We start from the raw sequence: 107,952 nt of genomic DNA, 5'->3' as shown, positions 1-107,952 counted from the left end.
CGGCGAACTTTTTGTAACTTTTTCTTCCAAATTAAAGAAACTGTTATCAACAATTTTATTTCGGTCATCGAATCAAAAATATGACATTTGAAACAGTCGTTACCATCTTTGGTGTGTGTGTACTGTATATATATTTTAGGCAGGTGTTACAGAACCGACCATGCGCAAATATATAGGTCGGATACCGAATCCGCTCCCGATGGTCGGAGCTCCAGCCACTGCGTATATTTTAAATTAATCAAACATTGTTTTTTGTGTATAATAAACTTTAAAGAGTATCATAAACTTCGTATAATACACTCATACATATGTGTAACGGGCCATTCATTAATTCAGGGTCCTGAGGGGGAGGGGGGGAATTCTCTACATACCCTTGCTTGGAGAGGGGGGTTGGTGGATCCATTCTTACGTAATATTTTCCAAGCCGATATTTTATATTAGAAATCCGCGGTCGAGTGGTTTGGCAAATATTATATTTCATTTGCTTCGGGAAGGTAAAAGTATGTATTATAGGATGAGCTGTTTTTTATTTGTGTTTCAAAGAATGAAACGTGTAAAATATAATAAAAGAATCGCGCTGTGTTTTGCATGTCTTATTTTTAATTATTATCGCATCATATACAAAAATTATTTGTCGAAAAACATTCGGTCTAGATTCCTTACAGTAAACATTTCTTTACTCAAAAATGTTTTTCAAAAAATAAAAATAAAAATGATAGTTAATTTAAGAACGATCCCAGTGATGTAATATTTGTTATTATTGTGAAGAAAAAAAAGAATCTTACGTCAGATGGGGGGAGGGGAGTCTTACATACCCTTACATAGGGCGAAGGGAAGGTCAAAAATTGCCAAAATTGTCCTTACGTAATTAATGAATGGCCTCGAAGAAACAAAATTGAATTCAAACGTATCTTGTCACAATTCATAAGTGACTTTTTAAATTAATTTGGACTGATCTAACTTTTAAAACATTATTAATGTTAAAAGGCACACCGAGAATATCAATATAGAGTTTCAAAATTTTAAATCTATTTATTTGGAACTGTGTGGATTTTTTAGTTTTATTTCAATCTTTAGATTCGGAAATGTACGTAATATTGCACTTGGGTGATTTGTAAGGATGTACGATTAGTTCAAGAAATATTACCAGTTAAAGTTTTAATAAAAAAGAAAATTATTCGTACTTACCATACAGTTCTTGTGCATCCTCTTCGGAAACACTAAAAACATTTTTTTTTTTTCATTTTTTAAATTAAAAAACTAATTTTTTTTTCAAATGAAATAAGTTTTAAAAACAGTTTTAAATTCAAATACACAGCATAAGCGCATGAAAACACGTTTAAAAAACAATTTCACCAAAGGAGAGTAAAATGATTTTACCTATTTTATTCTAAAAAAAGAGTGAAATAGCAGCTTTCCAAAACGGAAAGCAACCACTCATTTAGGATATTAATTTAGTCTTAAAAAGAGTGGAAAATACTTATCAAAAGGGAGTGAAATTAGCTTATCCAAATGGAGTGAAAATAACCGCTCCGCAAAAGGAATGAAATTCACTCCTATAAGGAAAGTGCGTTTTCGACACTGGAAAGGAGTGAAAATTTACTCAGTCTGAGTTAAAATCGCTGGAATTTTTTAAGAGAGTACATGTTAGGCTTTTGTTCGCCAAGTTTTGTCACCAACTTGGCTTTCTTTTAAAAAAAATTGATTTTTAAATCCGGTTTTAATTTGGCCACTAGTGTTGGACGTTTTAGAGAGTTAACCATTGAATCACATTAAATTTGCTAATGTTGGGGAAAATAATCTATGTAAAACGTTTTTTTTTTTTTTCTTCGGTTCGCAACAAGCGGGGGATGAAAATATTTTAAAGTGTTTCCTTGCTTACTCCATGGCACTATTATCATTAAATTGGAGTAAAAATAAAGTTATGTGATGCACACACCAGCTCGTTTGGATGAAATTTGAAGATTGTTGAAGAACTTATTAATATTTGTGTTTGAATTTTTATTGTATCAACAATATAGCGAGATTTTAGCTCACAATGACAAAATCCAAGATTTGGTTCCTATTCTTTTTCGACAACGGTATGCAAATTTTTCACCACAAGTAAAATTTTAATAGGGGCTGTACAATTTCGTCCAACAACCGTTTTACTTCAAAACACAAATCAATATAATGTAGCAAACATTATTACATTTTACTATTTATTTGGTGACTGAGAGTTATTGCCTCAATAATACACATAAAAGCACACTATACAACTTTCCATCTCAATTCTCATCGCGTTATTGCTTGCACGCCTTGCATTTTTGTCCGGGGCTGTAGTTTGTTATATTTAACCATATTACTTATTTTACTGAGCAACTAATCTGCAAGGTAGCCACAATCAAACCAACCTACTTATTACGTTATCTAGCGACGAAATTATTGCTTAAAAATGAACGGATGTTTGTGTGTTACATAATGAAAGGAGGGGAGTTCGTTTGGGCGATTAATAAAAACAAAAACAAACAAACAAAAAACATCAAACTTTCAAGCCCACATAGCGATGGTTAAGGAATTATGCATTGATTATAAATTTTTGACAGTTTTTGAAACTTCTCTCAGCAAAATATGTTCGACATGACTTCCATCACTTCCAGCCATCTTCTTGAATCAGGAGAAAATATGTTCTACTGTAGACAGCAGGGTGCTCTACGAACATGGGGGGAAAATGCTGTCCTTAAGATCAGGTAAATTTCTACGATCATCACGACCTTGAACTTTACCCATCCTACAAGATGTTTCTAGTTCTTCGAAAGTTAAAAGTCTCTTAGGTTAAGGTCTGGAGAACAGGAAATCGACAGATCACGGAGTAGTTTCAAATAACACATTCGATTGCTTAGTGGTTCTTGAGGAAGGATTTAACACGAGGATTAACGTGTGGAGAATCTCCATCATATGAAAGTGTCAAAAAAATGGTAAATCTGAAAGATGAACCAGGTGTAAATATGTATTACATTAAAAACGCCATCTGGTGGATAAATAATGAATTTTGTTTTTTCGTTCAATCAAGTTCCCATCTTTGCATTAAGTTCGACACAATGTGTCGTAAATTTCTGGGTAAGAGTTTCTTCTTCAGACAGCATAGGTCCTTAGTTATAGCCATCCTGCATTATACATATATATAAAGAGTAAGTCCGGCGATCTTGCCCCGTCTGATAAATTGCCCCAGTAACTGTATTTCACGATTGAAACAACAGAGTGCACCTGTGTCAACTTTTTCAAGTTGATTTGTGTATAAAGAAGCTAGACGCATATACTAAAGCCATTTTCAGCGATTTTTCAAAGGTCATTACAGCGTCAGAGCAAATTGAAAGGTAAGAGTGACATTATTTAACTCTTGATCTAAGATTTTACTTTTAAGAACTTTTGTTTAATTAACTAGCGTTCAAATATTATATTCAATTATCGGTTTATACAGTAAAAAAGTATCATAAAGAAGACTTTTTCTATTAATTGCAGTCATATTGACTTACTGTTTGAACAAGAGGTGGTGGGGCAATTAACCTTGCCAAAAAGGTAATATGCCCCACCTAAATGAAGACCTGAATGACGTCGACTGTAGATTGGATAAAATTTACAGACTGCTTAGGTTGGTTGCATGAAACGTGCACAATGTATAATCAGAGATGCTGTGGCAAGATTGGAAAACAAAAGTTATGAAAAACCACAAGTAATGTGCTTATTATGTAAAATATTTCAACCTATATTTGCAGTTTAGAATTAAATTGATTTTGATTTTTCATTTAGTTGCCCACAAGATAATTTGTAATCATTTCAACTAATTTAGTCAATTAATACACTTTCTTACTAATAGCAGCAAGTTTTACAATGCTGGTCAAGTGGGGCATTTTACCTGGTGTAGTGGGGCGAATTGTCTGACCGTCAAGGTAATATGCCCCAAAGCTGCAGTTTTGTTTTTTTGCAATAAAAACTTTTATTCGTAGTTTTTGGCCACGATAAATTTTACACAGCATCTGGACCTACATTAAGAGAGGCGGGAGGTATTATCTTTTAATTTTCGTTAACATATTTTTTTTTTTTTTAAGTTTCTGATTAGGTGAGGCAAGATCGCCAGACTTACTCTCTCTCTCTCTCTCTCTCTCTCTCTCTCTCTCTCTATATATATATATATATATATATATATATATATATATATATATATATATATATATATATATATATAATATGTTTCTTTTCAAAACAAATATTTTTTCGAAGCAGAATCTCCATAAATGCCGAACCGTTAAATAACGATGTTGATATTTCCGTCTTAGTTTGTTGGTCCAAAAAATATTCAATTGAAGAAAAAATGTTATTGTAATCCCAAAAAGTACCTTCCAAACGGTCTGCCCTTCAAAATTACGTTTGAAGCCTCTATCTGCTTAGTAGTGCTCTAAAAGACATACCAGTTTCACTTAATTGTACAGCCGAGAGATTATTCAGTAATTACTACTCTGAAAAATAATTAATTATCTTTAATTATGTGTATTTCCGTACTACATAATATTCAAATGTGGGCGTACAACACTGAATTAACCCTGAGTTTAAATAACATCATGATAATAACTGAGGCGTTGAGAAGTTTACGCCCTTAAATCATTTATTTGACACTTGGAATTAAATCGTTCAGAAATAAATATACATGACACTTACAAAGTGAATTACACATTTGCTTTTAACATGTTTTCGAAATACTATAAGTGTTTCTCTTTTTTAAATCTTCTCGAATAATTTCAAATTATGATGAGATCCACTATTTTTAAATTAAAAAACGTTTTTAATGATGCTTTACTAACTTTTTTGAAAGCAAATTTATTCTGTTTTACTTAGATTATTTCTAATTTAATTTTTTTTGTAAGAATGCTCACTTTTAAATTGTTGCCAAAAACAATGGAAAATAATAATTATTATTAAGTTACCGTACTTTCGCTTTTTAATTAAAGCCCTTTCATAAGTGCAAAAAAGTGCGAAATGCACAACAAGAAAGTCTTGAGCGAATATGAGTACTGCACAGTTAGAAAGTCATGAGTGAATATGAGTATTTCACAATAAAAAAGTCTTGAGTCAATATGAGTATTGCACAAAAAGAAAGCTTTGAGCTAAAATGAGTATTTCACTTGCAGCTTTTCCTGAACAGATAAATGGGCTCAACCATCTCGTTGAAATGCCTATTTTCAGTATTTTATTATCAACTAGTGGTAACCGCACGGCTTTGCCCGTAATAGAAAAATTAAAAGGTCTTTTGGTTCGCCTGTATATTTACAAATAATGTATGGTGAATTTTCTCGCCAATTGGCTTGTGCCCATGTTACGATTCCACGTTATGATAATTTCGTAATTTACTCATCCATCTTATGAATATTTTGTTCTTAAAATTGGAATAGAAAAAAGAATCATCGAATAATCGCATCGAGGTGCACACCCCCATGCTACAAACTAACTTTGTGCCAAATTTCATGAAAATCGGCCGAACGGTCTAGGCGCTATGCGCGTCACAGAGATCCAGACATCTTACAGACATCCAGAAATCCTCCGGACAGAGATACTTTCAGCTTTATTATTAGTAAAGATGCTTGCATTGTTTACATTTGGCATTTTTACTCACATTTTATCACCAAGCATTTTTTATCAATATTTATTTAAACTATTTAATTGCCAAACAAATTTTTAATGATACATTGAAACCTGTGTAACTGGACCACTTGCAGTGCACTACTTCAGTGGTCAACTTAAACAGGTGGTCAACTTACAAAGGTTGATTTATATGATAAGGGCTAATTACATGCCTGAAAAAAGTGGTCAATTTACAAGGGTAGTCAACTTTACAGGTTTTACTAATTAGGTTATTACTCACAGGTTATTTCAAAAATGTAAGGTATTTATAAAAAAAAAAAAAAAACCTTCAGCCGATCACACTGTAGCGGCACGCGTGAACAACTGAAGACAATTTAAAGAATATAATAAAATAAAGAAGTTATTTAAAAAAAAAAATCTCAAAAAATTCCATGATGCGTAAAAAAGGGGGACCATTCAATCATATGGACTCTTCTACTCCAAAAATTTATATTTTTTTTTCCAAAAAAATTAACTGTTCACATGTGCTCCTTTCATCTATTTTTATTTTTAAAAAATCCACATAGGTAAATTTGTGTAGAAACGTTCCATTGTGTGAATTAAATAGTTTTCCTTAAAAAGAAAGAAAAAAATTGGAAGTTTTTTATCCTAATAATAGTCTTTCTAACTTCTAGTAACAAAATCGTATTATACATTAGAGAAGAGAAACAAAATATTTTGTAGAACAATGATAAAAAATAACGTAGCTTATTGATTCAAGCAAGTACGTACTGCTGATCAAATAAAATACTTTTTAAATTTCAGCAACTGCAGTAAAGAGACATTTTTGCTGAAACAAAAGATTGCGTTATGTGTTACCAATCTTTTTTTTTTCGTTGCATGGTTCCGCACGAGTTATGGGTTTAATTTTCTTCTTTTACTCCATTGTTTTTTAAATTTTTATTTGTATAAGTAATATGCATGCTTAAATACATTAGAACATTTTTAAATAGACTTTTTATCGATTTAAATACAACAAATGTAATAACTATGTACATCATATTCAATATTTACAAAGAAAAAAAGAAACAAAGTAAAAAGCATACAGGTGATAGAAAACTGAAAATACGTCATGTTTGCTTTATGAGTTATGATTAACATTAATCAACCGTATGCAAAATAAAAAAAATTGCAAAAATAAACAATTGGAATTTAAATCAAATGTTACAAAATGACGGAAACAAATAATTTTTTTGAAAAAGAATATGACACTATAGTTAAAATAAATTTATATTGTAGGCACGCCAAATAAGGATATGTAGACCAATAAGGCAAACTCTTTTCCGATTTTTCTATGCAGGATAGCTAAAGATCGCTGGATCGTGATTTTGTCGTCATCAGAAAGCCTAACTGATTATAAAGCGTTATCAACAAGCAGTTTGTTATCAACAGGCACAAGTGCAGCAACAGTTAAAAAAATATTCTTGTTAAAATTGTCTGATAGTAACATCAGACAATTTTGCAGATTATATTTTACAGTTTTGTTTCTTAACGGTTCACTGAAATTTAGCAGTATAAAAAGTGCATTTTTCTAGGAAGCCCAATAAATGTAGTTGACAACGAATTCGGAAAGGAAAATTATGATGTGTACCATCATTTTCTCTGCTGTCATTCGATAAACTTAGAAAAGTAGATTGTGGCCCATTAAGAGCTTGATTTGCTTTATTAGCATTCCTGTGCCCTTATTTTGGTACTAAAATATCGGGAGGTGGATATTATCCTGTACTGCATATACTGCACATAAGTGCTGGAACAGTGCATAGTAGTGGACAAAAAAAAAAAAAGACCCGAATATAACGTTTGATCCATATTTACTTTCTTCTATTAAAGTAAGTATGGAATTTTCGAAAATAATTTTACAATTTATCAAATGAGGTTTAATTAATTTTTCAACTTTTAAAAAGTTTGGTAGTTCTTTATTGCGTTTACTTGGTGTTATTGGGAACCGGTGTTCCTACTAAGGGAAAAATGGCCTTCTTTGTTAAAGCTGCTGCAAATAATATTTAAAACTTAAATTTTATACGAAACTTTTTATTTATTCATTTTTTAAGAACATATGAGTAATGTGCAAAATTTGGAACATTTGCCGTAAACAGAAATAGATTGACCTTATTTAGCGCACTTACATAGCATAACAATATTACTAGCAATAAAGCTTGAATTCTCACTCTTAGAAAGCGCAATGCTTTCAAACTTTTCTTTTACCTCCTATTTTCACAAATATATACAATAGAAGTGTTCCATGCTTGTTTACGTCATTTAGCTTTTATAAAACCTTTTCTTAACTCTAGTTGCAGGATTATCTCCTTCGGTCGCAGAAGAAGTTGTCCTGGTAGAAAGTCAAGAGGTTCCTGCAACGTTAAAAGCTTAATTTTTAATATTTACTGAACTTGAAAAAGAATTTACAAAAAATACAATACATGACAATAAATTACATATACAGATGTCCCTCGTATAACACGGTTAATTGGTTCCGTGTTGTATCGAAACCTTGTTATACGAGACTTTTTTTTTTAAATAACATTTTTACTTATTTTTAATACTAATTGCACTGTGTGGCAAAAAAAAAAAAAAAAACCTTCAAAATGCTTCTGACATTTCGTCGGCTGATTCTTATGTAAAATTACCCACTGAATCCGAATATGACCTCCGTTCCCCCCCCCATACGTACTAATGCTTTTTAAAAGACCCCCCAAGTTTTTTTTTCAATTTTCCTTAGTTTCAGAGTAATTTTTTATTTATTTTATTTATTTATTGATTTATTTTTTTGCGGTTAAGGTTGCTTTATATTAAATGCTAACATAGTTTTGGTGGGCAAGAGAGGTTCACAGTTCAAGATCATGGACACTGATAGCAAAAGGGGGGGATTAGGGGGTAACCCCCCCCCCCCCTCCCAAAAAATTGAAAAATCAAGCAAAACGATTTTTTTATTTCGCTTTTTTTAAAAAAAGGTTTGTAAAAAAAAATTCTGTGCAGAATGAGAATATAAGACCCGCTTCTATGACTCCCATGTCCAAAAAAATTTTCGCGATGTAAAAAAAAAATAAACAAAAAAACTATCTTATGAATGTCGCTCGTTGCAAACGAGTTGAATCAAAGGACTTCAATTAAAAAGACATTCTTCTGACTGATTCTTATGTAAAGTGACCCCTTGTTGCCAAGTACGACCACCTTCTCCCCATCGCGCCCCCCGTTACAATATTGGGGGTGAATATCCCCCCTAAGTCTCTTTTTTTCTTATCAGTGTTCATGATTTTGAACATTGAGCTTTTCTTGCCCTCCAAAACAATGTTATCTATTAATATAAGCTCTATTTAGATTTTAAAAAAATGCTCTAAAACTAAGGAAAATTGAAAAAAAATGGGGGGGGGGGGGGAGTGGTTCGCATAGGGGGAAAACGGAGGTCATATTCGGATTCAGTGGGTCAATTTACATTAGAATCTGCCGACAAAATATCAGAAGCATTTTGAAGGGTTTTTATTTTTTTATTCTTTGCCGCACAGTGTTATGTATGTGCATGAGAAAAATCACGTTAAGATTTATCGTGTTATATCGTAACTGTGTTCCGTGTTATATCGTGAGGGAAAAAAATCTAAATTCGAATAGTGTTTGTTTTTTTACGAATACCAGCCACTATAAAATAATAAGCAGAATACTAGGGGATAAATAAGCAAAAAATTAAAGCGAAATGACTTTACAGTGTCAACACAATGCAAAAAAAAAAAAAAAAGACATGTGAAAATTTTAATCATGAACTTATTCGAAAATATTCTAGTGTACGATGACTTTTGTGACGTAATATTTCTCTGTCTTCGTATTTTTGACAAATTTTAAAAATAAAATCCGGCAATATTTTGACAACACTAATGGGTTTTACTTGGTATGGCATAGGAATGATGTGAAAAAAAAAATTGGACTTCATACTCGAATTCATTTTTGCGTTATTTTGGTTTTACTACAAAATTTCAAGGTGTACGAACACTTTTGGGAGCCACTGTATGTAGTGTCGGAATTACAATTCAAAATAGAGGTACAATACTTAGTGGGTTTTCCACTTGATACAACGTTTTAGGCACGAAATTTTTTATTCTCACCTTTGTTTGTGCGCACTTTTTGAACTTAAAATTGCTTAGTAGAAAGGCTATGCACACTTTGATCATCATCAGGACAAATCGCATTCCAATGCAGCCTCGCGGGCCGTAACCGAAGGGCATAAAGACCAATTGATCTCTCTTAGATCGCTCTTCGGGAAGGAATCTAAAATAAAAAAAATCTTAACATTATGTAAGAGAAAGCTTGAAACTATTTGTGGATGTTTGATAATCTTTCACGCAAAAACTACTGAATGGATTGCAATGAAACTTTACAATAAAATAGCTTATACACCATAATTAGGTCGAAATTTCTAAGTTAGTTGGAAAACGAGATACAAGCTTTCAGTTTCATGTTCGAAGGCATTCATCAATCTAATCAGTATTTAGTGCATCATCTCAACTCCCTGTCGATAGCTAGAATTGCGTATTTAACTTTTGCTTTTCACCGGATGTTCAAGGCTCTCAAGTTAAATTCTATTAAAGGTTTCTTCCACGATATTGGTAAATATCAATTGGATTGGATGATTATTTTAAATTTTATGGGAGCTTTAATGCAATTTAATGGTTTTTTGTAACTCTTACGTTAATTGGACACTAACCAGAAAACTCATCATACTTTTTACAGCAAATTGTCAATGACTAAGGACCTTGGCATTTTTTTCAACCGTCGCTGTTTTTTTCTTGGGGGCACTATATAACTAAATATCGCCAATGAAAGTATCTTTAAAACTTTTGTCAACATATAAAATAATCCGCCACACACACACACACAACTCTAAATTAGAAAAATCCTTAAATAGCACGAAAACTCCCATTAATTCATTATTTTACACAATTTCAAGCAATTGCCAAACTTTAATACTTATTATGGAAACATTTTGGATGAACCTTTTTAGCCTCATTTTATATTTACCAAAAGTATCCCAGCGTTTGGCGCCAATATCTCTTTTGTAAAAAGAGTTACAGGCTGTTTTTCAAAGTAGGGAGGAAAATCCTTATCAAAGATATTCCAAAACGATTACTGCAAATTTGGTAACATTTGAAATTAGACCAAACGTAACAATAGTTGAAGTTTCCCAAAAAAAACTAACGCAAGTACAGGGGGATGATATCTTGTTCCATATACTTCTTGCTATTTTACTCATAGTTTTATGAGTAAGAATGAAACTCGATTTTTAATCACGTCAAAGTGACGTTTTTTTGCGTTCTGCCAGTCAATAAAGAACACAAAGGAAAGTAGCTATTGTTTCTCATACTTATTACTGTCGCAGGGAACGACGAGTATTTGTACTTGATTTTTTCGGTGCTATTCTTTCGTGTTGTGACCCTCTTAAAGAAGATGAAAAGTACATTGAACTGTACAATTGGATCGTAAGGTTTAGGGTGGAACTTTCTGGGAACCTCTTTGTCGTTGTGAGTTGTGAGTCATCTCCTTATCTATAGATGAGCTTAGAGTTGCACAACTTTAAAATTGCTCATAAGGTTTAAATATATTCATCTATATTTATCGAAATATCTGATTGTCATTCAAGAAAATGTTTTGCAAAGAATTACGTAACTTTATGTGGCGTTGGTTTTACATGTATTTCATATCGATATTGCTCATTCTAATTTAGTGAGTAAATGGTGTTGGGGTTTCAAAAAGGCATAGAGAACATTGAACAGAAAATACATCTTCCACTACATTTTAGGCCTATCATCAGAATGAAATGATATTGACAGACCAATCTAATAGTGTACTTCTTTCCAGATCGTACGATTGCATAACCTTTTAACACTCAATTGTTTCTATCCATTGAGCATTCAGTTTGTCTCGAATAATAAGCAGAAAGGTAGTAATAAGAGTCTATCCACTCAAAACCTGGAATTGTTATCTATCCGTCAGAGGAAAAATATATAATCAAGTAGTACAGAAACTGTAGACTCTTCATAGAGGTATAGGTAGACAACTTTTCTGCTCGCAGCTATTCCAGCACTTTGAGTTTCACGTTAAAGGTTAAACAGCCCTTAGACGGACTACCGATAATCACCTCGATGGATAATGAGAAAAATGCTAATTTATGTAGGTACATGGATAAATTGTAAATAAGAAAGTGATTATTATAAACTAGCTCTTACATCGGTTCTACACTGCTTTTAAACGCAACATGTCGATTCGAAAAGCGAGAAAAAAGCGTCAAAATTTGAAATTTTTATCTATCCGTCAGAGGAAAAAGATATTTTCTGGTCGAATTGAAATTTTACTCTTCACAGCATTATGAGTAGACAACTTTTCCGCTCACAGCTACTCCAGTCCTTTGAACTTCATGTTAAACGCTCTGTTCTGATTGACAGCAGATGCTCACCTCATGGGGTACTGAGGAAAATGCTAATTTTATGAGGGTACATAGGCAAATTGTAGTTTAGAAAGTGATCATTATAAACTAGATTTTTTATCGATTCTGAATGGATTTTAAGCGAAACACGTTGATCTGGAAAGAGGAAAAAAAACATCATAAAAATGTCTAAACAAATTCTGTAATATATATATATATATATATATATATATATATATATATATATATATATATATATATATATATATATAGCAAGATCATCAAATTTCGTTGAATACTAAAAGGTCACTTTTCTGTTTTCGTATTTAACGTCATTTTATACCATAACCTTCTGAAAAACTGTCAAATGTCTACGGTATCGCAATCGTTTAGAGTAGTTTAAATGACAATAATTAGTGCAAATATTTGGGGTAAATATCGTAGTTGACGTTGAGATTTGGTAAAATTTTTCACTTTAACGGAAAAGTATTGCAACTCATATTTTTCATGTAAGAAAAACATGTTTTATTTACCGATCTGGATTAAACTTCTCAGGCTCGGGATAATTTTTAGGATCCATATGAATTGCAAAAATAGGAATGGTAACAATCATATTCTTCTTCAACTTAATTCCCTTGTATCCCAAATCATAATCTTCATTTGCTGTTCGTTCTAATCTGAAAAAAAAATTTAAAAATAGTTAGAATGCAAATTTTACTACAAAAGTATTATAGCTGATGAAACTTGTATGTATGATATGCCAACTACTAAAATCAAAGTTTTAGTAAGTAAATGAGGATATGTCTGGTATGCCCAAGTTTAACATTAACATCAGCAAATTATTTAAGCAGGCTACTACATGTGAAAGTAATAGCTTTAAATACATTCACATGAAACTAGCTGCAAAGTAGACAAGTAAAAGATACGTACGACTTCATTATTACTAACACATTATGTTCAAACACTATCATCACTTGTAGGGGAAACTCGTGTAAAGTGGATACCACGGGTAAAGCGAATATTGTCTATAATTCCCAAATTGTTCGTTGGCCGGTAGACGTGTTGTCATAGCAAAGATCATCTGTTGCCGATCCGTGTGCGGCAAACACGTTGGGACGAGTTCGCGTCGCGCGGCGCCAGTGAGCGGACAGAGTATGTTTTTGGGAAATAATAATATTTTGCAGAGGTAAGTTTTTCGTTTATAACTTCAACACTATTTGTGACAGGTTCTTTGTTATGAGTAGGATTTGATGCATGGTTATGTAGCTTTCAACTATCCGTAGATGACGAGTTTAGACACTCTGGTTTTTTAGTAATTTGGATTAATCTCATAAATGTACCTGAAGGGCAAAGCAGATTGGGCAAAGGGGATACCATATTTACTTTGCCCGGTCATCACTAGTCACTTCATCCGAACCTGGAAGTCCTTCAATTTTAAGATCTCAAGACAATGCTACCATTGAAGACCGTGCTTATACACCCATGGGGTCTGAAACAACAAAAGACGTCCAAGGCAATTGTTCCCTCCGCTTCACCCAAACCTGGTCTTTCAGTTTTACGACCTATTCCTCAGTCTGCTAAATCAATAGCAACACGTAAACGAAAACTACAACGATCTACACTCCTGACAAGTGCTCCGGTAAAGGAAGATCAGAAACAAAAATTTGAAAAAGCAAGAAAGACTGTCATGAAGTCACTAAATGATATTTCGAATAAAGCTTCTCAAAAGACTGTTAAAAAGACTACTACCAAAAAGACTGTAAACTAAAATTCTCTGCCACTAAACATAAGATGCAAAAGAGAATAATAAGAAGCCAGATGAAAAGTAATCTGATGATGGAAGGTCATTTTCTGTGATGAAATTTACATTGAAGAAGATGATCAGCCAATGGAAAACTGGATTCAATGTCGTATTTGTACTCAGTGGTGTCATGAAGAGTGTTTAGCATTCGAAAATGGTGATGATTTTGTTTGTGATAACCACAATGATTAGTATTGTAGCAGAAAAATGTTTTTTTTAATATGCTCGAATAATTTTGAATGTTAATTTTTTTTATTTAATTTCTTTGTTTGTTATAACAATAACTGCAATAATTAGTATTGTAGAATTTTTTTTAATATGTTCCTTTAATTGTCGATGATTATTTTACGTTTAAGTTCAATTTCTTTTTTTGTAATAACTACAATAAATGAGCATTGTAGGTAAAAAAATGTTTGTGAATATTGACCGAAATTACCACCGAATTCCCACCGAAAGGTAAAGGAATGCAATGTAAATGAATATTGCATTTCTTTACCTTTCGGCGGTTATTTTGTTTTTAATGTTTACTTTCATGAAAAATAATGTTGTTGTTCGCTTTGTCTTAGTACGAATCCATTTTACCCGCGGTGTCGGACAAAGTGGATATTCATGCCATTGTTGAAAACTGGTCTTATATCTAATAGTTTAATTAATATTAAAAGGAAAATCGTTATTGTATTACGTAAGTTTATTAAATGAAGACTAGTTATAAACATTTGTTTTACTTTCCCCAGTTATAACCAAACGACAATAATCAAGAAAAGCATAAGGTATTCACGTTGCCCGGGTTTCCCTACAAATCAATATGGTTTTCGTATCTTTACTCTAGAAATTGCATTCAAAAGAAAATTCATTCCACCGCAAAACCAGTTAACCTGGGATTCAAACCCTCAGAGCCCTTTCTTTGTGCCATAATGCTAATCCTAATACAGTAATATGTATTACACTAGGTGAGTTATGAACAAAACCACATCTTTCAGAAAAAAAAATATGGATCGCCATGATTCAAAGGGTCTCCAGGGTCCAGGGTGAAACTGGTCAAGTATACCAGCACGATGTTTAACCTCGACTGGTTTCATTTGTATATAATTTTACACGCAACAGAATCACTTTCAAAATTAAGTACGACGATGTTGCATTTTCTCCCTTAAAGTAATAGGAGCTTTTTTTTTAAATTTTCAGTAATAAGTCAAATGGATAACATAAAAAATATGTATTATTTTTTATCGTACAGTGTAGCAGAATTGCTTCATTCAAGTTCTTAATTTGCTTTGAAAAAAGTTATAATTGTAAACAAAATGATTTCTTAGTAAACAACGGAAATAGTTTTGTTAAAAAACGCGCCTTACAGAAAACTAAAAATTAACTGAAAATATATAAAAAGTAAATTTTCTTTAATAAAGCGTAACATTTTTAAAAAATCACCAATTTATTTATAATGTTCTGTTTATTTATTTTTAGGAAAACGATGTAGTTTTATTCATAAAATCTGAGATAATTTAGCACTGTTAAAAGATTTAGACAAAACTTATATTTTTGGAAAACTGTTGTTTATTAAAAACATATGATGAAATTTTTTTTCATATAAAGGTCACTAAACGGGGAAACTAAAATTGTTTACCTTACATCAAAGAAAAGATGACAATAATTATTTTATATAAAGATCAGTAAACCGAAAAACTATAAAATTGTTTATACCTCACAGCTGGGGAGTACATTCGCAAAGTTTCTGAGATGACATTATCAAAAGTTTTCAATTTTTGTATAGCTTCATACGTCAAATTACCCTAAAAAAAGGTGGGAAATAGGATAGATTTTAGATTAAAATATTAAAAACCACGTTAACAATGCAGAATATAATACAACAAGATTTACACTAACATGTTTTAGTGTTAAAGATAAAATTGTTTATCCACTGACGGCTTTTCAATTTTGACGAGCCCGCGAATATGTGTCTTCATCTTTTATTGATGTTTTTGAAATTTTAAGGTTGTTTTTATGGTCAATTGCATATAAGTATGCATTCTATGAGCCATATAAAATTATTTTTCCCTATTACAAATACAGAAGAAACCATTAAGAGTTATAAAGTTAAAATCACTAAAATATAATGCAATAAAAGTTATTTGAAGCAAGCTATGCCACTCAAAAGGGCTTGGAAGTGCGATGCCTTAGAATCTTAATTTTACTGAGCACAAAAAAAAAAAGAGAGAAAACGAGCCTCATATTTTGTAAACTGGTTTTTTTTTTCTACACAAGTAAATAATATCATTTGTAATGAACCATTTTATATAACTGCAGCAGAAAATGATACTTTACATTAAATAAAGAAATGAATAAAAGTCTCTTCAAGGTGGAGCTCTAAGAATAATTAAAAATGTGAATATTTTTAAGACTATTATTGTTTCAAACCAGACACCCTGAATTTGTCTGGTATACACGTCGCAGTGGTTTTTAAACAGTAAATTTTCCCATTACTTTCATGCTCTAACTCATTGCTAAAATGAAAAACGGAATTGTTGTAGACTGGCAGTTTTAATCTATTTTTATAGCACAATGTTCAAAACATTTGACCGGTTCTTAAATAATCAAAATAATAAGATAATATGTTGAATGTAACGAAAACATTTTAGTAGAGTAATGATTCATTCAAGAGTAAACCACACAGTAAAAATTGCAGTATTTTTTTCTTTTAATTTTTTCAAGCCACAAAAAGGCTCAATTAAGCTTTTTATGCACCATAAGTTACAGCAAAGTGCATTCAGTAGTATTTTGATAACTATTTTTGAAACACAAATAACAACAAGTGCCTATCATATCAAACAAAAATTTCGTAATGCATTCTTTGTGATGCATCTGTACAAGATAGGTTGTATTTTGTTCTATTTATTTATTTTTTGGAGTTATATGTGCCTTAGTTACATTTTTGAACTTGATAAATCAAGGAAACATTTACTACAAGTAAAACATTACTTACATCAGAAAATGTGAGAACTTCTTCAAGTTCGGTGATCAGTCTCTCCTGAACGTTTGGGTTAAGAGCCAGCTGATAAAAGACAAAGGACAAAGCTGAAGCTGCAGCGTCAAACCCAGCAAAGAAAAACAAAACACATTGTGCCACTACTTCAATGTTTGAAAGCTCTGGAATGGTAGAATATGGTTTTAAAATAATGGTAAAGACAGTTACTACAAATTTATTTATTTATTTATGCATAACTATTAGTAGCGGAATGTGGGGCAAAGTGAAATGGCTAAGATGATTGACCTTTTCCAAAATGAGCAAATCATAAATTTGCTTTGAAAATTACATTACAAAAAGAAAGAACATTTTATTTGAAATAAAACTTTCTTTGAAACATTATTATTATTATTACTATTATTATTATTATTATTATTATTATTATGATTATTATTATTATTATTTGGCAATAATTTGGAACCTTAAAAAAAAGTGGAAAATTTTCACTTTTTTTTATGGGACAAAGTGAAAAAAGAATTATTTTTGTAATGAAATATTTTTTATTTGATTATAAAAAGTATTTTTGATAAAATAAATTTGTAAATAAAATTTTGAGTGAATAAATGCAAAGAAAATATAAAGATAAAATAATAATTAAATTAATTAATTAATGCATGAAGAAAAATAAATAAGTGAGTAAAAGAGTGAATGAACAACAAAACAAGTGAATGAATAAATTAATAAGTGAATTACTAAATGAAGGAACGTAAATGAATTAATTAACAAATGAATTCGTAAGTCTTTTACTAAATGATTGAGTGAGTAAGCGAAATAAGCTATTTCACTTTGCCCCATCCACTTTGCCACACATAAACTCGACTACTTAAGTAAAAAATTTAAAATACAAATAAGCTAAAAAAATATTGAATTGCATATTAGAAGGTCACAATTAATATTTAAAATGTTAATAACATGAACTTTATAGTTTTATAATATCAAAAATAATTTTTGACTTACAACAAATATTACAATAAGAATGTCTTATGCTTTATTATTCGGCGGTATTTTTCCTTCCTGAATGGAATTGACTACCAGTGCAACGGCAGCTATATTGTGAAAATTTTACCAGATAGGTGGCGCTTAGTGCAGAGTAAATGTTTCACCTTTTCACTTTGACCTGCTATTTCACCTTGCCGTAAGATCCCCTACATGAGATTCTATTTATAGTACTAATGATATTGATGCTTCTAGCTGTTAAATTTGATTGTTCTCTGCCTCGTTTTTTCTTTTGAAAAGTGTTTAAGTTCATTTTGACCCCTATTACTAATGTTAGTAGACAATATTTATAAAAATCAGTCACTTTCGACAAGTTTTCTGATATTTGAGTTGCTTAAAACTCCTTTATTTTAATAATATTTCAATATTTTTTGTTTTAGTTTTTCATATAGTTATAATTATTGAAACCCTGAATCGTAGAATAAGTACTGATAGGTCCGCCATCTTGGGGCTAAACGATGATTTCTTTCTATGACTCCGATGGTAAAGTAGCGTGTTTTCTTCTTGATTGTGGTTTCGCATACATTCCATGTTAATTCACAATTAAGATACAAAACACGTTTCTTCACCAAAGTAGACATAGGAAGAAAGCATCGTTTAGCCCCAAGATGGCGGACTTGTCATTGGTTTGAACTTGCTGCAGAATCTGCAAGTAATAGTTTATTAAATATATTTTAACTGGAAACAGAATACAGTGAAACCTGTGTGTAACGATACTGTCTATAACGATAACCTGTCTAGATCAATATTTTTTGGCCCCAGCAAAATGTCAGCATGAATAATCAAACTGTATATAACGATAACCTATCTATTACGATATTTTTTCAGTCCCAACAGTACTGTTGTAGATAGGTTTTACTGTATATAGAATATACGTACTATTTGGCATTTGTGATTTCATTTTCAATTACTCCTATTAAAAAAAAACCATGAGCATGTAAAACATTTTTTTTAAATATTTTAGTACGTCAATGATTATACTATGAAGAAGTATATGAATAATATTGGTTTTGAATAACTTTCTGTGAACCCTAAAAATCCTAAGTAATTGAAACAAAATTTTAATATTGAACATTATAAGTTAGTGTTTCAACTTTATAATCATCGACTTACTCTGCTTGTTTGTAGTCTTATAAACTTTTCCATTAGACTCTGCAGTACAATAATTTTCCGTTAGTTCATCTGGTTCATGAGTCTCTTCATCTTGAGTTTCTTTTGCAGTATCCAAGAGCAACTGAAGGAAATCATTTCGTACCTGTCATATAGGAAAAATACCATAAACTGCACGATTTTATTATTCCTCATTTGTAAATTAATTTTCATAAGAATAAATATATATTTTTATGTGTGTAAGTTTATTTTTGTAATCGATATTACAGAACGTTTACCAAAAGTTTGACAGAAATTTTCAAATAATTTTGCGGACACTGTAGCAAACATTTCCAAATTATTACGCTGTTCAACATTTTGTAGCACTATTTCTGTTAAAATTGGTTTTTTTTTCTTTTTTTCACTGCTTTTAAGTAAAATAGGCAAACTGAATTCAGAGATGTAGTTACTTTTCTTTTACCACGTCAGGGTTTTTCTCGACAGCCTTATGAGAATGTAGCCTTTTCATCATTGCTACCCTATTTCACCCACCTGACATACACTACAGTAAACTAACAACAAACAAACCATTTTCTTTGGGAGAGCGCGTTCTACAGGACGTCCTACTGCTCTTCTACTAGCAGTCATAAAACTTTTAAAACTGAAATTAATTTCTTTACAAAATATGATTATATATTATTATTTGTTTCAAGTTTTAATTAACTTTACTATCACGGCAGAAAATAATTTTCAGTGAGAAATGTATACTAATTCCGCGTTTATGAGTAGCACACATTTTTTTTTTGTATTGTCTTGTGCATAATGCATGTGGGTCATTTTCTCTAAACGACGATTTTTTGGTCCCTCGGAAAAATTGTACACTTAAGCTTTTTGAAAAACCAAATAAATGCCAAAATATTTCAATTACATACCCTTTCGTCTTTTTATAGGTTAAAAAATATTTTGCATAAATATGCGCCACTTAAAATAATTTATTTCTCAAATAAATGTCATTCCCCTGTGTGTTCCTACCTCTAAATTTGTACAAAAACAGCTTCCAGAAACTTAGTTAACAACAATAATTTCATTTTTTTTTTTTTTTTTGAGGTTTCAGTTATTAAAAACAGTCATACAAGCCTAAAAAACTAACACACGAGTAAATATCATTATTTGTTTCATTATTAGAAGAAATATAAAATTGTCCTTTGGTGTTGCCATCATTACCCTGTCGTCACAAAAAAAAATATATTTTAATAATCACGGGCATCACTTTTATTAGCTAAAACACTTTTATATAGCTGGAAACACTTCTAGGGAAGCCATCTTGAACCTTTTCATGTTTTCAAAATCAACATGGACATGTCAAGAATAATGATTTATTTTAAAATCTTGGTAAATAGTTTTTATTCATTGTCATTACCCTGTAATTTTTATTAGCTTAAATATTTTACAAAAATACTAAAACAATGCTTAAATCTATTTTAATTGAGTTTTCCAAGATAACTTAGAAGTAAATAATTGTGATGCATGTGGTTATGAATAGAGACAAGCTTTCCTTACTTTTTGTCATTCCCCTGTGGTTATTCCCTTGTCTCATATTGGACAGTGGAATGATTTGTTATTACTAGGGATGAGAATATTTACAATCTGTAAATATATATTGCAGTTTGCATTTCCTATGCATTTCCCTTTCTTCAAATGCATAATGCCTCCCCCCTCCCCACCCAAGAAATAAATAAGTGAGAGCAAAAAATTGGATATTCTCAATTAAAAAGGAGAAAATAAAATGAGAAGACTGGAGAAAACAAAGTCTGATCCTGTTTTGGCAGCCAAACCGAAAAAGGCAGAGCGTCCTAAGTATTTAAAGATGAACTTAATGGGAAAAATAAACAGTATAAAAATTAACAGCCAGAGATAAGAGAATGCAAAGGAAAAGATGGTGAACTAATAATACTAATTAAAAACGAGCTGATGTGTGCATCCAAATGACTTTCTTTTACTCCAATTTGATATCATTTCCCCATTATTGGCAATTTTAATGTGATTCAATAGTTTACTTTCTAAATATCACCAACAGTGGCCAAATTAAAAATAGATTTTAAAAAGAAATCGCCAAATTTGTTGCCAAGTTGGTGACAAAACATGGCGACCAAAAGTCTGGCGATATATCGCCAAGTGTCCGCCAAGTTCTAGCACCACTTTGAGTTTACATCGAAATTAAAAATGATTTCCCCCGAAAAGAGGCAAAAGACCCCTTTAGAAACACCCGAATGCAACCAAAAGGAAAGGTGCACAACTAGACCCCACTAGGAGTCTACGTACCAAATTTCAACTTTCTTCGACGTACCATTCTTGAGTTATGTAACATACATACGCCTATACGCACATCCGCACACACGCATATACAAACATACGGACACACAGACGTCACGAGAAAACTCGTTGTAATTGAGTGTGAAAATGGATTTTTCGCGTGTGTATACGTTCTTAGGCACTTACTTATCCACGTATTTTCCAGTCGCGGAAAAAAAACTCAATATTCATTCAGGGATGAGCAAAATGGAAATTAAGGTCGCTTTTTGAGTGAACATTTTTTCGCGAACACAATTCTTCTTTTGTAAAATGAAGTAAAAAACATCTTCAAGAATATTCTGATATTACTACATCTCATGGTTTAAGTTACAGTCCTACAACTCAATACAGAAATATAACTATATTTGACAACATTCGAAAGATTTTGAAAGAGAGTTTCCTACACCGTCAAAGAATTTACCTGGAGTTTCACGGAAGCAGGCTACGGTATAGAGGAGCACTAGATGGAGTTGGTTTATTAGGTGCCCGCAGTAATGAAACGAAGTGGTGAGGGTTCAGTGTTTCAAGGAAAAGACTTAGACAATTTTCAAAAATTTTTGAAGATCTTAAAGTCGGAAGTAAAAAGAGTTTTATTGAAACTGTGAACTCTAATAATTTGAAAATACGGATAAACGCTTGTCTTAAATTGATGAACCCTTTCCAGGAATTATGAAAGTTTACCAATTGTCCTTGTCTTGCAGTCAAAAACCCATAAAGCCAAATTTTAGAAGGAAAAGTATTTCTGTAAGTGCAACTTTATTTGCTTATACTTATGATAGGATACTTTATTGTTCCAGAACAGCTAAAAGCAGGGGACTGGGTCAGTGTGAGTTATGATAGAGAGTTATATACGGGAAAAGTAATACAATCAACAGGCAATGGGGAATATGAGATTGATGGGATGGAGTGAATCTGATATACTTAATTTCACAAGTAGCCAGCCTATGGTGATATTTGCTTATATAAGAAAGAAGACATAAAATACAAAATTTCGCCCCAATATTAGGGTTTCCAATCCCGCGCCGAATTCAGTCCCGCGGGATTTCGGGATTGTAAGGAGCCAATCCCGCAGGATCCCGCAGGATTGACTTTATTCTTCTAAAAATTAAATTTTTATGTCGAATAAAAAAGGTTGTGCTTTTTAGGAAGGACTGCTTTTATTACTTTAATTAATAGTATTTTTGAAATTCGTATTATAGCAATTGTGAATCACTACCAAGAGTAGAAATCATCGTTTGCTAAGCAAAAGTGTGTCGATCGTATGGGATGGTAAAGGATTTTTACTCTAAAATTATTGCACTTGATAAAACACTTGCTGTGGCTCCACTGCAATTGCTTTTACTGAAATTAAATAATTGTGGACACTTAGAAAAGATCCGTGTTAACTTCTTGCATGAATTCTGAAATAGATATTTTTTCTTTGCTGGGTTTTTGCTCAAAAACTGAAAATTTCGGACAAAAACGATGTATGTTGGATATTTGTTTTGCTGTATCCAATTTTACTTGCATTGATAATAACCCTTGTTGCTTCATTTAACATCGGTCATTGTATCAGTGATTTTGATTCATTACAGCAAGGGGTGAATACTGCTTGATTTCACCATTTCACCAAGTCGCAGTCTCTGTAAAAGAGTTTGGATAACTTCGCGAATTTTACCTCTCACTTTTAAGAGGAATTCAAAAACATGAGCAGCTTAACTTACTGCACTGTCATGCGAGTCATCCTGTGTTTCATACAAGTTTCTGTCGCCACTTTTAAAGTCATGCCGAATGTAAAAATAATGTCAGATTTTTCATTGTTTTCTTCTCTGGACTGCACTTTTTGTAACTTAAAGATTTTGAGCGCATTACTAAAGTTTACAGAAGTGCTCCAACATTGCATTCAGGCCACTCCAGCGGGCTTTGGAACATGTAATGCACATTATCTTTTTTTTTCTAAAGTGTAATTTACTGGATTTTAAATTTTCGTGACGGTTTTCAAAAATGCTCATTAGTAATACCCATTTTCTCAATTGCTGAACGTAAAGAAAACTGAATAATGAAATGAGAATACCAATGAATTTTTAGAAAAATATACTCTATTTTTGCTGTGTTCTTAAATGGTAAATCCATCGTTGGTCATATGAGAAAGTTTTTCTTGCTCTTCTTGCAGATATACGAGGAAGAAGATTCAAGTTTTAGATTATGCTTGTAAAAATAGTCGTTTTAATAGCTGCAAAAGTTGGAAAACGGTTGAATGAAAAAAAATGTGCGGGATTGAGAGCAAAATCCTGCGGGATTTCGGGATTGGAAACTCTATCCAATACCCTATGAAACACGGTCACGAGAAAATGAGTTCTATTATAAAGATTTTTCATCTTAAGACGTTTTAAACTCTGCACCTTATTTATTGTTTTAATTAATGAATGTTGAAATCATGAAGTTATTGTGTATTTGTTATTGCAATGCTTAATTGTTATTCCCCAGCATCAGATTGTCATGCCTCTGCAACAGGTTGTCATTCCCCTGTAACAGGAAGTCCTTCCCCTGTCGACATAAAATTTAAAAACCAGTTTTGCAGTACTAAAAGTTAAAGATATTTTTTGCTGTCTCTTTTATTGATAGAAAGATTATCTAGATGCAATAAAAAAAAAGTTTTTCAAGGATTTTTTTTTTATTTAAATTTTCATGTCTAGAATTGATCAGTTTAGAGAAAATGACCCATGCAACAGATGTTTATTTTAAAGTTGCATTTTGCTTCCTTTTCTTTCGAAAATTTCCTATAGATCACTTTGATTACTATGAAGCTTAAAAACGCGACGTAAAAGGCTAAAACTGAGATCAGTTTTATATTTAAAGGTCATAAGTTAGTCAGAAAAAGTTACAGATCAAAGACTGATTTTTAGTGTTATTAGCCTAGAACTAAGTAAGCATACATCACCTGTCCTGTCCTTGTACGCTCTTCTATTATTTTCAACGCCATATCTTTAAAGAAGTATACCTCTTTCAAAGGAAAAGCACTTAGTTGTGCAAGCTTTAACAATTGCGGATACATGACTAAAAGAAATAAAATTTATTAAAGATTGATTTCAACATAGTATTATCAAAATTCAATCACACACACACACACACACATTATATATATATATATATATATATATATATATATATATATATATATATATATATATATATTAAAACATGACATTAGACATTTTTAGATACATAATATTTAAGAAAATCAAGAGTTCTCTTCTTTAAAGGTTATTATCTCAACAGATCTATAACGTTTACTTTAGAAATGTAATATAATTATGAGTAATCAGACAATTAGAAAATTATTGATTCCAGAAAACAGTTCATGCCAAAGTGAATTGAAAGGAAAAAAAATGAATGTGAGGCATCTAGAATTGAATTTATGTTTTTCGCCACCGCGAGTGTATGTGTGGGCACGTAGTCGTGTGTGTGTGTCTGTATGAAGTCGTGTGTGTGTCTGTATGAAGTCGTGTGTGTGTCTGTATGAAGTCGTGTGTGTGTCTGTATGAAGCCGTGTGTGTGTCTGTATGAAGTCGTGTGTGTGTCTGTATGAAGTCGTATGTGCATGTAGGCGTGTGTGCATGTAGGCGTGTGTGTGCCTGTGCGTTTGCAGTCGTGTGTGTATGTAGGCGAGTGTGTGCGTGTGTGTTAGAGTAGACGTACGTGTGTGTGCGAAAGTGCACGTATGTGTGTTGCCGTGTGTGTATAGTCATGTGTGTAGACGTATGTGTCTAGTCATGTGTGTAGGCGTGAGTGTAGGGTTTGTGTGTATATATTATGCCAAGCCCAAGCTATAGTAACTTTAAAATTTATATTCTGAGTTTTAAAATAACTTTTCACTAAAATCCATTCTAATTTTAGCAGTATCTGGACCTTTTTTTCCAGCTATCATAAATGCGTTTACTAGTTATAGTCTAATATTTTAAATTCAATTTTTAAGTTATCGTGTTGTAAATAAAAACAACACGCATTTTTATTTTTAAAAAAGGTGCACATTCTTTAACAACAATTTAAAACATTTCTTGCTGATATATTTTGCATTTGGCGTTCACAATTTCGAGCGACAGATGGATATCAAATATTTGCTCACAGAAGCATTTATGACACTAAAATGTTTCATATTATCATAAAGGAAGATTCACAAATGATCACGCTTCAAAGAGGGGAAAGATTTCCTGAAACTGTGACATTTTGTGCAAGAAGGAGGGGGGAGGGAACAAGAAGTGTAATGTCCCACATGTTTTATATGTTTATATAATAGAGTGACATTAGACAAGAGAAGAAGAGGGGACATGGTGAAGTGTGACACTTTGTGATAAAGGGAGGAAAGGTCTAAATTTGTTTTTAGAGTGTGACATTATTTATGGACAATTCTTAAGTGATTTACATGGCGAAACAACTAGTTGATTTTTATGCATAAATTACATTTTTCTTTTTGATACTAGTTTTAGGACATATAACGTATATTTTCATTCGTAAAATAAAATATAAAGCAGATGGTTTACCTAATATCTGTTATTCCATCTATAGATTCAGGACATCTTAGATGTCAGATCTCTTAGAACATCCCAGATCTATATAATGATCATCTGTTGTAAAAATAACTCTTTTTTTTCATGGACGTTATGTTTTGTTTCAAAATTATTCAATAACGGCGTAATAATGTAAGCATAAAATAGTTTAATTTAAGGGTTTACTGGGAAATTTTTGTTACGTGTTTTTTTCTTTCCTTTATTATTTGAAATTGTAAAACAATAGACTTTGATGCGTATTACGAGATAAAGTGCCTACTACATTTCTTTTTCAGTGAATGTAACATATATATTACAAGAGGATCACGAGAAACACACACGCACGCACACATAACGCATGCATAAAAGTTTCTGAAAGATTTATCAGCTTACTGAAGAATACGAACATATTATTATATTAATCTCAATTTATTTCTAATGAAACTGTTATAAGCACGCGAAACAAAATAACTTGGATTCGGTAGGAAATGTGACCTTTTACTCATGCCTATTAGCAAGTTCAAGCGCGTTCACAGTTTTATCTTGTGTTTTCAAATTCTAACCACGACTTGTTTTGTGTGGTTCCTTGTAACATACAATTGCATTCAAATTTCAAATGACAAAGCTAATGCTGCGTAAAAGTTATCATAACATGTAAAGACAACAAGTAAAGTATTTTTTGACCAATAGTATGATTTTAAAGTATTTTATAACTGTGCGATAATACCTTGCCCCCTCTAAGTTAAATAATTTCATCTATATACATTTTAGAAAAATTGCCAGGGTGGGGCGTGATATAGTAAACCTCACAACGTGTTTTTCTTTGTTTTCATAGCTAAATTTGTTTTAAATTCAAATCGAAATGCATTTCCCAAAAGTGCCAAATTTTGTAATTTACCGTGTGCGGAATGTGTTTATTATCATATTCTCCCTATTAGAATTGCATTTTGAAACATCATTTAAATGTTAGGTGACCTACAGATCTATAGATAAAACTAATTTTCTATCGTTGTAAACTAATAATAAGAACAAATTCTTACGAAGAAGGATAAATCTCCATCCGAAAAAGGTTTTGAACAGTTGCCTTGCTGAGGAGACAAACTTATTGTTCGGGTCCTTTTGAGAATCTATTTTCGTAGAGAAAGCAGAACTAGCAATAACATCCATTGAAAGAGCCTCAAAAAAACTACAAATACACAATACACATAATTGTTATTCATTGTAATAACTCGAAGAAAATCTTTGAGAAACAAAAGAAAAAAAAGAAAGGAAGAAAAACGATTTCTTTTCTGTATTAAGCTCATTCCATAAGTGTAAGAATGTAAGATATAAGGTAACCATACAAGTTACCTTATATCTTCAGTAGTGGCCACTTCAAAATTTATCTTCTTCTTCTTCTTCAAGGACTAGGCATATAGTCTGTTCCGGCTTCTTGGTCGCCCCACCGCTTCCTGGGCCTACCACGGTCTCGTTTGCCCCTTGATCCGTATTAAAAGGCAGCTCTTGGAAATATGGCCATACGTTGAACATGGTTTTTCCAATCGTTACGAAATTCCGTATTTTTTTCATTAAGGCTGAATATCTGTAATTGCCTTCGAATAGATTCATTCCTTATTTTACATTTGAATTTCCTTAGTTTATCTTTGAATAAATAGGATTCCATGTATCCCAATGGACTCAAAAGTACATCAAACGTGTAGGAGGTATTACCTTCTGCACGTTTGAATCCATTGAGAAACATGGAATCCTTTTTTATCAAATATAAACCTTGAAGCGGCTACTACTGAAGCACTACTAAACACCTGCCACAACTGGTGCGCTTACCTTAAATTAATTATTTACTAAGTGAAACCAAATATTTCGGATTAAATATGACGCTGCAAATCGCCTTAAAAGAAATCCCTCTTTCCTGTCACAACACATACAGTGCTGGCCGAATTATTAGACTAAGACTGTTTTAAAAGCAAATTCTTTATTGATTACATAACTATAGACACATTAACGAACAGTGAATAATTATTTAATATTTAGTATGCATTCTCTTATTCTTGATGAGCATTTTAAGTCTTTTTGGCTACTTTTCACAAGGTTTACACCATTTCTTAACTTTTTAAAAAAGGAGGTAAAAAATTGTTTATACTCACTATTATATATACTCATATACACATACTCACTAATTATCTAAACTTAACTTTAAATATAACAGAACACACTAATAAAAGGAACTAGTGAACTGTTTAAGCTGATTGAGATTATGTTCCTGGTAAGTAGATAAACAAAGAACATAAACAAAGCACACAGTGCTGCCACTTGCAAAATAACGTAATAATCAGTGTACAGTATGTACTGTACTTTAACAGTAAAATAAATAGTATTTTAGTACAAATAGTGTACAAAAAACAAAAAATAACTCTTTAGTCTAATAATTTGGCCAGCACTGTAGCAACTAATCTTAGAAAACTATTTTCAACATTCTATAAAGATGTCGGATGCATATATTTAAAAACATTAATACCTCATATTGGGAAGTAACGTCATAGGCGACTTTTTCCCAATGCTTATGTAAAAGTATTTTTTCATGTAAACTTACATTTTTGTATCTGCTGATTTTCCCGATTTTGCGTATTCCATAAAATTATCCACGCAAACTTGAGAGCATTCTTTAAAAATCGACATCATCTGAAAGAAGTATTTTATTGTAACTCATTTATTGCTCAACATTTGAATTTAATGTTTAAATTAGGGAAATTAGGAAATTTTCATCATAAAGAAATACATGCTATCATCGTTTTCAAGAAACCAACATTTTTTATTTAAAAATTAATGTATGTTTTATACCACAAAATTATGATTAAAATCATGTTCTGTAATCTTACACAACTTAAAGCACATTTATATAAGGTTCGTTTAAAATATGAAAATAAGTTTTTTTTTCTTTGATTAGGGAAGCTCTTGTAAATTAGCTTAATTTTTTGATCTTTCAATAAAGTAGCTTTCATGTTTCTAAAAAATTCCAAAGTTTAAATGCTTAACTTTTCAGAAATATTATTTTTCATAAAGTCATGCAGATATTTTTGTACTCAAAAAATATATTGATTGTAATATACATTTTCTATTAGCAAAATAATATCACTCAAATTTTACAAAACAAAATTATTTGATATTTAGGGAAATGAGCATTTAATTTGCATTGAGAACTTGTTATAACTTTCCATTACAGTATCAGTTTATTTTTTAATATGTGATGAAAATATCCTCAACATGCTATTCGCTTATAAGAATTTCAGAAAACTCAAAAACGAGAAGTTATAGAAAAAGTAGTTAAATTCAATGAAAAAGGTTAACTGAAAAAACATAATCGAATATTCTTAAACTGAATTATTTATCGTAAACCAAAACCAGAAAAAAAAAAGAAAGAAAGAAACAGTTTATATTTTTAAAGCAATATTGTTTACTTATTTTAAAAAGTTAATAATGTGTACATATTTGCAATATTTATACCTTTCTGAATAGAACTTTCGTACGTTTACACACTATGCTATAAATTGCCAGTTCAGACAACAATAACAAAAAAAAAAAAAAAAAACAATATGTTGCTTTAAATCCAAGTTTTAAAAATACATTTTAATACCAAAACTATGAATTTTGTTTTTAGTAATAATCATAAAAATATAAAAGAATACAAAGAATACCCTTTTTATTTTCCCTATGGTGAATGTGGGCGTTATAATTGAACGAAGTCTTTTCCAGTCTTCCCCAACCACCGCCGCAACATTTCGATCGAGAACTGGCTCCCCAGTTGCGAAGAGCTAAAATTAAATGTACAGAAAAAACAAACAAACAAACAAACAAGCAATTATAAGTACGAATATTTCTTCGATGTTGATCGTTACGCCTGCGCTTTGAATTCTATCTCAGTTTCTAAACTAATTTTAACTGCAGGTGGGACTTTACACAATCCATAGTTTTAAGTTCCTCCAACAATTTGAGTTTTTTTTAAAAAGTGATACGACTTACTCCAGAATTAGTGTAACGTTACACAAATTAATCCTGTTAATCTTAACCAAAATTTTTTAGTGTTGCTCAACCCCATTATTGTAAAAATTCAAACTCTTTAAGCAGGAAATATGCAGTTTTTGTTTGACAAAAATTAAGAAGAATGAATTCTAAATACGTTAATAAATTTTTGTTGCCCGTATGCTTTGTTCCGCAGTATTTGGCAGAGAAGTATCTCGTACATAACCCTGAATCTCGAAATATTTATATCCTTTACTGTAAAAAACGAGCTGATGTGTGCATCACATGACTTCCTTTTACTCCAATTTAATGTCATTTCCCCATTATTCGCTATTTTAATGTGATTCAATATTTATTCTCTAAATATCACCAACAATGGCCAAATTGAAACCAAAAAAAAAAAAAAAAACTCCGCCAAATTTGTCGCCAAGTTGGCGACAAAACTTGGCGACCAAAAGACTGGCGATATATCGCCAAGTGTCCGACAAATTATAACGCCACTTGAGTTTACATCGAAATTAACAATGATTTCCCCCCAAAAAGGTGCAAAAGACCCCCTTAGGAACATCCGAAAGCAACCAAAAGGGGAGGTGCACAACTAGACCCCACTACGAGTCTATGTACCAAATTTCAACTTTCTAGGACATACCATTTTTGAGTTATGCGAGATACATACGCACATACGCACATACGCACATACGCACATACACACATACGCACATACATACAGACGTCACGAGAAAAGTCGTTGTAATTACCTCGGTGATGGTCAAAATGGATATTTCGCGTGTCTATACATTCTTAGGCACTTTTCCGCATGTGGTCGAATCGAAAAAAAAACTCAACATTCATTTGGGGGTGAGCAAAATGGAAATTAAGGGCGATTTTTGAGTGAAAATTTATATACTTCCTTTTTTGTAAAAGGAAGTAAAAAGGTAACGAAGTTTGCTATTGTTTTTAACTCTTATTTGTATTTTGATGGAAAAAAAAGCATAATTATTTCGAGATTTAGTAAAACGTGAGACACATTTCACAGCCAAAAACAGCGCAATGACAATGTTGCTTTATAGTGGGTTCTGAAACATATGTTTGCATTTTTGCCACCATTCTCACCAGAGCTGTCTAAATTTTAAAACTTCAATAGCATTTTTTTTTTTTTGGATTTCATTTAAAAGTCCAAGGTAATTGCCAAAGACAAATATACAAAATAATTGATGCAGTGAGAAACAAAGGGATGTAAGTGGACCTCTTCAAGTTTTGAGTAAAACGTGTTTAAAGATAGACTTTCATTGAAAAGTTTTTTTAAGTCATGCTTTATAACAGCAACTACCAAGTCTGCTAGTACCAAGGAAAAACTATATCTTACCCTAACACAAAGAAGTTCAACTTCCATTTGTATTGGTAAACTCTAAATTTTTATTTTTCCACTTACATCTGTTTCCTTCACATTACCTCAAATGCTAAATAAGTTAAAATGGAATATTCTGTTTGGATAATTATGAATATTAAAAATAATTTAAATGATTTATTTCATCGTCAGTATCAAGCACATAATGATAATTTACTTTACTAAACTTTAACTTAATGGATTTGTTTTTTATCTTTGTCAGTAGTATAAGTAGTGTAATCATTATTTCAACATTACGTGTGACAACAAAATAGCATCAGCTATTAAAAGTAAAGACACATCAGGAAAAAATAATTGCACAAGATATTACATTAAACTCTTAGAGCTAAACCTGAAACACTTCATCTGAAGAAACTCATTTAAAAAATTTGTTTTTTGCTCAAAACCCCTCAAAGGCGTGCAATGGTCTATGTATTTGCATTTTATCATAAGAACATCTTACGATGCTCGTGTAATGCTAAAAGAATTGCTACCTAAGTAATACCCAAATATATATTAAAAAACTATGTTATCTTTAAAAATGAAGCACTTACTCTGCGGTTGGGAAATACGTGGAAGTCTGTCACTAAAATCTTTCTTAATAATGCTGGGTCAGCTACAGATATTGCTGGACGTGATCCTTCAAAATGTCTGCATGATAAAAATGAGCATTGTTTCATGGAACTGATAGCAAATACATTTTGAGAGAAAATACAAATATCTATATGTAATGCATGCAACTCTTACCCATATACCAGTCCATATTTCATGTATCTTTCTACCTCAACAACATGAAGTGACTGTAAAAAATGAATTGATTTTTTTGTCACTTACGATTTAGAGGCCAACACAATTATATTTTAATAACTAGAATATACACTTTCTTTAAGTGTCTTTAATAAAAAATTATTACGAACATTTTATTATAGTAATGCGATATTTCAAATAAATCCATGACAAAATAAACAAACAAAAATTGCTTACCTTTCTTAATGTTTCAAATAGAGAACCAAATATTGGCTTAGGTTTAACAAAAGGAATATTTTTTTCTTTCCAGTATTTGAAGTGTCTCGTTGAGTACCTGAAAATAAAATCTTCAACTTATAACTTAAATTCAAAAAAAAAAAGCGGTGTAAGTTAGGTGCGGGTAATAAGGCCTACCTAAGGAAGATTTTAAATAAAATAAAAACTATGTATCCGAATTAACAAATTGTAATATTAATTAAACATACAGATAAATTTCTACATGAAACTATAAAAAAATCACCAGTTTTGCAGAAAACAAGCATGAAATGAAACATTTTTTAAAACCTTGTCATTAAGCCTTATTATACTATGGTAGGATAATAAGGTCTAAGCGTTTTAACACTCTTAAATAATCAAAATAAGCTTCTAACAATGATAATTGAGATCAATTGTAATATATATGCATTAATCATAAATAAAGTCTTCAAAATGACAAAAAAATATTTGTTTAACAACTGTCAGGGCACTCAAAAAAATCTTTGTCATAGACTTTCGCACCGGCGCATTCCTTATAACACTACTTGTAGCATTTTAGATATAGTCTCATGTCATTCATCTTATCATCTCACAAGTGTGTGACAGTACCATATAGCATCGTTTTCTTTAGTATCATTTCTTCATTGAGGGATTACGTCTTTTTTATTTTCTTCTTTTTCTTGTTTCTGTCAAAAAAGTCTTTGATGAATGGGGTTATCTGATAATTAATAAATTTTCTAATAACAATTGTTTTTTTCCTTTTTTTTGTCATAATTTTCTCTGGCGTAGGCATAAGCTCCTGAAATGCTGTACTTTTTAATGGAGCGAGCAGCATTGTGTTTTTCACTATCCGAATTAAAACCGTAAACCTAATTTTCAGAAGGTCTGCTTGGGGTAATAATATAACACTGAACCAATTAGTAAGTAGTCGTAACTACTTGCAAACATCCATAATATATTTAGAAATATTTAAAATAAGATGTAAAACTATCAAACAATGTTACAAGAACAAAGGAGTGTAATAAGGCCTGCGACCTCATTTGGAAGGCGTTATTAGCCGTTGACTTCGTGTACAAAGAAGTACGCAAAAGTAGTTATTGGTTTATATGTATAATTCAGACATCAAAGATCTATAGAAGCATTGACAACAGAAAACTGGAGCGCAAAACTATATCTAAAAGTGTAATATTACAAAAAATATTTCAAATTCAGTGGGACGATTTTTTTATTATTTGTGTTGCGCAACCGCTACACACAAACGAATCTCGTCGCACTGGTCGCAACAAGTGAGCAACATGTTTCTACCAGAATGAAGTTCCCTCCATGAGCGTTAGCTACCTACGAGTGCGTCCTTGAGTGGATACGAACAATTTAAATTGTATTTTTTGTTGTTTTAGCCCTTATTAGCCGACAGGCCTTAATACCTGCACCTACCTTACATCTATAGTAAAATTGAGATGCTCTGCTGAATAAAACCAAATACAGTGCAACCTTGTTTTAAATTGGGACGTTAGCATTCGTATCTTGAAAATGAAAAAAGATGGGTGAAATGTTTGAAAAAGTTGTGAAGAATCATCGATTTAGAACGAAAACACCTTACACTGTAAAAAAGGTTCAGAAACGTTCCTGGAAAATAATAGGCAGCTGATGGTGCCCGATTTCAACCAGTAACATATCTTACAAAAACCAGGAACGTTTTCCAATTAAAGTCAGTAACCTTACTGAAATGCTCGGAAATCTCCCATGTTAAAGCCAGTCGTGAACCTTCTAAAAAAATTGAATAGGTTTAATGTATCTGGTTAGAACCTTCCTGGTTTACCAAGAAAGCTCCAGAAGCATTAGCGCAACCATGGCCTAAGCTAAGGGAATAATTGCAAGCAAGTACCAAACATATTCCTCGCCTGCAATTCCTGCCACAACAACTATTGCTCTGTAATTTTCTTTTCCCATTTCCTTGCTTTCCCAAGTTATCTAAAAAACAAGTTAACACTTCACTACATTTTATGTGTGTGCCCTCGAGATTTATTCTAATGTAAACCGCTGCCCTCGGGTAAAATAAGGTTATGCTTTTTTGGCATGACACATTGGTATAAAGACATAAGCAAAAATCTGATGTCAGTAAATAAATAAATGTTAAAGTGCAGAAACGTAAGACTCTTTGGAGCCATATGACCTTCTTTTAGTTATTCCTTCGATTAGACAGAAATCAACGTATATTTTGTTCCCATTTTGTTTGAGTAGCTTTTTAAAATATAGTTTTAATTATATTTTCATTAATAAAGTTTGACGAAGCAATGCAATTAAACCACGTTTGTCCTATATGCGATTGATTATTACATATATATATATATATATATATATATGTAATAATCAATCGCATATAGGACAAACGTGGTTTAATTGCATTGCTTCGTCAAACTTTATTTTATATATATATATATATATATATATATTTATATATATATATATAAATAAATAAATATATATATATATATATATATATATATATATATATATATATATATATATATATATATATATATATATATATATATATATATATATATATATATATATATATATATATATATATATGATTATTGTTTCCCTATTAATAATATAATCTTTAAATAAAAAAATAACAAATGAAACATATCATTTTCAAATTTTAACTTAAATACGTATATGCTTGTTAAAAGAAAAACATTTCCGACAAGAGCACTAATTATTTTAAAAAACAGAAATATGGACATATTTACCAGCAATAAAACAAAATAAGACATAATCCTACAAGAAGTGCAGAAACAAGAACGCTAATACATAAAACACCCATTGCGTTTTGAATTTTAATGTCTTATTGGAAGAAGAATCAAGTAAACAGAGAAAATGAAGAGTGGCGCTGTCATTGCAAGGTTGGAGTGGAAAAAAACCGTCATTATCATACAGTTTGATAAACAAATGGAAGGACGTCTCTCATAAAATTTCGTCAATATTTCTTTCCAAAGTTTAAAATTTGGTGTAAGTGTTAACAAATCTGAATTTTATCATGTCTCAAATCGTATTTTAAATAAATAATTTTCAAGAAATTTTGGAGCAAAAATGATAGCATTTTATTAGAAGTGTTATTATTTTTTCATGGTTTTATTGTGTATTAGGTGGGAATGCACTTGAGGGAAAAATTAACGTGAAGTCTAATGAATATTTTTTATGAGTATAGAGCATCTTATAGCTCCGTATGAATCGTTTAAAGTAAAACGCAGCGTACTTGCACTGTTGAAATTATTCTGAAATGTTCCTGAAAAATGATAGGCAGCTAATGTGCCTTATTTCATCCAGTAACATATCTGGAAAAACTAAAAAAAAAAAAAAACGAGCTGATGTGTACATCACATGACTTCCTTTTACTCCAATTTAATGTCATTCTCCCATTATTGGCAATTTTAATGTTATTCAATAGTTTACTCTCTAAATATCATCAACAGTGACCAAATTGAAACCAGATTTAAAAAAATCGCCAAATTTGTCGCCAAGTTGGCGACAAAACGGTGATCAAAAGTTTGGCGATAATGTGCCAAGTGTCCGACAAATTGTAACACCACTTGAGTTTACATCGAAATTAACAATGATTTCCCATTCAAAAAGGAGCAAAAGACCCCTTTAGAAACACCCGAATGCAATCAAAAGGCAAGGTGCACAACTAGACCCCACTAGGAGTTTACGTAACAAATTTCAAATTTGTAGGACATACCGTTCTTGAGTTATGCGACATACATCCGCTCATACGCACATACATACGTACATACAGACGTCACAAGAAAACTCGTTGTAATTAACTCGGGAATCGTCAAAATGGATATTTCGCGTGTCTATACGTTCTTAGGCACATATCCACGCTTGGCCGATTCGAAAAAAAAATTCAACATTCATTCGGAGGTGAGCAAAATGAAAATTAAGGTCGATTTTTGAGTGAAATTTTTTTTGCGAATACAATATTTCCTTTTTTGTAAAAGGAATTAAACGAGCTGATGTGTGCATCACATGACTTCCTTTTACTCCAATTTAATGTAATTTTCTTATTATTGGCAATTTTAATATGATTCAATAGTTTACTCTCTAAATATCACCAACAGTGGCCAAATTGAAACCAGAATTTAAAAAAAAAAAATTTAAGAAAATCGCCAAATTTGTAGCTAAGTTGACGACAAAACTTGGCGACCAAAAGACTGGCGATATATCGCCAAATGCCCTTCAAATTATAACACCACTTGAGTTTACATCGAAATTAACAATGATTTCTCCCTCAAAATGGGCAAAAGACCCCCTTTGGAGCATACGAATGAAACCAAAAAGGAAGGTGCACAACTAGACCCAACTAGGAGTCTACATACTAAATTTCAGCTTTCTAGGACATTCCGATCTTGAGTTATGCGACACACAAAAACACCTACACACATACGCACATACATACGTACATACAGACGTCACGGGGAAACTCGTCGTAATTAACTCGGGGATCGTCAAAATGGATATTTCGGGTGTCTGTACGTTCCTAGGCACATATCCATGTGTAGTCGGGTTGAAAAAAAAAAAACATTCATTTGGGGGTGAGCAAAATGGAAATTAAGGCCGATTTTCGGGTGAACATTTTTTTGCGAATACAATACTTTCTTTTTTGTAAAAGGAAGTAAAAAGAAAGTTACAACTAAAACTTTGCAACTTACTGGAAATTTCTCTGGAAACTTTCTGAAAAACTTAGAAACCTTCCCAATTAAAGTTAGTCATGTTTCTGGAATATGTCAGGGACTTTCCATAAAACGTAAGTATAGAATAAAACGGGGCTTCATGTCCCATCATATAAAACGTCTCAGAAACTTCACGGTTTCAGCAACAGAGTGCGCCAATGCCAACTTTTTAAAGAGCATTTGTGCATTAAAATGTTTTACGCGTACACCATAGCCATTTCCAGCGAATTTTTCCGAGTCTTTTTTTTTTTTTTTTGTTCAAAAGGAAGTAGGTAGTCCTTCCAATGTTAATTTGTTTGCTCCATTTAAATGAGATATCTTTTCAACACCTTTTATGTGATTTAGATGGTAAAACGAAAGGATCCGGAAAGTTTACAACCAAAAATGTAAGACAACTCGTTTTAAAAGCAAGAACATAAAGTAAGAGCGGTGTTGGGAAGTATAAAATTCCGCGCATAAACTTTGACGCAAAGAATTACATTGGCATGATCAGAAACATAAAATAATGTAACTGAAACCTTAATAAAAGTATTTTTGTGACCCCTTGAAAGATTTAAAGTGAAGGCCCCTGAACTGTTAAAAGCAATCCTGAAATTTTCCGATAAAAGTTACTGGCATCCATGTTGCCAGTAACTTTTACCGTAGAATCGTATTTTACTGTAAAATTTTACGGTAGAATAAACTAAAGTTAAAAAATGCAAAGCACAGGTTCGAACTCGTGACCTTCGTATTGGTAGGCGGCTTTGCTGCCCACCATACGCGTTGGGGGAAATACGGTGTTATATGCTTTGCACTGTAAGTCACATGGAGTATCAATTGGCGCTGCTATCGTTAATTTTTTTCGGTACAATTTATTGTAAATGTTTATGTGTGCTGTAAACGTTCCGTTTTGCAGTAATATTTACCATTAAAGTTTCCTGAATTTTTAACAGTGTGTAACTCAACCAAATGGTCAAGTGGACACACTTATTGACTTTCCCTCTCTCCTCTACCCGACGAAGGCAGTGGAAAAAATAGTGAAATTGGTAACTGAGTTTTCTCAAAATGTCTGAAGTTCAATCCTAAGAGAAGGAAATACAAAAACCAAAATTTACTCACGCGAGAACATGCCAAAATTTGATCAAAATAAACACTCACACACACACATTTTAATTTGTCAATTGTAAACATTAAGAGTAATTAAAACGGTAAAAATGGACATTTCAATGTTTTTAACAGTATTTTGCTTAAAAAAAATATGAATATATATTTATTTTGTAAATTATAACTTTTTCCAGTTCGAATGCTAAAAATGCATTTAGGTTCACCTTTTGTTATATTACATGTGCGATATACCCGTAAAATATTCTAACAAAGCTTTTATTTTTAAATTTTGTATTTTTTTAAACTAACTTCATGCTTTTTGGGCCACCTAAATATATTATAGTATAGCAACCAATTTTTTTCTTCTTATTAATTGAACCTTAAAGGCAACATTCTCACACTAATCCGTAAGCATTTTTGAAAAAATAATATTTTTGAAAAGCCATTTTTGTTCCTCCCTACGGCATATGCTTCTAATAGACCTTTTGTATTTAAATTTTTTTAACATCACAGCTCGAATACAAATGATAAAAAAAAATTATAATAATAACAAAAATCCATATAATGTGCATTGTACTGTTTAACGGTTTAAAACGAATTTAAATACAAACAAAGCAAAAGGCTATTGGTTATATAAGTGACAAATGAGAAAATATCCAAATCAAAAAGTTAAGATCCTTCGTGGTAGGCAGGAGAAGAAGAGTAAAAAGGAAAATCGACGTTTCAAGGAGCAAATCAAAAAGATATGTGATTTTTTTGTCGTACTATTGCAGACTGTATATTTGGAGCATTTTGTTTATCTGAGAAATTTTAATCACATTTGGAGATCCTCTTTTCTCAAGGAGTCTGTAAAAAGTATATGACGTCTTTATACACCTTTTTCTAATTATGTAAAGTAACCAAGGTTTCCCTCTTTTCATATTTCTTCTGCGCAGTAAAGCAACAATTATATTTTCACAAAAGATGCCCATTGTTCAACTGTTTAGTTGATTTTATACTGTCAAAAACTCAAGAAGTACAACACCGAAAAATGTTAGTCCTGAGCACAAATGTTTGAAAAAATGTGACCTTTCAATCACAGCGTATGAATTACCGCTGTTTAACAATATCCAATCACTTCCGTCATCATTTTCTTTCTCTTCACGAACTGTGCGAGAATCGGCGTAATTTGATATTCTGCACTTTCGTTGACTTTCAAAAAGGTCAAAGGTAAAAATGAAGAAATAGAACCTTCAGATGTTTACAATCTATTTTTCTCAATACATTCTAGATTTGGATGTAGATTAGAGAGATAATATTTCATGACAAGAGTTCTTTTTTTTATCCAGTTTTAAAAACAAAAAAAAAAAAAAACAGTACTACGCCTGAAAAGTTTCGTTTCCTCTTTAAAAAAAAAAAAAAAAAAAAACTACAACAGCGAATATCTGTTACAGTGAACTTCAAAGGTCCATAACTTTTGTTCGTTGTAGCGGGAATTTCGCTGTGATGGAATTGTAAGCAATGTAACTTCAATTACAGTGGGACTAAATTGTTCGTTGAAACGGATATTTCGTTATATTGGTATTCGTTTTAACGAAAGTTTACTGTTTTATAAATAAATTTTTTTGGAGCATTTTATAAAATCAGTCTTTCTTATCAGTTTTTCGAAAACTCGTGTTACTTGAATGTTAACACTGATCTTACACTGTAAAAGCGATTCAGAAACATAACTGGAAAAAAGGGGCAGCAAATATGCCTAATTTCTGCCAGTAACATATTTTGCAAAATGCAGGAAAGTTTCGGACTAGAAGTAGTCTTTCTGAAGTAAGCTTGGAATCTTTCTGAAGAAATCAAAAACCTTCCCAATGAAAGCCAGTCATTTCTGGGCTAACTTAGGAACTTCAGTGAAAACTTACATATGTATATATAGTAATAGCCTGGCACCTTCCTGCTTTACCAGGACAGCTTCAAAAGCAAATATGACCAAAACTAAGAAGGAATTGCAAGCAATTCCGTTAAAGCGATAATATCCAAAAACTGCATTTTGCCTTGGCTCAGTCATTCCGGAGAAGTTGTAATTTAGCTGAAAGAGAAGCAGCAAATAAAGACGATTAATACATTTTTACACTGGTAGCTAAAAATGTTTTCCCCCATTGAATATAATAGGTATTCAAAGAACTTGTAGCGATTCAGGAAGTTTTTCGCAAAAAAACATGGGTGTAAACCCATGAGAGTCCGAAACGTTACCCTGAAGCAGGGGCGGCATTTCAGCATTTCATTTGGGGGGTCGAGTTTCTTAAATATGTATTACAACAGTGCGGTCCCAAACACTCATTAGCTAAGAGGAAGTGGTCATAAAATCGGTTTAATATGAATAAAAATTAGTGTTTAGAAACAATTAAAATTTTGATTCACTTTTTAATAAGTTATCATATAATACATCTCGATCCTAAAGTTTTTATACCTTTTAGAAAAGTTTTATTGCATGATTTTTGGAATTCGGAAGAGCAGGGAATCGTGTTACTAATTTATCAATGCCCAGTGTCGTGCTGTTTTGCCAGTACAGTTAAATAAAAAAGTGGGGTTTTTTTTTGCCCATTGTGCTTCAAAAATAATTCTCTAACCTCCTGAGACATAAAAAAAACTTTCTCTACTAGCTGAGCTGATTGGAATAGTTAAAAAATAATTGAACTAATAAAGTTATGTATGAAAACACTTTTTATATTTTGCTCTTCAAAATCACCCAGGCAACTCAAAAATTGTGAGGGGCTTAATTTTTCATCATTGAATAATCTAGTCTCGTCGGCGCTCTCAGCTTCAATGAGATGTCATCTGCCTCCAGCTCTGTTATTCACGATTCTAGACTGATGAGTCCATAACAAGGACGAAACTGCAGTCTCTGGATGTGATAACCGGTCTGTCAGTTTATTGCTTGTAATTTTGTTTTGCCTCATGCTAAAAATTTTACTCATAATTGAAACAATTTATTTTTTGTTTTCAAAATCCAATCCAGATAATATAGAGCCAACCATACAGAAAAGTAATTTTCATCAAATCTTGTGTTAATTTCATTCTAAACTGAATCTATTACTTCATACAAATATTAAAAAATCAATGTTTGACTTCACATCATCATGTGGATTTTTGTCACTTTTTATTTTGATTGAACTGTGGTTTGAATAGTCAGAAAATTAAGGGTAGCGGATTGAAGATGATTTGATAGGGTGAACTTTTTTAAAAACTTTCCTCAATAAACAAATTGAATAAAAATTCAAACGAAGTCATACATGCTAAAGGGCGTGAGCTTTTCCACCATTGAAGGAATCGTTTTGCAATAATTCTTCCAGTCGTCAAATCACTGCTTTGAAGTTACGGAGAAATTCTTTTATGATTTTAAATCTTGAAGAGCATCTTGTGTCACACCGAGATTGCATAATTATAGAGCCCCATAAAAGGTATTTGTTGATATGTTTTTTTAAATTCAATAACCGCATGCATTTTTAAGATGTTTCTATGAAAGCATATAATGCATGAGCAGCTGAAACGTGTTTCTAGCAGAAGAAAGCGATGAATACTCATTAAATAAATATACACTTAAAAAATGAACATAAAAGTCAATGTGAAATATCAAGGAATTTTCTTGGGAAAACCATGAAGCCACACCACTTTGCACAAGCCTCTCATATTGGACCTACCACCGATATACTGGGCACACAAGTATGAAATAAGAGTATTTAGCTATAATGAGGAAATGTCTTTTTTAGTCAAAATTAACCATGGTTCTCTATCAGTTTTCTATGTTCTAAAAAGGCCGAAAAATACTTCATGAATTTCTAAGTCATCATCCAAATAACGAAAAACACTTTTTCTAGTCTGGGAATGTGTCAAGTTTCATCAAATAGTTACTGAGAACCAGTGCGTTTTTTTAATGAACATTGATTACCGACTTACCTAAATTAAATTCACCTATTTTCTATCCTTCTGCTCAAAAAAAATTTGGGGGTGCGACCGCCCCCTCTCGACCCCCCTATTTGCCGCCCCTGCCCTGAAGTAATCATTAACGTTTCGGAATTTTTGTGTATATACCGACGCTGAACAATATAAGTACTTTTTTAATAATTTTTACTTCTTGTGCGTTGTTTTGTAGTCATTTTTAGTTTAACTAAATCCGAAGAGAAAATGCGTTTTAAGGCTTTTTTTGCTGGAAATTAAAAAAATGGTGCTGAAACAAAGCATGTACTATTGTATTCATCATAATTTCTTTGATTATATCCTCTATTTTTAAATGGAACATTTATCGATTTAAAAAAGTACCTCTGAGTGTTCCTGTACTTTAAGTTGCTTATAATTGATCTATAGAATCACAGATTAAAACTAAAGAACTGAGCACTCTCAAAAGTAATAAGAAAAGTCAGAGAAAAACATAATCATGGCTTTTTCTCAGAGACCTCTGATAGAAGTTTTGCGCAAAACAAAAACAAAATAATGATTTTGTTGAATTAAACAAAAATTAACATTTCACACATTAAGGAAAGGGTAATATCTGAAAAAAAAAAAAAAAAAACTAAAAATATCCAGGTTAGTGAAAGAAGATTGACAGGATAGGTGACAAACGTTTCCAGTTTCGACACTCGTCTTTTTCACCGAGATACAGATTATCTTATAGTTTAACAAAATGGTTAGTGTGTTGCAGTAAAATATGTCTTCTACCTTCGGTGATGAGCGCGGCCATGATTTCCATTAGTGAGCGGCAAGCATAGGCGCATGAAACTGGTGGTTTTTATTTGTTCCCCCATCCCCAGTGCAGACCTCTGAAATTGTTTAAAATTATAGTCCTATCACCTCAAAATCATTTTATGCTTTTTTTGGTCAGATAGCGGCATAAAAAATTGTTACGTGGCTCTCAGCCAGAAAATTTTTGAAATTGAAGTTATAAACTTGCAATTTAATATTATCTTAGTGATATTAGTAAACAGCGTGGGAGCCAGAGGTTGTCTTCTACGGGAGAGGGGGGATTTGCCTTCCTGCGCTCCTCTGGCTACGCCCATGCCTTTGTAAATTACAATTCATCAAAAGACTCCAGGAAGATACATTTTTTCGAAACACCTGTTTAAAAATCTTTGCTCCGTTGATTCTATCTAGGTTTCTAGTGTTGACTTTTACTATACAAATCGATATAGCAGAATTGCATAAGACCTTTAAAAGATTATTTACTTTCTCGTTTCAAAAAATGTTTAATGTAACTATTCAAGAATTTCTGAATGGAAAAGTTTATTTTACGTTAGTTTAATAATCTGAGCTTGCAATATCTAAAGAATTTCAATCTTGAAATGTCAATCATGATATTTCCTACGCGTATTTAGAATTTCACTGTATTACATTTTTTTTTTAATTTATCACCAGTTATCACAAATTGGTACACATAGTAACAACTTGTAGAATAAACACGAACTTATTGCATTCATCTAGAACCTCTAGTTATGTGTGTGTGTGTGTTTGTGTTTCTATTTTTTTTCTAATCTACTAGGGGGCTCTGCCCCCTGCTCGATAGCGCTCACCAACCCCCAAAGATTGCTTCGCAATCTTATTTGAACCGCAAAGATTTGAATCGTCAATTGGAAAGAAATAGATTGAAAACTCATTATGAACTCCCTTTGGAACAAAAAGCACCCCTTCCCCGGGTTTCAAAATAACTTGTACCAACTTGCAGAGCCGTAAGGGCTAAGGGACTCCTGAGAATTGTAAAACTGCAGTTTTGTACATGCATGGTCTCAGTAATATATTATGCTTTTTAGCTCGGGGCTTGAATTGAGTTGAGCCTAAGATTTTCCGTTAAAATCGAAACCCTTAAAGTTTGGGAATAAAAGAAAAAAGAAACATGCGAATCGAAAAGACGTAACTATGGCAACGCCAAATAAAACATTAATAATTTTAATGGAGATGAGATTATTCGAATTTGATTTTTAACGGCTTGTAACTTTTTTTCCTTAGGAGATAGAACCTCAGTTTTTCGACCATGGGTCAAGTCAGATCTGGAGTAAAAAAAAAAGCCGCTCTTTTCAGTGACGTCATGAAGAAAAGTGTAGGACAATTCCTTAGCTTTTTACTGATAGATTTAATGAAGAAAGTAGTGCCTAAATTTTAGCTAAGTCTAAAAAAGTTCGAGCTAAAAACGCAAATTACTCCCGCTGTATTTAAGTTAGAGCATTGAAACAAATTGCGTAAAACGCGGAAAATTCTACCCTTTCTAACGATATATATTATTAATATGTGCAAGTAATATTTCACCCGTTTCATGGGCATTGATAGGAAATTTATGCGAATTTTGAGCTTAAAAAATTAATTACAAAAAAACTACTTCGAATTTAAAAAAAAAAAAAACCCAGGTGCACACGTTTTGTGCAAAATTTTAAGCCTGTAGGTGTTATGGGGTCTCCTGGACGTAGGCCCACCACAGACTTCCTTCCAGAATTTCCTTGAAGTCCTATTTTTATCTTTACATAATATAAAATGAAGTCCCCAAAAAACGTCTGTGTGGGTGAACTCGCAAAACTCGAGAACTACCCGGCTGATTTTGCTCAAAGTTTCACAGTTTGTTCCTTTAAGTCCTGAAAAGGTTTGCATACCAGTTCGAAAAAAATTCGATGAATAGTTCTTTTTTTTATTTCAATTTAGTCCCAATATTCACATAAACTCCCGAATATGGGGGTGAAAAATTACTTGCACATATTAATATTATATATCGTTGGAAAGAGTAGAATTTCCCGCGTTCTACATAATTTGTTTCAACGCTCTACCCTACTTACGGCGGGAGGTATTTGCTCTTTGAGCTCGAATTTGTTTAGGCTTAGCTGAAATTTAGGCACTACTTTCTTCATTAAATCCATCAATAAAAAGTGAAGGAATTGTCCCACAGTTTTCCGTTAGACACCATTGGAAAGAGCTGCTTTTTTTACTCCAGATCTAGTTCGACCTAAAGTCGAAAGTTTAACCCTCTATCTCAAATTGAAAAAAAAAGTTACAAGCGAATTAAATGAAGCTCGAAAATCTATTCTCTATTCAAGTTTTTAACCATTTTGTTTTGCGTTTCCACGGTAACGCTTTTTGAATCCATTGTTTATTTCCATCTTTCTCATTTTCAATTCTTAAACTTATTTTACTTTGTGTTTCCATGGTTACGCTTTTTAAATCCATCTTTCACATTTTATTTTAATTTCTTAAAAGTATTTTAATATCTGTCGACATTGTTTGGAGGGGAAATTTTGCATGATGTTTTTTTTTTCTTCTTCTTTCATTTAAGTCTGGTTATTGAATATACTTCACTTGACACAATGGTTTTTTTTAAGGTAGGCCGGGCAAAGCCGGGCAATGCAGCTAGTTAACTATAAAGTGAAACTCAAACGAAATTATACTAGCCTAAAACAAAGATATTCTTGCAGATGTTAACTGGCCCCGATATGTTCAACTAACTCTGAAATTTCGATAGTATAACCGAAGATCTTATATGCTTCCTAAAACAATTTTTTGTTGCCTTTTTTTTCTTTTTGTTACCATTCCCTTGTCCTTCTACTTTCTTTCATTTTTTGTACTTTATTTTATTCTAATGTTTTAAATTGAACATCATATTAAGATATGAAAATAGAAGTCAGACATTTCGAAATAATAACTCTTTACATTCTGAAAAATATAGTTTTCAAGGTGTAAACTTACCGTCAATGTCTGTGCCTTAATAAACATTACCATATTTAAACAGGATATTATCAACAAATAATAGCTAGTACGAGAAAACACTCTCATCTCATGCATCTAGTTTAAATCTTTTTAATAACAAAACTATAACTTAATAAAACTATAAATTTTACAAGATTTGTCGACGGAATGTTCATAACATAATTTAAAGAAAAAATCCTGCACTAATACTTCAAATGTTGATGGTCTTTCTTAAAACTATCCCCATTACTTGAAATACCCTTGTCCCATCTTTTTCCCCAGTCTTCAAAAATACGCATCAGGGAATCCTTTTTGAACAGATCGTTTTAAATCACCTCCGATGGTTTCACCACTGCGTCTGAAGATGGGAAATGTTAGAAGTTGCTTTTTTTATTTTTAAGTTGAAAAGAGGAATAAATCACTGGGGGCTAACTCAGGGCTAGGTGGAGGATGAAGTACACATGTATCGTTGATTTTTGAACGATTGTCAAAAACTACATTTGAAAAATGTGACATTGCATCGCCGTGGTACAGCATTCCTCCTATTTTCTTCAAATTTGATCTTTTTGCGATGAATATGGCCATGAAGAAATTTTTGATTTTTAATAATATATAGTCCAGTTACAGTTGTATGTTGCGGTACATGTTGGTACACCTTTTCTTAGTTATCGAAAATGATAATGACCACAACTTTGCAAGCAGAAACCTTCTGGGGTGTTGGAGATGAAACTGACTCTCTCTAGCGCTTGGGCTCAGTGTTAGAATATTGAAAGCAACTTTCATCAATAGTGATGACTTGCTTCTTATAGCATCACATGTGCTTCAGCTGATGATTGTTTTATGCAAAAGCAGAGTTTTAATACGCATAGTGTTCGTAGCGTGTCGCTTCCATTTCTCTAGAAATGAAACTATATGTACTTGATCAGGTGATAAAATCAAATTAATGACGTCATGACCTTGAAACCTGCTTTGGCCAGAGCCTTGATATAATTAGGTTGTCGCATCAGCTTAAGTTTAGCCATTTTGGATCGGATTTTTCATTGTTGCGCTGCTAGGATTACTATAGCAAAGTTTCGGGTTTCACCAAATTTTCCGAAAAAAATATTTTATTTAATAAACAATTCACATGCCACTAATAATTGATCGCAGTGAAAAATCACCAAACGCAACAACTTGCCAGAAAAGACAACCATTCAAACACGCGCTCCTATCCGAAATGGCTAATCTTCAGCTGATATGCCGGCTCATATAATAGGGGCCTTAGCTTTGGCTATTCATTCTTCATATTTTTCACTACAAGCGCACTATTAGATTACATTAACTTGATTTATTGCTTATTATATAAAAACTAGATGTCACCCGTCAAGGTATGACGAGTGAAAATTGCTTCTACATATGAACGAAACCATTGCCTGTTTGGTGATATTTTAATGTTTGAAATTGTATCCCTAACTCTAGTGGATTAACCCTAAACTCCACTAGGTAGCGTTCAATGTTGACCATTTTTTCATTTCTTCATTCCCCTGAAATGACAGTCTTAAAAGTAAAACAGTTAAGTTACCAGATCGAGTTCGGCCTTGTCACAATAATGCCCTTTCCTGCATGTTAAACATTACCAAAACATATTATCAAATTATCACGCCGTGGCGCGAGTTTCATTGTTGAAACATGCGCGTTACTCAATCATCGGCAATTATATATAAGAGGATTGTGATTAATTTTTATCAAACTTCCTTCGTATATGTTCTATTGCAGAGCTGGATTCAAGTGCAAACATTTGCATGAGCAATAAATAAAACGAAGTAAATCTTTAGGAGTATGCTATAAAAATAAAACACGGAACCACAATTTATCTTAACAGAAGCCTGCATTTCGGACGATTTTATGTTATCGGCGGGAGCTTTAAGAGGAACAGTTGGTTCTTTGGGTAATCCTCTGAGAAAATAACTGAAATCTCCATAAGATACCTCCCAATCCTGAGTAAACATTTAATCTGAGCCGTATTTGTAAGACGTTTAACAGGCTTTATGAATGGTTATTTCGTAACTAGTTAACTGCATTTCGTATTCTTCCAAAATAAACGAACTCGAACGACACGTAGTTATTAGAAGACAATAGGAGAATAGAAATTTGAAATATTTAGTTTTCTTCAAAATCGATTTGTGATTAATGCAATGGACTATGCAATGGATTTAATGCACGAGGGCAAATCAAAAAGTCTTTGCGCCTATTTTTTATTCGCCAAAAACAGGTACATACAGGTATTTACAAATATACGTAGCGTACTACGTACCTTACGTTGTTTCTTCACATAGTCACCGCACCGGTTCAGACATTTATCCCATCGCAGCAATAATTAGAGATCCCCCTGTGGTAAATTCTTCCGGCTACCTGTGGAACCACCGTCAGAACACGTTGTTGACTTTTTCGTCACATGTGAATCTCTGCCCTGCCAGAAACTTCATCAGTGGAGCGAAAACGTGAAAATCACTAGCGCAAGGTGTGAACTGTAGGTGCTCATGTGAATTGCTATGGGCTTTTGTCCGTTGCTCCGTACAAAACGAATGACACTTCGCAGCTCATAAGTTGTGGACGTCTGAAAAACAACCGTCATCTTAAATGACTGATAGCAGCTCCGCTCTTCGGAGCAAAAAGCATATACGGCTGGTACGGTTCAATTAACTGTCACTGCTGAGAATGTATATTAGGGTGGGTCGAAAACCATTTGTTTCTTCAAATCAATTTCTAATAGCGCGGAAAACTTGCGCATTAGCATCCTAATAACGGAAAAAATAATTAAAAAATTTATTTAAAAAAATGGAAATCGAGCAAAATCCCTCAAGTTGAGAAAAAAATTTGAAAAAATCGGCAAGTTTTAAAAACTTATATTTTTTTTCAAAAAATAATTTACTTCATTTCTAATGGTATAAAAAATACACTTTGTATAGTTACCGAAATGCAAATAAAAAACTTGGGGGTAAATTGTAGATCATTTGAATTCGCGAAGAAAGCCTTAAAATATCATTTTAAAAGTAAAAGTCATATTATTACAAATATTCTTAAGTTGACATAAAACTATAAAAATATACTATTAAATATCCTTTTTAATGTTTAAATACAGTTCTCTTATGATGAAGTGACTCAGGACTCACCAAGGTGCAGGCACGCCATTTCAAATTTTTTCCGGGGAGGGGGGGGTCAAAGGGTGCAAATTCAATGGAAGTTTTAACAGAAAACAGCAAAACTCCCGCCCACCCAAATGTAAATACATTTATTTCTCAATGTCGTGGTAGGAGGGCGGGAGGGGCAACGAACCACCCCTTGAACCCCTAAATGATGGGCCTAACCAGGTAGCGGTTGCAACAAGCCGAGTCCAGCTCACCATAATGCACAATCAACTAACCAATTTGGATGTGGTTCATTATGATGTTCTTTAACTTCTTATTTCGAATCAAATGTTCTTCATCTGATTGCTATTTACTATGAAAACCTTCTGGGTTTTCATGCTTGCAATAATATCTTGAAGCCTCTTTCACAAGTTTTGCACATCTCTCTACCATTTGAGTGTGGTAACAAATAATCAAGATATGTCAAAGTTTTGACTTTCAATGAAGTTCAAAGTCTGCAGTTGCCATATTTGACTACAATGGTAGTGGTATCAGCTGATAAATGAGCCGATTAATAAGGTCAGGATAATCTGCGGCTTGAAAATTAATTAATGAAAACTTGGAAGAATCCTGGCGGCTCATTTCAGGATTTCAATTTGCTCCTGTAGCTTAATTCTCGAATGCGCTGTGTGTAGTCCAATATCATTGTCACATCATATTCTCTGGATGACAAAAGAACGAGTTTCTATTAATGACGGGATCAAGGATTTCTTTTATAATGTAATTCGGTAAATTTCTTGTTTGAATAGCCTTTAGTATATGCTTCGCACCGTCTTTCACGGTGTAATGCATCTTAATGTCAAACAAAACAGGAGCGTAGATCATTATTATATTTTTTCTAGTATCTGCATTACGCCTGTTGGACTAATTTTGGAAACATTGAAGTCCTAACACCCAGTTAGCATAGTTAACCGTTAGGACTAACTGAGGAGTCTGAGATTTTTAACAGCTAATTCTGGATCACTCGTTGAAATACTGTGTTCGGGGTATAGAAATTTCAATGAAAATGCGAAATTTCCATGCCATACTCATTCAATGGAGAGATGTATAGAACTTGTGACAGAGACTGGTGGAAAAGTTTGCGGGCATGAAAACCAACATGGTTTGATTAAATACACAACATTCAGATGAAGATCATTGAGGAACATGTTGATACTAAGTCAAATTTTTCTTAACTTAAACAGAAAAATCACACACAAATTGGTTGGTTGGTTGGGGTAAGGTGTTTCTGTGTGTGTGGGGGGGGGAGAACTCGACTTGCTGCTAAATCCACGTGGTGAGTCCTGATTCATTTAAACGTAATGGAGAAATAAGTAAAGCATTAAAACGGATGTTTAATATTTATTTAAATACAAAGCCCTTCCATAACTTGGATATTTGATACCACACTCAATGGATAGAGAGGTGAGTAAAACTTGTGACAGAGGATGATGGAAAATTTCGCAATCGTGAAAACCGAGAGGTTTTCATAGTTAATAGGGTCTGGTGGGGGAAAGTGGTCAATGGGGTAAAGTGGTCATACGTCAAATAAATGGCTATAGCTTGGAAATAAACGTTCGAATGAATGTGAAACTTTTATTTTAGAGTAAAGCAGTTAGAAACTACATTTTGAATACAAAATTTTACAACTGGAAAAATTTTATTTGGTAAAAAAAAATATTTTGCGTGAACATGAAAAATTTTAAAATCTAAACACCTATTTTAACATCCTTGGGAAATTTTGTTTGTTAGAATTAGGAACAGATTGACTGTACAAGAAGCTTCCTACAATTCTCAAGAACTCTTACTCATTAGCAGTTAGCTGAATCTATTTTAGATAATTTTTTAGAACAATTTAAGTAAGATGGGGTAAAGTGGTCATAATATTAGGCTTAACGAATATTGTTCTTCTAATGTCACTTAATCTTTAGGTATAAGGCAGATACAAATTAAATATTAATTTTACTCAATATGTATTGTTTTTACAGTAAACGGGGTTAAATATACGAGTATATGCGTATATATATACGCATATATACTCGTGTAGACATGTACATAGACGTATTCACATAAATGCGCCAATGAATACATATATGGGTATCTGCAAATATTTTTTATCCACACAGCTATACATTCTACTATACACGTATATGCTTGCTTATACTCGTATATATAAGAACACTTATATACTCAGGTAGACACGTATATACGCGTACGTACTCGAGTAGACACTTACATACAAGCATATGATATAAAAGTGTACAGGTTGAGTTTGCATTCTTGAGCAAATTAATAAAAGGTGTTAGAGGAGAGGAGAAGAAGCAAGAGTTAATAAGGAACATATGGTCACAAACACAATGCTGACGTGCTACATGCACGCAAAGTGAGAAATTGATGGATGCAAAAAAAGTCACAAATTTCTATATATATATATATATATATATATATATATATATATATATATATATATATATATATATATATATATATATATATATATATATATATATTACACAAATGCAATTTTACACAACATTTTAGGACTTAAGAAAGTTTTAAACCGATTGATGAAATTTACGGCCTTTAGCTGAAAAACATCATGCGTCGCATTTACAGATCCCTCTCTGTTGCAAAAACGAGACTTTTGAAAATTTTTCATCAGCCGCTGCGCCTTTGTTGCGATGCGTGTATTAGAGCTACTACGGACCGTAACTTTCAACAACTGCTCTAAATATTTCTTAAAAACTAAAATGTTAGGTAAAATCATCTGTGTGCAACAAATTTGTGCCCTGCTTTGCCTCCTGGCTTTGTGTGCATGTAGCCCGTCAGTGATTATAACTTCCTTATGATTCTTTGCTTCTTATCTTTCTATCCTCCCCTCTCACACCCCTTTGATTTTTGCCCAAGAGCTTAGATTCACTCTGTAGGCCGACATGTATATAAGCGTATATTCTCGTGTACACATACATATACTTGTATATACACGATAATGTACGTATATACGTCTATACAGGTATATAATCGTGTGTACACGTGTACATGTGTATATACTCGTGCTTCCATATTATATATACGTGAGTAGACACACAGACGCACTGGATGTATCCACGAATTAACTCGTGTACACCCGTATATGTATGTACGTACACTTATATATGCGTATATACTTCTAATATACACATATATACTCAAGTATTCACGTATTTTCTCGAGATACAAGTGCATACGCGCATATGATGTTCGTTTATACGCGTATATACTCGTATATACACGTGACACGTACATATACGTGACACGTATATACATGTGATACGTATGTACTTATGTAGACACGTATAGACTCCTGTAGGTAATCAAGTATACATGCTTATATACTCGTATTTATACGTATATACTGGAGTAGGCACGTGCATGCATGTATCTGATGTATACATGTATCTACTCATATAGGAACGTGTTTACTCGTGTATAACACAACACGTATATATTCGTGTACACATGTACTCGTGAATATACTTGTAATTATAAAAACAACTGAAATATACAAGTATTAGGGTTTTTTATAATGGTTTTGCTACTATTTTTAACTATGACCACTTTACCCCATGCTATGACCACTTTCCCCCACCCCATGGGGTAAAGTGGTCATAAAAACATAGGGAAAAGAAAGTTCTATAAAACTACTAAAATCAATATTTTTCTTCCTAAAATTTAATGTACCGTGTTCTTTAATAATGCAATGTAAAATAACAACAAAAAAAGTTGAAGTGTTTAAAGAATTTGTTGCATTTATTATCCACCTAAGTTGAAAACATACGATTTTATGACCACTTTACCCCACCAGACCCTAACAATCCGAGATCAAGAGCATTTGATACGAATTCAGAATTTAAAGAACTTCAGCATAATGAATGACATCCAAATCGGTTGGTTGATTGGGTAGGGTGTGAGTGGGACTCCACTTGCTGCCACCGCCACCTAATTGGACCCTTTATTTAAGGGGTCAGGGGGTGGTTCATTGCCTCCTCCTCCCTCACACCACGACTTTGAAAAATGAATGTATTTACATTTGGGTGAGCGTGAGTTTTGCTGCTTCTCGTTAAACCTTCCATTGAATTTGCACCCTTTGACCCCCTCCCCCCTCTGGTAAAAGTTATGTTCTAATTTTGTTATTTCCTTTTTTAAAAATAGTTATTTTTCATGATTGCTCAAGCCATTGAACAAAACGCATTATGTTGCTTTCGAGAGGTGAGGCATTTTGCGTGACTTATTTCGGAAATGTTATTAATTAGTTACGTTTACTTCAAAGGAATAAATGAGATGTGAAATGTGTTTGGTACTCATTTCTTTTTCGTAACTATTTTTTTTATATTGAAAAGCACTTTTATATGAAAATGATAATGCAAATGAAGACTAGAGATTCCTTGATGCAAGCAAAATTTCTTCTTCGGTGTTTATTGACGAAGAACTGCTTATATGGCTGTTTAATAAGTTATTCAACTCAGTTGATATAAATGTAGATAGCAGTTGATATACTCATGTGAGTCACACGTTTTGTAATATTTATCATGTGTGATTTTTTACAACGTTGTGTTAACGCAAGTGCATCAATGTCGGAAGGTGACCGATGCAAAATTTGACTATCGATTTCTGATTCGAATTGTGTGAAGTGGGCGAATTAAACAATAACAATTACACTAAATTAATTTGAAAACTTTTGCTGTAATGGAAAATGTTTTTAGTGTTATTTTCCTGCTTTGTTGTAAGAATATCCAATTAGTTTTTACATAAGCCTTTTATTGCCAAAGTTCATTTAACGAAATTAAACGAAGTCTAATTGCAAGAAAAATAGGTTATATGTCAGAAGAACACCTGTAGAAGACAGCGGGAAACGTTTCGAGAGAGAAAACAGTCCATATGCACTCAATACTATATTATTTATAAAATAATTTTAAAGTAGCTGCTTGATCCATAAATGTACAATTTTGGTGCAAATGAAAAAGTGTATCCTTCACAGTATTTCTTAGTTTTTCATCTTCATATTGTACTCTAGCAGCGCAAAAAAATCATGAAGTAAAATACTAATGTCTGCGCAATGCGAAAAGATACTTTCTCCAAGTTTAATATTTCATCCACTAAATCGCTTGTAAACATTTTTGTGAGGAGCAGAAAAATAGCTACAAAACAGTACAAGCACAAACTTAAAATCTGAACTGATAGACATCATTGAGTTGTTAAAAATAGTCCGTGAATAATTTTGTATTCTTTTATGAAAGTAACCACGGCTGTAGATTGAACAAAGACTGATTTCTTTAGCTTTTTCCTGCATTTCTTTATAACTTCACTTAAAACCAAGCCAAGAAAAGGTGCGAGTCAAAAAACGTTAAAAAGATTGGAATAAGTATTAAAACAGTTCTTGTAAGAGCGATATGAATGGAAACCCAAACACATTTGATATTTATACTTAGGTACTGCAAAGTATTGAATGTTATATCATCGAACCAGAATACCGTCACACTGTTGTCCGAAAAAACTAGAAATGTAGAAAATAAGGTCAAATACATAATGGAAATAATATTGATAACCAAATGACATTAAATAGTTCAAAATACTTAACTTCAAAGAGATAATGTGTTTTCAGTATTATTGCAACATAATTGCATTTTTTTCTCAAAGTATACCAGCATACAAAAACGCAAAATATTAAAACCAGTATGACGACATCTTTTTTCAAACAGGATAAATCTAAGCACTTCCTGGCACTGAAATATGTTACAAAAATCATGTATATAAGCGATCCATATCTTATGCTGCTGAACAAAATAGAAAACCTTTTTCTAAGCTTCGTTTTCGCAATTATGAATACGGGCATGCACAAAAGTTTTAAAATTTCAATAAGGATGTTTGTGCTGCATAAAAATTTACACATGCGGTATTTCTTGATGTGATCTAAATTCATGTTTGCAATATACATATATATACAATTTTTTAACTAAGCATACGCTTCATTAAGCAAAAGCTTTTGTAATGAAGTAGTAGAAAATCAAAATAATTTTTTCGCCGCAATTACATAAGTAAACACATGTGATTTTTACTATACAAAACTTATCATGTTCTAGGAGCAGAAAATTAGGGCAGAAGTACCTTCTCCTCAACTTGAGTTGTTCTCATTTTCGGCTTACTTGAATTTCTACGCCATTTTAGTTGAACCAATGCATTGTAGAACAATTTTACATTGCTCAATACTTTTTGTATTTTTCAAACTTAGAACTACAGTCCAGAAGGAATTTTAAGATGCTGTTCCTATTTGCGCATTGATAATAAAGAAAGCGATTTCTTGGGTTGATACAAAGTTTTATTAACGTATCTACTTCTTCATTTTAAAAGTATTCTGTAAAAATCAAAGATTAAAAAAGTAGAACTAACCATTTTTGGCCATTATCCTACCCTCTCACTCTTTTTGCAAATAAAGGAACGTAAAAATGCCAGAGTTAAGCCTAGATTTTTTTTTCGATCCGAAGCACATGACTTAGCTTCTAGTTTCTTATGCAATCGTTTGGCTTTTTAAAAGCGGGGTTCGAAAGTACTTAGAAAACTGAAGTACATGATGTTTTGGTTCTGTTCTTCCTTTCGATATAGCTTAGCAAGTACACATGTAAGCAACACAATAATTTTTTACATCTTAATGCATTTCAATTACTATATTTTGGATTTTTCAATGTCACGAACATCTATTACGAATTTATGTTGGAAATGATTGCGCTGATTTTTAAATTATAGATGACAAGATAAAGGTACATGCATTTTGCAATCAATTGCACTTTCATTTTTTTCATCAGACACATTTTTCATCCTTATGTAGAGAAAAAACACAAGTAAATATATCTATATAATTTATGACACACGAATGAATTTTTATTCTGTTGTTTTAAACGGAAAAAGCTTTTTTTTCTATTTTTTGCATCTGAGTGATAAAAAAATAACAAAACATTTACTCGGAAAATCACTCTCATTTTGATTTATGTAATATTTGTAAAGTTTTTTATTTTTCATCCAAAAGAAAGTATATAATTTACCTTCAACTTTATTAAACACTACCGCTTTCTGATGCATTAAAATACTTTATATAATATGTTTTTGAAAATATATATTTAACTTTGAACGATTCCAATGAGTTATCGTTTTTTTTTTTTTTTTTCAACTCTCCTTTATCATGCGATTGTATTTTTTAATAGAAATATATTTATCAAAAGCGGATTAATTTATTATTAAAAAAAAAAGAAAAAATCTAAATTTTTAAAAGATTTTTTATGCATTGGATTAACCTATGATCAATAAAAAAGAAATTCCTCACAAAAACTATACTATGGTATGCATGGTTCTGTAAATGTTTGCTGGAAAAGTTAGAAGCATTAAAATATCCTTAAGACTCGTTTAAAAGAAAACTAAATAAATTCAGCTTTAGATCGGAGAAAAGTAAACCTTTTATGATATTTTTCAGAAAAAAACAGCATTTTTGGATCACAGAACTACTATGAGGGCTATGCTTGAGTCAAACAGATTTGTTTTATTTTGTGTTATTGGCAGACCACGGGTTGGTTGATGTTTTATGTTCTTTGTATACAATACTAGCTGTACCCGCTACATCCTTTGAAAGCTACATGTATGTAAATTTCGATCAGAATCGACGGAGGATTTAAAATGTCTATGTGGTGATAATTTCTATTTGTTAACAAAGAAATTTCTACAATTGATTTATTGTAATAAGTATTGTAAATGAGAACTTAAAACCAGTAAAACGAATGCAAATGTTTAATTAGCACGATATTTCTAGACATTAAGATCTATTAACAAATCATAATTTCAGTGTCGCCTAGAAGTACATGCAATACAAATTACAAGCAGTCGTGGTTAATGATTTCCAGATTTAACGTGCCACACTAAATTCTTATTCCAATTAAGTTCTGACACGAAATGCGGGTATGTAATAAATGAATCATATTGGTGCATAAACTGTGCCGGTGGTACTTCCCGTGACTAATTTAATAGAAAATCGGTAGTTCCTTTAAGATAAACTTTAACCCAGTTAAGACTTGTTTTGGGTCTTGTCACCGTAGTGATAAAAAAAAATAATAATTTGAACTTTGACAGCTTAAATTCAAATTATGTTTTTCGCGATCACGATTGTGTGTGTATGTATGTAGGCGTGTGTGTTTGTGTGTGTGGGGGGGGGAGGATTATGTGTATGTATGTGTAGGCATGTGTGTTTGATTGTGTGTAGGGGGGTATGCGTATGTGTGGGTAGTTGTTTGTATGTGTAGGTGTGTGTACGTGTTTGTGTGTTTGTGTGTATGTGGGTATGTGTAAGTGTCTGTATGTATGCGGGTATGTGTAGGCGTCTGTATGTATGCGGGTATGTGTAGGTGTCTGTATGTATGCGTGTGTGTGTATGTGTTTGTGTGTGTATGTGTTTGTGTATGTAGGTGTGTGTGTATGTGTGTTCCGACAGAAAATAAAATATGATTTATAACTTGCAAATATCTGCAGAGTCAAGCAATTTTAAATTCTGAAAAATAAATTTATAGATTTCAAAAATATTTTTCTCAGTGAATTTTTTTAAATATCGGGAATTTTGTAATGATTTTCTACTCATGTAAATAACTTTGCTCTTGTTTAAAAGATATTTATATTTTTCTTTTTTACTTTAAGGTTTACAAACAATGTTGAATAAGTATTTGCCTCACTCGTGCTCTTTTTAACGATCATTTTGTTATAGTTTTTCGTTCATTAAGTATACAATGTATCAGCGTTCATTCAACACTGTTTCAATTTTCAATATTTATTCAAATTATAGACGACAGTATTAAAGAAAAATTTATCTATGAATGACCTTTGCTTTGGTAATTTATAAAATTCTAATTAGATACAATTTCTTGATTAAATTTTTTCGGAAACAAAGTTTCTGAATCTAACACAAAATGATTACGTGAAGTTATCAATTTAAAATCAAAGCTACTGTGTTGATAATGAATTTGCCTCTCTTCGAGTCAAAACTAAATGTTTAGCGTAGAAAAAGTTCTATTGCACCCATTGTTAAATCATAAACTATCTATCACGTGCAAGTCACTCGTTTGTTCAAAACTATTTTGCATTTTCAAAGTAGATTTGTAACTCTGTGACTACAGTGCTGGCCAAATTATTAGACTAAGACTGTTTTAAAAGCAAATTCTTTATTGATTACATAACTATAGACACATTAACGAACAGTGAAATAATTATCTAATATTTCGTAATCATCCCATTGTTCTTGATGAGCATTTTGGCATACTTTTCACAAGGTTTACAGCATTTCTTAACTTTTTAAAAAAGAAGGTAAAAAAATTGTTTATACTCACTATTATATATATTCACAAACACATACTCACTAATTACCTAAAACTTACTTTAAATATAACAGAACACACTAATAAAAAGAACTAGTGAACTGTTTAAGCTATTGAGGTTATGTTCCTGGTAGGTAAATAAACAAAGAACATAAACAAAGCAGACAGTGATGCCACCTGCAAACATTAAATTATGCTAAAATAACGTAATAATCAGTGTACAGTACGTACTGTACTTTAACAGTAAAATAAATAGTATTTTAGTACAAATAGTGTACAAAAAAAACACTCTGTAGTCTAATAATTTGGCCAGAACTAAAATAATTACTTGTTTGTACCAACAACCTAAATGAAAAGTAGCCATCTTGCACCACTCAAGTCACACTGGGCAACAAAGCAATAACACTGCTATAAGGAAATATCTTGATTAAATTTAATGTGACCTTAAAGCCACGGTGGAGAGTATCGGGTTAAAACATTTTACCAGAAGATAAACGAGAGACCAATATTTTTAACAACTAGCTCACAAAGGCTCTGTATAAGATCAAACTATGCAACAAAACTTTTCTTTTCATCCCTCATTAGATTAAATTGTATGCAAAATTGAAGCAGTTTTTGCGGCAAAAAAGTAGTCCGAGCCTATATCATGAAGAAATGTTTATACTTATTATAACAGAAATCTTCCTTTGTTGAACAGTAATGAGCTCAATTCCTCTTAAAAGTGATAAACAGAAAAAAAATACTTCTGAGACTGTTATCCCATTTAAATTACTAAAAACAAAATACCAGTCTTGATTACATTCCAACATGATTGATGCTCGTTTTACAACATGAAGTATTCAAGATTCTACGGAACATAAAACGTCATTACTTTTATTAACTTTTTATTTGCAACATTATATATGTCTACTCTTTCTTTAAATAGTCTTTGACATTATGTGAGATGTTTAACAAAAGCGAATTTCTTTTTATTTTTCTTAGCTGAACAGAATAAAAACTGATTTTTTTTTCTTTTTTGAATTGATTTAAGAAATAGATTTAAAAATTCTGTTATGGATAGGGCCGACTTTTTATCTGAATAATCTTTGTATTCTACTCGTTTGATGATATCATGAGTTAAAAAATTCAAGATGTAACGCAAAGTAAGAAAAAAAAAATTTTCTTTTTTTTTTCTCTTTGTTGATGAAAGTATGGCTATGCATATTTTAAATTTGGTTGTTAGTTTGTTTCAATTAAGGAAAAGAGAAACGTTATTGATAAAAATTTAAATAGATTTTCTTTAAAAAATAAGCTAGTGCTTGCTGTAAGCATATTGATTGATTGGGTGGTTTGGTTCAGTAAATTCATAGATTTTAAGTTTTCACATTTGTTTTCGTTATTAAATAAGTGTAAAAATTTGTTTTTAATTTAACATTTTCTTCCTTAACGATGTTTTTTTTTAAGTTTTGCATAACGATTTAAAAGTTACACGTTAATAATTGGAAAAAAGTAACACAATTTAAAAATTATCTGGAGATTTTCGTTGTGAATTAGGCCATTACCTGTTCTTGGGTCATCGAACGAAAAAAGAAATATTGCGCGGTCACATGATGGTTAAAATGCCCGTTTTTTCCGTCGAATGGCCTTACTAAGAAGTACTTTTGCTAAAAATAAAACTAAATGGGAAATTTTGCAGAAAATCGTCAATAATAACTCAATGTGTCAAAAAATACATATTTAATTCAGAGGAATAAGGAAAAATATGTAAGTTGATATAACTTTACAAGACCTTCCATCCAATACCAAAAGAAAATGGCGCAGTACAGCTCTCAAGGGCTCTTGCGCCATAAAAATCAAACCAACCGACCAGCCAAAAGAAAAAATCATCGGCGTAAATAAGGATTTTTATGCGAGCAACAAATTAAAAAACACCGACCATCTCGCGTGTGAATGCAAATTTGAAGTCACTATGAAATACTATTTTTAAATGCATAATAACATTTAACTCAGAGTACGCATTAACTAATAAAACTGTTCATAAAAGCATTAATAAGCGCAGAAAATAATAAATATCGTTATAATAGAAGTCACGATATACGAAAACTATTCATACTTCTTTCTCTTATCCCGAGGGCAAAAAAGTTTTATTTTTCCAAGGAAAAAATGCAGTACATTACTCGATGCGTGTATGTGTACTTTGGATTTACTTTAAAGCCGCATTTTTTTTTTTAATTTTATTTTACTTTCCGTGTTTCCGTAAAAAATCCCATAATGCACAAAACAGAAATTAAAATATGTAATATTCGTGCTGTGACAAAAAGAAAAAAAAATGTAGAATTATTTTCTTAACCCTTACAATGCTGCGTGTCACCCGCATGTTCAGGGAAAGACGCCGACTTATACCGTGCCTGGTGTACGAAGAGAATCAAACAATAAACACCTGAAGTGTTATTTAGCTAATAAAAACAAAATGAAACCCAATCCTTGTGGTTTTTGAAACTTGATAATGTTTAAAAATTAATTTATATTTTATTTGTCGTGGGATCCTAACTTCAACTTCCTTTAAAGCAAAATTCTTCATCCTTTTTTTTTATTTTACAATTTTAAAGTTTTTTTCCTTCTAAATTTGATTTATTTGTATTCTAAGACAGTCTACTAGTTCTTCTGTTTTCTTGATTATGTGCTTTGCTATCACCTGCCTAAGACTCGTAATGAGACGTTTCATTTAGGTTCTTAGAAAGTTATGAAAGTTTTGCACTACTTATTGAAGGTTTTACATGACGTAAATTGATTTGACGCATGCTGATTAGTACTTAACTTGATGAATTTGTCTCCTTTTGAGTGGTATTTTTGGTAATAGAGTTTAACTACCAATCTCTAAATTAAATAGTATCGAAGATCGATGTTGTTAAGAAAAAGACAAAAACAGTACATAACACTAACCAAGTCCACGAAACCAATTTATATAAAAAACGGTAACATATTCAAATAAGAAATGGTTAAAATAAAGGATCAATATCAGGACAAGTAGTTCTCCTCAAAGAGAAGCTGCGGCATGGAAACCGAAACACCGGGTGGCATGTATCCCTTACTGTATGGGTCAGATGCCGCACACTACAGTTGCCGCGCTTTGCAAAGCAGAATGGCGTATTCACACTCACAAAACTCTATACAAACATTACATTTAGTTTTGAATTCAAAAAATTATGCATGGTTACGATATATAGAGGGCAAAAGCTGCTTTAGCGTTATGTGTTTAACAGCTTCGGTCAGTAAATTATTCACTTAACTAAAAATAAGGATTGTGCAACTAAAAGTAATCATCGAATTGGAACTCAAGGTATAAGCAAGTTAAGGAAATCTGATTTTTCACCTATACTGTACGTTTGACTGATTTCTATAAATATTTACAAGAAGTACAGGTGGTGCGGCATCTATCCCCGGAATGGTTATATGCCCTGATTTACCAAAAAAGCATTCGTCCCTTTTCTTACTATTAAGTTAATTAATAAGAATTTTTCCCGCCCAGATTGGATCTTTTAATTTTAAAATGTATTGGTTAAAAAAAATTACGATATTAAGGGTAACTTAGATTCTAATTTAAAAGTTAAAAAAAAAACACATTGGTTTATCAGAAAACTGAAACATTTGATTTAAAACTACAACAGTGCTTAAAATGTCTTACAAAAATAAGTAATTATATTATGAATATATTACATTTACCTAAAAACAATGTTGAAGGAACATGATGTGATTAAAAAAATAAATAAATAACTTTGTGATGAAGGGTAAAAGGTGATTCAGCAACGTTATAGTGCATAATATTAAAAAACACATTGTAGACACATTTTATTGGGCTAAAAGGAACATCTGTTTATTTGCAAGAAATGTGAGCGTGTGGGTAAAAAAAATATGACAAAAGCAGTTCTTGCGTAAAACTCTCAGTAGCACATGCATATAACTCTCATTGGTCTCACATCTCTTGCGTTGAAAAAGGGGTTTCTTGTAATCTCGAAACACGTATCTTGCAATAAATTCGAACTATAACAATGGTTTATCATCTTTTATGATTTTCTTCAGTTTAAAAAATCTGGGAGATTCAACTTATGTTTTCCAGGAAATAAGTCCTACTCTTGTTATTTGAAATGTCTACGAATATTTTCTTTACGTTTCTATTTTAATAAGGTGCCATAGGTAAAGCAAAAGAAATACGAAAATTTACTTTTTCAATCTTGTATCTCATTCGATATTGGCTTTCATTTTGATCATAAAAAAAAATTTATTATTTAAACCAGTTCCTAAGCGACATAACTTGTTGAAACACAAAGTTAATATATTTTGAAAATAACAGTCGTGTATTTTAAAGTTATCTCAATAGTTTATTATTTCACGGAATTTTACTCGTTTTGATACCTAAAGTGATATGAAATAAAATATATTATTGAAGCTCTCTTACGAGAAAGAAAATCGATTTTGTTGATATCCATGTGCATTTTAAATGAAGGCGAAAATTTCAATCTTGAACAGTTAAAACAGAAATCTACATTTTCCACCTATTTGTAAGAATATTCACAAACAGTAACTTTAAATATGCCGCATAAATGTTGTTTATGACTCCATAAAATAATTTTTGAATGCTGTTAATAAAGATTTTCGTCAACATCAGATAATAAAGTGAATGAAATATTTAAATAACTGCTGGTTATATGACTTGAGAATTGTAATTTACGAGCATAAAGTTAATTTAGCGTTCATTATTTATGCATCCATTTCAATTGTAATGATAAAATTCTGACTAAGAAAGATAACTGTATTGTTTTAATTAGTTGAAATTACTCCTGTTCGCAACAGTTAAATCAAAAATGTCTCCCAAGTCACCATAGCAGATACTTTTGTCTCATTTTAAATTTTAATTCTCAAAATTTTAAGTTATGAAAAATTTGAAGACTTTTAAACAATTAATTATTAAGTAATTAGTTTTATATTCTTTCCAAATTTTTTCTTATTTTTCAAAACCGCTGGCGCTTTTATTTGTGCATCAGACGTTAATGACATCGGTTTTCCATTTTAATGAATTCACATGTCCCATTGTTTTATTTTCTAGATGTCTTTTTGTTTTCATCCTATTAAGAGTTTCTCGTCCTATTCTTTCGTCGATTTTAAAAATATAACAGTGGAAAACTGTGTTCTTACTATTATTTCGCAGCGAGAAGAAAAATGAAGTGACAGAAGAAACATTTTGAGAAATTCTAATGCAAAGTTTAAAGCTTTCATTCTATAAGTACGTTTTCTAAAACGCAACAATTATAGCACCGGTCAGCCCAATTAACATTATCATTAAGCAGATAGACTTCGCTCCTATTAGTTTCCCGAGTTTCTTCCATTTTTAATCTTTTTTTCATTCGCACTCCTTTGCTTTTAGTGCGTCAATTAAAGCCCTAATTGAAGTATCAATTAAAAGCAACATTTCAGAAATTTAAAGATTATCAAAGAAATCAATTTAAGCAAAGAATGAATTTCGTATCTGTGCTTAGAGCACGAAAATCATGTCATATCAAAGAAAAAGTTGTGTCTTTGTTAACAAGATTCGAAATCCGTCAAAATGTCAAGAAATTAAAGACAAAGATTCTATTTTGTAAGCCTGATTTCAACTTATTGGGTTTCAATTAATGTGTCTCCATCATAGTGTGTCCAATTATATCCATTGAAAGAAACTCAACTGAAAATTAATAAAACTAATTATTTATATAATGCTTCAAACTTTTTGAGAATTTTGTACCTGTTATTCTTTAACTAGCATACATTTTTTTAAGACCCTTTTTACATACAAGGTTAGTCCAAAAAGTTCTTCATAAATATAAAGGCTAGTGGAGGGGAGCTAAATAAGTAGATGTTGTATAGGAAAGCCTTGTTAGAGTGCTTGAATATTATGCAGTGTTAGTAATTAGAAAGTTAGTAACGAAAAAAAAAACAATAAATTATTCCATTGATTTTGTATTTAATTGCCAATACTTTACAATAACTCTCAGGAAAAAAAGTTTCCCAAAAAAAAAATGTTTACGACAGCTGTTATGATGAAGAACAGCGATCATCAACATTCGTACAATTTTCATAACATTGATACGTTGACCAGCGTACATTATAAAACCAAAGGTATGTTACATTGATGCACCAATCTTTCAGCAGCAACAAGCAGTCGGGCAATCAAAACTTCCTCAAAAGTGACGGCAATCTTTTTTTACATTTATGGGTTTGAATGATATATTTTTTTTTCTTTTTTTTTTATTTACGTTTACGTAACAATGAAAATCTCCGAGATAGTTTGTTTTAGAAAGACGCATTTCTCATTTTTTTTCTGCAGGAAACTTCGGTATGCGGCTTCTCAACCGAACAATATAGGATATATGCCGCAATACTTCCAGTATACCTACCGCTGTTTCTTTTAACGGAACACGTTACTGCGGAAAAGAATGCATTCATTCACGCAAGCAGCGATCTTCGAATTGGTTGCAGTTGATGATTTTCCCTTGTGGTCATCGTCGTCAATATATGTACGATCATTCTCAAACATGTTGCCCAATTTCTTGATATATTAACGTGACATTGCATTTTCACCATGCACTTCATGTAACTGCCCATAAATTTCTCTCTCTCTCAGTGCAGTTTTCACCTTTTTGCCCAAGAAAAACTACCACTGCACGCATATCCGATTTGGACGTTACTTGCAGCTGTCGATATATGTTTGCGACTGATTATCAGAAAAACTAAACTTTCCTCAAAGAAGCCGTTACGTCACACGATAAAGATACGTATCTGAAGGTGTTGCTACACAGTGCATCAAAATAATCTTAGACGGAACATATTTACGATGCCATGTTACTAATTTTCTGACTGGACTACGCATTAGGGTATGTCATTAAAAAAAAAAAAACTTTGACTTGCACTTTGGAATATTATGTATTTGCACCCGAGAAATTCATTTCTAGTATTATTTTTGAAAAATATTAAGCTTTAGCAACCGGGAAATGAGCTTAACGGTTTGAAAAAAAGGTAAAAAGTGGCCAATTTTCATTTTTTTTTACAAAACTACTTATATTTAAAATTCTTAATCTTAAAGCATTCAAATGCTTCTTCTTTAACAGTTGTTTCACATATCTATATGATCAACTATATTAATTTGCAGATTTTCGTGCGCAAATAAATCTTGCATTTTCGTGAAATTAGCCAAAAAGCAATTTTTTTAAAACTTTTTTTGTATATTGCAATATTTTTCCTTTTATGGTTTAGTATTTTTTTTTTTTTTTTTTTGCAATAAACGTTCCATTTCTTTGATGAAAATGCAAATATACTTTTTGCATTAACAACCGTGAACCCACCACAAGGAAATGCCACTTCTTGTGCCATTCTGCCTTTTCCATCCACCCAACCAAAAAGGATAGTCATTACAGGACTTACATTTACTTTTTGTACTATTTTAAACGAGTTTCAATGTTTGGACCAGGGTTTGAAGTTGGACATAATTCACTGTTGGCATTGTGATCGTTAGTGCAAAGTTGTTCTTAAAAATCCATCTCTTGCGTCCACCTGTCCTTTTACCACGTATGTCTTTTTCTGATACAACTACCTTTCATTTTGACTGTCGCCCACTGTCATGACTAATAACAAATTATCAAAATTGGCGTAGCAGCCATTTTTTTTGGATCACCAGATCCACGATGTTTAAGAGATCGTCAGACAAATGACTTGCTGATTGTGCAACTTTCAGTAAGTGTACAAGTCCATATTTCATGGATTTATTTTTTATTTATTTTTTATTTTTGCCATTTGTAACGATATGAAAAATAATTTTGAGATATGACTTAAGAATATCTTCATATTTCATTTGTTCAGCTTGAAAATATGCAGCTCCATAGGTCTATTAGCTCATGTTAACGAACGCTGACAGGTGAAATGTCATGGATTTTCGACAGTAAGATCATGGTCACTTTTTCTACCTGTATTACATTGACAATATCCATCGAGTACAGTTCATACTGTATTTGATGGATATTTTCAATGTTGATGATAATCCAAAAACAGTTGAATTGTCAACAACATACAGTTAATGATAACATAAAAACAGTTTAAGCTGTATCAGTAATTCAATGTTCCGCTTTCACGCTCCGGCTGCTGGCAGGGTTTTGAAACTGGTTAAAGAGTAGGTTTATTAGTATTTAGAGAAAATAAAAGACATGGATTTATAAGAAAAGCAGTGCTAAAACTGACTCAAAGTTCAATTTCAAACCTGTATTCAAAAGTAGAAACGTGTTTAAAGTCATATGGTAATTGTAAATACGTAAATAAATAACTTGGCTGAGTGGATGGGAAGAGCAGGATGGAATACGAAATGCAGCCACCTGCTTGTGGTGGTTTCAAAGTGTTAATGTACTTGAAATAACACTGCATTTCCAACAAAGAATTCCATAGTACACACTTATTCGAAGAAAATGTATAACTGGACTATAAAAAAAAAACATTGGAATGTGCAGAACAAGTTTTTAAAAAATCGGATTTTGGTTATTTTCACGAAATTTTACGGTTTATGCAAGAAATAAAAACTGTAAAGGGATATAATTAATCATAAAGACCTGCGAAAAGAGTTTTATAAGGAAGCATTTCAATAGTATTAGGACAAAAAATGTATTCATTTTTATTTTATGTATTTGTGTTTAGACTTTTTAAAAGTTAACCTGGAATTATACGTAAATTACGTTTTCCCGGTAGCTGAAATTGCTTTCCCAAAACTTTTTCTTGTACTTATCAATTTTAAATGGGTAATTACATAGAAAAAGTTAAGTTCCAGGTCGAAAATAAACATTCATGTTTGTGACATACCCTATGACAGTCAAAATATAAAGTAGTTGACTTAGAGAAAGGCATTAACGGCAAAAAACGCATGAGATGGATTTAAAAGAGCAACTTCATTCTTACGATCATAATGCCTTTACGGTCATAATGCGTATTCTTAAACAAAAAGTTTTTTCTTTGTACCAAAATCCTTTATATAGGGGAGGGTGGCCCAAAGTGGGTAGGCTAACGAAGATCGATCGAAAATGGTAGTTTTTAGCTTTTTATCGTAACGATTTCGGTTTTATTTCCTAGAGGGGATCGTAAACTTTAAAATAAAAGGTAATTCTTGCATTTTTTCAAACGTAATATTAATTTATTATCATATAGTACAAACACGTCAAAAACCCGCTTTGCCGTACCAGTAGGCCTAAAGCGAGTAAGCAAGTCGGGCCGAGTCGGGCAAAGCGGGTAAGCTTAACTAATTGTGATTTGGTACACTTGTCAGTCAAATATGAAGCAATACATGATTAAACGAACTGACTAGCTCACTGCCATTATAAAAATAAGAAAAAAAAAATAAGTTAGATTTTCGATTTAAATTAGATAAGTATAAGTCAGCACATTGTTTTTTCTATAAGACATATAGAAATAATTGATTAAATCCATAGACTAGCTACTAGCCACCATAAAAGTAACTTTTTAAAGTTATATTTTTCCTATTTAGAAAAAAAGTTAAATCAGTACATTTTCCAAAAAATATAAAGAAAACAGGCACACTCGTTTTGCCCTATCCGCTTTGCCCAAAAGCATGTTTTTAATTTTAATAATTATAACCTCAAATTAAAATAAAAAAACAAGCTTAATAACCATCGTAATTTATAGGTGGATGGTATCAGAATAACGTAATACTATTCACAATCAAAAGAATCAACTGTTCCTCGACTAATCACCAAGTTACAAACCTTCAGGTTTTTTTTTTTTTTTTTTTGAAATGTATCATTTTTTAAATTTTAAGCCTGGCTACGCCACGACGCTTTACCGTTGCTTTATTGGGACTGATTGAAAATTTGGGAGTATTCGCGTGAACGCTACATACCTATGCATCGCTGATTGTACGCCATGCGGCGGTATACGAGTGCCTACACGCTTTGGGCGTCCTACCCGCTTTATGCCAACCTCCCCTATACTTCCAGCAACTTGGTTAAAGCGATTTTTTGTCAAAGGAAAGCATAGTGTTGATTGCGTTACCTAACGAAACAATGTCCACTGTCTTTTACGGTTGTTCTACTTACTTTTAACCCTTTTATTTTACAATTAAAATACATATGATACATGTCAATGAGTTCTGTAATGATAAAATTGAACAATAAACTTAGATATTTCAACAATACGCTTTTCCAAAATACTAAAAAAGAAGTCTTTGCACCAAAAACGGTGATTTATCCTTATCGTTCCTTTTTATTCCTTACCATGAAACTAAATGCACATTCATTATTTGGTTGATTTAGAACCTTAAATGGTCTGTTAATGTAACATACTTAATTTTGTTTGATACTTTTTGCTCATGAACTAATGAAATTTCTTTTCTTTTGAACTTTCAGTAACGTTACAAATGGTAAGTGATAATACTTTGAGCGCAACCCATCATACTTTGAGCACAAAACCCATGTCGGAAATAAAATGCCGCTACTGTTTCAACAATGTGCTTTTTAAGAAGCATTCTACTGCACCTCAAATATGCAAATAATGTCATTCATTCAAATGTAATCACACATGTTTAGACTTTTTGATATAACGTGCTCCTTTCTTTGAAATAAGTTTTTGTTGTGAATAAAAACTATTTGGTACAAATTTCTCCGAAACGTTCCCCAGTGAATTGAACACCATATAATAAATATTTGAAATATTTTGCTGTCTATTTCAATGCAAGTATTATACCTTTCGTAAAACAAATACTTTCGTCATTACAAGTATTGTCATTTACTCTGCTGTAAGTCTTTTAAAATTCAACACACAGAAAGCTTTAGGAATGAAAGACATTTGTTCTCATATGCACAAGAGAGTACAAGTAATGGCTTTCTTTCCGAAAACCATTTTCTAAAGCCTTTTATTTACATTTGAGGCAGTGAGAAGAAAAGGGATATAAGTGGCAAAATTAAAAATTTGGAGATAACCAGTACACATGATAGGTGAACCTCTCCTCTGTCTTGGGGCAAGAGATGGTACTAGTAGCCCTGGTAATTGCTGCTATACAGCATGATTTAAAAAAAAATCTATGAAAGCCGACGTAGGATGTTATCGTTAAACGCGTTTTATTCAAAACTTGAAAATGTCTTATTACATCCCTTTGCTTCTTACTGCCTTGTTTGAAAATACTATTCGATGTTACATTTTATTTTGAAATAAGTTAACATTATTTTCCAATGTATTTTAATCCTGAAACTTAGCATTACGTTTTTTCGTTTTGATTCAAAGAAAAACATTTTTTAGAAAAAAATTAAAGAAGCATATCGTCGCCTCAGAGCAGCAGTAAGATATCTTAGTATTATTTTTGGGATTAGATATCTTACTGTTGCTCTGAGGCGACAATATTATGTCCATCTGCGGCAAAAATAAATACTTTACTAAATGACTTTTGGTAAACTAGTGTGGCCCAAAATCTCATCGAAATATAGTTTTACTATTTTGTTAAAAGTAAAAATGGTTATATATATCTAAATTGCATAGCTGGATTATTATATTTGTCTTTCTAAAAATGTACTACGGATTGAAGTATATTCTTAGAAATGAGAGTGCACACTTAAAACTGCACACTCAAAAAAAAAAAAAAAAAATCCCCTTCTTAAAGCGATCAGCGCAATAACAGGAAAAATATAATAAACCATTTTACAGGAAAATGCGTAATTTGCATGTGTATAGAGCATTATTACTCAACGTTTGTTACTATTTCAATAGAAGAAAACAGTACAAAGTTTACTTGTACATTTTCGAATTTTGTCATGCTTGATAATATTAATAACTTTCATAGCAAAAAGCATTATTTAAGCGTCTTTCTATTTTGTGTGCGGTTAAATTAATTTCATCATACTTGATTGCGACTCACAGGTTAAGAAACTGCGTTATTGTGCAACTTATTTTGGAATTTAAATCTGGAATTGCTAAATGAGAATATTTGGGATTTAAATCTTAATGGTTATCGAATCAGACTATAAATTTTATTCACAATACTTCTTCTAAGATATTAGTAACAGTTACAGTGAAAAGAATGGAAAACTGAGGAAAAGTTATATTTAATTTCAGTCTTTTTGTGTATTTTCCTTTTATAAATAGCATCTAATATCTGTAGGTTAGCTGTTAGCCTATTCATAATGCGATATCAAAATAAAACTAGTATGTGTTGTAGATTATGCTACTCAAAGTGAAATCGCTTTTTTAAATAAAAAGATAAAAACTTTTGGTATATGTAGACATCAATAAGAACTATGTTCAAGTGTTTTTGTATCTTGAGGGAACACAAAATTGTTTATTTCAAAATATATTTGTATTTTGTTTTTGAAAAAAAATATCTTAGAGTCAAATTTCAAACCTAAATTCAAGCAAATTCGAATTTAGGTGGGTCTCTAGGGAGTTTTTTACTCCAGAGTCCCCCGTACCTACCACAATTTGTGGTGTAACCAGTTGGATAGGACCCTGAGGACAGCTCTAATTTTTTTATGCAGGCAAGAAACCGAGCAATCCCTGCTCCAGCACTCCTTGAGGTATTGTTCACTTGGAGGACTTTGACCACGAGCGTACTTAACGTCCCCCAGTCACCAATAATGAAGATGGTGGATCTTCGACCGACTAGGATCGAACCCGGGACTCTCCGGTCACAAGTCCGGTGACCGATCAAGTAACACGGCCCTACCCTGGGGTGCTAAAGTGCTAAATATGAACAATTTTTTGTAATAAACAAATTCCAAAATGAAGATCAAAAACATTATCGAAAATTAACTAGAGTTTGACGGTTTGAATTAAAATTATATCTCCTTTATAAAATTTAAAAAAAAACCATAGATGCCAAAGCATTTTTGCTATTTTTGGTATTTTTTGCAGAGCATTTTGTATTGCCGTTTATCACAAATATGTAGGTATTTTATTACTTTTTTTTTGTGCATCAAGAAACAATGCATTATCAAACTGTCTTAAAAATTTCAGCAGCTCAAGGATGAAATTAAAGTTGCAAATAATTTTCAGTTAAAATCATATTTTTTCTTCCATACTCACACTAGACTTTGAGTATAAAACGTTAGATTTTCATAGCATATTGTTTTTCGTTCTTTTGATTTTTGTTCTAATCCTTAGATAAATAAAGCAAAAACTCCTAATTTATATGTTCAGGGTAAACTCGGAAACTACCGAACCGATTTGTTAAAGTATTCAGTTTGTCTACGCTAGTGCTGGAACGGTTTATGGACAGTTTCGAAAAGAATTCGATGAATAGTAAAAAATATAATAGTTAAATTTCGCAAATAGCAGAGTACTGCAGACGTGTGTTTCGTGGTTACAAGGAACCTCTTTTTGAATGCAAAATAAGTGAGCCTAGGGAGGAAAAGGCTTCCGAGAAGAGCAAAGGCACAGACAAGCGTATAGCTTGAAAAGTAAAATCACCAGATTAATCAAACACCAATAAGAAAACTATAAACCAATGAAGAACCAAGAGAAAGAAAAATAATGAGCAACAGCTTTTTAAGCAAAGGGAAATTACTTAAACTTTAATTTGATAAATAGTTCCTTTGTATTTTTACTGGAAATTATTTTTTTTATCCAAAAATGGATGTTTCTATTCAAAATAATAAACTTATCGTCCCAATTTCGGTTACATTCAAAAAAGTGCGAAAAAAATCATTTTAAAACATTTTTCACCTACGATGAAAATGATTGGAGACAATTTATTAACCAGGAAAAAATATATAAGCATGTTAAGTAAAGGAAAATCGATTTTTAATTCGACTCTTGAATTTGAAAGAAAATTAAAATCTTCTTTTCTTTATGCTATATATAAAATCTTAAAAACTACCAACAAAAAATTCGGTTGCATTCTTAGAATCATATAGGACTTGTAGGCTCGATTTCTTGTTGCCAAGTTTTAAATCAAACTTGAGTTTTATGTGAAACCATGGCTAAAAAAATCTTCTGAGGAAATATAAAATCACTACTTAAAATGTGATATTTTCTAAAATTTTATTAAAATCACTCTTTTTACTTCCTTTTACTTGATTCTTGGCGAATTTACTCACTTTCTATGTCTTTACGAAAACTGTTTGTAACACATTTATCTTTAATATCACAGCAGTTTGTTAAAACAAATCTACAATTAGTTCATGTTCCACCTCCCATCGTGAAACATATGCACAAACGGGTAATTTAAATCAATGTTTGAGTATATCTTTCAATGCTTTCTTTTCTTTGGTTTATTTTATCGTAAAATCTTACTTCTTTTGACTTCCTTTTACGAAGTACAGGAAGTATTGTATTCGCGAAAAATGTTTTATCCAAAAATAGGCTTTTATTTCCATTTTGCTTGTTCCCGAATGAATGCTGAGTTTTTTTTTACAACTTGACCACACGTGGATACCTATGCCTAAAAACGTATAGACATCCGAAATATCCATCTGACGATCCCCGAATCAATTACAACGAGTTTTCTTGTGACGTATGTACGTATGTGCGTATGTGCGTATGTACGTATATGCGTATGTGCGTATGTACGTATGTGTGTATGTGCGTATGTACCTCGCAAACGGCATGTCCTAGAAAGTTGAAATTTGGTACGTAGACTACTAGGGGAGTTTAGTTGTGCATCTCACCTTTTGGTCGCATTCGGATGTTTCTAAGGGGGTCTTTTAGACCTTTTTGGGGGGAAATCATTGCTAATATCAATGCAAATTTAAGTGCTGTTATAATATTTCAAACATTTGACAATTTATCTCCAAGCTTTTGGTCGACAAGTTTTTTTGAAAATTTGGCAACAAATTTGGCGTTTTTTTAAAAAAATCTGGTTTCATTTTGATCACTATTGGCGATATTTAGAGAGTTAAAACCACTGAATCAGATTAAAATGTCCAATATTGAAGAAAAACTAATCTTTATAAAACTTTTTTTTTTGCTTCAGTTTGCAACAAACTTGGGGAAAAAATAGTTGAAATGTATCTTTGCTTACTCCCAGGCACTAGTATTATCATTTAAAACGTAGAAAGAAGTCATGTGATGCACACATCAGCTCGTTTCTAAAATGTTTGCAATCACCTTTCTTAACTTAATAAATTCATTATTTTCTTTAAATTGACTAATGTCAAAGCCCAACAAAGCACTGGTAAATGCAAGGAAATAATAAAAAACGTTTTTGACAGATTTTTATTCACTTCATTTGTTCCCCAATTTATTAAACTATATGTGTAAAAAAATACTTAAATTGGTATACAATGTTTCATTTATAAAAAAAAATATGCCCCCTATTTGAGAAAAGACTTAAAACCTAACTTTTACTTTTTTATTTTAATGTTCAACCAAGTTTTTTCTTTAAATTTTCAAATATACTTAAGTCTTTGTCAAAGATATTCTTCACAATAAAATATTTTTCGTCTATAAGCAATTTGATCCGAAAATAAGATAAGTAACAATTTTACTGCCCTATTTTTATTTTTTTTTTCTTGAGTCATGTAAACAGTTTTCCAAATAGAGGGATATCGTGAGGTATTGAACTTTTATGATTGATTGCACGTGTGAAAAAGAAATACAAGAAGAGTTTTGAATTTAATGAAGATTCAATCCATTAAAATAAAGTAATAAATCACTTCATGTTGAAGTGAAATTCGAAAGACAGCACATGCGTTTTGATTTATTGTAGGGCAAAGACCAATTTGCAATACCTTTTTGCGCGCTATATTTGCAGCAAAATTAATATAGCACAGACGTTATTCAATTTCTCCGTTATTAACATTAATCTATCAGTCTCTTTTTTTATTAACATTGGGATTCATGTTCCCCCTCCCCCTCTTTCTTAGAACAGATCATATCAAGACACATTCACTATAATCAATATTTTTTCGTATCTTTCGGGAAAAAATGTTATATGTACCGTCATTTTTCTTCTAGGTCTAAATTTTTAAACTCTTTTCAATTGTTAAAAACTGAAGGAAATGAAAATTTGAACAAGAAATTGAAACATAATGACGAGGTGTGGGGGGGCTGAAGTTTTCTTCCGGATAGTCCTCTCTTTTTCTCTGGAGTTTAGAGTTCAGACAGGTACCCATTGCATCAAGAGTATATGTTCTTTCACCATTATTTCCATTAATTTCCATTTCGCTTTTCTATAAAATTTTAGTTTCCACTCAGACCATTTCTTTTACATTATATATTTACGTAGCAGAGATAGAAATTTAAACTTGTAGAGAAAGGTATGGTAAGCCAAAGTTCAGCTTCAACATTTTCTCGCTTTAGAAAGAAAATTACATTTTAGAAGTTCAAAAGCAAGACTTCTTTATACTGTTTGATATAATTTAAGGAATTGAAACACTTGTTATCTCCATTTGTAATCTGAAATTTGTGCCAACAAAAACAAAAGCGTTTTCGTCATCATATCCCACCCCTATCGAGTAAATTACTCTCTCAACCATTTGTCATCGTATTCAATTTGGCCGTTTTAGTTTTGAGTTTGTACATCAGCAAGCAAACTAGCTCAAAACCAAAATCCTGCATTAAAAAGGGTTTTTTACATTACATCTTGTATTTTTGCACATGATAAATGAGAAAAATATTAATAACTTGCAGTTGCCGAGTAATTATTAGCGTTGCAATATCAAAAAATCACGAAAAAGTTATTTTGGTCCTTACAGCTCTAAAATTAATCCTTTCCGACATCCCTTACAGTGAGCTTCGTTACACATCACATGAGTCTCTAAAAGTACAATACTTAGACTGATGTTGATAGCAATGAAAGAATTATTGAGCTGCTAAATTTGATATCTTATCCTCCTTTAACCTACCATTCAAATATGTGTCCGATGGGATGCTGGACTTCGGGAGGCCATCTGTATTGGCACATAGTTTGGCAAGAAAATTCCATGTATGACTGTTAACTACCATGTCCATTGCTAAACTTGGGCCGATGATTTCAAGTCAGTTTCCAAGCAACAAGCAGTATCAGAGAATAGCGACATTATATTTATTTTTTGATCGCAGAAACAGGTTAAGAACTCGAAGTAAACATAAACACTAGGGTACAAGCTCCTCTATCTGCAAGATGAAAATCTGTTATTAAAATAAGGAGAAAAGCAAAAGTCATAGTCGAGGGAGTTCTGAATTAGGATTCTTTCTCACCGCACCATTATTGAATACTAGCAGTACTCGCACGGCGATGCCCGTGCTAAGAAATTGAAGGAAGTCCGTTGAACAAAAAAATCCACGCCCCCCCCCCCCCCTTCTGATGTGAGGTGATTATTTTTCTTCAACTAAAATGCGTACATACCTTTTCAAAAGACCTTTGAAAGTATCTTTGGAATTTAAAACTATTCGCCGGAACACATAAAATTATTAACAGTAGCTTTGAAACTCAAAATAATCCTTCAACCACATAGTTCACCGCTTAACGTGCCAATAAACCGCGCTACTGTAACCCTGCCCTTTAGCAAGTTAAGAGGTTCCCCTCCCCCTGTAATTTAGAGTGTTTCACCAAATAAACAATGTTATAATAAAAACGTTATAAAGAAATATCACAATTGAATAATACGACAAATCATATTATTTACTTGGTTAGTAACTATCTTCAACTATAAGAACAAAAAAAAAAGGCGTTGAAGAAATAAGAAAAAACCCTTATTTATTCTATTCTGTTGGGTCTTCTATTCTTATAATGTTCTATTCTATAATATTCTATTGGGAAAACCCAATAGAAAAATCCTAAAAAATCAAGTTATTTACTTGAACATTGGAAAAAAAAAAAAGCCTTCAGAAATTTGCTCGCTGATCACAACAGCGTAGCACGGGCATGGTTCCTCGCAGCTATCAACACTGTCGGCCACCACCTTCTCGAAGAGATAACTTACTCCGCCATCTATTAGGAATTCATAGAACTAAACAATTAATTAAACATTTAATTTGCAATTACAAATATTTTGGTTAATCTGATTTTAAAAAATAGCCTATAGCCTTCCTCAATAAATGAACTATTCAACATAAAAATAATTTTTCACTTTGAACCAGTAGTTCCTGAGATTAACGCGTTCAAACAAACAAACTCTTCAGCTTTATAAAATTAGTATAGATCTAAATTTTCCCGTATTCATAAAATTTTTTATTGCTACAACACACCTATTAGTCATAGTTTGATGTTATATAGCCTATAACCTTCCTTAAATGGGCCGTGGTAGCCCGATCGGTAGAGTGTCTGATTCGGGGCCGGAGGGTCTTGAGTTCGAACCTCGATGGTCGAAGACCCACCGTCGTCATTAAAGGGGACTAGGCGACGTTAAATATGCTCGTGGTCTCAATGTCCTTCAAGTGAAACGATACCTCTGGGGGTGCTAGCACCAGGTAGCTATTAGCTCCTGGTCTAGTTCTAAATTCTCATTAACAGATCGATCCGGTGATGGCGCTGCCATCTATCGGTATAAAAAATAATGGAGGCAAGGCACTTAGTATGCAGTCATCGACATAAATACAGTTGTAGCCAGTTGTGACTCGGAATTGAACCTTCCTTAATAAATGGACTATTCAACACAAAATTAATTTATCAATTCGAACCAGTATAGTTCCTGAATTAAAACAAACAAAATCTTCAGCTTTATATTATTAGTTAATTAATAAGAAAATTAAGACAATGATACGTATATATATATATATATATATATATATATATATATATATATATATATATATATATATATATATATATATATATATATGTGTGTGTGTGTGTGTGTGTATTTTACAAATCATATTTAGCATCGTTTAGTATTTTCTCTGAAAAGTACTCGAGGCTTACCTCATGGCTGACTCGAACCCACACCCACTGGATCGTGACGCTCGCACTTTCAGGTCGCGTCACCGTGGTTACGCTTATTTTACGTTCCAAGCATTTTATGTTATAAAATAAATTTTCCCGTTTTCATAACCCTTTTTATTGCTGCTCCACTCCTATTAGTCCTAGTATGATGATATATAACCTGTAGTCTTCCTGAATAAATGGACTCTTCAACACAAAAAGATTTTTTTGAATTTGAACCGGTAGTTCCTGAGATTAGCGCGTTCAAACAAACAAACTCTACAGCTTTTTATTATTAGTATTGATACATTATTAGTATAGATAAATTATGTATTGAACTGAGATAGCGCACTTGGATGAGAATTAGATCGTTCCACAAGTCTAACGAAGGTAATAAAACAGCATTATTGTGGACAGGAAAAAAACTCTAAAACGGTCTCTAGGTCTGTTATTATTTTATGGTTACAAAACCTCCGCGTTCTCATAAAATGCTTAGCCAAATGCGAAGCTGCTGTCAGTGACTTCTGGTTAGATGAAATATCCCACTCGGAATTCATGGGAAGTTAAATGCTTTGGATTCAGTTAAAGTTCCAGAGGTAAAGGCAAAAAAATATATTACTACCTCCCTTTTATCTCAGTCGCCTTCATGCTTCAAGTATCAGTGGAAAGTATACGATTCACATAGGAGACAAGTAGATATCCTTAAACATCCTTAATACATGCATGACATTTGTTTTTATACTAGTCGTACCCGCACGGCTTTGTCCGTAGTAGAAAATTAAAAGGTCATTTGGTTCGCCTGTATATTTACAAATGATGGATGATGAACTTCTCGCCAATTTGCTATGTTAATTTTCTCGCCCATGTTATGGTTGCTTTCTTGCCCACGTTATAGTAATTTTCTCGTCTAGGGTAAAGAAAAAGAACAAAATCGAATTTTCGAAAAATTGCTTCGAGGTGCTCACCCCTATGCTACGAACTAATTTTGTGCCAAACTTCATGAAAATCGGCCGAATGGTCCAGGCGCTATGTGCATAACAGTCATCCAGACAGAGATCCAGAGACACAGACTTTCAGCTTTATTATTAGTAAAGAAGATGAATTATTTCTGGCGTGAAAGTTTGTTTCTCATTGCACATGAAAAATCCTAAATATATTCAAAAAAATAAATAAATAATAATCTTTGTTGCATTAAAGAGAAAACAAAAGCATATCACAGCTATAATAATTATTTTCTAATAATCAATTATTTTTGAGATATAGTTTGACATTCAATCAATATCCCCGGCATTTAGTTCATCTAATACATTATGAAACGGAATGTGACAGAAATGTCAAAAAATAACCAGCCGTTTGCTTCAAGAGTAATGTATCGACTAAACTTTGATACATAAATAAATTTTGCTCTTCATTTCATATGTCTCTGCATTATCCGATATTTTTCGCACCAAAAGCTTCGACTTTCTATACAACTGTTTGTCATTAATCAATATGTCAGGATTTTCAAAGTAACGTTCAGAACCCGGAAATTATTAAACCAAGGGTCGGCAACCTATGACCTGTGGACCAAATTTATCTCACATTACATATAATCTGTCCAACTGACAAAAAAGGAGAAAAGTGCTCACCAAAAATGAAGCAACCTGGATTTTTTTTTTTATCTTGTAATTTTAAAATTTCATCTTATTGCAATCCATGAATAAATCTACTATCCTTTTTTACTTTTTTAACATAGTAAAGGAAGTATAGCAATCGCGGAAACATTTTCACTCAAATATCGGTCGGAATTTCTATTTTTCTCTCCCCTGAAGAAATCTTTAGTGGTTTTCTCCGCTCGGATCGTACGTGCATAATAATGGGCCGAAAAAAACTTCTTTCCTAATTTTGATGATGGATAGTGCAGAAAAGGTGCTATTGGTGAACCAAGGAACTCATTGAAAAATTTAAATTATTTGAGCAATTTCCTGATATGCCGCAACAACGTTAAGTTTCCACCAATTGCAGTTTTCGATATTTTTAGAAAAAAAAGTATAAAAAGGTATTTTTCTATTTTCGATGATGGGTAGTGCTGTAATGAATGTAATTGCAGAGTTCAGATACATCATAAAGTTTATTTTTTAAACTATTGTGATAGGTGGTTTTCGTTAAAACATTCTTTAATTAATTTGTAACAAACGGAAAATATACAGGGTGTCCGAAAAATCCTTGACACATTTAAAAAAATCATAGAAAACCAACAAAATGTCGTATGAATTTGCGGTTTGCACCATAATACTTCACAGGTTCAAGAGTTTTTATGATATCGAAAAAAAAATGAAAAGGGGAAAAAAAGAAGAAGAAAAAATGCATTTCGCATCCAGGGTGTCAGTACATGCTATGCTTGTAATTCTTCGTTTAGTAATTTTCATTCCTTTTTGCGTTTTCCCATGTCAACAAAAAAGATTTAAAAGTTACTTTTAAATCGTTTTTGTTGACAGGGGAAAACGCAAAAATAAATAAAAATTACTAAACGAAGAATTACAGGCATCGTATATACTGACACCCTGGATGGCGAAATGCATTTTTTCTTCTTCTTTTTTTCCCCTTTTCTTTTTTTTTTTTTTCCGATGTCATAAAAACTCTTGAACCTGTGAAGTACTATGGTGAAAACCGCAAATTCATACGACAATTTGTTGGTTTTCTTTGAATTTTTTAAATGTGTCAAGGACTTTTCGGACACCCTATATTATTCTACCTGTTAGGGACCATATAACGGATGCATTAAGGTATCTCAAAAAGCAACGTAAAAAACTAGATGTTTTTTTTTTTTTTACGGAAAAGGTAAATTAAAGATCATGCATTTCAAGCATGATCAATAATTTTCTCGTATCTAAAAATGAAGTTTTTTCTCGTTAATGCTCCGCCATATTTAGGATGTATTTATTGACATAGCTGAAAAAAGGACAGAGCAGACGGCGAAAGAAGTAGTTGATCTTATTCTGACGGAACACATTTAACACAGGTAGTAAAATTTTCCTCAACTCCAAGTTGAACGTTTGTAGAAATATTTCTGAGAGAAAAAAAACGTGCTTCTAAACCTCACTCACGAAGAACATTTGGAAATAGAGCACGAAGTTACATTTGTATCGGAATAACAAATTTTTAACAGTTTATTTTTATTTAAACTTAAAACAATATGTTTACTGATCATTAAATAAATAAACAAATAAAAGCTAAGCTGCAACAATTACAGCAAATTTAATTTTACTTACATATATTTCTTCAAAACTGTTAGTGATATGTATATGTATTTAAATAGGTTGAGATGCAATGAACATTAAGCAGGTGCGGAGTGAAAGAAGCAATGTATTAAGTTATTAAAAACCTGAGTTCACGATTCAAGTTTTATTTTACATTTATTTTATTTTTATTCAACCGATGCCTGTTTAATACTAAGCAGAATTACCTGGGCTAATTTTCAGATTTAAATTGAATACAGAAAATAAATATACATTATTGTTACTAATGTAGTTGCAATATAAGTAATTCTCGATAGCACAAGGCAACAGAAAATTTATTTTTCTTTGGTGTCCAAAATTTTAAAAATCTCACACATCACTATTGCAGGGAAGGTTTAGACAAGAGGTTCCCAACCCGTGGGTAATTAACCCCAAACTGTTATGGCTTTAAAAGGGGACCTTAAGTTTAGGAAGAGTGATAGGGATCGATGACTAAAAGGGATGAGGTGATAAGCATAAATGATTTAAAAGACAAGATAATAATGGTAAAAAATTAACGAATATCAAAATTGAAAACTTATGCAGAACCGATTGCGAAGAAATCAATCAAGGAATTACAGCTAAAGCTTTCTCCTTATACCTCGGTTGAACCTTAAGGAGTTATACTTCATCATTCATCGCTAAGTTTTTAAGTAGTATCGCAAGGTTTTTAATTCCCCCAAATTCCAACTCTAAAAATTAAATTTTAAAAAATCAATGATTTCATTTAAGTATTACTCTTTAAACACCTAGCAGTTCGTTCTGGAAAAGAATAAGAAAAAATATATATATACTTGAATTAAAGTATGTTTATTTATTTTTATTTTATTTTTATTTTTTTTAGTTTTCGATTGGTAGAAATTCTTGAAACATACATTTTACTTCAAATTTAAATTAGGCATTTATGTTTTACTAGAGGTACCCGCACGGCTTTTCCCGTAGTAGAAAATAAAAAGGTCATTTGGTTAGCTCGTATATTTAAAAATAATGGATGATTAATTTCTCACCAATTTCCTATGTTAATTTTCTCGCCAATTGTCGCACATGGTAATTTGTTCGGTCAGATTATGGTTATTTATTAGTCCACGTCATGGTAATTTGTTTGTCCACGTTATGATAATTTACTCTGTAAAATGTTCTTAAAATTGGAATAGAAGAATAACAAAATCGAATTTTTGAAAAATCGCTTCGAGGGCACACCTCTATGCTACAAACTAATTATGTGCCAAATTTCATGAAAACCGGCCGAACGGTCTAACGGGGCCGCCGCGAAAAGTAACGGGGAGCAGCTCTGCTGCTTCTTCGGGCCCGGTACTGAGAAATGATGACTCACGCTAAGCGATGGAAGAAACGAAAACATTGACTGCCTCGAGATGCGCGGGATTTCGCGTCAGGAAGAAATTGCTATTTGAAAGAGAAATTCATCAACGAAATAAAGGATTGAAGGGAATTGAATATATTAACTAAGAGTACTAATGTTTTGATGACATTATAACTCCTTTGGATCAAAAATTCTTTGCATATCGGCAAAATAAAAGCTTGTACAATTGTTTAACATTAATTAAACGAATAACCACAAAATCTTCTTTTTTGTATATTGATAAGCTAATATTGGAACCTTTTTTTTCTAATTATCAAAGTAACACAAGAGATTTAGATCAAATCAAACTTTTGTAGGTAGGAAAGCATGAAACATGTATTATTTCAGTCAGTAAACACAACAGTTTGATTAAAATCAGGTTTATTACCATGTACATAGAAAATTTACAAGTTTCAGTTGCACTAGATAATCCAGCTACTTTTTCATACCCTTTGGGGATGCAAAACCATGTCATTTGTATTCAAGAAGATATTTAAAAATGTGGGAATAAACTTCACACACCAATTAAAATTCACACACTGGCAATCCTTGCATTCCTATGTACTATATAAATATCAAACTCTTCTATCAATTTCAAAATCTAGCGGTAACAAAATTGACTTAAATTTCAGGAGAATTAGAAAATAGTTTTATATACACTTCAGTTCAAATAATAATAACAATGAAAATAAAGTCTTAAAATGAACAGCAAAAGGTTTTATATATATCTAAAACGGGAATGTCAACTTATCCCTATCAAATGCACAATTTTACAATTATTAAATCTTTTTCTTTTATATATAGGAAAAAAAGAAAAAAAAGTCAAATAATTACTTAATCCTAAACAGCTCATCTTTAGCTCTATTTAAATGGTAATTTGTTTTGATTGATCCAAATAAAGCAGTCAGAAATTAAACTTATAGTAGGTGTCAAAACATGAAACACTAGATAAAAAAATATTTAAATAGCTATCTTATAACAATAAATACAAAAGTTTTACTGCAATCAAGCTTCCTCACATACCAGGACACTACTAAGTTCATAACAAAACATCCTACGAAGTAAAAACTAAATTTATACTTTGATAATAGAAGAATCGCATAAAAATTCCTCTATAACCGTAATTTCATTATAAAAAGTTACAGTAAAATCTGAAGAAGGCTTGAAGCTATTACCTTACAGCCATAAATATGCTATTTACGGCTTCAATATAAATGGGTGGGAAAGTATTAATACGGGGAATACACTTTATAAACAAATCACATATTGTTACAATGGCAAACCTTACACTCTAAAGCACTAAAATATTAAATGTATCTTATTTTTAAATAACAAGCTGTGGGAAAAAATTACTAATTATATGAGAATACAAAATAGTTTCATACACTTAATTTTCAAAAAAGAAAAAAGTTTAAATTTTTGAAATAAATGACAGATGTGTGATATTTGAAACATAAGCTTAATCTATGACATCAATCATATGAGCGTTAAATATTTTTCTAAAACATAACATGAAAGTTAAAAAATAGTCTAAAAGAAAAAAGTCATTAAATATTCAATGTTAAACAGTTTTATTATCTTCTAGAAATAGCTCAAAGATAATTTATTTACTTCGATCATTCAAAGCGAAGCAGCCAGACATTCATAGATTATACTATCCTCATAGCAGTTTGTAAAACATGAAACACATTGATAGACTGAAACTGTACCAGCGCATAACAAAATATCATAAACTAAATTTACACTTCAGATGTACTAGATAACAGAGCATTACACTTCCTTTTCTTGCCCTTTGCAGATGCAAAGAAATTATTCTTAGCAATTGTGTAGTTGTTTAGGAATATACGCATTAAAAAATGTAGGAACAAACTTTATAAACAAATCATATTTTGTACAGTGGCAAACATTACACTCTTCTGCACTACAAACATAAAGCTCTTCTATTTTTTTAATTACCAACTGAGTCAAAATCAACTAAATTTTAGGAGAATGCAAGATAGTTTTGTATTCTTCATTTAAAAAAAAAATTTAAAACCTTAAAACAAACAACAAACAATTTTACAATACCAACATCTGAATACGTCAACTTACCATTATCAAGTGATAACATGTATTCTTTTGAAGTTTCCCCACCAAGTTCAAACACCATTTCTTTATCCGTTACAATTAAATCTATGCATGACAAACATGTTAATTTACATTTCATTTTATAGGCAGCATATCCACAGATATAAATAAAAACAGGTAAAAGTTGCTTTTCTTCTTCTGTATGTGAAAAAAATTTATACCCATCATTAAATCAATGTCACAGTCGTCAATTTCATGTACATCACTAAACTCAATTAGGAAGTTCTTTAGTTTGAAATTACCAAATTTAGAAGAATGCATCTCTATCAAACTCTTTAGTCGTAGCCTTTTTTCAGCTTTCATGATTTGATCAACAGAAATATTATAGTTACCTCCATGCATCTGTCTGTATTGACCAAATCTACCTTCAATTGGGTCAGTCTGGTACTTTCCCAGTAGCACATATTTATCCTGTACAACACTTAAGCGGTATAGAACACTGTCCCTTAAGGCCTTAGTTGTATGTGTAAGGGAAAAAAAAGTTTCTTCTGTAAGCTTACCACTTTTATTTCCTTTATAGGGCAGCTTGGCCTGCTTCCAAGCTTCCAACCATGAAACAATTTGCTAAAAAAATAGGCAACCCTTTCATCATCAATGCTGTAGAATGGCATCTCATAAGTATCACAATGTTCAACACCTTTACGTGTGCTTTTGCAGTTGACTATCTTCCACCAGTTAATTATTGTGGTTAAGAATTCTACAGTCCCGTCACAATCGTTCATTAGTGCTTTTAGAGCAGCTATGTTTGTTTCGTCAAAAACTCGTAAACACAAAGAAACATTCTGTCGATCAAAGTTGTTTGGATTCAAAGCTTCAAATGTTAGCTTTGGTGCGTACTTAATTAAGGCGTTCTTTTCTTTTTCATAAATATTTACAAGGTCCGAGAAAGCAGCTTTGAGCAAATCAGAACTGTTGTTTATTGATGGAAAGGTGAACGTATTGCCATATGTCCTCTGGTTAATCCAATTGTTACGGACTGACTTTATTATATGCACTGTATCAAATAAAATAAATATTTGTTTACCATCATTAGAACGGTTCGGAATTGATGTTTGGATGGTGCCACCACATTGCTTTGCTAGCATGTTTCTATTTACCCGATTGTTATCTGTTATGATGGCAACAATTACATATCCACAATTTTGAACCATTGGTATGATATTTTGTGTCCACTGAAACAGTTCTTCAGCATTGGAATTGTGAACCGGGAGCAGGGCAGCGACATCCTTGTACGAAGAGTATACTGAGTTTATCATAAAGCTCTGAACATTGGTGGCACGTTTCAGTTTCTGGTTCACACTAAGCCCGCACAATGAATTTGACGAGAAGGCAATGTGTGGTCTCACACTTATTTCATCAATAATAAGAGTCACTTGTCGTTCATTCTCCTCCAATTTTTGACATTTTGTTGCCAAATAAGTGTGCTGTTCTGTTGCATCAGAACTATTGGGAGATGATATGACGGAGGAGAACCTTCGCAAATATCTTTCCTTGGGCAAAATCAAAATTCCTGATGAAACAATCTCAATGTAACATTTTGGAGAAACAGTCCACCAGGAAAAGGCTGTGGCTAGCATCTTAGAACTATATCGAGGGGCCTTTCTTCTGTCGCTCAGCATCAATTGTTCGTACAAAAAACATAAATTTTCAAACATTGCAGGGCAAAAATGTTCCAAATTAATTGGTTCGACACAAGTGGCAAAGATTTTTTTTAGACTACTGAGGAAGTCAGTTTGATATTCCTGGTTCCCTAACCATGAAATCAGGTTTTGCAGTTGGGAATATCTTTCAAGGTAAACCTCTTTCATTTTAGTTACTGGAAATAGGAACTTTAATTCTTCACACAGTTTTTTATCATTCAAATAAACATGTAAAGCAGGTTTTTTTAAACTGATATGCAGTGAGTAACATGTAGTGGAAGTTCATGTTTATCGAGCTGATATATAGTTAAGCGGGTATCATCGCTGCAGGTATGCCAACCTGCTTTGGTAACTTTTTCTATATTTTCCACAAGACAGTCAAATGAGGGTATTCTGTCCTCTTCGAGGAAATCCTCAATGTTCTGCTCTTCTCGAGCAAGATGCTCCAATTTCCTCTCCGTAAGACATCTTCTAGCATTCTTTGGAGCATTTGCAGATAAGTAAGATGGCAAATTCGGAAAAAGGCAAAGAGAAGCATCATCCACTAATTTGAATCGCTGTCTAGGAATAACTTTCACAGATCCATCTGGCATTGTAAAGGTATCCTCTTTAATTATTTGATCATCTGTGAAATGCCGAATGCAAACAACACTGCGAGACCCAGGAGTCCAATCTTTCCGAGGAATTTTCTTCATCCATTTCTCAAACTGAGGGGTCCCTTTCTCCGGAAATTTGAAAACTTTTACATTTTCAGATGACCGATAGTTAGATTTGCAGCCAGAACTGAGCAGGAAGACGGCATGGCTAAAAGATAAAGAAAACCATCAATATAAATTGCTCCCAACTACGGAACTAATTGTAACAATATCTGCAGTGATCAAAACAGTGTTTTTTTTTTTTTTTTTTTTTTTTTTTTTTGTCAACTGATTTGTGAACAAAAAGATTGTTAATTTTTTTTTTAGATTTGTAAATACATGTCCTTGTACGCAAATATTAAATTTAAACTCTATATTTATTTTAAGTGTATAAGTCACTGTTACATTAATTATATTTTACTTATAATTGTAGCTCATTTACATTTTGCTTTAATTTGAGGGTTTTGGAAACTCATATGCAAAGCAAAAGTTGGATACTAACAATTGAATTTTCACTAAATACTAATTTTGATCATCTTTTAAAAAATTTATTTTTTTTTCTGAAAAAACTGCATATTTTTCATGTAAAACTTAAATTTTAATAAACTCGTAATGTAGCACAATCCGTGCATTTTATGTTGCATGCAAAAGTGCAAAGAGAATGTGACGCAAAGAGAAATAGTAAAATATTACCAGTTTGTATCACCAAAATAAATAACTCTAAACATCAAGCAAAACAATGATATAAGTTGTTTTCAAAATTTGATATACAAATTATTGTAATTCGTAGTTTATCAGAAATATGTTTTGTTATTATAAAATGATGAAGAGAGAAACATTTTAAGTATTAAGTAAAATGCATTGTTCTTTCGATATCTTCATTAATTTTTCAAAACAAATTTCCAATTTGTAAAGTTTACAATAAGTTTTCTCGCTTTTATTCACTTATGCATGATGAAATATTAAAATATCTCCAGCAGTTACGGAGTTAGGTACTTGATGACTTAAAATTCCGTTATTAACTGCAATGAAATCCATAAAATCCGAGCTTGATTGAACAACGGTCATGAAATAGAATTTGGCTTTTCGAAAATGAAGCACGTTACTTCCCCATTCAGTTAGGCTGGAATAACGATTCACTTCGCCTTGATGAAGTTTTCGGCTCATCCAAGTTCGACTTATCGAAATTTCGCTAGCTAAAATCCATATTCAACACACAATTAAATTCATATCGAAACAAGACTTAAAAAACATACTGAAACTAAAAATAAGAAATGACAACATCAAATAGCACAAACTGTAGATTGTCCATAAGCTCATTTCTTTTTGCATTTCTTGAAACACCGAAACACATGGCAGCAGTAATTTGCAATTTGTCATAAATAATCTGGCATAATTAATTCTCAGTAGATTCTTTATTTCGAGTATAGCTCCTCACACACGTAAGTAGACTGCCAAAAATGGATGTAAACAGAGCATGAGATATATGTGATTGATGGAACATACAAAATGAATAAAAATCCAATAGCCAAGTGTTTAAATTTCTTTCTGCAAGTTCCTCATTGAAAACGGAACAATAAGTTTCATTTTGATACACTAGTGGTTATCGAAATGACAGAAAATATGGTTAAGATTTATCGAAACTAAATCGTCATGTGGACCAGTGAAATATATACATCAGGTCGCGGGTTGAAGATCTCGCTCTATAGTTAACATACACCTGTTCTGAGCATTGAAGTCATAAATTTAATTGCTAAATTAAAAATTCGAATCATTGCACTTTAGTTAAGTTTGTGAAACTGATAAAGAATACATGCATAAGGAATCACAGTGTTTTTTGGAAAAGTCTTTGCAGTTGCAAAACATAAACAGTAGGTATTCTATTAGTTGTGGTTGTTGGTAGTTATGTGGAGCCAAATCAGTGCGTTGTCGATAAAGTTCGATTATAACCAGTAGAGATCGACTCGCCGATTTCACAAACCATTAAATAGCGAGAAACATAACTTAAACTCTTCGACCAGAATGAGTTGATCCTTGACATTTTTCACTAACATTTATAACGTATGTTAATCATGTCTCAATTCTACAATATTTTTTCAGAAAAGAAAGTCGGAGAACAAGTATCGACAATCTAATATTAGCAACTGAACTTAAGCCTATCATTGAAATTGATAAAAATAGACATTATATAATAACAACTTACCTGCATCAAATCAGCTAATGTCTCCAGCTTGCTGTGGATTTATGGCACTTGAAATTGGAAACAATAGGATCTGTAATGGTATAATTTTATTCACATAAATTCTTTTTTCGCGTTACACTCCCAATGTAAACATTACACTCTCCATCGCTTAGCGACTCGGAACGCCAAAGCGCCCTCTAGTTGTACCGGGCCCGATGAGCAGCAGAGCTGCTCCCCACGACTTTTCACGGCGGCCCCGGGTCTAACCGCTATGCGCTTCACAGAAATCCAGACAGATATCCGGACAGAGATCCAGACTTTCAGCTTTATTATTAGTAAAGATAATATAAGAGCTCAATAGTGCCAAGTTATAATTTTTTCGAAGAAGAAGGTGAAAAAAGGGATGATAGGGGTGAGTCAACCTCTAGAGGGGGTGACGTTCTCAAACAGGTTGCAAACCACAGCTTTAGACAGCAACAGATGGCTAAAATCGGTAAAATATTTTAGTCGAGGACAAAAAGCCTAAAAAGTATAATGTTAAAAATATAAAGCCCAGGGTTTAAAAATTGCTCCAAGAACAAAGAGAAATATTAAATACATTTCAGTTTAAAATACTGAAAGTTTTAGTTTTGAGATAGTTTTATGGTAAAATGTATCACAAACAAGGCCTATTTAATCCACGACCGATAAGCAAGCACTTAAAAAAACAAAGTAAACATATAGAACACATATAATGAAGTCACTTCGTACAAAGGAGGCATCCAGACTTTATCCCTGCTTCTTTTCTATACTTTACTGCAGATGTGTATCTTAAGACAAAAAATTGTCGCTCTCATAAGTTTTTCTGAAAAGTCTGTGCACTTGATTTCATACGGGTAACACCCTTATGGATGTATTGGCGCAAGGAGCACGAGAAATACGAATGGAAAAGAAGGAATTTCTTACATAAAGAAAAATTTCTTAGTCCCGACATCAAACCATCATCGAAACGGCAAGTGTTCATTTCCTCATTTTAGTAGTTGTATTTAGTAAATTTTTGTTACGTGAAATTTAAGAGAAAATTATACAGTGAAACAGCCTAATTAGAGGGTTATTTTTATTTATTTATTTTTGTGGGAACAAAGCAAAGTCATGTTTAAAGGACATTTTTGTTAGGAGAAAAAGCTAAAGCAGGTGGTTTTTATTGATATTTTTACTGTAGATGTGCTGTGAATTAAGTTGAAAAATATTTTTTTTTAATTGTATTTATAATTGTACGAGATTAACACGCTTCATTGTAACATGAATTCTGTTAAGCTACGCATTAGGAGAAAGCGTTGTACCTCGGGACACTGCTAATTTCTAAGAATCTATTTTTAGCAGTCATGTTTTTGTAATTTCGTATAGTAACCTTCACCACTAAATGGTGCCATAGTAAAAATCACCACCAAATACGTAAAATCGACGATTTTGTGAGAGAAAGAAAATTTTATGACTTCAAAGTAAGTATTTTCTTCACTTTTATTTCATTTTGTCTTTGTATTTGTAAATTTAATCAACTGGATTTTATTTTGTTATAAAAGAGAAGTACTTTAAATATTTTGCTTATGAGAAAATAATGATATTGGATCTAGATTGACCTTCCTTTTGATTTTTCTTAAACCACATGGTGATTGTACCTTGGGAAAGTCAAACATTTTGTACCTTAGGACGCGTTCCAAGGTACAACATATGCATGGTTCTTAATAATTAAGATATGTTTAGGAACATGGAACAATGTTCCAATCTTATGTAGTCTTTTAAACACATTTAATGTTGAAAATACTTCAAAATTCATTATTCATAATTCAAGATTTAATTCACTACCATGAACAAAATATGTTTGTTTTGTTTTGTTGCAAAATTGGTTTAAGTATATGGCTGTTTCCTGAATCTTGAGAACTTCCCCATCGTACAACAGGATGTGTCCCAAGGTACCATAGGATGTTGTAACTTGGAACAGCTTGGAACTTTTACTTTAAACTGCTGGCAATATTTTATTTTCAAACTGTCTAAATTTAAAAAAATATATTGCATAGAAGTATGTCGGGGAATTTTAATTTGGCTTTTCGATTTTAAATTTGATTCAAATAATCGACGTTAAAAATTAAAATATCTCCCCTACTTTCAAAAATAAAAAAATAAGAAGGAAAAACATACATTTGACACATACTAGAATAACGTGAATTATTTTTACAAAAAAAGTATGTCAACCTTTTTTTAAGTCATATTGGTCATATTTAAAGTTTAAGGTTTTAAGTCATATTAAGTCTTTGTCTTTTTTTAATGTTTTTAAAAAATATGATTGTTCTAGTTTTACTTTTTTTCTATAATTGAATAGATTTTCTTGATTTAAGTATGTCTTGCATAGAAGTTTTTGCTAACAATTCTCTTATGTGACAACAATCATTGATGTTTAGTAAAATATCATTAGCTTTTAACTTCCTTTTTTAATGTTTAAAATTGATTGAAGTAATATTCTAAAGAATGCACTTACATAAGCTAGTTTTTGTGAGAAAAACTATACTTTGGCTCATAGACTTAACAATAAACAACTTCATCGAACTGCTGAATCATCAAGTCCTGCTTTGTTATGTAGTAGTTTTTGATTTGTAGTCTTTGGTTATTTATTTTCAAAACATTGTATGACTGCCTTAGTTCTGATTGCATCGCTCTTGAAAGATTAGCCTTTCTCAATGCTTTCAATGGTCATTCATCAATAAAATCAGTCATTAAATTCCCTTTACCTAGCAATGAGACTTTATTTTATTCGTACTTCCTTGCGCAAAGCAGCAAAAAAACAGAAAATATTGCATTGAAGCAGTGTTTGTGATTTTTGAAAGACTTTCACAATGACATTTTTGCTTTTGTGTTGTACGAAAAGCTTAATTTGTTTCTCTTTCGTGATATATTGTGTATTTCGTATGCTTCAAAAACGTAGATAACTCTTTGCGCAAATCGAAGCTTTCTTCATTTAAATTATTTGAGTTAAAGCGACAAATATTTCAGTCACTTTACTTTCTTGTTTTCTGCACTTGTAGTGCAGAGTTTTCAGCTGTTTGAAAAATATGTAGTTGAAAACTGTAGTTTAAACATGGCTAAAAAACGTTTCGGACTTCCCTGCAACTTATTTAAAAAACTTCAGTACACAAGAGTGGATAGCTGGAAATTATTATTGAACGTTAATGTAGTTTTTGAAGTTTTAAAATTTCTGAAGATTCCTAGTCTACAAAGTCTGGAGAGAAAAAACTCAAAGTTGCAATCATCCATTTTTGCTGTCATCAGAAGTTTTACTCTGACCCATATGATTACCTTATGGATTTATGTTCTATATGAATGCAGACATAATTTACCCCAAGTTAAAGAGCTTTGTTTATTAATTCTCCATACTACTTTTGTTATACCTTGTTACTCTTCTTTAGACATAAACCATGGTTTTCTTCAAGCAATTCATAGGAGTCATAATTACTTCGAAGCTAATTATAACATACGAAAATGTCGTTTTTTAATAAACACAATATTTTTTTCAATTTCACTTGTTTATTTGTTGTTATGTCTAAATGTAGTTTTCAGGGTGTTTGCAGACATTAGAGTAACTGAAATGTGGTTCGACACCATAACATTTAATTTAGCCCTGAAACTAAATATCAAACTTAAAGTATCTTTTCTTTTAATTCATGCATTTTTTTCTAGGTCCGTTGTGATATTTCTCCCTGTGTTTTTGACTATATATTATGCATATCTTTGCTCAATAGTAAGTCAAATACTGTTATTATTGAATGGAACATTTAGAAAACGGCCTCTAAATACTGATATAATATCACAATTGATTCGTGAATATGCAAAAATTCATAAATTATACGCAGCCACTCAAAAAAGTTTCTCAAAAAGGTTTTTGTTTTTATCGCTGTACTATTTTACAGTAATATTTCTAATTTTTTCAACATTGTTTTCTATTAGAGAAAGGGATAGTCTAATAATGATAGAAAATATTATTTATCCGCTCTCGCAAGTGGGAGCTTTCTACTTTCTAATTTATTGCGCAGCAAGTGCACATCATCAAGACAGAATGTTGAGAAAATTTGTGAGAGAAATTATTTTTAATTTGTACCGAAATAGTGGAAAAGGAAATTCAGCGCGCATTCTTCGTACATATTTCAAATCAAAAGAAGAGATAATTTTCAATGCTGGTGGATTATTTGATTTAACAAAGCAATTTTCCTTGTCATTTTCTGGCGTTCTTGTAACTTATAACTTGATTATTTTACACTTGAGCAAAATATGATTCTTACCCCCTCCCCTCCCCCCTTCCCCTCCAAAAGCATAAATAAAATGAAATAGAATGTAATGTTTAGAAATTATTATCATTCTTATGTCTTGATAATTGGTGAAATGCTTCCTTTTAAAGCAAACACCGCTCGGTCTATTTTTATTTAGCTCTTGGTAAGTTAGTTCCTAAACGCAAAATGTGACTCTAGATAGTTTTTATTATAGCATCATTTTCAACAGTAAAGTAGTGGGTGAAGTTACGCGTACTGAGGATTCAGAGCGATGGGAGGACGAGAAAGATCATGTAGTTAAGAGGATTCAGAGCGCAAGATCATGTAGTTAAGAGGATTCAGAGCGATGGGAGGACGAGCAAGATCATGTAATTAAGAGGATTCAGAGCGATGGGAGGACAAGCAAGATCATGTAATTAAGAGGATTCAGAGCGATGGGAAGACGAGCAAGATCATGTAATTAGGAGGATTCAGAGCGATGGGAGGACGAGTAAGATCACGCAATTAAAAATCAATCTAGAGGAAAAGTTACATTTAAAAATAAATAAAGTATATGCAATGAAATGTATAATAACGACTTAAAAAAAATCCAAAGCAATTAACTATTAAAGAGTTATTACAGATTAACAAAGTGGTTGAAATAAATTTGTATCACAAATGTTGTCGTTTCCTTCACATTTTGATTTCATTTATTAAAGGAGAAATCAGTCAGTAGGGAGGATTGGGTGCAGATAGATACGAAAATTTAATTACATATTATATTATTAAAAACACATAAAATTAAATTTTTCTCAACTTCTTATCAAATTGTAAAATATTTGTCATTTTAATAGGTATTATAAAAGGGAATCTAGAAAAAACTACGAATTCTAACAATAGAAAAATAAAAATAAAAATGAAATACAATTTTAAGTCACTGTTCCCAGAGAAATAGTGAGACATATATTTTTTGATTCATCGATCTTTGGAAAAACCTAAACTTACCTGGAAAAATCTGAATGATAGTTGCTATTTGGTATTGAGCAATTGTCTTTGGCAAGGTAAATGTCATGTCGTCTTGACACACGGTAGTGATAACGCGTATATCTACCGCGTATATGTTTGGGACTGAGATACAAATACAAAAGTGACGACCAGCAACAGGCTCTGGACCCAGTAGACTGGTCCTAGTCAATTTACAATCCCCAGTGAAGATCAATTGCCCTCTTAAAACTATATACTCCCTTGCTTATTACCACCTCTTCCGGTAAGCTGTTCCAAGGTTCCACTACCCTGCTAAAATAATAATTTTTCCTAATATATAATTATTCAGATGATTTTGGATTAGCGAACTGCGTCATCTTGTAATGTAGCGTTTAATAAGAATGGAATGCTTTCACCCTAGTCTTTGTACTAGTACAAGGCTAGAGTACTTTCAACTAGTACAAGAGATTCTTTCCCGCCCTTTACAGAAAATCTCCAAACTATCTAAACTGACTTACTTTTTACTAGGCATGTTGAAATTTTAAAGTGTGGATAAATATTATTACAATTAGAGTATTACTATGAAATATGTTTAAAAAACTAAATAGAAAAAGCACGAAATGGAAACATATATGTGATGTTACAAAGCTTTAAATGTCAGAATTCCATACAAGCATTTCTCTTTTGTTCGAGGTGGGTTTTCAAACTTAAATTTTTATTTGCATCAATAGGTTAGTTATAATAAAATTTTAATTCACGGTGGAATTTCTCTACTTTTAAAAAAAAGTTCTAATATGAGCGAAAACTCGTTTCAATATTTTTTAGTACTATTCCTTTGAGGTTTATGAGAAGAAGATATTACGTATAGAATGTTTAAAAGCATCTACTTCAAATTAAGTTTTTAAAAAATTTCATTCATTTCACTGTAAAAATAGGAATTGTTTTTATATTTACGTCAATACAAGAATATTTACTTTATGTTATATAAGTGAAAAAGCGTGTTTTAGATACATGAATTTATAATGTAAATAATGTTTGTTTCGAAATACGCTTAAATAGTTACATGTATTATGTTGAATAAATACAATAATTTCTCTGTTCCTTGCTGGATCTTAATTTTTATTCTCGCTTACATGTTTTAATATTAACAAAAGTTACATAATATACCTGCACCACATTATGACTAGCCTAATACAACCTATTGCTATCTGAACAATCTTTTGAGATCTATAAAGAAGGTTATGATATTAGACCTTCTGTCACCTTTGTTTGGAGGATTTTTTTTTTAAATTTTAATGTAACAATTATTCATGCTTAATGTAGGTTGCTTTTTTTTACTAACAACTAAAAATACAATTTTGAATTTCAACAAGATTAACTTCGGTTTTGTTTGTTCGTATAGCGCCAAAATGCCAACTTCACCACTCTCGTTCGAGCTTTTGTTATTCTTCGTTGTTTATACAAATTTACTGCAGAAGTTCTTTAGTTACCTTAAGTTTCACCTTAATACATTAAAATTTGAAAAATTTATCACTTCGAAAATATTAATGGGTTATGGTAGATAAAAAAAATTTGGGTTTTAAAAAGTTTTTTTGTTTTTTATTGCTTACTTTTAATTTTTCTCGCATATCACATTATCATTATGTTTCAAAAGGTTCTGAAGAATAGCAAACAATAATTTTATGTGTAATCGGAACTTTTTCTTCTTTTTTTTATTTTTACTTACCAATTGTTAAAGTTATAAGGACTAAGCTTCTAGCATAAATATAGAATTTTAATTGAAACAATCCGATTAACCAATCTCAGAATTCGTTGCTAGTCATTATACAGAGCTAGCGGGTATTTTATTAGTATAAAACTTGAGAAAATTTAAAAGATTAATTTGAAAAATTTTGTATAATCAACGAAACATGAAGCATTTTCATGCTCTTGTTGCATAAAAAGAAACATTACTTCATATAACTAACTATTGAATAACGTTTGAGTTTCTTATTTTCTATAGCATCTTGTGACAGCGTGTCATCTTAATATTTTCTTTCAGATAAAACGCAAATTTTAGCCAGGTTAAAAACTTAAGGAAATTATCAACGTTTCGGTTTTTAGAAGATTTGTGGCTGCAAATATGCAGTTAATAACTTGTAATTAAATTCCATGTTTGAAATATATCTCACTCTGTAAGAACCATATAATTTTTACGGAGTCTTAAATGATTTATCAAACAATTTACAAATAAAGCTAATGTTCGATGAAGTTTTCTTAAATTTATAATTTCTTACCGTTTAATCACGAGGAAAATATTAAACCAAATATCCTTAAATTAGTTACGAAAACAATAGGTGGTATGTTGAGACATTAAATGTTACTAGTTTAGCAGCTACAAAAAGTGGACTCCTTAGATTCAATATCCATTTTAAATATATTATTTTCAATATTTGGAGAATTAATAGTAGACTGTACAAAAACGAAATTAAGTAATCCTTTTTGACAAGCATATGAGAGCCATTTTTTGTTGACACATACCACCACATTTTTAAAAATGTTATAAAAAAGCATTCTCGAAAACACACACACACACATACATTGATGTTATGGCATCATTTTATTCCCATAGATCACATTCAAGCTTTCTCAAAATTTTTGAAATATTTCGTCCCTGAAATGTGATTCTATCTCGCGAAATTTTTTTAAGAAATGTCCTATACTTGTATGTATGGGAAAACTAGGCTTATTGACATTTTTTCCAGTTCTATTTTGAGCACAAAACCCAACTCACTGTTACTGACGATTTGAATAATGTTTCAAGCAAGTCACATCGTACACATCAAAAATACGAAAACAAAGCACTTTCGATTTTGATCCGACAAATTCTTTGTTTTTGTTTTGAAATGCTGGGACAGCCATGTGATATAAAAAGCAGTTTGCAATATTAATATTTATTTCACTTGCTTTTCATATAGCTCACTTTTTTAAACCGCTATGGAAAAAAAAAAAAAAAAACAAATTCTGTGGAGTTACTGAAACGCAAGTATGAGCATAATGTGTCTTTATTGTGAAATATCAGTTAATTAAAGCAGTTATATGACGAAATAATGTTGCTTCTTGCTAATTTAATAAAACAAACACAAAAATGTTATAGAGTTAAGCCAAAGTGCCAGTGCAAACATAATATACATCAGAAAATAGAAATTAATATTAGAAATCTTATTATGAACAGTTTTAGAGTTCGACAAACATAAAGAAGCAAAACTGAATTGAGATTAGCTTATTTGAAAGACCTAATTCAACGGTGTAGTAATAAAGACAACTGCTACAATAGTGCAACTTTATAAATGGTGTTTAATTTTAAAAAATCAGTGAGTTCAACATGTTAAATGTGTCATCTGGTACGTTATTTCAGTCCCTTACAAAGACACTCGTGAGTTTTACTCTTACTGAAATTAACTCTCGTTTTACAGTGACAAAGTTTTTGTGTAAAGTTAAAGCTAGGATTATGTCTTACTCACAAATATCAACAGCGAATGCCAGAAAACGAGTTACTTTCAGTCAGCCAACATAAATTCATAAAAGCGCAAACAAAGAAAATCTGGTTTGCAGTTCAAAATAATTCTGGTAAATTTAAAATTACAAAAGTAAAAACAGTTAAACAGTTGTAAAATAGATATTTCACCAACGAGATAATCCTTCGTCGACTTTTTGAAATTGAAATTGAGAATCATACTGCTCTCTTTTCCTATCGCCTTTTCTGCATTTCATGGGAAAATTAATAACTACGCACATATCTGCTTAATATATTATTCGCTTATGATCCTAGAAAACGCGCTGTACACTCAACATAAAAACAATTTTATAATGAACTTAAATAATTTTTATTAGTTACCGTACGTTGTTTTATTTTCGAAACACTGGAAAGTGTTTAGGGATTTTTAGCTAATTTGACCACTAACATTTTTATCATTCATTCTGTATGTTTAACTCTTAAATTTAGGTATTGTTTGAATTAGTTATTTGCAAAATAAGTAAAGTGAAAGTTAAAAAAACTCCTGCAAAAAAAAGAAAAAAAAAAGGGAAATTCTTTTGTAACTTGAAATATTTTACCAGCGCAAAGAGCAATACTTTCCTTTGATGCAAAAAACAAAACGTCGAGTATTTTAGCTTCCAGTCTTGAAGAAGAGCTGCAGTATAGCTCAAACACTATTTCATTCAACAAAGATCTAAGAGATTCATCTTCATATTGTAATTTTGAGGCACTAAAAAGTAAAATGATGAACAATATAAATTGAACTATCAGACCAAAAGAATTTTCTATTATCAGAATTTTACAGTCATGTCGGGGATTTTGGAAGTATGAACAAGTAAAAAATACGACAGGAAAATTATATAAGCCAATAAGTAACAACTGCGTCGGTAAACTACGCTCAGTAAAATAAAATAGTTTATGAATTTTTGATAATCAACTAATTTCAACATTCCTTCTTTCTCAAGTATGAGCTTTTTATTGTCTCTTTAAATTTCTTTAATATCTGAATGAACACTAAGCTCACTGCAGCTTAGTTTAAAGCTATTCGCCGCATAGCATTTTCCATCGCAGTGAGTGATAAAGAACCTCAAGGCTGAAGTAAGTTTAGATCTTCAATTGAAATTATCATTTGTTTCCCCCTAAGTGTTTTTAAATTATTCGGAAAAAAATTAAGCAAGCAAAAAGAGTTTTTCTTTTTTTTTTTTTTTTTTTGAGATCTATCTGGTTTTTGAAAAGGTTACCTTTAATAGAAGACGTAAAATACTGTTTTTCACATTCAAATTGACGTACATTATTACTGTTATTATTATTATTATTATTGCCAAATTAGTCAACAACAGTCAACAAAGACAACAATTTAAAGTTTACAAAAATTCAGATGTTAGAACTTTTAAGCATTATTTTGCTGCAAAATAAGTAAATTGCAAGTTAAAAGTGCTCCTGCAAAGCAAACTAGGAACTGCTATGCAATTAAAAACATTTTGCCAGCGCTAAGAGTGATACATTCTTTGGATTAAAAAAAACTTTTCGAGCATGATAGCTTCAAATCTAGAAGTGTTGCTGTAATATAATTCAAATACTATTTCATTTATCAGAGATCTAAGTGATTCTTCCTCATATTGCAATTTTTCCGCACTGAACAGTAGGAGGTTAAACAATATAGTTTGAACTGCCCGGCCATATGAATTTTCTAATACGAGAATTCTATTGCTATGTATGACATTTTGTACATGCGAAAACAGCAAAATAATATAAGCAAAAAAGTAGCAAACTTTATCGATAAACTACGCTCAATGAAATGAAAGAGCTCGTGAATTGCTTTACATTCTTCAATGAAATCCTCGACTCGCTTTTTTCCCAAGAAAGCATGTTGCTTTTGTTTTCTCTTTAAATTTGTGTAAGATTTGACTTAACACTAAACACAAGTTGGTGCAAAGAACCGTAGTTAAAGCTGGAAAAAACATCAAAAAATTTCTTGAAATAAATATGTACACGAACATTAGCATTTTTTTGCACTGATATCAACAGTATTCAATGTGCCAAAAGTAATCGATTTTAGCCATTCATGAGATCCATATTCATCGGCAGTAAACATAGTAACACAGAAGATTAAGTATGAAAGAAACAATGCTAGAGTTAGCATTGTAACTGCATTTGCGTTTCGACGGCTATTTTCTAATGTGTAGTAACAGGTTTCAAACAATGAAAATTTAATACTGATTGTAAAGATTAAAGATTTAAGTGAAAGTAATGCTAAGACATCCGACCACATAGAATATAAATGAAAAAAGCCACGCCGTTTTGTTAAGCATACTGAATGTTTTTGAATATTAGAACAAATAATAACATCGTTCATTGTGACCAAAAGCATAAAGACTACTGTAGACTTTGGAACAAATCCAAAGAAAAGTAATCGCACATTTGAGCATCGGGATTCGACTGTTTTAGTACCAGGCAATCTTAAAAATCGTAGAATTTCAACTATGAAACTGGAATTAGAAACCATTTTCATTTAAAGTCTCAACATTTTTTGCCACGTATTCATGCTGGTTAGAGAATAAAATGTCAGACCATAACTACAATATTTTAACTGAAATTTTTCAATGAAGATGTTTTAAATTCATAAAATATTTGTTTCAGTTCAAGGGTATTTGCATTATTTCGTACGTTTAGATATTTTCTATCATCACTAACTGAAAGCACGGGAAGCAGCAATACTGGTAAACTAATTTATAACTTGTTTTTAAGTTTTAAATTTGTTTCTATGATGAATAAAACTTTTAATGAGTTACGACATTTCAAATACTTTTTATTTCTTTACTAGCACCGAAGAAAATTAGCATTTGCAGCTCAAAGTCTCGTTTTTTTGTGTCCAACTTTACATTATTCATTCAAAGTTTGACTTAAGAATCATATTTTGTTAGTAATTGCATTATAATAAATGTACTTTAATGTAGTGAGAAGAGTTTTACATTGATAGATGAATAATTTTCAAAATAAAAATATAAATTATACTTTTTCATAAACATTTATTAACTTGTGTTTACGTGAGAAATTGAATTTTTATAGTAGCACAAAGGCATAAACTTTTCCTTTATTGCGAAATTTTCAATTCTATTGATTTCAAATCGCGCTGATAGCTATCTCAATACGTAATTGAAGTATCAATTCAATATTTTGTAATTTATATTTCAATATTGTTTACTTTTAGTATTAAGAACTTAGATATTTTTAAATTTCTTTACTTGGTAAGATTTTCAAACTTTATGTTCTGTTTAATGTTATTTTAACTAATTTTTTGGCTTTTAAATATTTTGAGTAGTTAAAAATTGTATTTTATCATGATTAAGGCTTTAATAACAAGTTCAAATTAATAGGTAAAAGTTTTTTTTTTGTCTTTCTGAAACTTAGTAAAAAAGAAAATAATAAATAATGAATATATACTTATTGTTAGACCTGAGAAATAAATTTATGCTTTAAATGATATTTTTGGCAAACACTCAGTGCTTTTAGCTTCTAAAAGTATGCGTCAACATGCGGGTGACACAAGAAAATACGTTCGTGGAATTCGTGGTAACTATATCTAAATCATATCAGGTACAAAATTTTTAATTATTAATGTGATTCTTTTTCTCAACTTAATTTTTAATTTTTTATCCCCATTTTCATCGAAACATTGCAGAAAAAAAGAGAAAATTCTGCTGCTAAAAAAGGAATACTTTGAAGACTCCATCAATCACAAACAGTATTTTACAGCTCGGAAACCTTTTGCATTTAAAACTTTTAAAACCAGTCTGCAAACCGTGGGACAAGCTATTAAAGAACTAGTATGAAGCACTCTTTAGATTGTCTTCAAGTATCTATTTTTTCCTACTTTCCTGTAAAATTAAAACAAAAACAAGAAGCTCCGTCCAGATTAAAACGAGCCTACTTTTCCGTGTACAAACATCCACTTTCTAGCATCCGATCAATATTCTATTTATCTAAAGCAGAAAGTTATGTAAAACACCCCTTTTTAACATTTCTTAGCAGATTTCTAAGCACAAAATATGCAATCTCAGCTATTTTATAGCAATCTTATCGGATGAAAATGATACGTAAAAAATAAATAAAGAAATGAAAAAAGTAGACCACTTTTTAAACAGTGCAGCTAATTTATTTATTTCCCAAGAGGCTTCCGGATCTCAATCCTATTGAACATTTAACGGTACGTTACCGCCTCTAAGTCATTGCTAAGGCAGAACTGCGTGCAATATGCTAGACAGTCTGGTTATTACCTTAGGGCAGGAATACAAATGGAGGGAGTCAGTTCAATCATTGGCTTAGCAAAAGCTTGGCCAAAGATCTCAAGTCACGTGACCTAACAACGGCGAATGGTTGACACGTTTTGCGTGAAACTAGCGAAAGAAACTTGATTTCTTCCAATGCTTTGCTTTGAAATTTATCATGTGACTTGGGCTCTTGGTTTCACGTAAGAAAATCTTCACTCCCTCCATTTCATCTCTTCTCAATGGTTATTACATCCAGAAACTGCAATTTCGTTCTTATCAGAACTCATCAGTCTGGATTAGTGAACAACTGAGCTGGAGGGCAGATGTAATCTTAATGAAGCTAAGAATGCGAAGCAACTGGTAGATAAAGTAAATTTATCTCACCAGCAATTGTCCGCAACAAGGTGCGGTTCGACTTGTGAGTGAATTGAAGGCAAAGCTTGGGTATTTTGCAGTAAATTGACGCTCCTAAGCCACTTCTAAGGCCTAAACCACATGCAATATACCAGACTGCCCGGTTACCACATCCAGAAACTGCAGTTCGTTCTTCCTAGAACTTATCAGTCTGGATTAGTGAGCAACCAAGATGGAGGCAGTTTTAACTTTATCTACCTGTTTGTTGGCGCTCTCAGTTTCAATGTGATGACATCTGCCGCCAGTTCGGTGGTTCACTAATACAGACTGATGAGTTTCTAATAGACTGCAAAAGAGAAGAAAACTAGAAACTGCAAAAATAAATTAGTAGAAACAAGAAACCCAACGTGTAGGGTCCTATCGCAGTTGGCATTTGTACAAAACATAATTTGAATTTAAAATCTCAAAATTCTAACAAATTTTTTATAACTTTTTTTCTATTTCTTAAGTGACAAAACAGCGGAATTTAAAATGGTCTTGATAAAAAAGGTCGTTGCCGGTGCACATTTAAAAAAAAAATCAAAATATTCATGGAAAATAATGAATGGTTAATGTTCCAAAACTTCTGCCAATAACGCATCTAGGAAAAACCAGGAAAGTTTAATGCTAAAAGTTAGCAACCCTCCAGACATAAACCTGAAATCTTTCAGAAAAGTTCACAAACCTTCTCAATCAAAGCCAGTTATGTTTCTGGACAAATTCAGAGACCTTTAGTGAAACTAAATATTTATATTGTAACAACTTGACACTTGTCTAAATTACCAGGAAAACTCCTAAAACAAATATGGTCAATGCTAAGACGAAATTGCAAGCACCTCCTTTTAGAGCTACAATATCCGGAGACTGCATTTTGCCATAGATTGGAGCTCAGTCAATCTGGAGGGACCGTTACTAAGCTGAAGGAGAAACACCTAATGAAGTAACTTAACATAGTTTTACTCTGTTGGATAAAAATATTTTTCACCACAAAAAACGGTCTTCAGGAAGTTGTTGCAAATCAGGAAACTTTTTCGCAAAACAATTGCTTTTCACAGGAAACTGTGTAAATCCTTGAATTTTTGAGACGTTATCCCCAAAGCAATCTGACGTTTTTTTTTTTTTACTGTAAAGAAATTAGCAGGAAAAGTGATGTTAATTCTATATCGTCACTTCGTTTTAAATGAGGAAAGCATATTTTGTGTTTAGAAATCAATTTTACATGTCAAAATGAAACGTCTGACCTTAACTAATGGATAAAATATTGATCTGATGCCAGAAAAGCAATGTTGGTATACACAAAAATGGGCAAATTTAGTTTTATTGTTTTTATTATTGGCATTCCAAATATCCAATTGAATAACAGTTGAGTTATGGTTTTCTGATAAAGAATGTCAAATGTTCTCAAGTTCTAAAAGACAAAAATGTAAATCGTTTAAATTTTGACATTTTTAGTATTATCAAATGCAGTTTCAAATAGATTCGAACGAAATGTAATTAATGTGTTCTTGTTATAGAAGTCGAAGAATCTTAACTCTACAATTTATTTCCGTTAAGCTAAAACGGTGACAGTTTTAAGTTTGGAACTGACGAATTTAATGATAGTATAACTACTTCCATACCATATGTTAGAACCATTTACGTGGATTTTTCAATAAACCAATTTCGCTGAAATACAAATTGAAGTTATCTATACCCTTTCGATGTAGTCATTATTTTTAGGACTATAGCTATTATAAAAATATAATGAATATTTAAACTATACGCAATGTTTTTCAAAGTATTTTGGAGTACCATTAAGATCGTTGCCCGTAAAACCGCGAAATGGACTTGGTAATTTATCCTTAATCAATAATTCTTCAATTTAATACAATATGTCGTAGTTGCATTTTATACAAAGCAGTTGCTGATTTCACTGTATAAACCAAACGAATTTCTTCAAAATATTGACAATGGATGGAGAAAAAAATTACTTTAACTGTGTAGAGCAACTATCACATAAATTTCACAGTTAGAAACTAGTTTATTATTTTCCTGTAAGGTTTGCATTTCGCAATTTCTGCTTTATTGTATCTTTTATGTGTTAAACATGCCTATGTTTTCCAACTTTAAGTATTGGTTCTTTAAACAAGTTTTTTAGATTTATCGTTCAATAAAGAGAAAATAAGTCATACAGCTACACGTGAGAGTTTTCCATACGGCCGAGGAACTTAATATTATCTCGGCATTTTTTTTTTTCTTTTTTCAATAACCCTACTTTAAATGACTAGTATCGCTGTGACTTTCAACCAATGTATGAGGGGTGATCCAAAAAAAAAAAAAAAACAAGGTAAATGAAAATGTATTTATTAACAATAGAAACAAGATACAAATGGGAATCAAGAGACACATCAGACCCTTCACTTTTCCACATAATCGCCAAACCTGTTCAGGTATTTTGTCAGAACGCTCGACCAACTTGTTTTTCCCGGCATAGTAGTAATCAGGGCCTTGCTCTTTGAGCCATTTCTTAGTAGCTGTTTTCACTGCATCGTCGGTGGTGAACCGCGTTCCAGAAAAGTTTGCTTTAAGTCCGGAAAAAAGGACATAGTAACTGGGAGCCAAGGGGGGGTGATTGCAGAGCTACCACTTTAGCTTTCCATATTGCGGTTTTCCACTTGCCCCCTGCCCGCTTAATAAGAACGACACCAATACGCTCGCTACCCTGTTGTTCACTCATTGCTTTATCCCCGTATACGTCAAGGATTTGTCCGTGAATTTCGGATGCGACCACATTCTTTGGCCCATAAGAATCAAATTACAGCTCGCACCTCTTTGCGAGACCATTTTTCTAGACGTCTTGACATTACTGTCGCTCTTACGTCTCTGCGTACTAACGCTTCTTACTCGTCGATCCGCGGCAGGAGAACTAGGCGCCATCTGTCAACCACCCTGGGTGGAAATATTCGCTCCACAATGTTTACGTTTCAAATGCTTCTGCTTGTAAACTTTTTTTTTTTTGGAACAACCTACGTATGAAACTGGCTTTAGGAAGGTGGGTAAAAAGGTGAACTGAATTATTTGAGACTTATGAAAGCCAAGTCATGCATGCATTGAGGTTTTTTTTCCCCCCTTCCTATTGTAATGGAACCTTCATAACTTTAAAAATTTTTCTCCCCTCAATTTAGACGAAATGGATAGCATCTGTTCAGCGCATCCATTTTCGAGGGTTCCTCTTGAAAACAGAAATGTTAATCATTTTTCGAAATGTTTTTGCATTATGCGAAGACAACACACATATTTTCCCTAAAATTAAAAAATTTTGAAAAGACATTGTAAATTACGTATAATGAAGAACAAAAAAATGGAATTAAGAAAACAAAAAAAAAAAAAAAAAAAACTTTTCTTAAACTCTGAAAGGAAAAATTACATTTAAATAGTGAAAAAAATTACATAGAAATGGGAAAATCCATTAGAAAAAACTTACCTAACTGTAATTGCAAAATATCATCTCCGACAAAAACATCCACGTATTAAGAAACTATTGTGCTATTATAATTTTTAAAAAAAAGGGCGGAAGCGGGGCACAAAAAACAATTAGCATTTTAAGACAATTATTTTATTTATTGGAGTTTAGCCGTTATAAAAGAAACAAATTTGCAGCATTGGATCATTTTTGACCAGGATTTAAGTTGTTAATCTGCATGGCAACGAATAATCAAATTAGCTGTGGGGGCTGCCCATGAAAAATTGCACACAGCATTGAGGTTAAATTGCCAGGGTTTAAGGATAGTTGCAATAATCAATTTCATTGCAATTGCAACAATCGTAAAAGAGAGATCAGGTGACCAAGCCGACAAAGGAAGCTTGAAGGGAATTTGTTGCAGCACTGCCGCTTGCGAACAGGCTTTATCTTGCTTATTAATAAGTCCGGATTTTCGCAAAAGGACTACACATCCGGTCGCAGAATTTAATTTCGTATCGTAGTGATGTAAGTGTGCCAGTGATTACTAGTACTATTGATTTTTCAAGAAGAAGTAGTCCCAAATCATAAAACTCTGAGCTTGAATGGCAAGCGATACTAAGACAAGATCTCCACGCTCTCCTAAAAGTATCCACACACGTCTACAGTGGTCGCTAGTCCTGCGTGGGAAGAAGGGCTCCTCACGTAATAAGAAATGACGGTGTCTAGGTGTTCATTAACAGCTTGCGGTGAAACAATCGGCAATTATACATTTTACTTTATCAGTCGTCTGTTGAGGGTAATTTGGACACATTAGCAGGAGTCACGCGTTGGATGATAAGACGAATCTGGTTCCATAACTGTTTTGACCATTCTTCTGTCTTTCCGCCTTGTTTTGACTCTACTTGAACTGCTGCTGTGCTGATCGTGACATTTTATATTGCTGACACATTATTACTAATAACATCTGATTGTCGCATTGCTGTGACCCAGATATTCCAGTGCACGTTTATCAGCCATTTGTATGAAAATATTCGGACGTAGATACAAGACATACATAGACGTAAATATACACAATCCCTTACTCTCCTATTTTAGCAGTATATATCAGCGGTCGTGAAACTTATTGAACCATTGAACCGTTTTTAAATAATTCTCAGAGCTACCAATAACAGGGAAAATAACTCAAAAATAAGACATTTGAATCTTATGTATGCACAGTGAGGATTAGTATATCTGGCAAGATGTCGCCTTTTTATGAAGATTTACACTTAAACCAACGAAATCGTTTTCATTGCCTTTCTGAGTCACACGCTGCTCAAACAAAATATGGCAAATCATGACTACAAAAAATAACGAACAATCAACAATGTAGTGTCCAGTTCTAGATGAAGTCTAAACAATCGAGCACAACCAGGCTCGACGAAAAACTTCCCGCTATCTTTTGGTAGCTCGCTATTAAAGGCCTGTAATCTCTAATGTGACTAAAAATGCAATAGAGTGAATTTGTAATATGACTATCTACTACGAAAATTACTACCATGTTCTACAAACACAATCTCTACTAATAAAATACGAATGAAATTTTATTCCGTCAATCCATTTGCATGTGTCTCCGGTTTTTGCTTAATAATTATCCCAGATACATAGATGTAGCAAAAAAAATATTAAGAAGGCTATTCGTTAAATTCCCTTCGTAAGATTTTTCCAACGAAGGGAATTTAACGAATTTTTCTCGACCAATTTTTCTCTACAGTAAAGCAGCATTTCAATCCTGAATCACATTATCTTGCGCCTTTTCACGTCTGATCTACTTTAAAATAGACCAATGGATTATCTTTTCGATTTCTCCACATTAGGATAGTTTTATCTGGAAAAAAAGTAAACAATAAGTAAGTAAAACTCCTGCATATGAAACAGGGAATTGCTTTGTGATTTGAAATATTTTACCTGCACTAAGAACAACGTGTTCTTTTGATTTAAAATACTTTTCCAGCATATTTGCCTTATCTGTAGAACTAGGGTCGCAGTGTAACTTAAACACTACTTCTTTTATTGAAACTCTTAAAGATTCATATTGATAATGTATGCTGGCTGCTGTAGACAGTAAAAAGTTGAACAATGCAGTTTGAAAAATCCTACCATACGTGTGCTCAAATGCGAGAATTTTACTACTTTTATTGGAACTTTGCAGATATGAGAAAATAAAAAACACAACAGGAAAATAATATAAAGAAAAAAGTAACAACTGCGAGGATAAAATGCACTCTGTAAAAGAATACAGTTTATGAATGTTCTCATATTCTTCCACCAATTCCATCACTCGATTTTTCTTCAGGAAGCATGATTGCTTTGTTTTCTCTTTAAACTTGGTTAGTGTCTGACTTAACACCAAACACAAATAGGAGCAAAAAACTGTTATTAAAGCTGGAAGCAATATTAAAACACTCCTTGAGACTAATATATACACTAACATCAACAAATTTTGATTACTTATTCTAATAGTATTTAGAGTTCCAAAAGTAATATCATTAAACCATTCAAGCGTCGTAGCACTCTCATCGACAGTAACAACAATAATACAAAACACTAAGTAGAAAGAAAACAAAGAAACTGTTAGAATTGTAACCACATTAGTTGTTTGGCGACTATTTCTTAATGTGTAATAAGAAGTTTCAAAAGTCCGATGAAATTTTAGTACTGCTTGTACAGATTGACGATTTAAATTAAAATATTGCCAAG

The 107,952-nt window shown here is 31.9% G+C and overlaps 1 protein-coding gene across 1 annotated transcript; it reads right to left on the bottom strand.

Annotated features, from left to right (window-relative positions):
• Positions 1–6,323: 6,323 nt before the first annotated feature.
• Positions 6,324–85,449, bottom strand: LOC129223056 (uncharacterized). Its single transcript, XM_054857621.1, has 17 exons — positions 84,373–85,449; positions 84,034–84,283; positions 83,837–83,917; positions 35,013–35,106; positions 32,236–32,332; positions 31,999–32,051; positions 31,806–31,902; positions 29,540–29,656; positions 28,438–28,526; positions 26,888–27,033; positions 24,242–24,357; positions 18,994–19,135; positions 16,843–17,006; positions 15,564–15,652; positions 12,598–12,741; positions 9,750–9,912; positions 6,324–8,006 (listed from the first exon to the last, which is right to left on the bottom strand). Exons 1-17 carry the CDS (start codon positions 85,447–85,449, stop codon positions 7,911–7,913), a joined length of 3,015 nt encoding a protein of 1,004 aa, XP_054713596.1. The 3' UTR covers positions 6,324–7,910.
• Between the last annotated feature and the right edge of the window lie 22,503 nt (positions 85,450–107,952).

Source organism: Uloborus diversus, chromosome 5 (assembly GCF_026930045.1).
Source record: "Uloborus diversus isolate 005 chromosome 5, Udiv.v.3.1, whole genome shotgun sequence".
NCBI lineage: Eukaryota > Metazoa > Arthropoda > Arachnida > Araneae > Uloboridae > Uloborus > Uloborus diversus.
Note: the sequence above shows the minus strand (reverse complement) of the source record. Positions and strands in the feature narration are given on the sequence as shown.

Bases quoted from the DNA above. Each gene is read 5' to 3' on its own strand.
- LOC129223056 (XM_054857621.1), bottom strand. From the start codon at position 85,449: ATGCTAGCCACAGCCTTTTCCTGGTGGACTGTTTCTCCAAAATGTTAC. The intron at 12,742-15,563 runs GTATAAACAATT...TTTTTTTTTCAG, and splicing joins ATGTACTCCCCAGCTGTGAG to ATTAGAACGAACAGCAAATG. The intron at 9,913-12,597 runs GTAAATAAAACA...TTTTTATTTTAG, and splicing joins GAGAAGTTTAATCCAGATCG to ATTCCTTCCCGAAGAGCGAT.